Source organism: Pelodiscus sinensis, chromosome 2, assembly GCF_052426305.1.
Source record: "Pelodiscus sinensis isolate ZL-2025 chromosome 2, ASM5242630v1, whole genome shotgun sequence".
In the NCBI taxonomy this organism is placed as follows: domain Eukaryota; kingdom Metazoa; phylum Chordata; order Testudines; family Trionychidae; genus Pelodiscus; species Pelodiscus sinensis.
Genome location: NC_143053.1, coordinates 190,042,565 through 190,186,743, shown reverse-complemented (window position 1 = coordinate 190,186,743; position 144,179 = coordinate 190,042,565). Strand labels below are relative to the sequence as shown.

The following is a 144,179-nucleotide window of genomic DNA, read 5'->3' as shown; positions in this document are numbered from 1 at the left end:
GGAGATGTTCTTTTTCATTTATTTCAATGGCAATAATTGCCATCTCCTTTTGCTTTGATTTTCATATAATCAAATTCACTTGACAGAAAGAGAGAGTGGGAAACTGGACCTGTAGGTACATTGTTGGATTGATAGTCTTCACCCTTAAAACTCTTTTCATCAAGATTCCAAAGGCTTTCAAACAATGAAACAAATTTCCCAAATGCAATTACAAACACATACCCCTATCCTGAGAAAAATTGCTTGGCCACAGAAATACACAGGGCTCGACAAATAGTGTAATCTACTCGCCCGTGACAAGTAGATTACAACCCGGAAGAGTCAGTGCAGAGCGATCTGTGCATGCGCAGAACGCAGAATGGTGCAAAACTGAACGACTGGCGAGCCCTGGAAATGGATATAACAAAGGACCCTTTTCTGCTTGTTTTTGTTTTGTTTTCTGCTTGTCTCTTACTATATGATACTGGCTTGGCATTATATATCTTTAAGGAAATGGCTTTCCTCAAAGCACACCGCCTTTGGCTGAACCGAGACTTTTTGGTGTTGGCTCAGAGATGAGGGCTGGGCTTCATGCACAGTGTCTCCAGGGATGACTGACCTTCTCTTCTGTTCTTCACAGCTGGGCCAGCTGCGAGCCACACCTCCTGCACTAGCCTCATGACCCCGCATGACCCACAGGTGAAGGCGACCCCATGAAGACCTGCAGTGAGAGCACATCACCTGCCTGTGTGCCCTGCAGTGGTCTCTGGACCGGTAGGACCACAGATGGAAGGCTGACTTAGTACTGTGCCACAACACCTGGCGGGAGCTGTTGCAACAGGCCTGGACCACGTGCATAGCTTACATTGCTGCCATTGACCATCTGGTGGTTGCTCTTGCTGCCATCCCCACCCTAGCTACCACCCCTCCGACTTCTCCACCTAGCCGCCTCCTCTCCTCCCCCCCCCCACGGCCACTGAGGGATCTGAACACAAGGCGGTGTGATCACCTGAAGGAGGTGCCAGTCCCAGTCCCATCTCTGAGCCTCTCCTCCACCCTCTTCCCCCTCCCACCTCCCAGATTCTTTCCCCAGTCCCTCCCCAGTTATATTTACCCCTTTTAAACAAACAATAGAGTTTACTGGTTCAAAACAAAAGGCGTGGTTTATTTTATCAACAGGAGAAGAGGAGGGGGAGGGGGAAAGGAGGGCAGGGAAAGCGAGGGGTGAGAGAGGAAAGGCACAGAGGGGCACTGCAGAGGCCCTTTGTGGGGAGGCCCAGAGGAGTCTCACAGGTGTCCTTGCCTGAAACTCTTCCTCAGGGTCTCCTGGGTGCACACAGCCTCCTGATAGGCTTGCTGGATGGCAGCCGTGCATGGCTGTTCAAAAGCCCTGGCCAACTGCTTGGCCTCTGCCCTCCACCCGGGCAGGATGTCTCCCCATTGTTCTCGCACAGGTCATCCAGGACACAGCAAGCTGCCACCACCTGGGGAACGTTTCGCTCACCGTGGTCCAGGAGGGAGAGGAGGCAGTGGAACCTTCCTTTCAAACGGCTGAAGGTGCCCTCCACTCTGATGCAGGCCCTGCTGAGCCTGGCATTAAAACGTTCCTTCGTGGGGTCCAGATGTCAAGCGTGGGAATTCATTCGCGAGGGGAGCGAAGAGTAGGCAGCTTCCCCCACACTGCACATGGGCATGTCCGCTTCCCAGACCCTGATGGTGCGGTTGGGGGAAAAAGTGCTGGCGTGCAACTTCTGGGACAGGCTCAGAAATACCAGCAAGATGTCATGGGCTGTGTCACGGTGCAGAAAAGCAGCTGTGGGCCGTTTGCTTTTCACACACTGTGTGCCTGCAGGGGAGGGGGGCGGTGCTTCATGGCTGCTCCCACCCCCAGCACAATCCCATTAGCCATTTCTGGCCCATGGAAGTCGCCTGTTTCAAGAACAGGCAGCACAGGAAGCACCTCCCCTTCCCCCCCCCCAGGCTCTTAGTCACCAAGCACATGGCCAGGCAGCCTGTGGGGGGTAGGGTAGGCTCCTGATGAAGAAACGGGCTGATCTGCAAGTCTCACTTGTACGTGTCCTGGGCAGAGTTTGCCTCTGGCACCCCAACCTCTCCCTTCCCTCCAGCCCTCTTCTCCCCCACTGCTACCCCCCCTTATCCCACATAACCCATACCCCTCCCAGACACTGCACCACAATCCCCTGCCTCAGGTCACAATCCAAACCCCTGGCCAGACACCCACCAGCACATTTCCCCGACCCCCCAGCAGCCTGCCCCCTCCCTTCTACTCAGATGTCCACCTGCACTCTGCCCCCGGCCAGACCCCCAACTATACCCTCCCCCCTGGCCAGACATCTACTCAGTTTGATCCTGCACCCTACTTCCCACCCAGATTCTGTACCTCCATCCCAATCCCACTCACTGGCAGCTCTGTCCTGCATACTGGACCCCACATTTTGGCCCCAACCCAGAGCCTAGGGGGCCCCACAAAATCCACTAACCCTGGAGCCCCAGAAGAGTTAACCTGGCCTGAGGCCTTGAACCACAGTCCTCCCTGCCCTCACCACCCCCATGAGGCTGGAGTACCTGGGGAGTGAGGTGTCTCAGTTGCAGGCCACATCAGTGAGGGTTGGAGGTTTATGGAGGGGCTGTTTTTTTGCTTCCACTTGTGTGGTCCCTGACTGATTTTTCTGAGAGACCATGGCCACTAACCCAAAAAAGGTCCTCCACCCTTGCCATAAAAAAAAATGTTGAAACTTTTATTAATATTTTACTTTATTTAAAAATGAAGCCTGGAGAATAAGCCCCCTTCTGGCTGTAGCATCATAACACTCCTGCTCCCCCCACACACCACAGCCCTGAGCCCATCATACAACTGAACCTCCTGCCCTAAGCCCCTCTTATTTCCCATCCCCATACTCCTGCACCGCCACATCCCCAGTCACTTGCCATAACACTCCTGCACCACCCACACACCCCAAACCTGGGCACTGAGCCCTCATACATCCAACCCCCCACCCCACCCTGAGCCCCTCATACACCTTAATCCAAACTCCTGCACCCCCACATCTCCAGCCCCCACCATACGATTGACAGAAGGCAGCCTGGATGCATGCATGAAGCTGGATTTGACCAGTTATGAAGTAAACTTCAAAGAAATGTGCAAAAAGATGCAGCAGCAGAAGTCCCATTAAATAAAGTCTGTGAGTACAATGTTTCATTTATGCTATTATTAATCAGGATGGATATGTCTATACTACAAAGTTAATTTGAACTAACAGCCATTAGTTCGAATTAACTTTAATAGGGGCTACACTTGCAAACAGCTAGTTCGAATTTAAATCGAACTAGTGGAGCGCTTAATTCAAACTAGGTAAACCTCATTCTATGAGTTCGAATTAAGTAGTTCGAATTAAGGGCTGTGTAGCCACTCCAGGCTGTGGGCCAAACCAGGGAAACTCTTCTGCCCCCGTCCCGGCCCTGGAGCCCTTAAAGGGCCACGGTCTGGCTACAGTGCTCGTGCCAGTTGCAAGCCTGCCAGCACCCAGCCAGCAGACCCTGCACCTGGCACGGCATAAGCCAGCCACCCGCTGCCACCCAGCCCTCTGCCTCTTCCCAGGACCAGGCTGGCAACTCCCTGGCACATGGAGGAGTTGCGGAACACCCTGGAGTTGTGTGCCTTGCCGGACCATCCCACATTAATGTCCGTGAACTGGCCCCGGTGGTCAGACATGGCCTGCAGAAGGACGGAGAAGTATCCCTTGCGGTTGATGTACTGGGAGGCCTGGTGTTCCAGGGCACGGATGGGGATTTGTGTCCCATTGATGGCCCCCCCACAGTTGGGGAAGCCAAGGGTGCCGAACCTCTGGATTAACACGTCCGAGTCGGCATGGCGGCCCACCCTGTGGAGCAGCACCCAGTTGATGGCCTTGACCACCTGCAGAGAGACACAGCAAACGACGAATCACTGGGGCACCCGGGTGGCTGGGAGTGTTCATTCCCTGGCACTGCCTCATGCCCCACTCCTGGAAGTGACCCCCCCACTGCGATCCTGGCCGCCACGGATGGCATGTAGTACGGCCGGGACAGACCGAACCCTCCCGTGTGGGGCACTTTCGCCTCCTCCCCCCCGTTTTCCCTGCGGCAGCCCATTCCCTCCTTGCAGTCCCCTTTCCCCCCTGGATCAGTGGCCGGTGAGTGCCGTACCTGCATGAGCACTGCTCCGACGGTGGATTTCCACACGCCGAACTGGTTCCCGATGGATCGGTAGCTGTCCGGCGTGGAGAGCTTCCACAGGGCGATGGCCACACATTTCTGGAGGGGTTAGCGGGCCTCATGCGAGTGTCCCGTCACTGCAGACCAGGGGTGAGCCACTTGCAGAGCTCCAGGAAGGTGTCCTTCTTCATCCTGAAGTTCTGGGTCCATTGTTGGTCTCCCCAGCGCTCCAGGATGATGCGGTCCCACCAGTCACTGCTGGTGTCCAGGGAGGCCAAGGGGAGAGGTAAGGAGCTGACGTGCACCAGATGGTGCCAGGCAGCCTCCAGCCATTGCTGGCAGGCTTGCAGCAGCAAGTCCAAAAACTGAAGCAGTATGCCCAGGGTGAGCTCTGGCTCCATGGTGCCAACTGCGGCGCCGTCCCCAATGGGAACCACCGACACAGGCAGGCAGAGAGGAAAACTCTTTGCTGTTTCTCGACGAGGTAGGGAAGCAAGCGGAAAATCTGAGAATCGGTTGTCCAGGGGGGTCCCTTTAAGCATGAGCCTCAGATAGTCTCAGACAGCAGCCACACAAAGCAACTATTGACCTGATGCCCTGCTGGAACCAGTTTCAGCAGCCCTTAAATGCGACCCAGTGTCCAATCAGTGTGGACGCGCTATTTCGAATTAGCAAAACACTAATTCAAATTAGTTTTTGTGTCTAGATGCATTATTTATGGAGTGTATGCTGTGATTGGCAGGTGGAAACTGTTGGCTTCTAATTAAAGTTTGAATTCTAGAACCCTCTGCTGATTGGCTGAGCCTTGGTAGGGGGAGGGACTTTCAGACACTCCAGGGCTTTATAAGGCAGTGGGCAAGCAACCAAGGAGCTTGCTAACAGGGAGTTTAGAGAGGGAGTTTGGAAGGAGGGAGGGAAGGGCATGAGGTTCTCTTGCCTTTCTTTTTAAATCTTCTCCAGAACAGCAGCGATGGATGTTGATAGGTCTGCTGTTGTTACCTGCACAGCGTGTGCCATGTTTGTCTTCCTCCCAGAAGAAAGAACAGATTTCATCTGCACTAAGTGCAAGCTGGTCACCATTTTGGAAGAAAAAATTAGAGGACTGGAGGCCCAAGTGTCGACCCTACGCTCGATCAGAGAGGATGAAGACTTCCTCGATAGAAGGCAGCTTTTAATCCTTCAAGCACGGCAGGCAGAAGAGCCAGAGAGGGCAGTACGTGACCAGGAAGAGAACTGGCAGCATGTAACTTTTAGAAGGGGAAAAAGGCCAGCATAGGAATCCCCCAATGCTATAGAGGTAAGTAATTGCTTTCAAGCTCTCTCCACAGGCTCTGCAATGCTGAACGCTTTGGAAGGGGCCTCACAAGGAAGAAACCAGAAGGGAACACCATCTACTGGAAGCCATGGGATGCGTAGTCCTAAGGATGGGGGTTCCACAGCCACCACCCCCAAAAGAAAACGACGGGTGGTGGTGGTCAGGGACTCCCTCCTAAGAGGGACTGAGCCATCCATCTGATGTCCGGACCTGGAATCTCAAGAGGTATGCTGCTTACCGGGAGCTCGCATTCAGGATGTGACTGAGGCTTACCAAACTTATCAAACCTTTTGATTGCTACCGCTTCCTGCTTCTCCACGTGGGAACTAACGATACGGCCAAGAATGACCTTGAGCAGGTTACTGCGGATTATGTAGCACTGGGAAGAAGGATCCAAGAATTCGGAGCGCAAGTGGTGTTCTCGTCCATCCTCCCTGTTGAAGGGAAAGGACTGGGCAGGGATCGTCGAATTGAGGACGTAAATGTGTGGTTGTGCAGGTGGTGTCGCAGAGAGGGATTTGGTTTCTTTGACCATTGGACTCTGTTCTGGGCACAAGGATTGTTAGGAAGAGATGGGATCCACCTAATGAAGAGAGGAAGGAGCATCTTCACGGGCAGGCTTGCAAACCTAGTGAGGAGGGCTTTAAACTAGGTTCGTCAGGGGATGGTGACCAAAACCCTGAGGGGAGTGGGGAAGTCAGATACCGGGAAGAAATGCAGAGAGGAACGAGCAAGAAAGGAGGACCCCTGATTCGAATGAAGAAGATAGGGAAATCAACTGGTTACCTGAGGTGTTTGTACGCTAATGCGAGAAGCCTGGGCAACAAACAGGAAGAACTGGAGGCCCTGGCCCAGTCCAAGAAATATGATTTAATTGGGATAACAGAGACTTGGTGGGATGACTCACATGACTGGAGCGCTGTCATGGAAGGGTATAGACTGTTCAGGAAGAACAGGCAGGGGAGAAAAGGAGGAGGAGTTGCACTATATGTAAGAGAGCACCATGATTGCTCTGAACTCCAGTATAAAAAGGGAGAAAAACCTGTTGAGAGTCTATGGGTTAAGTTTAAAGGAGCAAACAGCAGCAGTGATGTTGTAGTTGGTGTCTGCTACAGGCCACCGAATCAGGTGGATGAGGTAGATGAGGCTTTCTTTGGACAACTGAGAGAAGCTTCTGGATCGCAGGCCCTGGTTCTCGTGGGGGACTTTAATCACCCTGACATCTTTTGGGAAGCCAATACGGCAGTACACAGGCAATCCAGGAAGTTTTTGGAGAATGTTGGGGATAACTTCTTGACACAAGTGCTGAAGGATCCGACCAGGGGCCATGCACAGCTTGACCTTCTGCTCACAAACAGGGAGGAACTAATAGGGGAAGTAGAGGTGGGTGACAACCTGTGAAGCAGTGATCATGAGATGGGTAGATTTCAGGATCCTGACCAAAGGAAGAAAAGAGAGTAGTAAAATACATACCTTGGACTTCAAAAAAGCAGATTTTGACTCCCTCAGAGACCTGATGGGCAGAATCCCCTGGGATGCTAAGATGAGGGGGAAAGGAGTCCAGGACAGCTGGCAGTATTTTAAAGAAGCCTTATTAAAGGCACAGAAAGTAACCATCTCGATGCGTAGCAAGAGAGGCAAACATGGTAGGAGACTGGATTGGCTTACAGGGGAAATCTTTGGTGAACTTAAGCACAAAAAGGAAGCTAACAAAAAGTGGAAACTTGGACAAATGACCAGGGAGGGGTATAAATGTATAGCTCGAGAATGCTGGGGAGTTATCAGGAAGGCAAAAGCGCAAATGGAATTGTGACTGGCTAAGGATGTTAAGGATAACCAGAAAGGTTTCTATAGGCATGTTAACAAGAAGAAGGTGATCAGAGAGGGTGTGCAGCCCCTAATGGATGAAGGAGGTAACCTAGTGACAGATGTTGTGGGGAAAGCTGAAGTACTCAATGCTTTCTTTGCCTCTGTATTCACGGACAAGGTGGGCTCCCGGATTAATGCGCTAAGTGACTCAAGATGAGATGAAGATGGACAGTCCTTGGTGGGTAAAGAACAGGTTAGGAACTATTTAGAAAAGCTAAACATACACAAATCCATGGGTCCGGACTTAATACATCCGAGGGTACTGAGGGAATTGGCAAATGTCATTGAGGAGCCTTTGGCCATTATCTTTGAAAAGTCGTGGCGATCGGGAGAAATCCTGGATGACTGGAAAAAGGCAAATGTAGTGCCCATCTTCAAAAAAGGGAAGAAGGATGATCCAGGGAACTATAGGCTAGTCAGTCTTACCTCGGATCCTGGAAAAATCATGGAAGGGATCCTTAAGGAATCCATTTTGAGGCACTTGGAAGAGAGGAAAGTGATTAGGAATAGTCAGCATGGATTCACAAAGGGAAAGTCGTGCTTGACCAATCTGATTAGCTTCTATGATGAGGTAACTGGCTTTGTGGACATGGGAAAGTCAGTGGATGTGATATACCTTGACTTTACCAAGGCTTTTGATACGGTCTCCCACAATATTCTTGCCAGCAAGTTAAGGGAATGTGGATTGGATAAATGGACGGTAAGATGGAGAGAAAGATGGCTAGAAAGTCGGGCCCAGTGGGTAGTGATCAACGGCTCGATGTCAGGATGGCAGTTTCCAGTGGAGTGACCCAAGGTTCGGTTCTAGGACCGGTTTTGTTCAATATCTTTATTAATGACTTGGATAAGGGGATGGATTGCACCCTCAGCAAGTTTGCGGATGATACTAAGCTAGGGGGAGAGGTAGATATGCTTGAGGGAAGAGATAGGGTCCAGAGTGACTTAGACAAATTGGAGGATTGGGCCACAAGAAATCTGATGAGGTTCAACAAGGACAAGTGCAGAGTCCTGCACTTGGGACGGAAGAATCCCAAGCATTGTTACAGGCTGGGGACCAACCAGCTAAGTAGTAGTTCTGCAGAAAAGGACCTGGGGGTTACAGTGGATGAGAAGCTGGATATGAGTCAACAGTGTACCCTAGTAGCCAGGAAGGCTAATGGCATATTAGGCTGCATTAAGAGGAGTATTGCCAGCAGATCCAGAGATGTCATTATTCCCCTTTATTCGGCTTTGGTGAGGCCACATCTGGAGTATTGTGTCCAGTTCTTGGCCCCCCACTACAAAAAGGATGTGGACGCATTGGAGAGGGTCCAGCGGAGGGCAACCAAAATGATTAGGGGGCTGGAACATGTGACCTATGAGGAGAGGCTGAGGGAGTTGGGTCTGTTTAGTCTGCAGAAGTGAAGAGTGAGGGGGGATTTAATAGCAGCCTTCAACTTCCTGAAGGGAAGTTCCAAAGAGGATGGAGAGAGGCTGTTCTCAGTAGTGACAGATGGCAGAACAAGGAGCAATGGTCTCAAGTTGTGGTGGGAGAGGTCCAGGTTGGATATTAGGAAAAACTATTTCACTAGGAGGGTAGTGAAGCACTGGAATGGGTTACCTAGGGAAGTAGTGGAGTCTCCATCCCTAGAGGTGTTTAAATCTTGGCTTGACAAAGCCCTGGCCGGGTTGATTTAGTTGGGATTGGTCCTGCCTAGAGCAGGGGGCTGGACTTGATGACCTTCTGAGATCTCTTCCAGCTCTATGGTTCTATGATTCTATGATTCTATTTCGAATTAGCTTGTTTCGAATTAGTTAATAATAATTAGTTAATAGTAATAAGTTAGTTCGAATTAGCGCTGTAGGGTAGACATACCCTTCGTCAATTATCAACAATATTAACTTGTATATTTTCAGTTGTGCAAATGAGCATTCTTGTTCGGCTCTTTGTTGACCACTTGTTCTGAATTTTGATGTAGTTTGGCTCATTGGTTTGAAAAGGCTGCTGACTCCTGACATAGCCCATGACATCTTATTGATATTTCTGAGAGGTTTAATGACATTGTCAGAAGCCTGAGAAAGGAGCATGCAAGGCATAGTCAATGCATTTCTTCCTCAACATTTTAGCTCCAGCAGGAGCCTTGTGATATTTGAAGAAAAAAAGAAAAACAAACGACTCTACAGCTCTACCTCACTGATCTCTAGTATACAATAGATATTGTTGTGTATATATAAAAACTCAGTGCAGAAGGGGTCCCCGGGAAGTTGTTCTAATGAGAATGAAGCACAGTGATTCCCGCTCCTGGTGTTTGTGATCATTTCTAACCTTCGTTCTGTACAATCCGTCTCTGGGAGGGAGGGAAAAGCCTATGGGAGAGTTGCCCTTGAGATCCTATCCTGATAGGGGTATTAGGCAAGAGATTAGGAGAAACAAAGTAGCCACTGGGTGTGGTGCAGGTGACAGGCTCCAATGGTAATCTGGATAAAAGGGCAAGACGTTCAGGGAAGGAGTCCGGGGGGGGGGGAGGTATTCTTTAAAGGAACAAAACATGAGAAACAAAGCAACTAAAGGGTATGAAAGGCCAAACTGGAGGCAAAGGGACTTTGGTTCCAGTTTATACCTTTGATTTGGGTTTGTTAAGGGGAATCTAAGGGAAGGCCCTGAGAGAAGGATGAACCCCAGAGAGGTTGTGGGGGGAAAGACCTGAGATAAAGCACAATAGGAAAAAGCCCAGGGAGCCAGGAACAAGAAGTTAGGGTATGTCTACACTAGCCCCCTAGTTTGAACTAGGGAGGCTAATGTAGGCATTTGAAGTTGCAAATGAAGCCCGGGATTTAAATATCCCGGGCTTTATTTGCATCTTCCCGTCCAGGCGCCATTTTTAAATCCCCCTACTCCGAACTAACTGCCCGCAGGTACACGCGGCCGTCAAACGTTAACTCGAACTAAGTCCTTAGTTCGAGTTAACTGTTACACCTCTTGTATTTAAATCCCGGGCTTCATTTGCAACTTCGAATGCCTACATTAGCCTCCCTAGTTCGAACTAGGGGGCTAGTATAGACATACCCTCAGATGGAACAGACCTTCACTTCTGGTGAGAGGGAGGTATGGAGTCTGGCTTGCTACTAAGAACTGTTTCCCTTCCATTGTTCTTCTATTATTTCTTCTGTAAGAAAACCAGAAATGCACAAATAGCTATTTCTGCAAATCACTAGCTGCACCTCTACAGGGCTAGATTCCTATTGGATAAAAATTGGAACACAAACATAGAGAAGGGGTTGCCCATAAATATATCCATCACAGTCCACTATTTCCTTAACAGCCTAACTCAGTGTTTCCCAAATAGTGTTTCACAGAACTCCGGGGTTCCGCAAATTGAAAATTGGGGTTCTGCAAGAACATTCCATTCCAATAACATTTTATGATTTCAAAAAAAAATTGTACACACTAAATGTGATTTTTGTTTTTAAATATGTGCAATTAAACTCAATGTTGATCTCATGATCAACACCTTGTATAATATTTGTTTATTATTATCCTTACTTATTTGTGGTCTACTTTTTCAGCTCCATACATAAGACTGTTATTAGGGGTTCCGCAAACTTCTTTCAAGTTTAAAAGGGTTCAGTGGCCAAATAAAATTGGGAAACACTGGCCTAACTCACAAAGAGGTTGGGGAAAGGAAGCCTTGACAGCATTCCCAGAAGATTAACACATCTGGGCTCTGGCTAACCCAGCTGGGGACTGAGTGCCAAAATTAATGTCCCCTCACAGAATGCCCTACTGACAGCTTCTGCTTGTTGACACCAAGGGTATTTCTGCTGTAGCACTTGCTCCCTCTCAGGAGCCAATCCTTTTTAGGGCTCTACTGATTAAAACCAATACCTTGAATTCTATGTGAGAGTTTTTCAGGCGCCAGCACAGATGTGCAAATAATTGGGCTGCAGCGTTGCTACAAATACAGAGATGGCTTCTGACACTGGTGAGTAGTGTTTACTAGTAGTTCATGACTAGTCTAATGGCTATGATGTCAAGAAAATTAGTATCCTGTATTTTATAGCCTTTGGTTGCTCTTAAAAGCCCACTCTTATGATTGGAAGAGAATTAATTAGTATTCTAGGCAGGTGTGACTGATTTTTATTTATTCCCAAACTGGTAATTTAATAATATTAATTAATGACAAATAGAGTTATTGATTTGTTTCTCCTTTCAGACCAATTACATAAACATTTAGAATGCCATGGGAGACTAAGTCAGGACACTGAAACTGATGTTGAATAGCAAAGGCTAAAACTTTGTCTATTAAATTTCCCAGGTGCTACTGCAAAATTGCAAAATCCTGTTTCATTCCAGAATACTAATAGTAACAATCCCCTTCCAATTCTCTGTTTTGCAGTGAAGAGCCACATTAGTGGATCTGACTGGGTTGCAGGACTGCTTTGATATGAATAATTAGACAAGGGTAAGGTCTTGTTCTTGGGAGACAGGATTAGGGAGGTAAGTGGATCACTGGGCTGGAAACAGAATACCTGTGCTAACTAAGGTAGGTAACTGGGTCAGTAAGTAAGATATAGAATATCGGTACTAGCTTCAATAAGAGGAAAACCCAGGGAACCATTTACACTGACCATGTAAGATGAAGTAAAGAACAAATTGTGCATGGCTAGAGGATGTTGTACAGCAAGGGTCTCAAACTTGAGATTCCTGGGCCAGTCCCGGCTGGAACAATTGCACAATCTGGCCTAAGACTCCAGTGGGTGGTGGGGAGAGGAAGCTGTCCACTACTTGCCCCCAAGACCACCCCTTCCCATCATAGCCCCACCATCTCCCACCACCATGACACCCCATCCCCTGAGCATGGAGCTTTGGGGGTCACCAGGTGTGGAGATGCAGTGGAGCAAGTGTGTCTGCCCAGTGCACTCCACTTCCCCTGTGGCTCCTGCAGCTGCTGCAGAGAGTGGGGAAAGGATGCTGATATGCTGTGCCATGCTCCCCTCCCGTGTGATCCCCAGGGCCCTCTGCACAGGAGTGAATTTCAGCCTTACAGAAGGCATGCACGTTTTTGTAGGCATAATACTTGGCTTTCAAAATTTGTGTCTGTGTATATCCAACACACATAGGCTGTGTCTAGACTACATCCCTTTTCCGTAAAAGGGATGCAAATTAGACATATCGCAATTGCAAATGAAGTGGGGATTTAAATCTCCCCCGCTTCATTAGCATAAAAATGGCTGCCGCTTTTTTCCGGTTTGGAGCTTTGCCGGAAAAAAGTGGCAGACATTTTAAGAGGGATAAGGGATCTTTTGGAAAAGGCTTTATTTTCCGAAAGATCCACGTCTAGACGTGCTTTTTTCCGGCAAAGCTCTGAGCTGGAAAAAAGCGGCAGCCATTTTAAGAGGGTTAAGGGATCTTTCGGAAAAGGCTTTATTTTCCGAAAGATACGCGTCTAGACTGGTGTTTTTTTCCGGCAAAGCTCCGAGCCGGAAAAAAGCGGCAGCCATTTTTATGCTAATGAAGCGGGGGAGATTTAAATCCCCGCTTCATTTGCAATTGTGATATGTCTAATTTGCATCGCTTTTATGGGAAAGAGATGCAGTCTAGATACAGCCATAATCTTACCCTTTGCCTCAGTGATGAGTGATATCAACTGCTCACTGGCTTTTCCTATATAGCTCTCCGTTTACAGTTCTATTTGTATTAATGCATTTCTTCCTGCCCTAATTTTCTCCTTGCAGATTTTTTTTCATTACATTCTTTGTAGGATCATGACCTTCTAGAGATTTTTTTTTGTGAACTCATCATTTTAATATTCTCAAACTCTCAAATCTCTCAAAGTCATGAACATGACCTGGGTCTTTTCATAGAACCTGGGCTTTAGCTAGTATTAATTAATTATAACACTTTTACCAAAAAAAGAAAATTTCAATGCAATTGACTCTAACTTCATTTATCTACTTTTTCTTAACCTCAGAAAGGCTGTGTCCAGACTCGGGGTTTTTTTCGAAAAAAGTAGCCTTTTTTCGAAAAAACCTCACCTGCGTCTAGACTGCAACCGCGTTCTTTCGAAATTAAATCGAAAGAACGCGGCTTTTCTTTCGACGGCGGTAAACCTCATTTCACGAGGAAGAACGCCTTCTTTCAAAAGTTCCTCTTTCGAAAGAAGGCGTTCTTGAATGTAAATAGGGCTTCTTCGAAAGAGAGCATCCAGACTCACTGGATGCTTTCTTTCGAAAAAGCAAGCCGCTTTTTCGAAAGTTACACGTGCAGTCTAGACGCTCTCTTTCAAAAGAGGCTTGCAGTCTAGACATAGCCAAATAGAGATGCCCTGGATTTCAGACAAATAACACTATTCCTGAAAAGTCTCATTAGCGGTTTGTTTTTCTTCTAACACTATATTGTCCATATATAAAATCTATTATTATTGTGCTCATGCTGAGTTACCGTAGGCACATACAGTGCATCAACACTAGGCCATTATTTTGCCATATCAAGGTTGCTACCTTGCCCTCTGAGAGTTGTCTGTAAGCAGATAACACTTTTGAAGTAGACTGAGGGATTTACAATGAACCTCATTTAATTCTCATGCATAACTCTAGGGATCTTTTCAAAATGTTTCTTCATTAAGTAATTTTAATATGTTGCCTTATCAGTGGAAAGATTTAAAGCTGAATAGGTCCAGAGGCAGAATAATTTTATTGCTATTTTAAAATATTTGTATAAAATCCCAGTTGTACTACTCTATTTGTATTCATTGTATTAACCAGACCTGGGCTTAATGCATTCCTTTCTTGTTTTTACTTCTTCCCCTTCCCTGCCCTCCAAATCTCTCCTCGACGGTATCCTTGGGACCATTTTAAAATTTAACTTAGCTAGCTTAGATCCAGAGTCTCACAGATGCCCAACTTTTATTGATTTCAATGGACTTTTGAGATTCTGGACTTCAAATATACTTAATCTGAGAATCACCATAATACTATAGTCTCTTTGGCCCAAGTAGTTAGCCAGTATTCAGGGCTTTGCAGGGTTGTTTCTGCTAGGATGAGAAATCTCTGAAACAAATTACATAAATGTTTGCTGCAATCGTATTTATACAACGTAGCCATCACAGAGTGCTAGGCCTCTTTATGGGGAGATGGGCTCAACCCCAACTATCAAGGCTGTTCCCCACTCTAGCACTTCACATGCAGAAGGTAGGGGCTCACAAAAGAATTTAAAATACCCTGCCACAAAATACTTCTATTTAAAAACTCTCCAAAGTCACCGATTCCCTGACCTTGGATGGTGCTGCTGCCACTCAAATGCAAAAACTCCTTTGAGAACCCAGGAAGACGCATTTGGGAATTTTATCTTGTGGGATACCCTCAAGCTCTTTAAACCTCCCTTTGGAAAGAGCTTTAAAAAAAATCCGTAATGTTCTTAATAGCTAACCTAGGCACATGCACACAGAACCTCCTGCTTTCTAGGACATGGGAATCAGATCATGGACTTAAAAGGGTGATTTTTTTAAATTAATAAAACAAAGAAAATATACTTGGTAAAACATTAGTTGGTTTCTTGGTGTTACAGAGCAAATGAAAAAAAGAAAGATTAAAAACACAAGAATTGCTTCTCTGGGATTCAGTTTAAAAGTCACAGAGTAAGATGGGGGAAGTTACAAGGGCTCAGCACAGAAATTCAACAAACCCCAAAATAAGGAAAATAACCTGATTTGTCTGACCTAACATCCCATGTTCTATGCACATATCTACTGTTCCAAGGTTTAGTCTTTCTCCAGACATATATATTGCTGGATATTCCATGCCTGGCTACCTGGCTCAACTTATATCTTCCAGCTCTGCTCTGGTCACACAAAGCCTGGTACAGGAAGATAACTGCTTGCAATTGAAAAGCCTAGCTTCTGCTTTATTGGCTCTCCTGGTTTCCTGCCAATACTTCCTGCTTCCCTAGCATTCCTTGAGACTCTGTAGGACCCACAGTCTATGGTTTTAACCCTTATAGGCAATTTAGTTAACTGAATGGCTGAAATGTCCAGAAAAGGGTAGTACCCCTCCCATTCATTACACCACCTGTGACTGATCAGTTCCCTCCTCTGGTAACTGTGCACCTACGGGTCAGAGGACACTCTGAAAAGCACCTGGTCTTTATAAAGGCCATGAAGAGCTCAACTGAGTGGCAGGCAGGATTCCATAGTAGACTTCTAGGTGATTCCCAGGAAGATGACCTAAAAAAATGAGGAGTAACGTTAGTTCGAACCAAGGGGTTTGATTTGAATTAATGCGTCCCAGAGCGCACTTCCTGGTTCGAATTAGCTGGCAAGCAGAATAGCGTGCAGGTGAGCTATTTAAATCCCCACTTCATTAGCAATTTTGGTTGGCTACATTTGCATCCCTAGTTTGAACTAGGGAGCAAGTGTAGACGTACCCGGGGGCTACGTCTACACTGCAGGCTTTGTGCGCAAGAACACCTGTTCTTGCGCAAAAACTTGCAGAGCGCCTACACTGCACGCACGTTCGTGCGCAAGTGTTGGAAAACAGGGCTGTTTCTGGAATAGTTATTCCTCTCCCCACAAGGAATGAGCCCTCTTGCGCAAGAACTCTTCCACAAGAAGGCAGTGTAGACAGGCAACATGAATTTCTTGCACAAGAAGCCCCTATGGCTAAAATGGCCATCAGAGCTTTCTTGCATAAGAGAGCGTCCACACTGCCATGGATGCTCTTTCGCAAAAGCACATCTCTTGCGCAAAAGTGTGCAGTATGGACGCGCTCTTGAGGAAGACTTTTTGCACAAGAACTCTGATGACAGCTGAACAATTTTTCTAATTAAAAATCACATGAATTAGTGTAAATCCATAGGAAACCTCAGTGGAAATATAAAATCTCAATGACTTTTACTGAGAGGAAGAAGATAAAGTAAAAAAAGATGGGAAATTCCTATACATCAGGTTATGTTTAATAGTAACACAGATATTAACAACTTTTGGTTAATAGGAATATTTTGTTGACGTTGTGGCGGGGTAGCCCCACCACTTCCTGGAGCGGCCGCGGCACGGGGGCATCCCGAGCCAGGAAGGGCGCTAGCAAGGCCCAGATGCCAGCGCGCCAGGGAGGGCAGACGCCCGTTCGGGACCGCGCCGGGGGTGACGTCACCGGCGCGCCTCGGGGGCAGGGCGCCGGCCAATGACGTAGGGTGTGACATCATCTTCCCGCACCCGGCGGGAGATTTAAAGATGGACTCGGAGCCCGAGGAGGGGGAGAGTCCGAGGAAGGAAGGAGCGGCTCCGGCGGAGACGGAGCAGACCGGGTACTGGCGGCCCTGGGTGCAGTCCAACCCAGGGGGCCAGGACTAGGGGGGACGCTGGCTGGGGGGAAAGATGCGGCCCAGGGTGGGGCCGCGGAACCCATGAGCGGGGGAGTTTAGGGTGCGCAGACCCCCTCCCCGTTGTGAGTGAGGACAAGTGTCCTGACTCTAGGGCCCTGGGTCGGGGTCCGGAGCGAGGGCGGGCCCGGACCCCGTTTTCCCCCCCCCCTTTTTGTCAGCTGGATAGGCTGTTGTGTGGCCGGTGCTTTAAGCGGCGTGACAGGACTAGTCACAATTATTGTACTATTGGGACAAGAGGGGCGCACCCTGAGGAGGAGTGGCTAGGAGAGGGGGGGGGCCGCCTTTCTGTCCACGGGGGCGTCTTACAACCTTCATGTTAGCGGTATTCAAATTCCGGCAGTAACATGCCACTTAGGAACATGTTTTGGAAGCAAGGCTGCTGTAGGCAAGGTTGAAGGTGTGCAGCTGAGGCAGAAAACCATCGCCGCTTTTGCAGATTCAGACTAACACGACTACCCCTCTGATACTTAACCCAGGAACCTATCCCTGCAACAGAGCCCATTGCCAACTCTGTCCACATATCCATACAAGTGACACCATCACAGGACCTAACCACATAGGGAAGCCTCCTTGCATGCCGCGGATTCCTCCCCACTGCCCTCCTGCTGCACTGTGCCCTGGCTCACTGGGTTGCCCCGGAGACCAGGGGCTGCTGCGAGAGACCATGCTGAGGGCTCTGGTGCCCAAGCTGCTGATGCTGCTCACAGGGCTGCTGCTGCTGGCATGGCAGGGGGTCGCCATGCAGGACTCCAGCAACCTGTGCAACTGGAAGTGGAGTGACTTAACTCATGAGTCTGACAAGAAGGATGTTAAACAGGTCTACCTGAGCTGTTCCAAAGGCTCAATAGAATGGCTGTATCCCACAGGAGCACTCATAGTCATTCTGTGGCTCAGAATATTATCAGCCACTTACAAACATTTGGCTGTTAACATAAAACCTTTCAAGGACTCCACGGCAGCAAATATGTATTTTGAAAAAACTGGAGAACTGAAACTATTGATTCAAGATGGAGATCACAGCCCTGATAAACTGTATTGCTTTAGCTACGATCGGGGTGGGAGTGGTGTTTGTTGAGGCTACTCCTCAACAAGACATAGCTGGAAAATTACATGATTCCAATAAGAATTGATAAACAAGGGGACAGCATTTGATTTGCACACAGTAACAAGAGGACAGCATCTGATTTGCAAACAATTTCTGCTCCCTGCCATCCCTACAGCGATACAGAAGTCCTCTTGGCTGTCCGCACTAGTGATTTTGTTGTCAGAGGTTCCATCTGAGATGTAACAAATGAGGCAGAGCAGCAAGAATCTGTCATAGACATCAGCACAAGCAAGCTCCACAGGCAGAAGAGCAAAGTCTTTCTGCCCACAGAGAAAAATAGGAGCTGACGGGGACCAATAAAGACCCTGCTGGAATATGGGGTGTGAGACCAGGAGATGGAGACTTCCTCTTCATCAGTCACATGCAATATGGGGAGGCCAGGTTAGGCTGTGCTCCTGATTTTAAAACTTCAAAAGGATGTACAGGGAGGCAAAGGACAAAGGGAGAAACCCATGTGAAACTGGCCCAGAATGACACCCCCTATTTGGCTGAAAATTGCTCTTAGCGCTTGGCCATAATGTATTCTTGGCCCTGGTGAATGCGCTGAACAAAACAGTAACTACCAGAAAGCAAGGAGAAATATGATGTGCAGAGTGGAACCCACGCGGAACATGTCCATGGAAGCAAAAGAGGTATAAGCTCAGAAGGATGCCAAGCAACCGAGGCTGGATATTTAATCTATTTTGTCCCTATGAATTAAGTTGTTATATTTTTTTTTTACAAATTCCTTAGGAAAAGAAGCAAACAGAACACCCTAGTGTCCTTAAAAAACAACAACAACCCTCCCCCCCAAAAAAACCAACAGTGAAAACTAACCTGCCTTTATATCGTTTTAATACTAATGCTTTAAAATGTATTAGGCTGATGTAGCATTTTGAATGGTGTATTCTGTAGAACACAATAACATCATCTTAATATTGATGCTTTGTAAGAAGCTGGGTGTACAACTCAAAGATATTTCTTATGATACATCAGTCATACCATCAGGGACTCGTCCACCTAATGTGATATTTGCCATCATGTACCAGCAATGCCCCTCTGCCATATTTATTGGCCAAACTGGAAAGTCTCTGCGTCAAAGGATAAATGGATACAAATCAGACATCAACAAAAGTAACACACAAAATTTAGAAGGGGAATACCTCCACCCTGGACACTCAATAACAAATTTAAAAGTAGTCATCCTTTTTCCAAAAAATAATCAAAAACCTGACTACAAATAGAAACAGCACAGCAGCTATTCATTTGCAAATTTCACATGATCAAATTATGACTGAATAAAGATTTAGAATGGTGATCTCACTACACAGGTAAATTCACGTCTCTTAGTATTCCTCTCTGAGGTTACGTCTACACTAGCTCGTTAGTTCGAACTAGGTAGGGTAATTAGGACAAGCAGAGTTGCAAATGAAGCCCGGGATTTATATATCCCGGGCTTCATTTGCATATTCCTGGGCGCCGCCATTTTTAAATCCTCCTTGGTCCGAACTCCGTGCCCACGGCTACACGCGGCACGGAGTAGGTAGTTCGAATTAAAGATCAATGAGGAGTAACGGTAGTTCGAATTAGGATCTTTAATTCTAACTATCTACTCCGTGCCGCGTGTAGCCGCAGGCATGGAGTTCGGACTAAGGGGGATTTAAAAATGGCGGAGCCCGGGAACATGCAAATGAAGCCCGGGATATTTAAATCCCGGGCTTCATTTGCAACTTCGCTTGCCCTAATTACCCTGCCTAACTCGAACTAATGAGCTAGTGTAGATGTACCCCGAGAGAGTTGCTACTGGGCTGCTTCGATTTGTTTACTTACAGGCTCTACAGCCACAGAGCTTCGTGGCTCCCATTAGCTGCAATTCACCATTTGCAGCCAAGGGGAGCCGCAGGACCTGGGTTGCTTCTTCCTGCGGCTCCCCTTGGTGGCAAATGGTGAACTGCTGTCAATGGGAGCCATGAAACTCTGTGGCTGCGGAGCTGGTAAGTCAACAAACTGGAGTGGCCTGATAGCAGCTTTCCCAGAGTAGGTCCACGGACCGCTTTGAGAAACACTCTGCTAGTATATTATATACTTACCTCTGTGATTTCCACTCTGAGCATCTGATGAAGTGGTTTTTACCCACAAAAGCTTATAATAAATTTGTAGGTCTATAAGGTGCCACAGGACTCCTTGTTATTTTTAATGGATATTGTGTCACTGGAGGTTTTTAAGAACATGCTAGACATGTATCTGCCAGAGATGGTCTGGGTGTGCTTGGTCCTGCCTCACCTCAGGACAGTGGACAAGATGGCTTTCCCATGTCCTTTCCAGCCTTACATTTCTATGGTTCTATAACCATCATTTTTGCAGGAGCTGGCCCTTAAGTTGTAAGCTCTTGCAGGTCAGGAACATATCTCTCTGTGTGTAATGTGCCATGTAAAGGTATAGCAATGTGCATATCTTTAAAAAATAACAATTGTGTAATAATGTGGCTGGCTAATAGTTCTCTGAGTATTTTTGGAATAAAAAATGTGATAGCAACCAACTGGATTTATTTGAACAAAAACAGACCATGGTACTATATGAGTACCATATGAGTTCTGCCTGCTCAGTTTTAGTTTTTACTTGTCCTCTTGATATTTAGAGCCCTGCATGGATACAAAATTTTGTATCTGCATCTGTATCTGCATAACTGAACCGCAGATATCTGCATCCATATCCATAGATATAAAACGCATATCCGCAGATTTACAGGGCTCTACTGATTTTACAAACAAACTAAGAAATATTCAATTTCCCCTAAACAATGTCTCAGGGTATGTCTACACTACCCCGCTAGTTCGAACTAGCGGGGTAATGTATGCATACCGCACTTGCTAATGAAGCCCGGGATTTGAATTTCCCGGGCTTCATTAGCATAAGCGGGGAGCCGCCATTTTTAAATCCCCGCTGCTTCGAACCCCGTGTAGCGCGGCTACACGGGGCTCGAACTAGGTAGTTCGGACTAGGGTCCTATTCCGAACTACCGTTACTCCTCGTGAAACGAGGTGTACCGGTAGTTCGGAATAGGCACCCTAGTCCGAACTACCTAGTTCGAGCCCCGTGTAGCCGCGCTACACGGGGTTCGAAGCAGCGGGGATTTAAAAATGGCGGCTCCCCGCTTATGCTAACGAAGCCCGGGAAATTCAAATCCCGGGCTTCATTAGCAAGTGCGGTATGCATACATTACCCTCCTAGTTCGAACTAGGAGGGTAGTGTAGACATACCCTCAGATATATGGATCTAAAATCAATATCTTTTGTGTTACTGTTAGCTGGTTTGGGCTTTCGTTTTTTAAAGCCTTTTTTTTTCTGTTTCAGAAACATTCTAAATCTATCGAAGTTTCTCATTTATCACCTAGATGCCTTGCACAATAATTCTGAGACACACTTGGTTGCTTCTAACAGCTCACATTATAAGCAATAGCTCTTTAAACAAATAGTTTTTTGAGCTAGATGATAACAAGTAGCATTATACAAAATAGAATTTGCATGGGAAAAGACTGAAGATGCAAGATGAACTTTATTTACAAAGCTATGCATATATTCAATCAAACATCAGAAGGAAGTGTGGGTCTACTTTACTTACAATAAAAAGCATCCTGGTTATGGCATTGATTCAGGAATATATTTAAGCATATGCTTAACTTTAAGTATTACTTTAATGTGGCTTAAGCATATGCTTAAGTGCTTTTCTTAATAAAGCTTATTTCCTCAATTTGGATCTATATTTTAGTACTTCCTAGAAATCCCTTGAAATGAGATATAGCATTGTTGATATTGTTGTAGTATTGTTCATTGCCCAAAGAACCAGGTGGAATATAATATTCCAGGTAACTCCATTTCAGAGTCTGAATTTCTGACCGCCCTAAAACAATCCTCATAGTGACCTGACACTTTCCCAAGAAAAGTGACTGGATTTGTCTTTTTTCTGGCAACCTAGTTCCATTGGCTATATGTTATACACAGCTGAACTTTATAAATAGTTCCTTTCAATGGGATTCATTAATGTTATAGCAGGATAGTGCATTCTGCACATCACTGGCATTCAAGAAACTTTACAGGTGATGCTTTATTAAATAAACATGGCATTCCCTGGGTCACTCAAATAAGCGTGTAGTGGTTGGCTAAGGGAGATTATAGTTGCCTAAATCCTGCTCCTGTAATAGTTATTGAAAATTCAGCTACCATTGCCATTGGGATAATCCTCAGAATGTCTGGATCGACTGAATACCATCATGTTAAGAAATATATAAATGTTAAAAAAAAAGTTCAAATAATAAGTACCTAACAATGGGATGGGTCATGTTGACTGCTGAAAAGAAAGCAAAAATGCAGAGATTTCACTTTTAATATAACTCTGTATTGAAAATGAACTCTGACATAATGTCCTCACTCTTCAGATTTTTAAGTGAATGATAATAATTTTTGCCTGATTTATACTCTCTGGAAGCAAGATACTGAGTGAATTTTGCAGTGCCGAACTTCATCAAATTGTATATACCATGCACTATGATCTCCAAGAAGAAAATATTTTTTCAGGCTTATATACTATTATTTATATATTTATTTATGGTGTCTTAATATGTTTAATGATCAATACAATGCTGCAATGTTTACACATGTATATTATTCAAAATTCATGAATTACATAAAGGACCCACAGTATTGGTGTTCTTTGTAGTTGTTTTCTAGGCATCATTTCACAAGTCAGAGCTGCTTTTCTCCCCCTCTAATCCTTTGGATAGGCTTTTAGAAATAGCATTCACTAACTGTATGATTACAGGGACAGAGAGCTGTAATATGCTTTATTTGTAGATTGCAGCTACAATAAACACAACATCTATTCAAATGTGTATATCCAAAAGGGTGTAAGTACTGTCATCAAAGCTATGTCTAGACTGCAGGCTTCTTTTGGAATAAGCTTTTTCTGAAGAAATCTTCCGAAATAACTTCTTCCGAAAGAGAGCATTCACACTGCGAAAGCGCATCGAAAAAGCAATCTGCTTTTTCAACAGATAGGCTACGTCTACACTGGCCCCTTTTCCAAAAGGGGCATGCTAATTTGACAGGTCGTAATAGGGAAATCCGCGGGGGATTTAAATATCCCCCGCGGCATTTAAATAAAAATGTCCGCCGCTTTTTTCCGGCTTTTAGAAAAGCCGGAAAAGAGCGTCTACACTGGCCCCGATCCTCCGGAAAAAAGCCTTTTTCCGGAGATCTCTTATTCCTACTTCGGAAAAAAGCGGCGGACATTTTTATTTAAATGCCGCGGGGGATATTTAAATCCCCCGCGGATTTCCCTATTACGACCTGTCAAATTAGCATGCCCCTTTCTGAAAAGGGGCCAGTGTAGACGAGCCCATAGTGTCCACACTGAATGGATGCTATCTTACATGTAAACTGTGATTACTATCGGCGGAATGGCCACCAGAGCACCAGTGCTTTTTCCTCTTTCCTCTTCTTGTGAAAGAACTCCCTTTTCCCCATCCACAAATGCCTTTTTCCAAAAGAGCTCTTTCGGAAAAAGGCTTCTTCCTCATAGAAAGAGGATTACCAATGCCGGAAAACCCCTCTGTTCTTTAGATTTACTTTCGGAAGAATGCGATTGCACTGTGGACATTACTCGGGTTTTGTCGGAAAAACATCTGTTTTTCTGACAAAACTCTGTAGTGTAGACATACCCCAAGAGATGTTGAACTGTTGAGCACCCTCAGCTCACACTGACTGCAATGAAGACACCTGGCATCTCACAGCAGGCCCTCCACATCTCAGTATCATCTCTGAGTTTTTCATGGTTTTACCTTTATCATTTAAAGTATTGAATACTATAGGACTGGCCAGCTAGAGGGACTTCCTGCCATACTGTGAATTGCATTGGAACAGACTTTAGAAATGAGAGGTGAGACAAACAATTCTAGAATATTCTTCCCCCTCCAATAAGCCCAAAGTCATGTGGACAAAGCTCACTGCTTTTTTGTTTCCTTCCTACATGTTGTGTAAGTGGTTTCATTATTTGAATGTCCATGTGGCTTTGTTTGTCCCTGTTTGGTAGGCCTTGTGATTCATTTTGTCGATGATCTCCTGGTGGTCCTCCCAGTGGCATTTGAAAATTAGGCACCATTATTATTATCCTTTGCACAAGTTTCACATTTGTATGCCTTGTGAAGATATAGAGCCCTCACCACATAAGTGGAAAAGACCCTGAAAGGCAGCCCAAAACACTGATTTCAAGTAATTTTAAAGCACGTCGCTGAAAAAGGTACTTCATCTGATTTTTTTAAAAATCTGAGATAGGTGCTATTGAGGGCCGAAGTAGTAAGGCTTATTTATAGTCTATGGCTGTGTCTAGACTGGCCAGTTTTTCCGGAAAATCAGCCGTTTTTCTGGAAAAACTTGCCAGCTGTCTACACTGGCCGCTTGAATTTCCGCAAAAGCACTGACTTCCTACTGTAAGAAATCAGTGCTTTTTGCGGAAATACTATGCTGCTCCCGTTCGGGCAAAAGTCCTTTTGTGCAAAACTTTTGCGCAAAAGGGCCAGTGTAGACAGCTGAGATTTGTTTTCCGCAAAAAATCCCAGATCGCGAAAATGGCGATTGGGGCTTTTTTGCAGAAAAGCGACCGTGGCCAATCTAGACGCTCTTTTCCGAAAATGCTTTTAACGGAAAAGTTTTCCATTAAAAGCATTTTCGGAAAATCATGCCAGTCTAGACGTAGCCTATGTGTTTTTCTATTATGATTAACCAATTATTGAAAATCCCAGGATTTTCTAATACATACGACAGAAATACTGTTCCATAATGCCATGGACCTCCAATTAAAATGGGTGCTGATTTTTCTGGTTTTAGATGAAATCCTCATTGTACAGAGAAGAGGTATTTGGGAAAAGAGTGAAATCTTTCAAAATGTTAATGTTTATCAAATGTGCTCATTTATAGAGCAGAAATTAAAGTAAATGGTGTATTGGAAAAACACATTTAGGATCCCTTACTATAATCCTTTATATGAGTAGCTCAATCCTAACTCAATCCTCAGTCAAATTCACCCATGTACAAAAGCCCGGCATAAGGTATAAGTTGTGTAGATGATTTGTGCTGGTCTTCTACAAGGGTGGATTTTATTCAAAATTTGTTTTACTGGGGCAGAGCCTCAGCTGGTGTTAATTATTATAGCTCCATTAGGATTTACAGTACTTGATCTGTGGCTCACCCCCTGCTAACATCCATAGGATTAATCTCACTCACTTGGGGAGAGCAGGCAGCAAATAGACAATATTACAAGGGAATTTTTATTTCTCTTCTATGGAAAACAGAAGATGAACATTGTTCCATTGGATGAACATTTTCTGACCATCTCCACCTGAGAGGAAGGGTTTTGAAAGTTGGTGCTCAATGGCTTGATTCTGAGAAGGGCTGAGCACTTGTAGTTCCTAGGGAAATGAATGCTTCCACACCATGGTTATTGTTGCTTAAACACAACGCAGAGTGAAGGCTTGTTTTCTTCCACATTATGGATGTGAGTTCAGAGCCTAATTAAATAGCAGGACACCCAAGTCATTTTATTTGGGAAATAACTACTTGTTGTTAGAAGGAGTTTTTGCATTCCAATATTCCAGCATTTTGTAGATTTTGCTCTAATGGTTCTGCAAGGAGCAGATGGAGTCTGTTATTCTTGTAGGCCAGGGCCCCAGAAAATAGGGCAGGGTCTGGGCATATTGAGTGGTATCTATGAAAAGATTTGGGAGATAGCTATGCTGACCATAAACTCGCTTTACTTTTAGGCACCTAAACAATCACAGGAACAACACAGTGATTCATGAAGCCTTGTTAGACTCCATATACAATGAATGGCGGGAGGTAGGTGTCTTAGAATGGAATCCAGAAAGACCAGAATGCTAGCTGTGGAGCCACTAAACTAGCCTATGAGAGATGCTGATGACAGAGGTGTTGTGCTAAGCTCCCTCTCGTGGAGATAGGTCCCTACGGAGCAGGGAAGCATTTTATATCTGCTTGCCATCCACAAATGGGAAGCTGCTACCTGGAGAATCAGCAAAGCTGTTTCTTGCAGGAATGACTCAAGAGCTTGCCTTGCTCTACACAAAATGGTTGAAGGAGGAAGAAGTGGTGGTGCTGTCACTCTCCTCATTATAACATTTAGTTCTGTCACTGTGGAGAGACCTCTTGCCTGGGATGTGAGACACCAAGGTTCAAGTCCATCCTCTCTGCCAGAGTGGGAGAAGGGCTTTATTTAAAAAGCTAAAAGCTATCTGGGCAGTATCAGCTCTTCCTTTGGACAGCGTTTGGTTGGGACCTGGTCATGTAGGCCTACCAGGTTGGCCCTACATATGATTTAGGCAGCTGAATACCTGTCTTCCTCTGCTGATGAATCAGTCTAGAGCTTAGGCAGGAGATAGGAGTTTGGACCTCTAAAGTGAGGCAGCTAAAAACTGAGGCCCTTAGGGAACTTGTGAGGTGGAATCTTAAATTCTGAGTGAGTTTAGGCACCTGCAGAGTCAGGCCTCAGCCATGTGACAACTTAATGGATTGCAGTGGCACTACTTCTGGTGATTTAGGCACCTAACAGTGGAGTGTAGGATTGTACCTGTTTGTGCCCATCTCAGGCAAAATCTCTGCACTGCCACCTGTACACGTTTGTGGCATCAGAGCCCCAATCTTAGTCTTAAGCAGAAGAGATATTACTACTAAATTCCTGAGAACATGTTCTAGAGGCCAACCAGTTGGAAGACGCAGTTCATTAGTGCATTGGCTAGAATATGATTGTTATGCCATTGTTTGAAGTGAAAGGATCAATCGTCTTTTAAAAATGAATATACATGTAAAGAATAAAGAGAAGGTCATTTGGCTTCGCTCAGCACAAGAAAAAGCTACCTTATTTGCTGACTTCTGCATACATAGCTGTGAATATTTGGGAGGCTAATAGAAATAGATAATACTAGATGACTTAATTGACCCTGAAAAATAATTTTGGTTAATATTTACAAATTTTTAAGGACCCATCTTGCAAATCCATATTCACATGAAAAGTCCCTATATGTAGTCCTGTTGATGTGAACTATTTATATGATCAAAGCTTATTCATCAGTTTAAGGTTTTCCAGGATTGGGCCCTTGAAACAGCAATCAAAATTATTTTATGAAGTAAGTTAAAGAACCATCTGGTACCATCTATTATTTTATAATTTTCATAGCTATGCATGCAGAAATCAGCATGTATTACAGTTTCTTCCCGTGCTGAGAGAAGCCAAATGACCTTCTCCTTATCCATTACACTTATATTCTTTTAAATAGAGGATTAATCCTTTCACTTCTAACAATGGCATAAAATTCACATGCTAGCAGATGTGCTAATAAATTAAATCTTCCAAGAGGCTCAACTCAAGGATTATGTTCTCAAAAATTAAGTAGTTTCTTCTGCCTAAAGGAACAGCATATTCCATCTACTTTGTACAGAGACAAAGGAGGAAGCATGACACTGGCCATATTTAACTACAAAACTCTATATGACATTTTAGCAGCAGCTAGCTCTGGTGCGTATACTGTAGTAATTTTCCCAAGTAAGTTTACTTTTTTTTCTGCTTTAAAGAGGTGCTGAATGCTGATCAACTTTAACTCTAGCTACAACACTCAGCTTCTCTCACAAGTAGGTCTTGGTCCGTAGTCCTGAGAATCCTTCGACTCACATGTACAGAGTCAGAACATTTTCACTTAACTGAAATTTCAACAACAGAAGCAGAAATAATTAATTGTTGATAATTTCTAATCGTGTGAAAAGTCCTTAGTCATGCAAATAAGTTCCATTTAAGTGAATGGATTAATTGTATGAGTGAATGCTAATCTGAGAAGTCAAATTTTGCAGGATCAGTTATGTCATCATTATTTAATTTAATTTAATTTTATTTCAAAACCATATACATTGCTTAGATTGCACCTTACTGGAGTAATTTCAGTTTTAAAGGGACAGTGCCACCGGGGCAAGTTTTATATTTTTACCTAATCAAAAAACGTTTCTTTCTTTTCAGCCAATAGGGAGCAGCTATGATTTGTTTCTTTACAATGAAGGGCTTTTACTTAAAATATTCAAAAGTAAGTAGGCTTGGAAGGATTAGATTTTTATTGGTAAATGCCAAATGTCAATTTCACCATACACAAACCATCCAACACAAATTTTTGTTAATAATCAAAATGTACAGATAGAATAAGAAAAAAACTTATTAGAGCTAATGCTAAAACTTGATATAGGATGTGGACATGTTGTGTTTGAAAGGTGATAAATCTTTAAAGTTTTGATCTCAATGTCTGTCATTTAAATATGACTCAATTTTTGATACTCCATATTTTTCCACAACTGTGGAATATAAATCAATACAATAAAAATTAAACCTCATAATTTTGTGTTACTATGAATATATATATTTATATATATAGTAGTAAGAAGAGGGCCTGAAATATAAGCTCATGTAGCAAAGGACTGGTTTAAGGCCTGAGTCCTAGCTAACAGTGAACAAAACTTGGCTAATATAAAGCAGAGTTAAGCTGTGAGTAAGAGTCAGGCTCCTGCTCACAGAACTTGGCACAAACAGGACCTGGAGTGTAAAACACTAATTGGTAATAGGCCTACCAGGTGTAGAACAGTAATTGATCCTAGGTACCGCCTGCAAAGCAGAAATTGGTACTGGTCATAAATTAAAAGCACATCCAAAAGGATGGTACCACTAGCTTGTTAAAAAAGACGTTGGTACCCACACACCCAACATATACTGACCCAGGTTCAGAAAAGGATCTAAAATGACAGCATGATGGATAGAGATGTTCTAACTGAACCACAAGGTGCAGGTTGATGGGTAGTATCCAAGTAGCAACAGAGGGTGGTAACCAGATAATGTCAGGAGCGATATGTAATTTGTTTGTATCTGTATATAAAATGGTATCTTGGAGGGGCAGTCTTTGTCCAGCTGAGGGGGAAGTGGGACCTCCCACTGAAAGTTGACCTGTTTGCAAATCAAGTACCTGTCAGGGATGGTACTTCGTCCTGCTGTGAGGGCAGGGGACAGGACTCAATGACCTTTCAAGGTTCCTTCCATTGTTATAGGTTCATATGTGTAGTGGTTTGGTGGAGTCTGTTGACAACTACTACAGTACTTTGCTTAACAATAAATCTGGCCAGGTATCTTTGATCCTTATCAGATTTGTGGTCTCTGGGAGCTTTCTTGGAGTCTGCTGGGTTGACTATTTGTACACACGAGTGAGCACATATGCATGTTGCATTCTGGTTATAATCACTGATGAAGCAGGCCTGTCAGGACACCATGACAGTAAATCCTAACGTACTACAGATATTAACTGTCAAAATAAAAAAATGAATGTTGCCAAGTCTATCACTAAAGCCACACTCAGGCTATGTCTACACTGGCGGGTTGTTGTGCCAGAGATATGCAAATGAGGCTAAGCGTGGAATATCGCCAAGCCTCATTTGCATACCTAATGAGCCACCATTTTTGTGGAAGAGGCTGATTATGAAAATAATCAGCATAGCGGCATTGCGCAAGAGGGTTTTTCTTGCGCAAGAAGAGGCAGTGTAGACAACTCCTTCTGGTGCAAGAGCCTCTTCTGCAAAAATGGTGGCTCATTAGGAATGCAAATGAGGTTCGGCGATATTCCACGCTTAGCCTCATTTGCATATCTCTGGCGCAAAATCGCGCCAGTGTAGACATAGCCTCAGATAGCAGCTTTGAAAGATCTATGATAGGAATACTAGGAATGTGTGCATCAGTTGAATGCCTACATAATAGGTGTTGTGATGTTGTCTGGTGCCCACTTGCTGGAAACTGAAAATATAAACACAAGCTGCATTTTGGTGCAATTGTCCCAATATGCTGCCTTTTCGTTTATTGTTCTCAGTATTTATTAATATTTTTGTACTTTCAACATTACTTTAATACTGTTCCAAAATCAGTGAGTCTCAGTCTAAACGAGTGAAAGTTGACCTGTTTGCAAATCAAGTACCTGTCAGGGATGGTACTTCATCCTGCTGTGAGGGCAGGGGACTGGACTCAATGACCTTTCAAGGTTCCTTCCAGTTCTATGAGATAGGTATATCTCCATATTATATATTTAACATTTAGTCACCTAAATGTCTTTTTTTTAATCAAACGGTGAACACTTTTGGTCACAAACTGCCTTAGAACAAAGATTAAAGAGATGAAGGTTGAAAGGGTCTATAGTCCTTTGTGGATAGGCCAGGAACTCCATCCCCCCAAAGCATTTTAATTTTAATAATAGAAAAGCATATCAGATAGACAAAAATCAAATAGTTCTAAATGAGAATGCATATTCATGTATTTTTAGACTGAGTATAAAAGATGTAAGACTGTGTATTTCTTGTGCAAGCTGACAACAGTTATATCAATGTCTCTTATATTTATAAAAATAAATGATAACCCAGTGTATATAAGGTTTTGTGTACATAAAAAGAGACAGCTGACCAGTTTGGAATTCATGAAGACTCTTCAGAAGAATAAAGTAATCACAATGTGCCCCACAGTTTTTTATGGAAGGAAATTACTATCTAAAGGCCTGATCTTGCAAAGCCTTACTCAGGTAGCTCAGAGGGACTCTACTCACATGAGGAAAGATACCATCGTGTAAAGTCTGGGAATGGTGAGCTTTAAGTTGTACAGTAACCAGATGAAAAAAAGAGGGAAAAGCTATGCAAACTGGATCTATGCCCAGGAGATCTTGTCCACTGTTCAGCTGGAACACAGGAATTGGCACAGCAGTGGTGCATCTACTCCAGCATCCTGTCTCCATCAGCGGCCGCCTACATAAGTTTAATGCACTTATTATCTAATTAGAGGAGAGCCAAGCAATTGGCTGTATCCAAAACAATCAACTTTTCCATTTTACTCTATTTAGCATTTTGTGAAGAGCATAGTTAAAAACAAACAAAATGAGCATCTTCATCAGCCCTTTATAAGCAGAAGCAGTAAACCAGCTACAGACAACCAAATTTCCAACCACCAGGCTGTGCAAAACATGAGACATATGAGGTTTATATTGCACAGTCCAGAGTAATAATTTGTAGAAGTCAGGGAGTAATAAAGCACTCACTGGGGACGTAAGATTTAAAATGCCTAGTGTCTTTGGTAATCCACGCTGTGACACAGGCCATGGTGCTTTACAAAGGGGAAAAACTATGCCCGTATCTTTAGGAGCTGCGGCTGAAAATCATCCCAGGCGGAGTGGACCACGGAAGGGGATGAATAACAGGGCTCGGAGTCACTCGCATGGCTTTTACACGAATGCCGTCGGAGTTACTCCGGATTTACAGGCTAGCGGGGAAACCCTTCTCCTCCCCCTCCTCCGGGGACCCGGAGGAGGTGATTCCCGGCGCTCCTGAGCCGGGGCGGGCTGCGGTGGAGCCGCAGGGGGCGCTCCCGGCCCCCCGCGCACCTCGGGAGCCAGGAACAGCAAACCCCACCCCTCTCGAAGCCAGCCGGGCGCTGGCATGTGGCAGTGGCAGGCGGGGGCAGGCAGCGCGTGCTGCCTGGGAGGAAGGCTCCTGCCCGCCCGGGTCCCGGCTCTGCAGCAGCGCTCGCTCCCCTTCCTCCAAGATGCCCGAGCGGCGGCTGCCCGCATCGCCACGCTCGTCGGCCGGCTGAGGTAGCCGCGGGGCAGAGCGTGCGCGGCCCTTGCAGCCCGGCTCCCCGCCGCTCCTATGGAGCCGCGGCTGGGCAGGCACCGGAGGCGTCAGGCGAGGTAAGGCGCCGCCGCCGCCTGTTGCGCTGCCCGCCTGCTCCCGGGAGCCCTTCGTCTGGCCCGGGCGCGCGCTGCTCTGCCGCTGATCGCAACTCCGGGAACTTTTGCAGGCAGGCCCCGGGGCGTCGCTTCCCCCTGCCCCCGTTCGCTGCGTTTCCTTTATTTCTTAACTGGGCGGGGCAGAGCCGTGCCCCAGCCCCGGGGAGCGGGCGAGACCGGAGGGGGGGCCGTGCTGGGGGGGGGGGCAGCAGGCTGCAGGAAATGGAGCTGGCTTCGCCCGGGGCTAGGTGGGATCCTGACCCGGCGCGGGCGGGCGGTTGTGCCCCGCGTGTCTGGGCTTCCCCTTCTGAGCTGGGGCAGGATGCCGGGGGTGGGCGGCCCGGGGCAGGAGACGGGGGCAATGCCTGGGAGCGGGGCTGTGTGGCTGGCTGGCTTGGGCGCGGAGGGGGCTGTGGGGCACGAAGAGCAACTCCGGGAGTTGGGCTGGAGGGGACAGCGAAACGCCGGGCTGCACCACCCCCCCCCGCTGTAGCAACGACTGGGGCAAAGCGTGTCCTGGTAGGGGTGGTAAGGGCACATGCCCGCGCGCGCACACTCTCCAGTGGGGCTAAAGGCTCCGGGCAGCGGAGACACCCGCTGCCTGTCTAGGAGAGCCCAGTGCTCTGCATGGCACTAGCTGCTCGCGCTTCTCCCCCTGGAGCCCCGGCATCCCTGCCGCAGCCGGGCCCAGCGTCTGCTGCTTCCCGGAGCTAGCTGGGACCCGCGGCGTGTAGAAACTCCCCGGAAGGCCCCTAAGGCGGTAGGTGGGCAGGAAGGGTGGGGTGGAGCTGAATAAAGGAGCGGAGGCTGCAGGAACTAGGGTTAACCCCCCTCCTGCCGGGGGCTGGGGAGCTAGAAGGGATTGAAGGGCCCCCGCCCAGTGCTGGAGCCGAGGGAGCATTTTCAAGGCGTGTCTTGATTCCTTGCTTGCAAGCTGGTGACACGCGCGGGTTGCAGAGTGTCAAGCTGATCAGCATGCAAGTGGCGATGAGTGAGCAAAGTGAAGTGAGAGAGGCGCGTGCAACTGGCAGTGGAAGCTGAGGATGGTGCATGGGGAGAGAGAGAGAGAGATGGGAAGATGCTGTTTGTGTTGCCTTGGGATTTTTCCACTTTGAAACCTACCCGGACCAGTTGCTACGAAGCATGAAGCAGGCGGTGCTGGTTGTGATCATGATGAGGAAAGGCGGTTTCTAAATGACTGGGCTGCGGCTCCCTCAGAATACAAGCAACAAATGGCAGCGGGCTGTGGCCGGGCTGCAGCAGCAGCTGCAACTGCTACTCCCAGGTGAGCTGCGAAGGCTGGGCTGCAGCTGCAGCTTGCCATGCATGCGCCTTTCACTCTGCTCTTGGTTCGCCCCCAGCCCCATGTCCCCTAAGGCACTTGAGCTGGTAGTGCTTTTCCGAACCTATGGGGTTAGCCTTTGTCTCAGGGTGTAAGTGGGTGACCAAGGGGTTTGTGAGCGCTTCTTCTTTAGCTGTTTGCATATTGCATAGTATCCCCTTGTTCAGGAAAGCCAAGGGAAGAGAGGGGAGTTTCTTCTGATGTGTGCCTGGTCTCTGTGATGCAGTAAAATAATAGGGCAGGATGCTGTAATGACCTTAAAGCCTGAGGTTTAGATAGTCATGAAATTTCTATTTGCAGTAAGCAGGTACAACAGAGATCATCAGTATGTGTGTTGAAAATTTCACACCATTCTGTATGTGGTTGCTTTGATGACCATGTACATATCCAGAAACTGTTTCTTTAAAATTTGAAACTTAATAGTATGGCAAATGCAATAGTATTTTTTTTTCTTTCCTCTTTGGCATCTTTCCATAAAAATAAAACATTTTTAGAATTCTTATCTCTTAAATGTGCCCATGCAGTTCAGACTGCAAGTTATCAGTTAGTATTTACCAAATGGCTCCTTTTGCTACATAGAAGAAATGGCGTGATTACAAAATAAAAATAGCGGTGCATAAAATACAGCAATTTACCAAATATTTACACAATTGAACTGAAAATGGTCAAATAGCATATGAGGCTGGTAGTAAGGAATTAAGCATATAGCAATTTATACATCTACAAAAATGACAAAACAGGTTATTACCTTAAAAAAGATGTTTCTTAAAGTAATAGCTTTGGAAAAGTGTGCCAAATACCTTCACCAAAAGATAAAAGACTATCTTTGAGTATGAAACTTTGAATGGAAGAAATCTCATCTCAAGTACCGAAAAATGATTGGCTGCTTGGTGTTAAACCATTTAATGATTTATAGATTCAGATTGCAAGATGCCTGTTACGCCTTGTTGAGAGTGGTACCAGAAACCTTTGATATAGAGTACAAGAATGTTCAAATGGTTTACATTTTGCTATTTTAAATATCATCACCAAAGAAAGCAACATGCAAATTGAAGTTTACAGTTGGATTTGGAGAGAGTAATTAACAATTGTATAGAGTAATTAACAGTTGTATAAACTAACTCAAAAAAAATCTTCAGTGTGTCAAAAGTGAGTCACTTTCTTAGTTTTCTTTTGTACAATCTAATTTAGTAGTAATTTTATTCATAGTATCAGTAACATTGAAGGAATTAGGTCTACTCTGTAACACTTATTCATAAATGGTCCTAGGTTTCAGTATGATTACTCACATAAGTAAGGGTTACTCATGTGATTAATGATTGGGCCTGCTGTCAGATAGTTATTATTTGGTGTTAAATAGAGATCTGATTCATTTGAAACTACGAAGAAATCTCTCATTTCAGCAGAACTGGGATTGAGTCCTTCTTTTTGTCCATATATTGCTGATGGATAATTGAGACCCCAATCCAGCTCCCAGTGAAATCAGTTGCAAAACTTTCATTGACTTAACATGAAAAAGATGTGACCTTTAGGGTGCTTATTTTCTTTTTACTTATTTATTTTTATTTGTAGTGGCATTGAGGCTGCTTAACACCCTGTAGGAGGTGTTGGGAGCCTTATAGGATTGAACACTTGGTGAGCTTTTGTTTACTAGCAAAAATATCCTGTCTGTAGCTTTCTTGACAGAAATATTTACTCTTTCGCTACATGATTTCCTTGAAATAGGAAACTAATGGAAAAACAGGATATACTTGATTATCAAGAAATAAGAATATATTCATATGGAGAGCCCAGTCCTAAACCGCAGAAGTCAGATGGGAGCTTTGTCACTGGTAATGGGAGCATGATCAAGGCATGTATATGCTTACTTTGGATTCATTATGCAGATTGAATCTCTCTAGTCGAGCACACTCTAGTCTGGGAACATCTGTGGTCCAGCATGGTTTTAGTTATCCAGATGTCCTCTTATCATGAGAGTGGCCAAGTTTCCCGTAGTCCCATAAAGTTTGTTTACAGTCACCAGTCCCAGCTTAGTGTTCTGTGCTGTTAATTAGCTCTAACTAACCCCTAAATGTCTTCTAAGAGCCCAGTGATAGAGATGCAGCCGTGTTAGTCTGGTGTAGCTGAAACAAAATACAGGACTATGCAGCACTTTAAAGACTAACAAGATGGTTTATTAGGTGATGAGCTTTCGTGGGCCAGACACACTTCCTCAGATCAATATGTGAAAGAAAATCGGCACAACCATATATACCAAAGTGATACAATAAAAAAAAAGTGAACGCATGTGAAATTGACAAATCAAATTTTAGAACAGAGTGGGGGTGAGGGGCAGGAAGGTAAGTTTCTGTGAGGTAATGACATTGGGGTGATAATTGGGGAAGCTATCTTTGTAATGGGTAAGATAATAAACCATCTTGTTAGTCTTTAAAGTGCTACATAGTTCTGTCTTTTGTTTCTTCTAAGAGCCCAGTATGCTATGGAAGTTTTGGTAACATCGTTGGACAATATTGACCTCTTGTGGTTCAGCAAATTATCTGGTTTGACACAGGTCAGGTCACAAAGGTGTTGGACTAGAACGGTTCAATCTCTGCATATATTGCCTTGGTCATTTAATTTAAAAAACACAAAGTGAATACAGCACCAGACTGACTTTGAGCTATTCCAACAGAGCTGTTCAATTCCATTGGAATCCTGATAGATCACCAGTGACTTCAAGCAAACGAGAGGAAGCGCGTCTAGCTTGCCAATCCAAAAAACCACCTCAAAACTGTAGCACTGAATTAAAGATGACTGTGGTCAACATCAGCATTAGTGTTTGAACCAAGCAAAATGTAATATAAAATGGTCTTACTGGATTTAAGTAATTAAGGCAGCAAAATCTGCTTGTCGTACTTATGTCATAGGTGATAGAAATGTAGCCGTGTTAGTCTGGTGTAGCTGAAACAAAATACAGGACTATGTAGCACTTTAAAGACTAACAAGATGGTTTATTAGATGATGAGCTTTCGTGGGCCAGACCCACTTCCTCAGATCAAATAGTGGAAGAAAATAGTCACAGCCATATATACCAAAGGATACAATTTTAAAAAAATGAACACATATGAAAAGGACAAATCACATTTCAGAACAGAAGGGGGATGCTGGGGGGGGGGGAAGGAAGGTGAATGCCAGTGAACTCACTGGCATTCACCTTCCTTTCCCCCCATCCCCCGCATCCCCCTTCTGTTCTGAAATGTGATTTGTCCTTTTCATATGTGTTCATTTTTTTTAAATTGTATCCTTTGGTATATATGGTTGTGACTATTTTCTTCCACTATTTGATCTGAGGAAGTGGGTCTGGCCCACGAAAGCTCATCATCTAATAAACCATCTTGTTAGTCTTTAAAGTGCTACATAGTCCTGTATTTTATGTCATAGGTCACATTAACTTCAATGGGATCACGTGTAAGCAAAGTGTGTAGGATTTTATCTCACTATTGGTAAATTCTGAAAGATTCTAAACTTTCTAACTGAGAATGAAAGGAAGACATACAATGTTGGAAAACATTAGTTTTTTGTTTTTCCTGGTATAATCAGTTAGCAAATGTCTTGCTGTGCTACTCATATTTGTCCATAGATATAAAATTCATAAAACAAAATGGTAAAAGTAAGAAAGGAATCTGACTGTAAAATGATAATGATTCTCAAACGTTGTGATTAAACATTTTTGCTTTGAACCAGGAGTGAATTAGTAGTGTTCATCGAGTTTGGAGTCACTTCCTGTGGCCTCCTTGAATAGTTATACTAAACAAGCTTTGATACTTTTTTAGAAGTAACTTTTGGAACACACAGCTTTGTTAGGATATTTGTGCTCTTCTGTGAACCAAAAGTTAGCATTCCATTGACACTACAAGCAAGAAATTATAGAAAAGTACTAATTTAATAAATATTTTTAAAAATGGTGGCTAACTTGTAAAAATTTACATGAGTGTTTGTATGATAGCATTTAAATGTAATAAATTCTAGGTAGAACTCTGAATTGGAGGTCTAGTCATCTGGTTATTCCGAGTCTATATTTTGTTGCCTTTAGTCCAGCGCATTTAAGAAAGTAAATTATTTCTTCTTTCTCCATTTTTTTGTGGGCAATTTTGTGAAGGTGGTTCTGGATGTGCACATACAGGAACCCATCCAAAACAAAACATATTGTTCAATCAGAGGCAGTATCCGGTTTCTCTTAACACTTTCTCTGCCCTTGATTTACCCAAGTATTAATTGTCAAACCCAGCACAGGGGAGGTTTTCCTTATTTAACAGTGATTAGGGTTCATGTTCTTTATTCATGAGGATTTGTGAATGTAATAGTTGTTTATAAATATAATTGGTGATTTGCATTGTACATTTCTGGACCTTAACATTTGGCTTGGACCTCAAGTATATTTTATGTAGTGGCTTATGTAGAACTTGAAAGGTATTATACATAGCATTTGCTGCTAATTCACATAAAAATTTCTGGCTCTGCTATCTTTTATTCTTTTCCATTTTTGACTCCCTATTTAAATTCTCCAAAGTTCAGTATTCTGTTGCCAAGGAAAAGACAGTAGTCAAAGTAAAATGGCTGTTCTCTGGATGGTGCTCTCCTGTTAGGAGGAAAGTTGGAGAGAGAAGAGAGAAATGGGGAAGAGATGTCAATGAAAGATGAAGAAAAGGGGGAAAGTGAACTACATCACAGGGTTTAAGATCTTATCCTAAGAGAGAAATGATGGTCCAGTGGTTAGGGTAAAAGCTGGGACTTCTGAGTTCAGTTTCCTGCCCCCACCATGGATTTATTTGTGTATGGTGTTGCTCAAGTTAGTTCATCTTTGTATGCTTCAAATCGCTGCTTGTAAAATGGGGATAATAGTACTTACTGTCTACCTCAGGGGCGTGGTGTGAGGCTGAACTATATTAAAGATTGCAATGTGCTCAGGTGCTACTGTAATGGGAGCCATATATATTCCAGAAATAGGGATCTATCATGTCCTATCAGGTTCATGTTAATTTACCTCTGTTCTTGGGCCAAGATCCTCTTGAGGCTCCTGTTTAGAGTTCATTTCAACTAGCTAATACAAATAGACAGGTCAAGTTGTATTTTAAACACGAGTTTAAAAAAAACACTCATGTTTTTTAAAAAAGTATTAACTAACATTAAAGAAACAAATTACACCAGCAAAGGGCAACCGAGGCTAGTGAGTGGGCTACATGAGTGGCCCTCCTTCCTCTGTGGGCCACAAGATTGTTGTAACTAAGACGATCTCCCAGGATAGGGTAGTTTTTGCTAACTGCTCTCGTGTACCTATGTGTGGCGATTGAACCGTAGCACTGCTTTGATTGGATATAGAGGAAGTACATGACTCTCTCTGTTGTGTGCAGTCACTTGGCAACCCTAAGGGCACATGAAGTGAGATGCCAAGTGTCCGGTTTTGAACCAGACAGTCCAGTATTTGAGCTTTCTGTTCGGGAAACACATTGAGAAAATCTAAATGTCCGGTGTTTTCTAAATAAGATGTAATGTAGATTGTGATGTAATGTCAAGTGTGTCCGGTATTTTTGTTGAAACCATCTGGCAACCCTATGTGCCCTTGCTTTAAGTGAGTGTCACTTGTGCAATACTGGTAGGGAAAAAAACTATGTGGATGGAAACCAGCAGATTCTGGCAACCTTTCACGTGGGCAACTGTAAACAAAATGACTCACAGGCCACACATAGAATCTTAATGGGTTGCATATAGCCCGTGAACCACATGTTGTCCACTACTGAATTACACCACTTATTTTAGTCTAGACAAGGCCCTAGAAGAAACACAGAGTATACTGGCTCAGCCAGTTCAATTGAAGTCAAAGGTGTAGGTACAAGGGAGAAGGTCATGGTTTGGGCAGGGAGAAGTGGAGAAAGATTGAGTTAGCAGGATATAGATGGAAAGGTGCTTGAGACAACAGAAGAAAGTGAGAGAAAACATGACAATGGGATGCTACTGTGGTCTGGAAACAACCAAGAAAGCAGAATATAAATTAAGGAAATATAAATGAAAAAACAGAATGAAAGAAACCTAACAGCAAGAGAGCAGAGGATATAAAAAAGCTGAAAAAGAAAAAAGCCGTAGAAAGAAAATGTATGGAAAAAGTTGAAGGCGGGGGGGAGGAAAAAAAGATACATAGAAGTTTTAATCTGGAGAATAGTGCCTCATTTACTCATACTGCAGTACTTGTATAGTAACAGATGGCCCATATTTCAGTCATAATGTGGAAGGCTGACAGAATGTTCTGCTGTTGGGGGTCGAGTCACATTTCTGCTTACAGTAACTGTTGGTCACATAACTCAGTGGGGTATGTATTTTTAAAAGTGACATGCTCTAGTAGCAAGCCATCTTAAAGATATATTTTTGTGGATGTTGTTAAAACTAACTTAATCAGCACTTAAACTGTTTTACAGTATGTATAACACTGTTATGTCAAGGTTCAGTGCAGTTGCATGCAAGTAGTTCCATTGTCTTCAGTGGGAGTACTTTAATCAAAAAGGATTTGGTCCAATTTGGGTAAATTTGTGGAAGTGACAGAAAGTAGTTTTGTGTGTAGAGATAGTGGGAGTCAAGAGCACTCAGTGATTCATAGCAGTGCTTGCGGGATTGAGCCATTAATGTGTTTTTATTGGAGGCTAATGGGACATATGAAAGAATCAGTTGTTTAAACTGGAGAGTACATATATCCAGATTGCTTAGGCATATCGCAGTCTTTCCCTCTCAAAATTATTTTCATTAAGTTTATGCATCACTGAAAAGAATTACTTAAAGCTCAAGTATAGCATTCAACCAAGAGTAAAGATATTTGACATTCAAATGAATTATATAGTTGAACTTGATAGTGTACATTATGTTTAAAAAAAACCCAGGATCATTATTTCGTCTATGAATTATCCTATACTTGGATTCTTCAAGAAGGGTACAGACTAGTCATTGTATAATGGAAAGGGAACTCAAACATAAGATTTTAAAATGATTTAAGTCACTTTGAAATTAAAAACCATATTATGCAAGTATGTATTACATTAGATTAATAAAAGATAAAATGAAATGCAATTTATTGGTCACTGTTTTTGTTTCCTTTTATTTTTCTGTTGGGACAATGAAAATAATCAGCAAAGTAATTTTTACTTTTGTTTATAATCACTTTCAAATTCTTAATGCTCTAATATTAGGGTTTCAAATAATGCAAAGAAGTGTACATTTATAAACAACACTATAATGGGATTTTAAAAGCAAATTGTGGAAACTTTTCTGTTCCGGTTTTATTTTGAAATCCGGGGGAGGAGAGGGGAGAGGAAGGAGGTAGCCTGCTAATGGAATTTTTCTCCTTTATCTACTATATAGTTTAGAGTTTGTGTATCTGTCTATGTATGTCCATCTGAGTCTGTTTGTTCAAAAACTCCTCCTTAAATGGGAAGAGCTAGGACCACCATATTCGGTGTGCAGCTTCCTCTTATAATGAATTAAAACAAAACGGATTTGGTTGTGCGAGGACAATGGGATGTGCGCAGAATGCGATTGTTTCACATCAAATGAAAAGTGAGGGGGTGAGAGCAGGGACATTTATATCCATGAATAAGCCTGGGGCACTTGATGCCCCCTGTGGTCAGGGAGCAGCCTCTGGATGGCAGCATGGCCCCTGGTCTGCCCCAAGGATATGCTGCTAGCCACCGTGCCCACCAGCCCTTGGGCTGCTGTACTGCATGGTCCTCTCCAGTCCATAGAGAAGCCAGCAAATGGCCTTCACAGCCTCCACTGAACTGGGAAGAAGCCAGCAGGTGGACTGAGCTGCTCCCACTACCCTGGGTCGGATCCAGACTTGGTAAGTCTTGTAGTAATATGTAAGGGTATGTCTACACTAGCTCGTTAGTTCGAGCTAGGTAGGCAAATGAGGGCAACCGGGGTTGCAAATGAAGCCTGGGATTTAAATATCCCGGGCTTCATTTGCATGTTCCCAGGCGCCGCCATTTTTAAATCCCCCTTAGTGCGGACTCCGTGCCCGCGGCTACACGCGGCACGGAGTAGGTAGTTCGAATTAGGATCTCTAAATTGAACTACCGGTACACCTCGTTCCACGAGGCGTACGGGGGCTTCATTTGCAATCCCGGGCTTCATTTGCAACCCCGGTTGCCCTCATTTGCCTACCTAGCTCGAACTAACAAGCTAGTGTAGACATACCCTAACTGACTCAAAATGAGGCTCTTAAGTGTTTTGAAAAAAAATCTTGTTTTGGCATGTGCTGATTTTGGAGTAAGATATTGTAGAGAAAATGGGAAATATTGAAAGGAAGATATAGTAGAGTGGATGGTCCATGGAATTGAGTCAGGACATCCAGGACTTGATTCATTATGGCCTTGTGAATACAGAAGGTACGCTTGGGCAAAGTGAGAATAAAAAGCTACTGAAACAGAGTAGTAGTACTTTTACACTTTCTTTACATTGGTGCAAATAACTTCACAGGATGTAAAGCAGTAGAGAGCTGAGTGTCTTTGCCCAGTGCTGCAAACACTTGTGCTTAACATTACTTCTGTACATAGGCCCATTGATTTTTTTTTTTTTAATAGGATTACTCCCAGTACAAGCTGTACCTCCCTAAACAGGGACTCTCCGCTCTGACAAGATCAGTGGTCCGGTAGGACCATGGATGTTGCTGGACTACAGAGTCCCATGGCAGAGAGGCTGGTAGCGAGGCTGGGAGCCCCGTGGCAGGGGGGCCAGCGGCGAGGTCAGGTGCTGTGGCAGGATGGGGGCCAGAGCCTGAGCTTGGGGGCAGCGAGGCCAAGCGCAGGCTGGATGCAGCTGACAGTAGGGAGGGGCAGAGAGCTGCAAGGCCATGACAAGGGATCTCCCTGAGTCAGGCAAATCCCCTTGTTCGGGACCAGTCACATCCCCAGGGTGCCGGACCAGGAAGGTCCAACCTGTAGTAAAATTAAGCATGTGCATAATGTTTGCAGACCTATAAAATGATGTTTTTAGAAGAAAGATTTTTACCTGGAATAAAGAAGTTAATAGCGCAAATATTAGTACATTCAGATTTAAAGGAAAATGAACACAATGGATTTAATTACTTTATTTCCCCCTTTTTTAGATGCCAGGTTGGCAATATACTTTAAAGAAAACCTGAAACCTTTTTCATATTTTCCAGTTTTCATTTTGCAAAAATTGGAAAACACCGTAATATACTCCTTAAGATAAGGATATGTGAAATAGAAAGGTGACTAAAACACTGACTTTAAAGATACCCTTACTATACCCAGGTAGCATAGGTGTTGCATTGGCATGCTGAAATTCTAGTGTCTTAATGACTATGGATCCCATAGTTCTGAAATTTGTGCCCAAGGTTCCAGTGAATTAATGGCCATGACACTACACCTTAATGTTGGTACTGTGACAGAGTGGGCTATGTCTATTGGATTATGGATTAGGGAACTGGTACCTGGGAGCAGCTCCCACCCGCGGCCTGCTGTGGGCAGATGGCTGCTCCAGGGAGTTTGCCCCCTCCCATGGTGGGGTGGGGAGCAGAAGCTAGCTGCTGTATGTGCATGGGGGACAGGAACAGGAGGCAGCCTTCCCCCACACTTGGGGCTGCCAGCTCCTGCTTCCAGTTCCCTCTCCCCCGCACAGGATCCCGCTTAATCAGGAGCACATGGCTTTCTCAATGTTGTGTTCTGTCATCAAGCACCTTGCTTCACGTGCCTTTGCTTTTTAAATGTATGTCACTTCTGTAATACTGTCAGGAAAAAAAAAACTATGTGGATGAAAACCAGGAGAAGCTGGCAACCCTGTGTGTGGGCAAAGATAAACAAAATGTCTTGTGGGTCACATACAGAACCTCAAAGGGTCTCAGGTTGCCCACCACTGTAATTAATCATTCCATAAAAGGTGTTAGTGGCAATCAGACTACTGACCAGGTCACTACTTTTATTGCCAATTTTAATATTTTACTGGCTTGGTAATCACATTAGTCTTTCAGTTAAACACTCATCTGTTGCCCTGACATGTCATCTCAGGAGATATACTGCTTGGCAGGGGCCCGTAGCCGAGACATTATGGAGGATTGTCGAGGATTTTTCCAACCCTAGGAATACTACCCATGCTATTCATCCACGTGGGTACAAATAATACTGCAAGGTGGAACCTTGAGCAGATCAGGAGTGATGACAGGGCTCTGGGATCTTGGGTGAAGGAGTTTGGAGTGCAGGTGGTATTCTCCTCAGTCTTTCCTGCCAAAAGTAGGGGCCCAGGCAGAGACAGGTGAATGCCTACCTGCGAAGATGGTATCGTTGGGAGGGCTTTGACTTCCTTGACCACAGGATGCTGTTCTAAGAAGAAGGCCTGCTAAGCAGGAATGGGTTTCATCTTTGGAGGAAAGGGAAGAGAGTTTTTGGACACAGACTGGCTAACCTAGTAAGAAGGGCTTTAATCTAGGTTCAATGGGGGCAGGTGACCAAAGCTCATAGGTACGTGAAAAACATGAAGACCTTGGAGATGGCTCAGAAATGGGAGGGAGTGTGGGCTATAATAGGAGAGACAAGGCAGAATTGGGGGGAAAAATGAAATCCGGATCTTAGATGCCTATATACAAATGGAAGAATTATGTTTCCTAAGACAGACTTGAGAGTCTCTGAGTTATGTTAAAAGGGGTAAAAAGCAAGGGTGATGTCTGCTACAGACCACTTACTCAGTCAGAAGAGATGGTTGAGGCTTTTTTTAAAAAACAACTCACAAAATCATCCAAAGTGCAAGATTTGGTGGTGAGGGGGGATTTCAGCTATCAAGAGGTATGTTGGGAAACTAACACAGCAAGGCACAGGTTATCCAATAAGTTCTTGGAGACAATTTTTTATTTCAGAAGATTGATGTAAGTGGGGGAATGGTCCTGCTATTGTGGGGAACTTTCCTGGCTTCTATACTACCCTAGTGAAATGGACCAGAGAAAGAATCTGAGTTCCCGCTCCCACTTCTTTTACCCAAAGGCCTCTCTGACCCTGAGGGCTCCCCTTCCACTCTCCTGAGTTAGCAGAGCTCTCGAAATCCCAACAAGGCTGGGCCCAGGTGTTCTGGGGCTTAGTCCCCAACCTTAGTCACTTGGGGCAGAGGCTAGGGTGTCCCCACTCCGGGGTGCTCTCTTCACACTGCATGCTTTCTTGATCCAGTGATCGTTACATACAGTTCAAAGCAAATACTATTTATTAAACAGCAACTGATTAAAAAGAAAATAATAAGGAAAAAATGAGAGAGGTTAAATGAGAACACACAGTCCTGCTCTGTAGCACGGGGACATCACAAACAGCAGTCTGCAGAGTGTAAGGACAGTTCACAGTCTGTTCTTTATAGGTTCCAGGGCTCTTTCTCAGGCCCTGGCTGTGCTGCCGGGAGGATGGAGGGGGCTGCAGGTTGAACATGCTTGCTCTGGCAGTGACCACATGACTTCAGGGTTCTAGGTGGCAGGACTCCTCTCCCAGTTGGAGTTACAATCCCTCTCCAAATCTGGCCAGCAGGGCCTCTTGGCTGGTGGTGTCTGTCTGCCCAAAGCTTCTCCCCCCATTTTGCTGGTGCCCTGCTCACCACACCCAGCTGCAGACTGTGCTGCTTTGCCAGCCTCCAGCTCCTTGTGTTGCTTCTCTGACCCCTTTGGCTCTCAGGTCACTGCAGGTCTGCTCCTTGGGCTGTGTGTGTCTGACTCTGTCATTGCAGGTCTGCTTCTTAGCACAGGGTCTGCGCTCTGTGGGCTCTATGGGCCTCTGGCTCTGACACTGCAGGTCTGCTTCTTAGCACAGCTTGCTCTTGCTGCTCTTCTTAGCTCTTTCTCCTTTTCTCAGAGAGACCCAGAAAATCCCAGCTCACACGGAGGATGGGACCTGGCCTCCTCAATTCCTCACTGGCCTGTCCAACCTGTCAATCAGGCTGAGCTGGAGTGTTGGCCTATTTCCATTGTCTCTGGGGTCTGTCAGTCTCAGGGCCCTTATTTCGCATGGACCCTTCCCCTTTTGGTACTGGGAGCTGGCCAACCGAAAGCTCCCACTGAGTTTTAGTAAGGGGCTAACATTCCCCTTACATTGAGAAAGCTACAAGGGGTGAAGCTGTTCTAGATTGATTTTAACAAATACGGAATAACTGGTTGAGAATTTGAAAGTGGAAGGTAGCTTGGGTGAAAATGATCATGAAATCATAGAGTTCATGATTCTAAGGAATGGTAGAAGGGAGAACAGTGCCCATCTATAAAAAGGGAAATAAGGAAACTACTTTCTTTGATAGGATATCAAGCCTTCTGGATAACTGTTCTCAGAGATTAGTTATTAACTGTTCACAAGAGAGTACAATTATTAAGTTTGCAGATGATACCAAGCTGGGAGAGGTTGCAAGTGCTTTGGAGGATAGGGTCAAAATTCAAAATGATCAAGACAAACTAGGGAAATGGTCTGAAGTAAACAGGATAAAGTTTAGTAAGGACAAATGAATTCCACTTAGGAAGGAACAATCAGTTTCACACATACAGAATGGGAAGTATTTGTCTAGGAAGGAGTAATGGTGAAAGGGATTTGGGGGTCATAGTAGACCATAAGCTAAACATGAGTCAAAGCAGCAGTGCTGTGTAGAGTCTGGGGCCAGACCCCAGGTTCCATGTGGCACTGCCATATTGAAATTCCACATGCAGCCCCGGGGTCAGCTGTGAAACCTCAGCTGGACTGGGCTACACGCAGCATTTCAAAATGGCAGCATTGCATGGAGCCCAGAGTCAACGGGGGAGTCCCCAGCTGACCCTGGGCTCCATGCGGTGCTGCCGCTTTGAAATGCTGTGTGCAGCCTGTGGGTGCCAGCTGGGAATCCTGGGCTGCACGCTGCATTTCAAAGCAGCAGCGCTGCGTGGAGCCTGGGGTCAGCTGCTACACTTCAAAGGTGGAAGCGCCCTTATCGACTAATTTAATAGTCGTTGCAAATTGCATCAACTATTTGATTAGCCAAATAATTTAAATTTTACATCCCTACTTATGGGAACAAATAAATAACCTTTTCTTGTTCTCTTTCTCCACCACCAGTCATGATTTTATAGACCTCTGTTGTATCTCCCCTTTCTTTCCTCTTTTCTAAGCTGAAAAGTCCCAGTCTTTTTAATCTCTCTTTATACTTATAGTTGCCTCAGAAATATCTCTTTACGCCTGCCACGTTGGAGTAAGCCAAATGTTTTGTTGCCAATGGATTTGTGGCAGTCTGGGGTGACCAGATTCCATAGAGCTATAACAATCCACTCCTGAACTGACAAGAGTGCCCTTTTGCATAAATCTGTCTTCATGTTGGAGGGTTGGGGCAAGCTATTTGCAAACCTTCAGAAACGCTTTTTCATACAAGCAGCCTGAAGCCCCTGAGGGTCATCCCAGGTCTGTGTGACATGGTGATCCTACCAGTCTGTGCTTGTGGTCCTGCACCACAAGTGTCAGCTTATGTAGGGGACATCAGCAGCTATACCAAGCGTAGTAAGCAACATCAGGCAGTCTGCCTTGCCTGGGTGCTCCTCATCCTTTTCTATTTGAAGCTCTGTTAGGTGCCTTTGGTGCATCAGAAAGCCTTGCTGAAATGTCCACCAATGTATCATGGAAACTGCCTGTTTCCTGACATAGGAACAAAAGTGCAAGCAAGAGAACTTCTTGAAAAGGGAGTTCTTTTCTGTGGTTTGGCAGGATGTGCTGGGGGGCTGTTCAAAATTGCAGGAACTTGCAGAGTGATTAGTAGAGTTTTTCCTGAGTGCACCCCTACCAAAAGGCTAGAGCTGCTCCATATTGGGATGGAGCTAGGAAGTCTAGGATATGGTTATTCTGACGTGGGTCTATGTGCTACTGTGTGGAATTCAGAGCCCCAGGTTCTAGCTTGGGTTAAAAAATGCTTAATGTAGTAGTAAGAATTTACCTAGAAACTTGAGCCCTGGGTTCTCAAACACAGAGCAGCTAACTCAAGGGTTAGTGCAAGCATCAGTAGTAATATAGTCATGGTAGGACTGATAGCATTGGCACATCTAAGCCCATGTGGCAGGGCTTGTGGCAGAACCCCACGGCTGTGGTGGGGCCAGGTGACAGGACCTAGGTAAAAATGGTTAATTGGTTAAGCACTATAATTTAACAAGTTCCACTGTTTTAAAATCTCTAGTTCCACGTCTTTCCCCTTTAGGGGTTGTCCATAAACAAACCACAGGCAATTTACAAAAATAAACTATACTACTAGGTGAAAGTACGGGGGAAAGCTTCCCTTTTCATGTATAACAGAACCTGGTCCTTCTTTCCCTCAGGGAGGAACCTTTAAGAGGTTGTTGGGAGAGAGATCCTACCTTCCATCAGCCTTTTTCTCAGAAGCTAAAAGTTAAAAGTCCGTTCTCATCCCTGGTTTGCTCACACATGAGCTGTTCTGCTCCCTTTTTAACTTTTCCTCCAGCCTGGGCATCTGTTGTATCTTAGTGGTGGGGCAGGGCTGGCTGAGCCCAAAACAGCTTCTTACCCTCTGGTGGCCCAGTATGGAGTTTGTGTACTCCCTCTCAGAGTGACAATATATTTGTGGACCTACCGCTGCTGATCAAGCTGAGCAACTACACACCAGTCAGAGAGACACTGGGGGGGTGCTTGGGTCTCCAAAGATCCTATTCACCTGCAAAAATCTAACAATGGGTAAGCTGCATCTTTAGAAAACCAATTTTAGCTGAGCTCTTCAGGAGGGAATAGAAAGGCAGGAATGGTGTAAAGTTACCCAAAAAGAGCAGAGAGAAGTCCAGGTGGATTTAGTGAGCCAAACTGGGAGAGAGGGAGCTGACGGGAAGAAGCAGAATTTGTGGAGCAGGAAAGAGCAAGGTCAAAGAAGCTGGGAAGGGACACAGCTGATCTCTCCCCCTCATTACCATGCAACAACCTGCTGAGGCAGGGACATCTTTCCTGCCTGCCTTCCTGGTAGGACCACACAGCAGAAGAGGCAAAAGAGTCAATTTGCTTTATGCCTTCCCCATTTGGGAGGTCCCCAAACCTAGGGAATTTGAATGAGCGGCACAGTATCACAGCACACCTGAGTAGGCCAAACCTGAGTGGCAACGCAACCCCTTGTGCTGGGTTGCTATGGCCAGACTGGGGAACTGAGGGCAGAATCTGACACTGTAGGAGAGTGGGGGTGGGTTTGTTTTCCAAGCCATTCTCCCTCACTCCATCAAGGCCTCTTTGGTTTCCATAATTTTTTTTTTAAGAGGGGTATGACTGTTTCAGATTTAGCCCCAGGCTCTCCAAAACCTCTGTGCATCCCATATGGTTCTACAAGGACTCTCAAGCAAACAGTGTGATAGAAAGTGAGGGGTATTACGGTTTTAGGTCTTGGTTTTGTATGACCCGTGCTTTATATGATTAAGTACATTTTGGAGAGGAGTAAGTGACTAAAAGCCAATGCACAGGAACCTAGAGGCTTAACATACCGCAGAGGATTCAAAACACAAACACATGGATTCCCCTCACGGAAGTCCTAGAGGGTGACTGTGAAGGAGTGTGCACAAGGTTACATGACGATAGGTAGCTTGAAAGTAGTACCTCCTATAAAATGTATGTCCGTGTGACCCTCTTCATGTCATACATGGCATTGTGTGATATACAAATAACATGGGGTTGTCTACTAGTTACTAGTCAGATGGCTAGTTACTGGTCAGGAATCCAGGGTATGAATCTGTTTCACAGCAGCTTGTCCATACAGTAACATCTCATGTGGACACTGCTATGCTGTGGACAGTGCAAGTTCTAGAGTGTAGTGGGCTTACTATTCTTTTAAGTAGCCACATTCTAGAGCTGTGAGTACACAATAGCAGTGTCCACATGAGACAATGCTGTATGGCAGACTGATGGGCTGTAGATTCACTCCTTGGCTTGCTGCACAATAACTTACAAGCCCTGCAAATGGTGTTGCAACTATGTTGGTCCCAGCATTTTGAAGAAACATGGTGGGTGAGATATCTTTTATTGAACTAATTTGATGAGAGAGACAAACTTTTGAGTTCTTCTTCAGGTCTGGGAAACTGTCAGAGCTACATGCAAGATGCAATAGATTATTTAGCATAAATAGTTAACACTTTCAAAAGATGAACCTGGGAGCTTAAATTCATAATTTTGCTAGATGCTGAAGTCACCATAAAATCATGGACTAAATAGAGATACCGTATACATGACACATTACAACAATCTGTAACCTACTAACAGGCCCTCTACTTGTCTTTCCTCCCCCACACCCTTGTATTCGGGTTCATGACTGGAGGGGTGTTAACAGGCCATTTGACCATGAATGGTGCCTTAATACATCTTTCAACTATTTATGCTAAACAGTCTCTTCCATCTTGTATTTAGCTGTGACTCTGAGTACATTTCATAGACCTGAAGAAGAGCTTTGTGGAAGCTTAAAGGCTTGTGTCTCTTTGTCCCCCTATCTCTCTCTCAATCTAAACCCAGTGGTAAGCATTTAAGGCCCAGTCCTTTTGAGGCACTTAGCACCCTAAGCTCCTGTTAAGCTCAACAGAAGTTGAGAATACTCATCATCTCCCACAGTGAGGCTCATGAACTACTATAATATGTTGTTTGTTTGAATATCTATCTTTATGCATGTTTTTGCCTTTTCCCCCCCAGTGAGTTATAGATTCATAATAAAATGGATTGAAAATACATTCAAAGAACCTAGCTCTGAGCCAAATTTGGATTTCTTCTCAGTTTTCATGCATTGTGGTCCTACTGAGACAACAGTGCTTATGATGAAAAGTGATGAAGCGGAGCAGAGGCTGTAATGGGAAGCAGCATACATTACTCAAGTTTCCAGGATAAGTAATTTTTATCTCTCCTTATTTTTGGGAAATGTTCACATTTTTTTCAGGGTTGAATCACCTTAGAGTATTTGACTTTTTACCGGTGCTTAATTAGGACTGTGAAGTGGGGAAGGGAAATGTAGAAATTAACTGTTTGTTTTTTCCAGTTTGTTGTTGTAAATGCAGGGGAAAGGATATGAAAAGCTCTACCGATGAGGAAGTTTGCAATGCTGTGATTATGATTCTAAATAAGGGTTATGTAAACTCTAGACATCACTTTGTGCCATCCAATTTTAAAAAATAAAGCTGCTGGGAGAAGTGGGTAGGTAGTAGCAGGTTAAAAGCAATACAGTCAAATGCAGAAGTATGTACAGAGTACAGAGATTTACTCCTACCTTCAATCCCAGAGATGAAAGACTGCTTTAAACTATTCTACTCTGAAGTCTATTGTGTATAGAAAAAGAAAAGAAGACTTCTTATGCCTTAGTACAAAGAGTCCCTACATTTTTAATTCCCCCCCCCCCATGATTCAAGGGATTTGCTTATAAGAATAGAAACATCCACAGAAACAACTTTTATTTATAATATCATACAGTCAGTCTGAAATAATTACAGTGAATACGCTCTGTTTCCAGCACTCAGAACTTGCATTCATTCCATGCTTTTTTGCACCCAAATCCCAAAAAGATAATCCCTCAATGTATTATGCTTCATTTCTTTTTGAGTTCATCCAACAGTGTCTTTTGTGAGCTTCATTAGCAATTATTTTAATATAATATGTGAGCCAGTTCAACGAAAGATGCTAAGTAAATTGACACACATGTTGAAGAATAATACATTTAAACTTTATTCACTAGATGGTATTTTATCATAATAAATTAGATGTATACAATGATATTTTGTTTTAAAGTTTGACCTCAAAAGTTAAATATTTCCCCCCTGACTTTTATATAGAAAAGAAGCCTCTAACTTAGTTTTTGATAGAAGCACATGGATTCTGCATATTTATTTTGTATTGAAATGTTTTAAAGGATTTTAATAAATGTAGGCCATAACATTATATTCAGATTCAAGCAGATTTATTTATTGAAAAGTATAACGTTGTTATTTAGCAAGATAAAAAATCCTTTAAAAAATTTTGTTTTCGAATAAATTCGTCTTTTTTAGATCCATCGAGGGTCTAACTATGAGGGACCGCACCATTCAGTTTCATTTAAGCACCCAGATGACAATTTGAACCTTTCCCATCCTTCTGGGTCACATGGCCTCATGGACCTACCTGCACCCTTCACAAGACTTCATCTTCAGTGTCTGTAGGCCTGATTATGGGCAGTTTACATGCCAAGCAAGCACAATGTGGACAAACTAATCTCACTCCACTCCACTCTGTTATCTTTCTCGCTGAAGAGAAAGCAGGGAGACTGTGTGTATGGGGGGGAGGGCCATTCATCCCTCACCTCTCACAAAAAGATTGATTACAGACACTTCCCTATTAGTGTGGGGAGCCCATCTGCATAGGGTAGATGGACCACTGAGAATTCCAGTTGGACATAAACCTTTTGGACCTGTGCAAAGTATGCAAACCTGTAAATGCCTTAGTACAAAGAGAGTACCTAACTTTTTAAATGTAAATGGCTTCCTGACATTTATTTGGACTGTACATATTGCAGGCATGTTGGATAATAATTTATTTTATCAAAAAAGAAGGGGGATCAAGGTCTATTGGTCTTTGCATCAAATTTGTCCATCTCTGGAATGGATGCATTTGCCAGTAGATCACCCTCTCAGAATGCACCTGTCGGGTGTGCACAACATGTCAGCAGACAGCCTCAACAGACATTTCTCCAGGACTTGATTTCTCCAGGAGTATGGAGCATCTTTCATTAGTGCAGAATTCCATCTTGGAACCTCTTTGTGTATCAAGGGTTCAAGAACTCAGGGCCATGACTCCAGAGGGGGGACATTTTAAGTTCAGGGGTCAGGAGAGGTGAGATAAACATTTGTGCCCATCTCTCTGTTCTGAGAGTGATCAAACAAAACAAGTGTTGATCCTGATTGCTCGCAGGTGCCCCAGGGAATTTTGGTTCTTGAGCATTCTCCATGTGTCTGTGCATCCATATTCAGTTCTTTCAGACATACTGACTCAGGAAAGAGGAAGATCTGATACCGCAGTCCACTGTTCTTCCATATAACAGGGTGACATTTTAATGGATGATAGGAATTTCACTAGAAGAGTCATGCTTGGAGCTATAGGTTGAACCTCCAAAATTGGGACTCTCTGGGTCAGCAACATCCGTGGTCCAGTAAGAACAAACCAGCCCAGAAGAACAAACCAGCTGGGAGCCCTGGCCAGGCAGGGCAGCCAGCAGCAAAAGTAGGGCAGCCAACAAGCCCTGTCCCTAGGGATCCCAGCATAGCGCAGCAGAGACAGGCGGCCGGCAAACCCTGTTCTGGAGATCCCCAGCAGAGCTCAGCAGAAGCAGGACAGCCAGCAAGCCCTGTCCTTGGGGATTCCCAGGAAGGTGCGGGAGAAATGGGGCCATGGCAGCTGGGGAACTTCATCCCAGGGAGCCCCAGCAGACCAGAGCCCAAGTCCAAGCCCTGCAGGCTGGAGCCCAGTGTCAGTGGGGCTGGAGTGGAGCCAGGTAAAGGGAGGGGGAGCAGCCTGGGAGGCTGGTGTCAGGGGACACCCCTCTACTACGATTCGGCAGATTCCCTCATTTGGGACAGGTCAGCTCCCAAGGGTGCCAGACAAGGGAGGTCCAACCTGTACTGCAATCCATCATTAACAATAGCAGGAACATTTTCACGAGGAAATGCAGAATGGAAAGGATTTTCTATCTTGTGCCAGCATCGTTTGATAAACTCAGAGGGATGCTATGATCCCTATGGTCTTGACTGCCTGTTCTTTCTAAAAACATAAGGACTATCAGCTGCCAAGTGCACACACAAGGCTCTCTTAGCACCTTCCACTCTATGCTGGGACAGCCATTTGACCTTTGCCAATCCTATTGCAGTATGGATTTCATCTCTTACTGAAAGCTATCCTGACCTAACACTAGTCCTGTTTGGTATTAATGAAGGCGCCCTTTGAAGTCTTAACCTTATAGTCCTTTGCCCAAGCTTGCCTTTCTTGAAGCCATCCAATCTTCCAGACGAGTAGGAAACTGGAGGCCATTATTCCTGCTTCACCGGATACTGTCTTCCATATGGACAACATTTTCCCTGAGCTTATACCTCAAATTCATCTCCAAACTAATTTCATCTGAATCAGGTCATTCACTTCTCTGTCTTCCATCGAAAGCTGCACACCGCCAATAAGCACAAAGAAAATACATTCTCTAGATGTCCAACAAGTTATGGCATTTTACTCGAAGAGGACAAAATCTTTCAGAAAATCTCTTAAGTTGTCATCTTTGCACCATACATGAGAGGAAGTGATCTCCTCACAGAGACTTTCCAAATGGATTTTGTGCTGCATCCTGCTTTCTTATGATCTAACGGTTAGCCCCTCCTTCACAAGATGTGAGAACTCACTTGACCAAAAACCAGGCTGCATCAGTAGCTTTACTTCAAGATGTCCCTCTTCTGGAAATATGTAGAGCAGCAATATCGGGCCTTGTTCCCGTTTTTGCAAAGAATTATTCCCTTGTACAATCTTCTACAGCAGATACTTAGTTTGGTAGTCCTCTAGTAGGTAATCTAGGTAATCAAGCACCATCCTCAATGCTTTGTCACCTCAAGTGACAAGTGGAATACACGTGTGAATCATCACTCAAAGAAGAGAGGTTAGTTACCTTGTATAGTAACTAAAATTCTTCAAGAGGAGTATCCCTATCTGTATTCTATTATCTACCATCCTTCCCCTCTGCTGCACAGCCTTATCTTCCTAGGGGGCTGTATTGTGATAGAAAAACAACTAGGAAAGGTGGTATGCACTCAGTTTGGAGCCCACATGTATGGACCAAAATAAACTGCTGGAACAGGGGGTAGGCAATAATTTAAAAAAGGGGGCCACTTCATAAACTTCTGAAGTGTCCCCAGGCCACTCTGGAAGGGGTAGAGCCTCGGGTGGAAGGGGTGTGGCCAGGAGACTTCTCGTGTTCCCTGGCCACAGACCCTAATTGGCCTGTGGGTGGGGGAGTGCATGAAATCTTTGCCCCCCACCTCCAATGCCTTGAGAGAATAACCAGCTGTTTTAAAACAGCTGCTGATTCCCTCTAGGCACGGCAGTGGAAGGAGACTTTGTGCTCTGCCCGTGCCCCCAGGCCAATCTGGGTCTGTAGGCTAGAGAGAACCACAGGCTGTTTTAAAAAAGCTGGCGGTTCCCTCTGCTGACGCACACCCCTGGGAGACTTTTCACACTCCCTTGTCCCTGGGTCTCGATTGGCCTGAGGGTGGGGTAGTGGCAGGGTGGCTACAGGCCAGATCCACTGGCTTGGCGGGCCAGATGTGGCCTGCGGAGACTGGCTTGCCCACTCCGTGGTACAAGAAATATCTGGTTTTAAACTCACGTAGTGCTTGCATGTCCCTCAAGTGAAATACAGATAGGGACCATACAGGTAACTCCTGTTACTGTACAGGTATATAAACTTTCTTTTGAGAAGATTAAGAAATTAACACTTGTAAAGTGCTACATAAATCCTAAAATTCCCCTGAATGTACCGAACCCTTCTAGTTCTTCAACCATTGTAGCCCTATTACTTTGACTGCTGTCCCATAGAAAACTTTGTCAAGCACTTGCAGCAATGCCTGGATCCCAACTGTCAAGACTGTTTCCCACTCTGGCACTGCAAGTGCAGAAGGTGGGGGCCCACGAGAGACCTTAAAATACCTTGTCCCAAAAGGCATTTGCTATCAAACTCCCCAAGGTCACAGATTCTCTGACCTTACATGGTACATTGCCACCACCCAAATGCAAACCCCCCCCCGAAAGCCAGAAAGATGCACTTGGGAATTTCATCCTGAAAGTAACCCCAAGCTCTTTAATCCTCTCTGAGGAGTGATCTTAAAAGAAACTGTGATCTCTAAATAGCTGACCTACAGTCTTAGGCACATGCACAGATGTCCTGCCTTCTAGGATACAAGAATCAGATCATAGTCTTAAAGAGGACTTATGTCTTCTAGATCTCATGTCTTCATCTCTCTCCCAACTTCCTATTTTGAACTCATACACAAAAGAAACTGGGTCAGGCAAAACCTATTTCGTTTCAGACTTCTCACTCTCTTACTTTCGGCTCTCCTACCAACACTTTCTGGATACCCACTGTTCGGGGTTTAACCCAGTGCAGGCAATTTAGTTACTGAATGTTGGGCTGTCTAGAAAAGGGTAGTACGCCTCCTATCTGTCACACCAACAAAGGAAATAGGACTCCACTTCTCTAACAGGAGACCAGATAAGATGTAAAAATCATACATATTCACATTTTATATAAACATGGGTGTGCTCAGCAGTATTTGTGCATCTCAGTTTGAATATATCATAAAGAACCATCTGAATTCTCCACCTCAAAATTAGTCCAGCCATTCACGTAGGGCAGTGGTTTTCAAAGTGCGGTCCATGGATGCCTCCCAGGTAGTCTGCGATGGAAGCTCTCTTCTCCCTCCTTCCTTCCCCCCCATGCAACTGGGAGCCCATGCTGCCACGGTAGCCTCACAGTTGGCGCACAGCTGTGAGGCTTAGCACCAGATCCAACCAGCAGGCAGAGAGGTGAAGAAAGCAAACTCACACACACCCCCATGCGCGGCCTGTGGAGCTACAGGTGGAGTGCCACCGCCATGGTAAGAGTGGCACATTCTTCGGTTGGTCCCCTCCTCCCCTGAGCCACCTTGACCCCAGCCCTATTCCCAGGGGCATCCTTCCCCCATCTCCATTGGAGGCCACCTCAGTGAAGGTTGGGGGGGTTTTGGAGAAGGTATTTTCTTTTCATTTGTGTGATTTTTTTTTTTCTGTGGGTCAGTGACCCCTGATGCAAGAAAGGTTCTCCACACCTGCCATAAATAAAGAAAACATTGAAACCTTTTGTGTTGGACATAAATTAATAATTTATTTTATTTAAAATGAAGTTTGATACACTAACATGAGAAAGTTAAAGCACTTAATTTGTTTAATAATTTTAATTAAACCAGTTTCCATTAGCAACTGGTGGTCCACGGAAAGATTTACATTGAGCCAGGAGATCCATGTCCCAAAAAGTTTGAGAATCATTGACACAGGGGAATGATCATTGGCATTCTTTGGATGCATGGCAGAAATAAGTGGATGGGGGAGAGCCACTATACACGCTTAGAAAATAAAGGGAATAAATTGAGACAAGAATGTGAAAGATTGAAAGGAAGGATTGGAATGCAAAGTAAAAGGAGGAAATAACTGTCAACAAGAAAGAGACAATGGATAAGGAGAAATCCTCAAAATCCAAAAGAAATAATTGACAATACCCTCTAGATAATAAAAATTGCCAGCAGCTTGCCCTAGATGTTCAAGTTCTTTCGATAACACTGCACTTTTAGCTGGCTAAATCTGTTTTCCATTTTCTGTCTATGTCAAGGCAGGCCCACCTTTGCGAAGGGAAGGGGGCAGTTGCCCTAGTGATTCAAAAGAGTCCAGGGCTCCCAGCCACCACTACTGCAGCAACAGTCTGAGTTCTGGGCCCTTTAAATTGATTCCACAGCCCCGTATGGCACACTGTGGCTATGTCTACACTCGCGGCTTCTTCTGCGAGAAATATGCAAATGAGCAGGGCTTGACAAACCGCGGTGAGAGCTACTCACCAGCCCTGGACCGCATATGCGCCAGACTGGCACTGCGCATGCGCACAGCACCGGTGAATGGGGTGCACGGAGCGACCGGCTGAAATCTACTCTCTAGGGGCGAGTAGAATCAGCCTGTTTGTTGAGCCCTGCAAATGGGGCTAAATGTGGAATATTGCTGAGCCTCATTTGCATATCTAATGAGCCTCCATTTTTGCAGAAGAGGCTCTTGCGCCAGATGGAGCTGTCTACACTGCCCCTTCTTGTGCAAGAAAAACCCTCTTGCACAATGCCGCTATGTTGATTATTTTCAGGAATAACGGCATTGTGCAAGAGGGTTTTATTTGCGCAAGAAGGGGCAGTGTAGACAGCTCCTTCTGGTGCAAGAGCCTCGTCTGCAAAAATGGCGGCTCATTAGGTATACAAATGAGGCTCGGTGATATTCCACGCTTAGCCTCATTTGCATATTTCTCATGCAAGAAGCTGCAAGTATAGACCTAGCTTGTGGGTGGCATTGAGGGCTAGCTGTCTCCAGCCATGTTCCTTCCATCTGAGGACCTGTCCCTTCTGGGAGGCCCCTCACACCTTGTTCAGGGATCTGCCAATTCTGTTGGCCCCATGTCAAGAGAATAGATTTACTGAGAATTGTAAAACTAATTGTATCATGTAGCACTGATTTCAAAGAGAACATGAACATAAATGTACATTGTACCATTGTGTACCTGGTGATAGATCAGTCATTAATTCACAAGCGAGTATACAAGAAGGTGTTATTGATCTATTGATGTAATTCTGATATGCTCTACTTTTGCACTCTGAAATCTCATTTTTTGGGGTTACATAATACAGATACTGCAAAAAGGAAAATGTACAGCTAATATCAGGGTGGAATGATTTAAAATCACCAGTTGGAATCACAATCTGAATCAGTAAGCAAATCATCTTGATTTAAGGTACCTATTTTAATCCTGTTTTCCTTTTGTACTTTTTAAATTTATTTTCCTAAAGAAAGGTTGTATGTCATTGATTGGTAACCATTAAAACTTGTTGATTTACTACTAAATACAGCCTTTGTGCTAAATTTGAAATTTATTTTGTCTTACCAGAAAGACACTGCTTACGTGCACATTTATTTAAGCTCAGTGTACTTATTCAGAGTCTTAATTTTCACATTTTTATTCTGTTAGAAAATGGTGAATTTCACTTTTTTTTTTTAAACCAGATGACTCTTTTTTTTTTTTTACTTTTTTTGTGCCAACCTGCATTTGGATGTAAATTGGAATTCAATTAAAATGCACAAAAATAGCACTTTCAAATAATTGTATTTAAATTAAAACAATATTAAATGTTTTGGTTGCATAAAAAGCCCTATGTGGATCAAAGCATGTTATGCATTACAACTAAATGGTTTTTTAATAAAGTACTATCTGTAGTTAATGAATTAAACTGATTGTTTCTGGTCACTATGCCCTTCAAGATTTATGAACTACTACATCTTATCTTCTTGGCCTTGTTTTTATGAATAGATTGGAAGAGAAAACAAGCTTTCCTGTTTCTTAACTTTGAATGAACTAATTATTGAAATGATCAAATTGAATAGACTGAAGAAATAGTCTCTCTGCACCTGCTAAAGAGTCTATTGCTGTTAAAGGAAGTTTAGTATTTACTGTATGTGCTTAGTCAGTAACTTGTCCCTATTCTGTGATTTGACTTTCTTTAAAACTTCAGCAGCAAAACTTTTTAAAATTTAATTTAAATGAGCTTAATTATAGTAAGTTTAGCTCTCCAGGCGGGGTATCACAATTTCAAATATGGCTTTAAAGAATTTATGTTAAAAGGAAAGTAAATTTAAAGAAAAAATACATTAATTTTTTAAAAATCATTGATTTTTTTTTTGTTATCCACCCTGGCTAATATGCTTTGTGATTCAAGGAGACAGATTTGTTAAAAGTCTCCAGGCAATGATAAAAGGGGTAAATACAAAGGGTGATGTCATGTTGGGGGTCTATTACAGATCAGCTAAACAGGAAAAGGTGGTGGATGAAGTTTTTTTTTTTTTTTTTTTAAACTAACAAAATCATCCAAAGCACAGGACTTAGCGGTGAAGTATGACTTCAATAACTTGGACATCTGTTGGAAAAATAACACAGCAGAGTAAATAACTTGTCAGATTATTCAACAAGTTTTTAGAATGTACTGGAGATAATTTTTTATTTCAGAAGGCGGAAGACGCTACTGGGGGAATGAATATTCTAGATTTGATTTTGACAAACAGAGGAACTAGTTGAAAATTTAAAAGTGGAGGGCAGTTTGAATGAGAGTGATCATGAAATGGTAAAGTTCATGATGTTAAGGAATGGTCGGGGGCGCACAGTAAAATAAAGACAGTGGATTTCAGGAAGGCAGATTTCAGTAGACTCAGGGAGTTGATAGGTAAAATCCCCTGGGAAGCCTGTCTAAGAGGAAAAACAATTGAAGACAGCTGATAGCTCTTCAAAGATACATTATTAAGGGCACAAGTACAAGCTATCCTATTGCATAGTAAAACTAGGAAGTATGATAAGAGACCATCCTGATTTAACCAGGAGATCTTCAATGACTGAAAAATGAAAAAAGACTCCTTCAAAAAGTGGAAACTAGGTCAATGACAAAGGATAAATGTAAACAAATAACACAATATGTAGAGATAAAATTAAAATGGGTTTGAACCGGGGTATTTAAAAGACCGTCTCTCCTATACTGTACAAACCTCCCCTGGGATTGATGTCAGCCTGGGAGACTCTACTCCATGTTCCTCCACTTATGGAGATAAGGTTGACCTCTTCGCGAAGCAGAGCCTTCTCAGCCTTTGCCCTTAGGCTATGGAATTCTCTCCCTGGGGACATTTGCTTAATGCCAATGTTGGCATTGTTTTGGTGCCAGACCAAGGCTACCCTTTTTACTTGTGCTTTTATTGGTGTTTAGTTGTGTGTTTGTCCCTCTTGTGGCGTTTTATTCTCCCCTCCCCCTCCACTCTTTGGGGTCCTATATTTTACTTTATTTACTGTGTTTTTTAAAAATTTGTAAGCCGCATTGAATATTTGAAATAGAGAATCAAGGTAAAACTATTTTAAACTAACTAAATAAATAAAACAAAAAGGCCAAGGCACAAAATGAGCTCAAACTAGCTAGAGACACAAGAAAACATACCACAAATACATTAAAAGCAAGAGGAAGACCAAGGACAGCTTACCGGTTACTTCACTGGGAGAGGGAAGAGCAACAATAGAAAATGTGGAAATGGCAGAGGTGCTTAATGACTTCTTTGTTTTGTTTTTTCAGAAGATTGGAAAAACAAATATAATGACTATTTAAGAAAAGGGAAATAAGAACAACCCAAAGAATTGCAGACCAGTCAGTTTAAATTCTGTGTCCACATAATGGAGAAATAGGGTTGCCAGATGTCCGGTTTTGAACCGAACAGTCCGGTATTTGAGCTTTCTGCCCGGGAAACAAATTGAGAAAATACCGGACATATACATTTTCTAATTAAGTTTTATTACTATCATATGTATCAGTATGTAGTTGCATACTGTCTGGCTGGTAGACATTCTCACACTGTGTGAGCGTATCTACCAGCGAGGCAGTACACAACTACCCAGTAGAGAGGAGGGGAGGGGGGATGGAATCCCCAGGGCCTGACTCGCCCGTGCACCCTGCCAGGACCATGCGCGGGACAGGCAGCACTCCAGGATCTGCATGCGCCCAGGCCAGTCCCGCTCCCTGCCAGCCAGTTCCCACCCTCCCACTGGCCAGGCCCTCCTTCCCCCGATCTCCCCAGGCCAGCCCTACTCCCCCCAACCCTCTCCTGGCCAGCCCTGCTTCCCTCTGGCCAGTTCCCCCCTCCCACTTCCACTCCCCCCTCCCAGCCAGCCCCTCCTCTGTCTGAGATCAAGTGTGTCCAGTATTTTTTTGAAATCATCTGGTAATCCTATGGAGAAAATAATAAAGTAATCAGTATGCAAACATTTAGAATATAATAATGTGATAAACAGCTTGGATTTATCAAGAACAAATCATGTCAAACCTACCTGATAGCTTTCATTGACATGGGAACAAACCTTGTGGATAGAAGGAAAGTGCTGGAATATACATCTTGGCTGTGTCTAGACTGGCTAGTTTTTCCGGAAAATCAGCCGCTTTTCTGGAAAAACTTGCCAGCTGTCTACACTGGCCGCTTGAATTTCCACAAAAGCACTAACTTCCTACTGTAAGAAATCAGTGCTTTTTGCGGAAATTCTATGCTGCTCCCGTTGCGCAAAAGGGCTAGTGTAGACAGCTAAAATTTGTTTTCCGCAAAAAAGCCCCGATCGTGAAAATGGTGATCAGGGCTTTTTTGCGGAAAAGCGCTTCTAGATTGGCCACGGACGCTTTTCTGCAAAAAGTGCTTTTGCGGAAAAGCGTCCGTGCCAATCTAGATGCTCTGTTCCGAAAATGCTTTTAATGGAAAACTTTTCCGTTAAAAGCATTTCCGGAAAATCATGCCAGTCTATGATGTCTTGGATGACTATCTCGTAAACAAACTAGGGAAATACAGCCTAGATGGAGCTATTATAAGGTGGGTTCATAATTATTTGGAAAACTATTTCCAGAAAATAATTATTAATGGTTCATAGTCATGCTGGAAGGGCATAATGAGTGGGATCCCACATGGATTAGTTTTGGGTCCAGTTCTCTTCAACATTTTCATCAGTGATTTAGATAATGGCATAGAGAGTATACTTATACTGCAGATGGGAGGGCTTGCAAGTACTTTGGAGGATAGAATATAATTCAAAATGATCTGGGCAAACTGGAAGAATAGCCTGAGGTAAACAGGAAGAAATTCAATAAGGACACATGCAAAGTACTCCACTTATGAAGGACAATCAGTTGAACACATACAAAATCGGAAATGACTGCATAGGAAGGAATATTGTGGAAGGAAGTCTGAGTGTCATAATGGACCAGAAGCTAAATGTGAGATGACAGTCTAGGGCACTGGACTGCAGTGCAGGGGCTGTATTGTGACCTAGGACAGGAAGGGGTTGTGACCTGGGGTTGCAGGGGTTTGGGTTGGGTCTTATCTATCAGGGAGGTTAAACAATGGAATAAATTGCCAATGGGGGTGTGTGTTGTGGAATCTCCATCACTGGAGGTATTTAAGAATAGGTTAGACAGACACCTGTCAGGGATGATCTAGACAGTGCTTGGTCCTGCAGTGAGGGCAGGGAACTGGACTCGATGACCTCTCCAGGTCCCTTCCAGTTCTAGTATTCTGTGATTCCGTGTTCTATGGACAGGAATGAATGATAATCCCATACTGCTTCCCCGTGTCTACAAAATGATATGGCAAGTTAAAGCTTGCCACATGCTCTGCACTGAAGATGGTTTAGTAGTAATTTGGTACAATTTTATTGCATGTATGTGACAGGGTTGCTAGATATCTCTGTATGATAAATGTGCTGCCATCATAATTTAGCAAAAAAAGGGCTATGGATTCAGTGTTTCACTGTTGGTGCTTAGAGTATCAAAGAGGTGTGAACAAGGAGAAACATGCTATATAATGGTGTGAAGAATAAGGGAGATAACTGTTGTTAATTTTTAAAGGGTCTCTCTCTCTGGGGTTTGGTGGTTATGTTGTTGCCTGATGGGTAACAAAGATTTAAATTGGCCTTTGTTAGCTTTGGTCTGCAGGACATCCAGCCTGAAACAGGGTTCTGTTTTGAGAAAATTACAGGCATGGACCTGGTGCTCATGGAGAGAGCGAGTGAGGGGCTCAAAGGTGCAGCTCACCTTGGAATTGTAACAGACTGGTAAAGTCAAATCAGTTATTTCTTCATGGGAACAAGTAAGAGGTCAGGATGAAGGTGCAGCATTTGTGCAAAGCAAAGGATTTTGGTGTGGGCTGTGTGGTTTGTTAGTTGTTGAAAGAACAGATGGATTTGCTGTGGTAGTGAGGAGTCTGAGTCCCTTTGGGTAGTGTGAGATTTCCATATTAAGGCATGTGTTGATGGTGTTTTGTTGATTTATTCAGTAATTTTGCTTGTGGGATTTGATTTTAAACAATTTTAACTCCTAAGAAAATTAATACATATTCGTGCTTTGTGGAAGGAGAGGTAAATTCTAAGTAGATGTGAAACCAACATACACTGTTATTTTTTCCTGAAATGGGCAATCATTCCCCCTTCCATGCACCATTGAAATTTTGAGCTGCATGATCTAATAGAGCATCTAAATGTTGGGCTGCATCACCAATAGTGATGAAAGTAAGAACCTGCTGGGCTAAGTTTTGCACTGTTACCTTGCTAAACTTGGCATAATAAACTCTAATCATGGAATTATTCAATATTTAGATCACTGAAACTGAAAGCAGAACTTGAGCTTTTTTCTGACAGTGTTAGAAATATTCTGGTGTAATGAGTTATCAGAATAGATTCTTACTACTTTCAAAGAAAAAAACTGTTGTTTTTTTTCTTGACTACAGAATTAGAGAAGATACTTGAATTATTTTCCTTTTTAGCTTTTTTTCTTTTGTGGAAAAAATTGGATAGATGTTAATAGGGACAGAAATTATTCAAATTGCTTACTAAATTGAATAGATAATGGTGCATTCTTTCTATCGAATGTGTAAACCAGCCTACCACAAGTAATAGAAAATTATATTCCTGAAATAGAATTTGAAAAGGTTTATCCTTTTATCTCATAGGGCTTTTCTGTGCATGCCCCTCATCTCCACCCCTCTGGATTTCCTTTAAACTGCTTAATTCTAGGCTAGATAGGTATGTTTATGAGTTACCTTTCTAGACACTTTCTCAGAGGTATAATTTCATGAACTGGCTTTTCATTCTTTACTATGCTTACCTCCATCTGAATTTACAATGTAGCTTATTATTCAGCTAGCAGACTGATGACTCATTCCTTTGCTTCATTGGATTATTGCAGGTAATTCTGTGTCTGCTTTACCAAAGCGTTAATATGTAGTTAATAAGAAATGTTTACGGCATTCAATGTAGTTCTTGTAATCCCAAAGAGAGGTTGTCTTTTAAAAATTCTGTTATTTGAACAAAATAAAACATATAGACTCTTTTGATCTACTTTAATCTCTTCTCCTGTACATACTCTGGACTTCAGTGTATAAGAAGGAGCGTAGGGCACAGATTCTCCTCTTCATTGCTGTAGGCATGGGAAAGGTGACAGTGTGTGTGGAACTGGAGTGAGCAGCTCAGAAGTAGATAGCCGTAGGGAATTTGCAGATCACCACATACCTTGTGTATGTACCTCCTGAAGGGCAAATTTTCTTGGTTAAGTATCCATCCACAGTTTGGGAGGGGTGGAAACCAATGCCCTGCTTGTCTTTGTGACATTTCAACCGGAGTAAATGCCCATTGTGTGTACATTTTCTGCCCTCATTAGAAATAAGGGGTAAACTGACCATGTGTGTGGAGAGCTTAGGCTGCATTGCTGTTTGTGGAGATTGCTGCTGGCAGGGAAGGGAAGGTTAAGGAGCACCCGACAGGGCTTTGGCTCTCTGCATCATCTCCCTGGGATTCAGCTTGCTTTCCCTATGGCTTCTTGGACTTTGCAAATTTTTCATGCTGCATTCCTTCCATATATAAGTGAAAAGCCATTTGTTGCACCTATTCAGCACATCTCCAGGTGCTATGGTCACACGCCTCACAAACCATGAACAACCCTTTCTAAAGCCTTGGTAGCCCTGTGTACCCTCCCCCTTCAGTATACAGGAGATTGCAGGTGGCTTGTATTGCCACAGCCCTCCACTGTGGAAATATTTCTTTACCCTGAGTCCTGTCTCATTGCCCAGGGGTGGGCAATATTTTTTGATGGGAGGGGGACACTCCAAGATTTTGGAAAGAGGTCGAGGGCTGCACTCTTTCACGATATTAATGGAGATGCAGGGTCTGGGATGAAGGTTGGGTGCAAAAGGGAGCCTGAGGTAAGGCATTGGGATCTGGGAGGGAGTTTGGGTGAAGGAGGCAGCTGTGATCTGACACACTGGACTGGGCTGCAGGGATTTGGGTTGTGACATGGGGCAGGGGATTGGGATGCAGGGGTTTGGGTTGTAAGTGGACCTAGGACAGGGTATGGGGTGCAGGAGAGATACAGGGGTTTGGGATGTGGCCTTGGGCAGGGACTTGGGGTGCGTGGTTTTGGAGGGGTTATGGGTTCAGGAGGAGTACAAAGGGTTTGGTTTATGTGGGGTAGGGGGGTAAGTGTGGGGAGCAGAGGGTTGGGGGAAAGAAGAGGGGATGGAGTGCCAGAGGCAGGTTCTGACCAGGAGACTTATCTGGATGACTCCCAGTCAGCAGCCCAGCAGTGTTCTCAGGCAGCTTCCCTACCTACCCCGCTCTCTGCACAGCTGCAGGGGCCATGTGTGATAGGAACTAAGAGCCTGAGGTGAGGAGGATACTTCACGCACTGCAGTCTTCAAACGGGCAGCTCCCATTGGCCAATATCTGGCCAATGGGATTGTGCTGGGGGTGGGAGCAGCCCGTGAAGCACCGCTCCCCCCTCCTTGGGCTCACAGTTGAGAGAGAGAAATGGCTGCAGCAGCCACTTTTCTGAGCAGTGTGGGAGGGGCTCAGGAGAAGCAGGGAGTCTGCCTGATATCCCCTGCTGTGTCCGCGGGCTGGATCTGGTAGCTTAGGGGGCTGCATCTTTCCCAGCCCTGGTACAGAAACTGTTAAAATCCAGGTTTGCATCTGTCTCCACATCTACTGTAGATTTGAAAAGGAATATATTATAATCCTATAAACCAAAATAAAAATACTTTCCAAATTGCATTCCTATGTGTTATATTTGTGCTACCAACACATCTTTCTTTGTTACTTACTAGACAGGCTTTTAGTTATGTTTTGTAACTAGGAAGTTATTGGCCTATTGTGTTTTGATATTCTGCTGAAAAAGTTTTGCTGACCTATGATGCCTGACATAGAAGGTAAGTGTGGACTAATTCTGTTTAACAGCTTGTGCATACTGTAAGTGGGAGTATAGAGAGAGAAATTTTCACTATTGAATTTCAAGAGTAATCCATGTAGGAAAAATATTTAGAATATTTGGAAAGAAAAAATGGAAAGTGTACAAATTGAACATGAGGCACAAAGTTCAAGTTTCTGTGTGAGTGACTGAGATGCGTCCAAGCTTTCTCTGGAAAACTAAAATGTGATATGTACACACAGAATAGTAGTACCGTGCCATACTGCAAGTTGGCAGGACTAACTGTATTAAAAAACCTTCAGCATGTTTAATCTTATTATTCAACCACTGACATTTGAATGGCTGCATTCAGTCTTTTGGGATCTCTGCTGCCCTGCAAGCGTGTGCTCCTCCCATTTCAAACATCCGGGAAGCATCTGACAGCTGAATGAGCTACTCTGTTTGGGGAACAAAAAGCATTGCCTGCTGCTGTGTTTCTAGCAGGGCAAAACAAGCATTCCAGACTGCTACTGCAGGAGGAGGGCTAGAGAGACTGCTGTACTGCTTTGACATTCCTCAGCACGGAGAGCACAGAGCTACTCCTGATGCTCCTCCCAGCAGCTGAGAATGTTGTGGGAGTGAGGGAATCCCAAGAAGCACATGGATCAGCTCTCCCTTCCCACAACATTATATGGTGGGATGCTTACCCACATTACTTTGCTACCACCCCTGTTAACAAATAGAGCAATGTGGCCATGAAATGTCAATAATAGTAGGCAGAAAAACCAGTTTAACCTGTTTTCACTTTTGCATTTTGACAGCACTTTGTTGCCAAACCTTCCCAGAGTAGACATAGCCTTAGAGAAATGAGTCTGAGGGGTTAGCCTGTATGTGCGAAACCAACGACTCCTGTGGCACCTTAAATACTAAGGGCATGTCTACACAGCAGCATGTCTACTGACGTTATTCTGATAAAAGTGAATCTACACAGCAAGCCATTATTTTGAAATAATGGTGAGTCAGAGGACTTCTTACTCCAACACTTGTAACCCTCATTTCACAAGGAATAAGGGAAGTCGAAGAAAGTGTTCTTCCTTCAGCTTTCTGCTGTGAAGACAGTGCCAGAAGCCGAATTAAGCTAATAGACTTCAGCTACGCAATTGATGTAGCTGAAGCTGAGTAGCTTAATTTGACTTTTGCCCTGCTGTGTAGATATGCCCTAACAGACTTATTTGGGCATGAACTTTCATAGGTAAAAATCACTCAGATGAAATAAAGTTAACTAAAGAAATGATACATATCATCCTGAAAAAGACTTAATTCTGTTAAGAACTCAGACCAGAAATTAGTGATTATAATGCCAATTTCTGTACAGTAGTGAAAGGTTGAATTTCACAGTACTGGAAGGGAATATGCACATAGAGAGAAGGCTGTGGAAAATGTTATGTATTTTTCTTGGAATAAGACTTTAACTTACTAAATATACATAGTGACTATTTCTGAGCAAACATACAGTCTCCTTGGACACTTAGTAACAGACCTGCAAATTGCCACACTTCAGCAAAAACCCTTCAAAAACAGACTTCAACATGAAATTGTGGAGCTGGGATTCATGTGCAAACTTGACATTATAAGACTGGGAGTGGCTAGCTCACTACAAAACAATTTCCCCTCTTTTGGTATTAACACCTTCTCATTGACTGTTGTGAATGGGCCACATCCACCCTGATTCAATTGACTCTGTTAGCACTGTTCTCTCACTTAGTAATTTAACACACTCGCCATTGAATGTATGTACCTGCCAAACTGAAGATAGATGTGGGTTCCTGGCCATGAATGCTTATGCCCACATAAATTTGTTAGTCTTTAAGGTGCCACAAGACTCCTCATTGTTTTTGTCATCCCAGGTGGTGTTTAGAATTCAACTGGAGCTGGCAGGGAGGGTGATGTCACTTAAGTCCCCCTCTCTCATTGCCCCATTCTGGTCAGGATCAGACTGATGAAGTTCCAGAAAATAGGAGTGGCAGCCATTGTGAGGAAGCCATTGGTTTGTAGCTCCATTTGTTCTTCTGGAGCATTCTTTCTTTTGTTCTTATATACTTTCGCCACAGAATCTTTTTCTATTAAGAACTTAAAAGGAGTGATGGGTGGAGTAGCACACCCCCTCATTACTTTGACCGCCTATTAGTCCTAATATCGGGCATTCAGTTTAGCTCATTAACTTCTGACTCCACATTTTAACAAGCATAATTTAACAAGTAATTATTTATACAAGGATCAACTCTGCCTTTTTGTTTAGACAATCCAGTTATTTGGTATCCCTTTTCTTCTTTTCCACATCAAAATTTTGTTATAGGTTACTGCACCATCTTATGAAGTTTAACATTCTTTTACAGCTCAGCTCACAATTGGGGTACATTTGTAGGCCCTGTTGTCCCAACAACCTTTATTTGCTTTCATTTGCACTGACTGATGTCATTCCCCATCATGCTGACCAGAGATTGGGTAGATGCAACAGCTCCTGACTATGCTTCCTACAGTGGGTCTGTTTACACTGGGCCTATGCCAATTCCCCCGTTTTTGGAAATCTTGAGGTAGCCTTTTGAGCAGTTTTTCTAGTGTCTACTGTGTTTCTTCCTGAATATTTCCTTCAAGTTGGGATGCTGATGGCTTCCTCACTGACTTTCTTATCAGCGCAGCTTCCCCAGCCTAATTACAATAATGTTTTTCTGATTTCTTCTCTTGTCACTTGAATAACTGATACGTGCACTTCATTGGTTTTTTTTCCCAAATAGTCTTACTTTATAAACATTGTGCTAACTAGGCTAGCAGCTGCTTAAACGTAGACTGTACCTTATTACTACTTCTGTCTCATTTTACTTGTATATGTTTTATCTTGTTTGCTTTCCTTTTCACTGTGAATGGTGTCTGGGGAAGGCTGGATATGTTGGCTGCATGATGATCTGGGAAATGACCATTAGGGGAAGAGGCCATTGTCATGCTGGTGTAAAATTTGTCAATAACATATTTAAATGCATTCTTAAACGATGATCACAGTAGTCTCCTACTTTAACCAGATGTGGAATGGTGTAAGTCTCCACTGTATCCTGTTCTCTGTCTACTAAGATTTGGCAGCCTTTGGAAGGGTTTGGGAAGGCCTGAACATGACAGGATGAAAAAGGGAATGAATGCCTTTAAAATGATATAGTGCTCTCTAGACAATCTGTTTCTCATTTCTCTTCAAAGAGAAATATATTTACAGAGCCATCAATCTGGGACAATACCTTTCTCACCATATATTTCAGGAAAAGAATTAGAAATTTACATAAACAAGAACAGCATCTGCAGTCACTAGCTAGGAAATAATTACCGCCCACCCCTTACCTCACCATCTGAGGTCAATAATACATTTTTCTTGGTATAGCTCTGCCGAATTAAATGTGTTATGGGAGGATTTATGCATTTCCTTAAGCATCCACAACTGACCAATGTAAGAAGCAGGTACTGATTAAGTGAACACTTTGTCTCTTTCAGTTTGGAGTTTATATTCCTGTATTGTGTAGGACAGAGATGGGAAATCATTTTTTATGAGGGGACCAGTCCAAGAATTCAGAAAGTAGTAAAGGGCCGTACTCTTCCATGATATTAATTGAGGAGATGTGGGGTCTAGGATGGAGACTGGATGAAGGAGGTGGTTGTGACCTGGGGCAGAGAACTGGGGTGTAGGAAGGGGGGCAGGGGTTTGGGGTACAGGGTCAGGGAGGGAGTCTGGGGGCAGAGGGTTTGGTTATTTGGGGTTGGGAGGCAGGAAGGGGCAGAGGGTTGGGGGAGGGAGGTATTGGGGTGCCAGAGGCAGGCTGTAGTCAGAAGACTTACCTGGGTGACTTCTAGCCAGCAGCCCAGAAGGTTTCTCAGGCAGGCTCCCTTCCAGCCCTGCCCTCGCACCTCCTGCAGGGGCCATGTGGGTGTGAGAGTAGCTGCCAGCCTGATGGGAGGGGTGCTCACAGCTGTTCAAAGACAAATGGCTCCGCAGCCACTTTTCTGAGTGGCATGCAGAGTGTGGGGCAGGCAGGGAGCTTGCCTGAGGCTCCCAGCTGTGTCCATGTTCCAAACTGGCAGCTTGGGCCATATTTTGCATAGCCCTGGTATAGAGAAACAGCTAAGCAAATATGTGACATTGGCCTTTTGTGTCTAGTGTTTATCAGTCCTTCTGAAATCTGCTTCAGTGCATAGCTATGATGGACACTTCCAGTTCAGAATCAGTTTTGAGAGTAGAGCTGGTATTTCAATCAATCTGCACTAGAAAAACAATGATTTTGCTAGAGTAAATGCAGCTTAAGTATGCTGCTGAAAAGAGTTTAGTTGCTGGGACAAAATATTTTTCCACACTGTTACAGAAAATGTGTTTTGAGATATCATGGAACAGTTTCAAGCCTTGTAGCAGTACTAAAAATGTTTTTGTCTCATGTACACTACAGCAATTAAACTGTCATCTGAAGCAGTGTAGAGGTGAATAGAAAACTTGTCAGTAAACACTGTTAATAATTTCTCTTTATTGCCTGAAAGAATCCTAATGATGTGACTGAACATTAGTGAAAACCTGTCTTTAGAGCCTGTTTCATGAGTAATTGTTGGGATGTCCAAAATGTATCCTGGTTAATCGAGGGCTTAACTTGTAAAATCTAGCTATTTAGTGACAGAGTTCAATTTGTATTACCTTGCATAATATTTCTGTTCTTATGTTAAGTTGCATATGAAATCTTGCTTATGTTTATTTACCTTTTGAATACAGTATATTGCTTGTGGGGGAGATGAAAGCATATTATGGTCCATCTTAATGCTAAAAAAGGGATACAGGAGAGAGAATCAGGAAAAGGTAGATAGGACAGAATAGTTTACAAAGTAAAGGATGGTGGCAGCAAAGCAATCATAAAGCTCTTTTTAATCTTTACCAGGATTCAGCTGTTTTAGTTGGTTGGGTGGATTTTGGGTTTGTTTTTTAATGGTGCTTCTCCTATGAAAACTATTTCTCATTCTAACCCATGTGTTTTCCACAAAACACTTCCAAGATTGGAAGCAACATACAAAGCATAGAGGAAAGAGATAATAGCTTTTTTTCCTCGTACTGAGCTTTTCTTGTATTTGCTTCACACAATTGTTTATCAGCTGAGTTATAAAATTAATTTCTGACTTCAGGAGGAAAAGGGAGCCAAGTCAAATACATTTTTAACGTGAACTCAACCCATCAATCTAAAAGTGCCAATTAATTTGCCCACATAGTATAATATATAATTAAGTAAGCTGCTAATCTGTTCAGGAGCAATACATTCAGTGATCTTGCGATCAGAAAGTAATTATAGCTTAGAATGTTCATGCAGACTCGCCTTAACATTTTTATTACTCCATAATTGTTAAGAAATAATATTCATACCCTATGATCTATTAACTGTTTCTTATAACAAATACCTCTATAATTAAACATGCTTAGTGGACAGGTAGGTGGTGTTAAAAAGATGTTTATAATGGAAATCTTGAGGAGATAAGAATGCCCATTGATATTTCAAGTCGTGTATTAAGAGAATATTATGGTGTGGGTACATGAGGTATATCATCAGATAATGAATCTGTTATGTAATTGAAGTTCAGGTTCACACTGATTAATCATGACATTTCTATTATTCATTGAATCAGTGATCTCTCCTGAACTTTTTCTCTCCTACCTTATTTGTTCTTAGCATTTATTCCTGTTATTCTTAACTCTAGAAGAGCTCAGTCCTGCAAGCTGCTGAAAATACTCCACTGTTATAGACTCTCATTTGGGACAGGAGGGCACTTAGCACCTTCTGTGCATCTCTTGGCATCTCGCTCTAAGTTACCCCCTGAAATACTATGAATCACCTACCTCCAAGGCAGCCATGCACTCTTGTCATCAGCAAGACAGGGTGGGGACTGGCCACAACTGTCATCTCTCTTTTTCTGTTGATCCTCATCTCCAAGCAACCTGTGATGCCAGGCTGCATTGCCCACTTGTTAATTTTTCAAACAAATACTTTTGTGCTTTCTCTCAGGCTGCCCCTCATCTTTGGGACGAGTTCCCTACAAACCTCATTATCCACTTTCAGGTCTTTCCTTAAATCTATCCTTTGCATTAATATTTACAGTGATTAGGCTTCTGGTGCTGAGAACTCTGGCTACTATATGGATTCCTTGTGCTCCCTTGTCCACCTGTATCCATCTATTGCAGTGGTTCTCAAACTGTAGTCTGAGGCTCGAGCTCAGCCCCCAGCACCCCCGCCCTGCAGCAGAGAGCCTGCATGGGTGCTCCAGCCTTGTGGCCTCTTCCCTCCCCCCCCCCCCCCCGTGAGGTTGGCATGACAGCACTGGTTTTCTTGGAGGGGTCAGGGTGAGCCTCGAGCCTCCCTGCTGGATCCGCCTCGCTGGGAAGAAGCAGAGCCAGAGGTGGCTCTGCACACTGCCACTCCCCCTCTCTCTACCCTGGCTGGGGAAACAGCAGTGCACTGACCTGCTGCCTTGAGGCTTTCCCTGCTGCTCCCATTGGCTGGAATCTGGCCATTGGGAGCAGTGTGAGGCCGTGCCTGGGAGCCGCGCAGAGTTCAAAAGCAAGCAAGTCTCCCCCCTCCATGTCCTCATGTCCAGATCCTGCACTCTCACCCACCTCACGTAACCTTCCTCCAAGACCCCGCACACCCAGGATACTCTTGCAGCCTCTCCCTGGCCAGACATCCTACCCCCACCGTGGCCTGCACCCTCCCTCCTTGCCAGACTCTGCATCCATCCGTTCTCCTGCACTTTCCCTCCTGGCCACACACTACACCTTCCCTTGCTTTTGCTCCCTCCCTCCTGGCCAGACATCCTACCCCCACCGTGGCCTGCACCCTCCCTCCTTGCCAGACTCTGCATCCATCCGTTCTCCTGCACAGTCATGATTTTATAGACCTCTATCATATACCCCCTTAGTCTCCTCTTTTCTAAGATAAAAAGTCCAAGTCTTTTTAATCTCTCTTCATATGGAACCCATTACAAACTTCTAATAATTTTTGTTGCCCTTCTCTGAATCTTTTCCTATGCCAATATATCTTTTTTGAGATAGATCTGTATGCAGTATTCAAGATGTGAGCATATCATGGTTTTATGTGGAGGCAATAAGATATTTTGTCTTTTTCTCTATCCCTTTTTTAATTATTCCTAACATTCTATTTTCTTTTTTTGACTGCTGCTTCACATTGAGTGGATGTTTTCAGAGAAGTATCCATAATGACTCCAAAATCTCTCTTGAGTAGTTGTAGCTAAATTAGTTCCCATCATATTGTATGAATAGTTGGGATTATTTTTTCCAATGTGTATTACTTTACATTTCTCAATGTTAAATTTCATTTGCCATTTTGTTGCCCAATCACTTATTTTGGTGAGATCTTTTTGAAGCTCTTCACAGCCTGCTTTGGTCTTGACTATCTTAAGCAGTTTGGTATCATCTGCAAATTTTGACACTTCACTGTTTATAAATGATCTAGAGAAAGGAGTAAATGAGTTGAATAGGACTGATCTCAAGACAGACCCTTGGGGGACCCCACTAGTTACCTCTCTCCACTCAGAAAACTTACCATTTATTCCTACCCTTTGTTTCCTGTCTTTTAACCAGTTGTTAATCCATGAAAGGACCTTCCCTCTTATCACATGACAACTTTCTTTACTCAAGAGCCATTGGTGAGGGATGTTGTCAAAGGCTTTCTGGAGATCTAAGTATACTATATCCACTGGATCCCCCTTGTCCACATGCTTGTTGACCCCCTCAAAGAACACTAGTAGATTAGAAAGGCATGATTTCTCTTTACAGAAACCATAATGACTTTCCCTCAACAAATTATGTGTCTGATAATTATATTCTTTCTATAGTCTCAACTAATTTGCCCGGTACTGACGTTAGACTTACCGGTCTGTAATTGCCAGGATCACCTCTAGAGCCCTTTTTCAATATTGGTGTCACGTTAGCTATCTTCCAGTCATTAGGTACAGAAGCTGATTTAAAGGATAGGTTACAAACCACAGTTAATAGTTCCACAATTTCCCATTTGAGTTCCTTCAGAACCTTTGGGTGAATGTTATCTGGTCCCGGTGACTTGTTACTGTTAAGTTTATTAATTTGTTCCAAAACCTCCTCTAATGACACCTCAATCTGGGACAATTCCTCAGATTTGTCACCTAAAAAGAATGGTTCAGGTTTGGGAATCTCCCCAAAATCTTCAGCCATGAAGACTGAAGCAAAGAATTCATTTAGCTTCTCCGCAATGACTTTATCATCTTTGAGTGCTCTTTTAGCATCTCGATCTTCCAAGGGCACCATTGACTGTTTAGCAGGCTTCCTACTTCCGATGAACTTAAACATTTCAGACTTACTTTTTGAGTTTTTGGCTAACTGTTCTTCAGACTCCTTTTTGGCTTTTCTTACTATATTTTTATACTTAATTTGACACAGTATATGCTCCTTTCTATTTTCCCCACTGGGATTTGACTTCCACTTTTTAAAAGATGTCTTTTTATCTATCACTGCTTCTTTTACCTAGTAGTTAAGCCACAGTGGCACTTTTATGGTTCTCTTACTGTGTTTTTAAACTTGGGGTATACATTTAAGTTGGGCCTCAATATGGATATAGGGTGTGTTTCCTATAAAATACCTACATCATGAGGCTGGAACTGCGTTCAGTAAAACCCTTTTCTAATAGATGTTTGAGTTGAGCTAACTTTTAAAAAATTCAATATCGCAGTTTTAGGACAATGGGAAATACCAATTTATGTCAGCAAGGAAAAAGGCCAGATGTATTAATAAGCATATCTGTTCCAACTACTAATATATTTAATATCTGCCTTTTTGCTGGAAACCCATGATGTATCTTTTTAAAATTGTAAGAACTTTGTAATTATAGTTGGAAATATATACTAACTTCTTAATTGGCTTTCTCAGCGATTTTGTTATTTAAAGTCCTATTCTGTTCTGAAAAATTACTGTAAAATAGAATTGTGAGGTTCTTTGTTTTTGTGAATCAATAATTTACAAGTAGAATGATAGTTTCTCTAAATGTCAGCTGCAGATTCAAACTGAACTCTAAAAGTCAAGCTTGGGTTGTTTAGGTTTTATTAAAGGTTAAAGGGGGCTGCACAGCCATAATTGAGGTAAAGTCTACACTACTAGATAAGGTCCAATTTACTAAGATTGACTTTTTAACACCCAATTTTGTAATGTTGAAAGTGCATGTCTGCACTTTGTGCAAGAATCTGATGTAGTCTGAAGTAGTACATCCTCAGTAGTGTGGCTACCGTCAACTTTGAGAGGAATGCACTGTGGACAGCTATCCCACAGTGCCTTCACCCCTTCGCATTCTGGGTTGTGCTCTCAGGGCATGCTGGGAGCAAAACTGTAAGGCGGTGGTTCTGGGTAAACGTCATCAGTGTCATATAATGCACTCATTTCCTCCCTTGCCACATGCATAAGACCAATGGCAATCAGTCTTTTTGCGCCCTTCTTTCCCTTGGTTATTCACACAGATGCCCTAGCAGCCTAAGCATGGAACCCATCATGGATCCTGTTGAGCATCAAAGCATGATGATGATGTTAATCTTGGTGCGCCTAGTGCTGGAGTATGTCCAGAGCGTATCCAAGGTCCGCCAGAACGAGGAAGATTCTCAGGAGTCCATGAAAACACACTTCAGCAAAGCACTTGAGCAAATTGCAAGATACAGTGGAAGTCTGTTCTAGTGCCATCAGACAAGATCAGATTAGTAGGACCGCATAGTTATGCAACTATGGGACTATCAGCAGTGGCTTCAAAACTTTTGCATGCATAAGGCCACTTTCATGGAAGTTTGCAAATTGCTTTCCTCTGCCCTGAAGTACAAGAATACCAGAATGAGACCCACTCTGACAGTGGACAAGTGAGTGGCAATTGTCCCATGGAAGCTTGCAACGCCAGACAGCCACAGGTCAGTTGGGAATCAATTTGGTGGGGAAATCTACAGTGGGGGCTGTTGTGATCGAAGTAGAAAAGGCAATCCAATACCCCTCTGCTATAAAGGGTAGTGATTCGGGGAAATGTGGAGGACATAGTGGAAAGCTTTGCCATGCTGGGATTCCCTAACTGTGTTAGGGCAGTAGATGGAATGCACATAGAATCATAGGGGTGGAAGATACCTCAGCAGGTCATCAAGTTCAATCCCCTGCTAAAAGCAGGACCAATCCCATCTAAATCATCCCAGCCAGAGCTTTGTCAAAACTTTTAGGAATGGAGATTCCATCACCTCCCCAGGTAACCCATTCCAGTGCTTCACCACCTTCCTAGTGAAATATTCTTTCCTACTATCCAACCTAGACCTTCCCCACTGCAGTTTTAGACCATTGTTCCTTGTTCTCTTATCTGATACCACAGAGAACAGCCGCTCTCCATCCTTTTTGGAACTCCCTTCATATAGTTGAATGCAGCTATCAAATTCCCCCTCTCCTCGTAAGTTATGTGCTCCAGCCTCCTAATCATTTTTCTTGTCCCCCCACTGGTCTTTCTCCAATTTGTCTACATTCTTTCTGTAATGGGGGGGAGGGCAGGGGGCAGAATTGGATGCAGTACTACAGATGTGGCCTAACCAGTGCTGAATAAAAGGGCACTCTTGATACCAACCGCCAAACAGACATTGAGCCCAATGATTCAGCCAGCTTTTTATCCAATGAAATTTATGGAGATTGCCTATCTCCTAGAACTGGAAGGGACCTTGAAAGGTCATTGAGTTCAGTTCCTTGCCTTCACAGCAGGACCAAGTACCATTCCTGACAAATTTTTGCCCCAAATCCCCTCCACAAGGATTGAGCTTACAACCCTGGGTTTAGCAGGCTGCTGCTCAAACCACTGAGCTATCCCTTCCCCGCTTACACCTTACAGTCCATTTATCTAATCTATATTTCTTTAACTTGCTGGCAAGAAAATGGTGTGTGTGTGTGTGTGTGTGTGTGTGTGTGTGTGTGTGTGTGTGTGTGTGTGTGTGTGCGCGCGCACACGCGCATGCATCTACACAGTAGGGATGTAATAGTATAGTTGATTAACCGATAAGCAAAACCTTATAGGTTAATGCTATAGACTACACGCATTTTCCTCCCCCCTCCCGCACTCAAATTTTTTAGCAGGTTGGCCAGCAGCCTAGCTCAGTTCTGGCTCACGCCGGGTCCAGGACCTACCCCCTCGTGGCTCTTCATTTAAAGTGTATTAGGAGCTGGGAGCTCAAACTCCCCTCTTCCCCAGACCAGAGCTCCTGCCACCCCACACTATTGCCTCTTTATCAGAGGCAGCAATATTGGGCAACAAGCAACCGGTACGCAGGAGGAGCTGGTTTTTAAACTGGCTCCTGCCTGGCACCCTGCGCTGCACCCCCAGGGACTATAGAATAGTCAACTCGCCAATAAGAATTCCTGAGGTTACTCGACTATTCAATTAACCAATATTTAACATCCCTACTACACAGCAGGACTAAGCTACGCAAACTGAGCTACATCAATTACGTAGCTTATTTTGAAATTGGGAGCATCTACATAGCGCTTATTTCAAAACACAGCACTTTTCTTCCGATGTCCCTTACTCCTCATACAATGAGGGTTACAAGAGTCAGAAGTCCTCCAGCTTGACAGTATTTTGAAATTATTTCAAAATAGCTGCCTGCTGTGTAGACGTGGACAAAGTTATTTCGAAATAACATTGCTGTATAGACGTACCCTGGGAGACCATATCGGAAGCTTTGCTAAAGTCAAGGTATATCATGTCCACCACCTTCCCCATATCCACAAAGCCAGCTAGTCATAGAAGGCAGTCAGGTTAGTAATACCCATCTTGGTACCTGACCACCTTGGAAAACAAGTACATTACTACAGTGGGTACTTCTTAATGGTGCTGCACGGGCTGGTAGATCACAAGGGCCTTTACACTGACATCAGTGTGGGAGGGTTGGGAAAGGAGCATGAGGCTCGCACCTTTAGGAATCCCTGCCTCTTTGGCAAGCTGCAAGGTGGAACTTTTTCCCAGACTAGAAAATTTCCATCAGAGACATTGAAGTGCCAATAGTGATCCTTGGCTATCTAGCCCACCCCTTGTTTCTGTGGCTTACAAAGCTTTACATGGGCAGCCTGGACCACAGTAAGGAACAGTTCAACTATAGGCTGAGCAAGTGCAGAATGGTGGTACAGTGAGCCTTTGGACATTTAAAGGGGAGGTTCTGCAGTCTACTAACTAGGTTAGATCTCAGCAAATGCAACGTTCCCATTGTGGTGGTAGTCTGCTGTGAGAGTAAGGGGGGAAATTATCTGGCAGTGTAGGTGAGCAAGGCACAGTGCCTAGACAGGGATTTAGAGACACCATATACCAGGGCAATAAAGAGAGCACAGCGAGGTACAGTACAAATCAAAGAGGCTTTGAAATACAGTTTTATGAATGGCCAGTTTTGAGAGGCTTGCATGTTGCTGTCAACAAGGTGCATTCAGTGTGCTTGCCTGTAACCCCACATCACTCCAGTACAAGCAACAAAGAGACTGTTATTCAGAAATCATGCATTTTTATTTAGGAAACAAAGCAAGGAAAGAAAAGGAGTCAATGGTGGGAACTTTGGAAGAGGGTGATCACAATTGCAAGGGCAGCCTTTTGCTTCATGACACATCCTTGGGGACTGAATGTGAGACTATCCTTGACTTCTTCCCTCATCCCCCATGTTCTAGGGTCCCTCAGAGTGGAGGCTGTAGAACTCCGTGAGGAGGGAATGTTGGGCCATAAGGGTTGGAAAGGGTGCCTATTCAGGTAGGCATCCTGGAAAACTGCCATGCAGTTCATCACAGTTGCCATGGGCAACAAGACCTTCTCCTGGTGCTTCACTTCCAGTTCCCTGCATGCTCTCCTTTCCTCATGCTCAGTGCACATTTCCTTCAGCAACATATTCCTTCACTCGCTTAGGCGCTCCCTGTCCAAGTTGGTAGATTGAATTTGTTCCTTGAGCATCTCTTCCCTAGTCCATTTTCACCTGCAGATTTGTGCCAGGTGGACAGCTGGCAGGACTGGGGAAGTGTGCAGCAGGCTGACTGCTGTTCCTGCTGTAACAAAAAGTGAAGGGCAGACTTCACAGGAGATAAATTGTAGAGTGTAAAATCTAATCTGGTAGAATAAAATGTCCTAGAGACAATAGGGATGTGTTATGTACAAAGCCACAGATATGCTTCTAAGTGGCCACTATGCAGCAAGTACACCTTAGAGTTCTTAGGAGAGCAGCTGGACTCGATTTGGTGGCAAGCATGCTCAGGGACAGGCCAGGGCACCAGCTTATGGGAAGGAGGTGGGAGAGGGTCTGGGTGTGGCGGCAGGGCAGGGGATCACATGACGACCATGTGTTCAGCACCCCGTTTGCCAGGAGAGTGCAACTTTCCCTTCGCACAGGAGCAGGCAGAGCTCTACCATGCTTTATTGAGGATGAGCAAATAGAGGTTTACTGTAAAGGCGTCAGCTAATAGCTTCCCCCACTTCATCCAGATTGCTACCCAAGATATCAGTCTTCTCCAAATCTCTCAGTGTTAGGGATCAGATGCCAACTGAATGTGGCCAAAAAACTGGACCTTATGCTGCAGTACTTTGCGGTGCAATGATGCCAGACCATGTACTGCTGGCTTGGCATGGAACGGTGTCCTGCCGTGGAGGACGGAGTGAGGCTGGCCTCCCCAGAAACCTTGTGAGAAGGATTAAAAAGTTGCTCTATGAGAGCTTTGTGGAGATTCAGGGAGGATTTCTGCTCTGTCTCCAGACACATTACAAGCTGTTCCAGAGATCCCCTGCTGTGTAGGCACAGTGGCCACCACAGATCACACCCAATTGCCTTAAATCACTTGTGGCCTGATAAAAACGTGAACTCCCTAGGATCAGTGCCCAGCTGTGAGATGTCCTTGGAGGAGGAGATTGTCTCCAAGGTTATAAAAAGAAACTTCCTCTCGGTGACATTGGTTGCCCTGCTTGCCTGCTCACCATTTTCCTCCTCCACTATGCAGTCCTCCACGCTGCTGCTTGAGGAGTGTCTTGGAAGGAATCCATGGCCTGACTTGGGAAGCTGGTTGGGTTCCACCCCAAGGGATTTCATTCATCTGTTTGTAGAAGTGGCATGTTTTTGCGATGCTCCAGACTGTCCCTTTGCCTCCTTTGTCTTTTGGTACAGCTGCCTCAGCTCCTTTATTTTCACATGGCACTGCTGGACATACCTGGCATATCCTTTCTCCTCCCTGCCCTTTGCAGTCTTGGCATAGATATCTGCGTTCTTTTTGCAGGTTTGCAGTTCTGTGAGAACAGATTTCTCTCCTCACACAGCAGTGAAGTCCAGGATCTCTTCCATGCTTCATGTTGGTGTTCATCTGTGACCCTGGGAGCTCGTAGAGCTCATGTGACTTGAACTCATGGTCACGCGTGCTGCTCAGGTGTGTTGCCTGCTCTAACATCTGCTTGCCACTCTGGCCCCATTAGAAATGGAATTCACATTTTTCCAGGAGTTTTCCTGTCTATCTGGAGAACAGTAGCGTTGTAAGTCGTGGCCAGAGCAGTCACTGCTGAGTATTGTGGAACATCTCCTGGAGACCAAAAAGTCAACTTCCAAAGCGTTGCGTCTGTGCTATCACAAAGTCAACCATGCAAGCTAAAATTTAGCAGTTACTTCTCATGAAAGCAGGAGTTAAAAAATATACTTTAATGGCCCTTAAAGTCGATAGAACAGGCTTGGTGGCATGGACTCGTTTAAAAAAATCAATCTAATTGCAGCTAAGTTCAACTTAAGCTCCCATTGTAGACCAGGCCGGGGGGGCTATTTTGAAGATGATAGAGTTGCTCAAGCAGAAGGCATAATTTAGACTTCAAAATCTCTCTCATTGGTGGTAATAATGTGTGAGGAGAAAAGAACCTGGCTTGACATTTGAAGCACCAGGCTGTCCTTTTAGGATTATCCGTTACAAGAGGAAATCCCCTTTAAAAAAACTTGTAAACTAGAGAAATTGGATATGGAATCAGTGAGCCATAACAAAAACAGAATTCCATGGTACTATTTTTACAATGACACTTTTCAAAGCAGAACTTTTTAAGATTACCGTGTCTAAAATTGTCAACAGCAAAGCATCTGGTGGTAGTTAAAGTTTTTTAAAATATCAGATAGTTTAATTTTTTAAGACATCAAATCAATAGTTTAACTCAGCTGATTTTGGAAAGAATTTGTTTATTGGTGGAGCATTATGAATTTCATAATGTTTTTATGGAAACTAAGGTATTATCAGTAACGATTCATACTTTTTTCCCCTGGAAATAGAAGAATGGCAGAATACACAGGTTAAACTGGATCATAGCTCAACTGACAGGTCATCCCTTTCAATTGATGAATTGGTTCCTCTTCACCACATTTTTGTTCCTCTTCACCACATTTTTCTTTCTTTCCTGCTCACTTGAGCATGTAAGCTTCAGCAATAATAAATTCCACTCATATCTCAGTAACAAGCTCCACATCAGTAAGAACAAATAAAAGCTGTGGGCCAGATTCTTTGCAGTCAGTATAGCTACGACAGTTTACATGAGCTGAGGATCCAGCCCTTCAGTAGAAACGGGGTAGAGGTGGATAATATTCTAACCATGTATGTTATTGAAAAGTAGAAATAGGAAAACAGAACCAACATGAGAATATGAGAGGTCTCTCAATAAATATGATCCATACAAGTTATATGTCTGTTGCAAGTGTAATATCAAGTATCTTTTGCATATGGAATGACTTAAGTACAATACATCTTAGTGCTATGTGTCTATCACTTTCATCTCTAATAACCTTGTGGGTATCTTTCTGGGAGAAATGGCCCTGAATAAGATCATAATCTGAACTTTCTCACCTTGGATATTGCTGTGTTTATACTTTTTAACCTACATGTAATATCTATCAAAAGTTTCTAACATTGAAATGCATGCTGCCATCTTCCATTTCCTTGAAGAGAGCAGTGGGGGCAGGATACAAAGATATACTAGCTTCTTAGAACTTAACCTAAGAACGGCCATACTGGGTCAGACCAAAGATCCATCTAGTCCAGTATCCTGTCTGCCGACAGTGGCCAATGTCATATGCCCCAGAGGGAATGAACAGAACAAGTGATCCATTCCCATCACCTGTTCCCAGCTTCTGACACACAGAGGCTTGGTACACCATCCCTGCCCATCATTGCTAATAGCCATTGATGAATCTATTATCTATTTAACTTTTCTAGTACTTTTTTGAACTCTGTTATAGTCTTGGCTTTCACAAGATCCTCTGGCAAGGAGTTCTACACCGTGGTTGTGCATTGTGTGACAAAATACTTCCTGTTGTTTATTTTAAACCTGCTGCTTATTCATTTCATGTAGTCATCCCTAGTTCTTGTGTAATTAGGAGGAGTAAGTAAAGGCTTACTTTCTCACACCAGTCATGATATTAGGGCACTTCTAGACTATGTTTTAATTTAGAAAAAGGATTTGCAAATTCTGCAGGAATTTGCATATCTTCTTCTGATTGCTTTTTTGAAAGCTGGTCTTGTGAAAGTAGTCTGGATGTGGGGGGTGGCGGGGTTTGGAAAAATAAAACACCTTTCAAAAAAACCACTCTTCCTGAAAAAAGTAGGTTTATGTGGTTTTTTGAGAGAGTGGGGTTTAAAAAAAAAAAAAAAAAAAAAAAAAAAAAAAACCCTGCGTCCAGACTAATTTCACTTTCAAAAGACCTGCTTTCAAAAAAGCGATCAGAAGAAGATATGCAAATTCTCATGGATTTTGAATATCCTCTTTCGAAATTAAAATGTCGTCTAGACATGGCTTTATAGACCTCTATTCTTATCCCCCATAGTCATCTCTTTTCTAAGCTGAAAATTCCCATTCTTATTTTCTTCCCGTATGGCAACCATTCAATATCCTAATCATTTTGTCCCCTTTTTCTGAACCTTTTCCTATTCTAATACATCTGCATGCAGTAATCAAGATGTCAGTGTACGGTGGATTTATATAGTGGGATTATGATGATTTCTGTCTATCCTTTTCGTGATGATTTCCAGCTTTCCTTGGGAACTCATTCAACTTGTTTCTTTAGGTGGAAAGTGTTTTGCTTTATTTGGAACAAAAAGAGCCCATGTTTTCATAATTACAAGTGCTCCTTAGGCCAAATTGTGCACTCACTGAGGTCAGCGGTGGGTATCTTGCATTTCGTGGGTAAAACAAAGGCAAAATCTAATTTAGGAGGCTAAGATTTGCTTCACAGCGACAGCACAGTACCTGGCACATTTCCCTGTTGGTAAAAGGCCCATCAGGAGATGTGAAAATGGTTAAAAACCCCTTGTATTATGGAAGATAGTATAATGGGCTCACCAGAAAGGCAGTGTGGCCAGGGAGGTTAGGGAAGGCACTTGATTTGGCTCTGCGCATCTTTGGTTTTCATTTCTAGAGGTTTTTTGGGGCTCCAATAGAAGACAAAATTGCTCCTCCAGGCCAGCCCACCAGAAGGGTGTATTTTACTTCTCTCTCTTAATTTAATTCTAATTAACCTGACCCCATGAGTTTTAGGTACTCTTCATCTAGGGAGCCTAGCAAGCAGGGCCATCCCTAAGGGGGCCCAGGCCACCCTGCTCTGCTGTGCCCCTTCTCACCCCCCCCCCTCCCCAAGCGTGAGGCCTGAGGAGGATGCTCTGAACCATCCTATGGAAGTGTGGCTCTGCTAGCAAGTTTGAGACAACACCAAAATAAGTGTTTCAATACACTCCTTGTTTTACACTGCCTCTAATGTAGGTTGTGAGTTTTCATTTGAGATTGTTTTAGTTTATCAATTGTTAGATTTAATTATTGAGTACTTTGTAGATGGATCTCAACAAACTTTAGATGATCCTTGGTAATTTTTGAAATCATAGTCATGTTGCCAGCTCACATATTTTTCCTTTCATAGCATCCTCTGACAATAAGTTTCACATCTCAGGTATAGGAATCTCCCTCACATCCTCTGCAGTGACGACCAATGCAAATAATACATTTAGCTTCTCTGCAATTGCTTGGTCTTCCTTGAGTGCTCTTTTAGCATACAAGAACATAAGAACATCCATACTGGGTCAGACCAAAGGTCCATCTAGCCCAGTATCCTATCTGCCGACAGTGGCCAGTGCCAGGTGCCCCAGAGGGAGGGAGCACAACAGGTAACCCTCACGTGATCCCTCTCCTGTCACCCATTTACAGACAAACCTCACCTCAAATATCAAGTTGCACCACTGACCATTTGTCAGGCTTCCTGCTTCTGATGTACTTTAACTTTATTTTTGCTTTTAGTTTTTGTGTCCATAGCTAGTTGCTCTTCAAATTATTTCTTGGTCTGCCTTCTTATATTTTTCTTACTATATGTGACTCATCAGAGTGCATGCTCTTTTCTATTGTTCTCACTAGAATTAGGGATGTTAGCATATAGACATTTAAACAATTAACTGATAAGCCTATGTGTTATCAGTTAGTCCTTATGGGTATGTCTACACTAGCCCCCTAGTTCGAACTTGGGAGGCTAATGTAGGCATTTGAAGTTGCAAACGAAGCCCGGAATTTAAATATCCCGGGCTTCATTTGCATCTTCCCGGGCGCCGCCATTTTTAAATGTCCCTTAGTCCGAACTCCGCGCCCGCGGCTACACGCGGCACGGAGTAGGTAGTTTGAATTAGGATCTTTAATTCGAACTACTGGTACACCTTGTTCCACGAGGAGTAAAGGTAGTTTGAATTAGACATCCTAATTCGAACTACCTACTCCGGGCCGCGTGTAGCCACGGGCGCGGAGTTCGGACTAAGGGACATTTAAAAATGGCGGCGCCCGGAAAGATGCAAATGAAGCCCGGGATAGTTAAATCCCGGGCTTCATTTGCAACTTCGAATGCCTACATTAGCCTCCCTAGTTTGAACTAGAAGGCTAGTGAGGACATACCCTATGACTACATGCAAACTCCTCACCTGGCTGCCTCTGTATTAGAGGCAGCAGCATGCGGGGCAGTTGGGAGCAGGTGATTGTAGGGAGTTGGCTTAAAAGCCAGCTCCCCATGAGCACCGTATCCTGCAGAGCCACCTGCCCTCCCTCCCTGCGCTGCTGCCTATCAAAAGCTGCAGTGTGGTGGGGTAGTGCAGGTAGGAGCCAATACACATGGGGAAGCTTGCTTTTAAGCTGGCTCTCCGTGCATGCTGGTTCAACTGAGCTGCCCCCCTTCCTCCCTCCCAAACAGGCAGCAAAGGTGGGAGCCAGTGCTTTAATGTCTGTGTCTTATTTTTGCGGATACAGGTGCAAATGTGGATGAAAATGTTTTATCTAGAACCCTGAAGATTTGTGGATATCCAGGGGCATCTGCATCCACAGATGTCAGCACGGATATCTGCGGCTTATTTTTGCAGATACAAGTACGGATACAAAATTTGTATTCACACAGAGCTGTATCAGCCCTGGTCTACATAAGGGAGTTGTTTTTAAATGACCCCTCTTATATTGAAATAATAAGTGGAGTGTCCATGCTACCAAGTTTGTTATTTCAAAATCTGCATTCCTTCTTTCCTCAGGGAGTTATGCTTATTTCAAAATTATTATTTCAAAATAGCATTACTATGGACTGTTGCTATTTTGAAATAACTATTCCCCAAAGTAATTCAAAGTAATTACTCCCCAGTGCTTTCTGGGGCTCTGAGTCAAGGTAGCACATCCACATTAAGGGGGCCTGCCTCAGACTAATTTTGAGACTCTCCCAAAGTGGGAACACACTATTTTGATTTTTGTTATTTCGGGAGTTACTTCTAATTTAGTTATTTTGAAATAATTTCCTAATGTAGACATGCCCTCAATGTCCTCATTGATTAACAGGCAGTTTAGTTTACCCAATTAGTATTTAGATTTGTAGCATTTGTATATAAGAGAATGGGGGGAAAAAAGGTATAGCTAAGGACTGTCATCCCTAGCTAGTCATTAATTCTCAAGAAATACCATGCACTAAGATTGTTGATTGTTACTTTTTATAGCAAGCAATGAATAACACATAAATATGTGGATAAACCTTTGTATGAATAATGAAATGTAAATTAGTAAGTTTAGGACATTTCTAAAGTATTCACATCCTTTGCATTAGACAGCCACTTGGCTTGGATGCTTTCTTATTATTATTTGTTTGTTTATATTCCAGTAGCACCAGCAGGCTCCAATCAGAGATCATCACTCCATAATGCTAGCCACTGTGAAGAACACTTAAACAGTCAGTACCTGTTCCAACAAGCTTACAAAGTAGTCTACAAAAGAACATAACTGGTGGACGAATTGGACTAATGAAGGGTGAAGAGGTGTGGAGGATGTAAAGTTAAAACAAGCTTCGGTTAGCACAATGAGTAGTAGTCATAAATGGCCTCCTGCGTAACCACTGTCAGCAGTCTCAAGAGTACATTAAGTTTAAAATAACAATTACGTTATTTCTCAAGTCTCAGTTTGTAGCATTGGGACCACTCTGGGCAGTCAGCATAGAGTAATGTGCAGAAGGAAGGAAAATAGAAACATTTGCTATTGTTCTGCTTTTTGATGCTTATCAGCATTCTTAAGAGTTCAGGATGGTGTTTGTAAATCTGATTGTTTGGGTGGACTCAAGTTCTCTTTGAAATGTCACCCACCTCTTACTTTTCTGTACACAACTCCCAGGATCTTAGACCTGCTGACACAGCTCTCCAAAAAGATTCCTGCTATGTAAGTGGAATTACTCACAGAATATTAGTTATAATTAATATTCTGCATTCATTAAATAGTTGTCCAGTAACATCATGGTAGAAATATGGTGTCGTGCATCTGTTGTATGGAAAATTATTTTTCATTGGATTGATAACTATCAAATCTTTCACAGTTCATAAAGCTAATTCTTGCATTTTCATACCCAGATTACTGATACTGACTCATGTCATGGAAAACACTGATGTAGCTGCACATCTGGGCATATGCCAAAGATCAAGTTATACCTTGCTTTCTCACTAGGATATATTGAATACTCATTTCAATGCAGTTTAATAAATGTAGTGTCTGAGCCGCAGTCCCTAGTGAAGAGAACAACGATAATACTTGGTTTGCTGTGAAATCAGCAATTCTGATGCCTGCAGGCTACTTGAAATAGCTTGAGGGGGAGTCTCATTGCTGTTGGGTGTTCCTGTAGAAGGATTCCAGTATTACCTGTTAGTAAAAAAGTTGCAGAATATGAGCAGTAGGTAACAAGACCACACTTGCCACCTTTGTGATACTGAGCTAGGTTAGTGACTTAATGTCAGTACCTCATTTATGATCCATCACATGTCTCCCAGGAAGAAGTAAAGAAAGAGACATTTTAAATAAATATTTTACAGGAAGAAGTTCAAGATGAAAAGGATATGTATCATGTGATGGAGCTTGAGTCTTTCCACTTATAAGCCATGGTACAGATGTTTTGTGGTCAGAATTTTCTGAGAGAATGAGAGAGTCCCACTGCTTATGGGCTTCTTTCATTGGCATCGTGTTGTTTCTGTGCGGAGTGAGATTCTTCAAGAAGTTTGGAGTATAGTCATAGAACCAACCCCGGAGACTGCTGTGATGGGAATCTTCTGTTTAGGTTTGAATTCAAGAAATGGTCAGTGTTGAGGGATGCGATCTCCTCGTGCGGATTCCAGTGGTCAAACTCCCTCATGGGTCCACTTATCAGGGTCTGTACGGTCCAATGGCCAGAGTCGGAATCCCAGATCCCCCCTCTATGGGGTTAGTGTGGCTCAGTGGCCTAAGTCCCTATAGCGTTCCTCCCCCATCGGGGTCATTATGGTCCCGAGGTCCAGTCGGAGTAGCACTCCCCTCTGTTGGAGGTAAATATGGCCTTGGGCCTGGTCTCTTGATATATACTCCTCTATCGGGATAAATATGGCCCTGAGGCCTAGTCCTTGTAATGCTCCCCTCTATTGGGATAAATATGGCCTACTCTTTGTGGTGCCCCTCTATCGGGGTCAGTACGGCCCTGCAGCCCAGTCTTTGCAATACGCCCCTCTATTGGAGTAAATACTGCCCTGAGGCCTAGTCCTTTCAAAGTTCCCCTCTATTGGGGTAAATACAGCCCTAAGGCCTAGTCCTTTCAGTGCTCCCCTCTACTGGAGTAAATACGGCCCTGAGGCCCAGTCCACAGGCTTAGGAGCGCTGCAGAGGGAGGGGTTGGGGGACCCGGGCCCTCCCACTCCACCGGGTCCCAGCCAGGCCCTATGGGCCGTGGTTCAGGCCACCGCTTGCTCAGCCGGGGGTTCTTCCCCTAAACGTGCCGAGTGCTCTGGGCTTTCAGTTCCCCGCCCTGAGCCATTTCCTCCCACCCCGTGTCTCTCCGCTGCCGCACCCCCAGCCTGGGGCCGGGGTCGTCGCTGGGGCTACGGCGGTTGCTGCGTCAGGTCAGGCCGCGGCGGCTCTTCCCGCTCTGGAGCTCTCTCCGCAGCTCCTTCCCCTTCGGCGGTCAGCCCTGCCTGAGTGTCTCAGGGCCTTTTATACTGCAGCTCGCCTGTGAGCATGCCCAGTAAGGCCGCGGGGGAGGGGCGCTTTCAGCCAATGGAGCCCAGCCCACAGCCTGTTCTGCAGTGCGGGGCCGAGGTCACCCCGTCACAGTCAAACTAAAAATGAAGGAATGTAAATCTCTCCTACGGAAGTGGGTGTGCCTGCTCTGACTTATAGGTGGGCAGTGAAGGCTGGGACAGAAGGTTTTCCCTTAGTGGTGTGCAGGGTTTGTTTCAGCTCTTTACGCTTCAGGCTGGGGCTGGGCAGGCAGGCTCTGGAGGGGAGAAGAGAGCTTCAGTTACTGCAGAACTTCCTGTCAGTGCATCAGCAGCTTGGCCCACTCATGCTGCTGGAGTAGCTGGCAGGGATCATGGGGTTGTTGGTTAACCACGCAGAGAAGAGTTCCTCTTGCAGCAGCTCCCACCACCACAAGCATGTAGAGCTACCAAGTCCATCTTAGCCTCAGAAAGAACTAAACAAGCACTAAGCTTTTTTGTAGCAAGCATTAAATGTGTTTGGACAGGCTAATTAAACAAATTTTTTGTATCTCCTACTATAAATGTTTTTTGCCCTCCATGATCACAGCACTGGTCACAGGGATGACCTAAAGCTTCAAGGGAGGTTAAGTAAGAAGATTCTTAAGGATACTTCCCAATGGACTTACTTTACATAGTCCGTGGCATAGAAATTTATGTTCTGCCTAGCCTCCCTTTTGAAGACTGAGAGCCCCGCTTCTGCTTCCTTCAACCTTAGTGAATCTTTTTTTAACATTTGTTTTCCTTCATTTTACATTTTCAAGGTTAGCTTAGCAAGCAGAAGGATAGAACTGGTTTTTTGTTTTTTTTAAATGAAAACTGAGATTCTGTTTATGGAGCTAGAATGCCACCTTTGGTAACAAAGGGCTCCTGCAAGTCCTCTCCCAGCTCACCATTGTAAAAGTAAATGTGGTAGCGTCTTGCAAATACTCTCTGTAGGAGGCTCTTGTAGGATTCTGTAAAAGTTCAGACATTCCACTGAAGCAGCAGTGGAATACTCACATGTAACACACCTGATACATAAAGCAATATTGGAAGGTGTGTTTTGCCCTAATGTAACTGCTTCAGCAAAGTGATTTACTAAAACTCATATATAATTGGGTTAAAATATTCAGTAATATAGAGAGCTAGTGCTGTGGCGAGCCACTGAAAAGTGTATTTCATGAATGCTACAGGATCTACCAGTGCCAGCAACAGTGATGGCAACATAGATATCCTCTGCTCCCCATGGAATCTCACAAACCCTTCCCTAACGGGATTTCAGTTTTCATTGAGTTAAAAACATATAACTCAAAAAGTTTGAAAATGTCTGACCCACTAAAAATTGAGAAAGTGTGTGAATGGAAACAAATGGACCTAGAATGGCTACAAATGTGTTTTATTTCTGTTTTCTGTATGTTACTTAAATCTTTTTAGATGTAAAATGGAAGATTAAATATATTTCTTTAGAACTCTACAGATCTAGCAAAATTCCTTGAACTAAAAGATTCAAAACGATCAAAAGCAAAAAAGAAACTGAAGGGGGAAATATACACATGTGATATGAATTTATATTGTGTCTTCCAGCAATATTTGGCTCAGTTGTTTTTAAAATGAGACTTTCAGAAAAATGTTTCCTCAATTAAATTCTCTAATTTGTATTTAAAATAAGAAGTATTTTCTTATGAGGTCATTAACTGCAAGAATACTGGTCTTTTTTGTCACTGAAGCTGGTGTTCAACTGAAAATCCTATTAATTTGCCGGCTATTGGACTTAAAAAATGTAATTACATTTTATGGCTGTTACTTTAGTAAGTTCATGATAAAGACAAACTGCTGTTTCTTATAATAAATGTCTGATATTAAGACCAAACCTCTGTAGTTCAGGACTATTATGGTGTATCATCTTAAAAATGTGCTTCAATTTTAGTACTAAACTCAAATGAATGCTAATAGGAGTTAATTGAGTAACTCTCCTGTGTGTTGATAGGATATTAGACCATTGTGCAATACTTTTCAGTTAGATTTCACTTATTTCCTTTTAAATGGACTAATCTGGGATTGTACTGTGCTATCTAAGGAACCTTTTTTTTCTCTCTTTAGATCTATTTTTAAGAAGAATAGTGACCATGAGGAAGTCTACCTGTTAGTCCATTTTTACTAATTCTGCTGAAGAAAATGAAGCTACACTTTGGCTGTACAGAATCCTTTACCGTCACTGTTGGGTAAATCAGAAATGGTTGTATGATTATGCTGACATCCCAGCATGCATTTGGTAGACCTGTGGTTAACTCGTTCCCTCTCCATGTGTCTGCTCTTACAAAGTTTTGTCCTCATGATACTGTGCTTTCATTCTGCCAGTATGTGCCCAAAAGGCTGCCTTTGTTCTCATTCTGGAGGTTTAAATGTCAGTTGTAGCAATGCCAATCTCAAGGAAATACCCAGAGATCTTCCTCCTGAAACAGTCTTACTTTATTTGGACTCTAATCAGATAACATCCATCCCAAATGAAATTTTTAAGGACTTGCATCAACTGAGAGTCCTCAATTTATCCAAAAACGGTATTGAATTTATAGATGAACATGCCTTTAAAGGAGTGGCAGAAACCTTACAGACTTTGGACTTGTCTGACAACCGTATTCAAAGTGTGCACAAAAATGCTTTCAATAACTTAAAGGCCAGAGCCAGAATTGCAAACAATCCTTGGCACTGTGACTGTACTCTGCAGCAGGTCCTGAGGAGTATGGCTTCCAACCATGAAACAGCCAACAACGTCATCTGTAAGACTTCTGTGTTAGATGAACATGCTGGGAGACCATTCCTCAATGCTGCCAATGATGCAGACCTTTGTAACCTTCCTAAAAAGACTACTGATTATGCCATGCTAGTTACCATGTTTGGCTGGTTCACCATGGTGATATCCTATGTGGTTTATTATGTGCGGCAAAATCAAGAGGATGCAAGAAGGCACCTTGAGTACTTGAAATCCCTGCCAAGCAGGCAAAAGAAACCAGAAGAAGCTGATGACATTAGCACTGTGGTATAGTATCCTGAATATAACTGACTTTGAGATGGCAATTAGATCTGGATGGCACTAAACCCAGAGGTTTACTTCTAACATTCATTGTAAACATATAAGACTTTTTTTTCAGTTTAACGGAATTATGCTACTATTGATCTTTCTTACAAAGGTTTTTTGTTTGGGTGATATACCTTATTGTGTCTCTGGGGGAATTCTAAAGCAAGTAAACTAATATGTAAACATTAGTTAGACCCATTTAATAACAAAATTTATTTTTTTAATTTAAAACCAAATAAAAGCTAAACTTTGAATCCTGTTAAACAGAGTAATTTATTGATCAGAAATTTGTCTAGTGACTAAACCTGTTCAGTTTGTCAATATTAATGAGATTAAAAATAGTAATAATACTGTGGGTCATAATCATAAAATCCTGGAAACTCCATTTTGCAGCTCGGAGCTGCTCTTGATTTACTCCAAGGAAATCAAATGAAGAGCTGGTGAAACAAACCCTTTTGTTGTTTGCCTTTCAAAAAGAAAGGGAGTGCAGGTGGGGAGAGCAGGTAGGCAGTCAGTCCCATGGGCCACGGAAACTGAAGATATGATGGAGCTCTGACTAGCACTTCAGCTAAGCTAAGGAACGGCAGCCGTGAGGAAGCCTGCACTTCAGGATACCACAGCCAATTGGACAAATATGTAAGTACTAATGGTACATGGGAATCATAGTGTCAAACCAACCCTAAAGGATTGATAAAATGAATTTAAATGTAAGCAGGAATACAACCACCAAAACCATGTGTTTATAAGCCTGAGACCGCTGCTATCTCTATTTTCATACTCATTGAGCATTGCTGCTGTTTTCACAGGTATTCTAGGTGTTTTGCCAAGTGAAAAAAGACAAGAAAGCCTACAGTTAAAGGGTTCAGCTATGGTTTTGTCATAAACCCTGAAAAATGGACAGTAGGAGCAATTCATGAGCCAGATGGTTAGTCTCAGAAGCCCTGTTCCCTTCAATAAACCACCTGCAGTTCATGAAGGTGCAAAAGAGTGAGCAGGCACCAAGGACTGCTACTTTTTTTTTTTAATGCATTTGAGCAGATGAGGATGGAGGTTAGATGAAGACTTTGCTCTGTCCCATTCAACACTCTAGCCAGGAAATCTGAGCCAGTGTCCCAAGGGAAGTAATCTACACATGCAATATATTTACTAAAATGCACAGGTCTACAGACTGTTTTAACTAATGGCTGGGGGCGGAAATAGCGCATTTGTTAGCTATCAGTACCCAAAATACAGTATGCCGTTTGTACAAAATTATGATAATATACTAGACATAATATATTTTAATGTAATACTGTAATCAGAGATCCTGTGATAATTCCATATACAATACTGATTTTTCTCTCCAATTATGACAATCACGTTAAAACCCAAACTTACTATAATATGTTAAAATATTCAAACAGTATGTGTTTGCTACAAGTTTTAAAGATAGTTAAGCCACTGGATAAGCACCTGAAGCCAAAGTTTGTTGAAGTGCTAAATCAGATTTGACAGCAATAAGTTTATTCTACAGATACAGAGAGAATATAATCTTTTTAGTTTATTGGACTAGATAAGTTCAATGAGTAGTTCATTCAAAGTTGAGAAACACAATGTGATTTGATAAAGCAAGAAAGCTTTTTTTACTTTTCCCACCTAGAAGGCTGAGAGGATAAGATCTACTAGTTTTAAAATCCTGAAGGACAGGGTGACCACAAACAATCAGTTCACTTCACTAACTACATATACTACTATTTTTTTTATGTAATAAATCAGTTTGGTTTAGATACAAATCATTGCTTGGCTAGACTTTATTTCTCATGTATTTTATTTAAAGTAGTATTTAATAACAAGTTTAAAATGTAATTGTATGCATTTTACTTTAATTCCAATTTTTATCCAAATGCAGCTTGATACAAATCATGACTAAAAAATACTTATATGGTAAATGAGAAATGCATAATTCTTCATTCTATAATAAAATAAAAAATTATAAATTTAAAATCTGAATAAAAGTAGTCCAGGCATATAAACACTAAAATATATGTAGTGTATTCTCCTGGTTAGCAACAGAGAAGTACCATAGTTAACATGAAGATCAACATGTTTTAACATTCAGCCAGCCAATGAGAATGGACATTTCTTTAGGGAAATAACTATAAATACAAAACAAGACTAAAATCTGTTATTTACACCAAGGATTCCTGCTTGCTCATTTAAATTACATTGATGTAAATCAGTCCTCCCTGATAGCAGTGGCAACGTTTTCAGACATGAGTATATTAATGTTGGCTCCTAAATCTGTATTTAGAAACTTAAATAAAAATGATCCTTTTTGCAATGCAAATGTCACTGAATGCAGCCAGAGTCTGCAAATGTTGGCCATTGTGTCTGAAGGACAGGCAATGTAAGTGAATGTGTAGATAGTGCACATCCTCCTACATACTGAACAATTTTTATGTGGTTTTTCTGATAAATGTTTATAAAAAATAAGACTGTCATATAAATAGTCCTAGCCTTGTGTATAAATTAAACATTTTAAGGGACCATAATTTTTTTAAAAACTGTGTTTTTCTCTTTTCCAATTGAAAGAATGGACTGGTATGTGTTTCTGCTGTCCCCGTAATAAAACAATATTTGTCTAAGAATCCATTTAGGTTCAGTTTTATTGAGCATGGAGTGTCTTGTGGTCTTAGGGATTAAGTATTTATAAACAGGTTCTTTAGAAAAGCAAGGATTAAAGGGCAAAAATGAACTAGGAAAAAAAAGCAAAATAGTAATCTCTCTCTCAAAATTATGAGGACATGAGTTATTTTCTGTTAAACCATGTTTATAGTATTTTAAAATCTGTACAGTGTTCAGGGTTGTTTTACACCTTTTTTGTAAGTTTATTAAATCTCCTTATCTGGCTTGCTATACAAAAGAAAATAATCTCTAAACAAGATGAAGTTGGAACTAACTAATTGCATTCCAAATGAAGAAAATAATTTTTAGTTCTTTTTAATGTATTCAGAAAGTAGGTAAGAGCAACTTTTTCTGTGATCTTCATAGGCTAAATCTGTGTACCTGCTAATGTCATGGATTCAGCAAGTCCTTGTATTTGGTCTGTTACATTTTAGGTACTCTTTAATGGAACATTTTTGGAAAATTAAAGAATTTTTATATGCAGTGTAGTTACAGCCAAATTGGTGCCAGGATCTTAGAGGGATAAAGAGGATGAGGTAATATCTTTTACTGAACCAACTTCTGTTGGCGTGAGAGGCTATCAAGCCACAGAGCTCTTCTTCAAGTATAGAAAAGGGACTCTGAGTGTCACAGCTAAATGGACTGAATTGAGACAGTGGATTTACGATTTATTACAACAATCTATAACTGACTAACCCCCCTCTTTTTGTTTTTTGACTGCAGTGATGTGTTGCCAGGGCACTCTGCCTTACATTGTAATTTGTAATATGTATTTATCTACTTATGCTAAACTATCAGTATTTTTCTGCAGTTCTGGGAGTGTGTTTCCCAGTCTGGAAGAAGAGCTCTGTGTGTCTTGAAAGCTTGTCTCTGTTACCAACAGAAGTTGGCCCAATAAAAGATATTAACATCACCCACCTTGTCACACTAAAGAATTGGTAGGTGGTTTAAATTTTGCTCTTTTTGCCCAAAAAATTAATCTGTCATCTGTTGAAGTAATGACATTGATTCTTCAATGGCTTTTCAAGTAGAAAGGCTTTTAGGGGGTGGGATGGTATTAATTTATACAAATCCTGTTTGGTTTAGAACTTACTGGTTTTATTTCTTCAGAAAATGTCTTGCAAAGAATCCAAGCTACTCACAGGATCCATTCTCACCCCCAACGCTGCCACCAGTTCTCAGTGTAGACTGAAATTCAAATAAAGACGCTGAAGAAAATAGATTAAATTATATACTGTAGCAGCAATATACAAAAACATGTTGAAATAGGACATGTCTTTTATAAAAGTCTCCATCTGTATTCCTTTTATATATACTGGACCAAATTCAGCCCTGGTGTAAATTTGATGACTTCAGTGGAGTTACTCTAGGAATCAGTTTTTGCCATATTACTGTGTTGCCAAGCAGCATATTGGATCCTAAAACATATATTTCTTTTTGAAGAGAAAAAAGGAATGGAATACAGCCACAGAACTGATGTATTATTCAGCTCTACTTTTATTTATAAGTATATGCTGCACAATGTAGACAGACTATGACTGGATGTGATTTTAACAGCATAAAGCTTCCTTGGCAATTGTCAGTGTCACTCAGTTCCTGCATACTGGAATCATACTTAATTTTTTTAATCTCTGTCCCCATGCCCTAGAACAAATGAATAAACAAATTAAGGATGTTAAATTGCATTTAATAAGCTACTTGATTAGTCGATAAGGGGGAAAACTGTAGAGCTGCAGGACGGTAAGCTCCTGAGGCTAGGAGCTAACCCCACTGCAGCTCTGCATTTTAAATGTAGTAAGAGCCATACAACTCTTAGTACATTTAAAAGGCAGAGGCGCAGCACAGAACCCCAGGGACTCAGCTATCCCGGCTCGCACCTGGTCCTGTGCTGCACCTCTGCCTCCCACAGAGATGGCGTTGTGGGACCTGCCTTTTAAGCTGGCTCTTCCTAACACCAGCTCCTGCTTCCCCTCCTCCCCCCATTGCCTCTAATAGAGGCAGCAAAGGGGCGGGGGGAGAAGAGACTAGTCAAATAGTAACTCAACTACTCAACTAGTTGTTTACATCCCTAAAGCAAATAGTTTTCCTTCATTTTCCCCCCGGTATGTACGGCTCAAGTTCTGTGCGATAGCTCCTAGAGCTACAATGATTTTTATACCAGCTGAGGATCTGGTGCTTAGTTTCTAAAAGCCTTCCCTCCCAAACCTATGAAAATGAAGTTCAACTGTTTTGAAAAGAGATTTTTGTACAAATAATCTCACATTGATTTACCCTCAATTGATTCTACATCTGATTTAGTCTGGTTACAAGCAAAAGAGTGATTTCTTTGCACTGCCAGGACGGAAATCTCTGCTTAAGATCTAAAAATAAAGGACTTTCTCTGCCTCTGAGACCTCTACACAAAAACACATAAATATTGCAGTTACAATTTAGTTGGCACGGAAAAGAATCCAGGTCACTTTTCAGGAGCCATCTAGGCCATGTGGTACCAATCTTGCTAAAAATTTGAATTACAACTGTCGTTTTACTGAAAAGAAACACAAAAGGAAGGATCCGATCTGTGTAAAGAAGATGCTGTTTTACATAGTCACTTTTTTTACTCCTGTCTCTCTTAAAGGGGGACGTCGGGGGTAAAATCCCGGCCCCATTGAAGTCAGTGACAAAACTCCCACTGACTTCCATGGGCCAGGATTTTACTCCAGTTTTTTTTTATTCATAAATTCCATCTTGTTCATAGCCTTACTAACTTGGCATTTCTAACAGTATTTAATAAAAAAACTTAAAGAAACTAGAAGTTGCCATTTTCTATAGGAAGAGGCCCATCAAGTTAGATGTTTTCAAATCACCAGGACCTGCAGAAATGCACCCTAGAATCCTCAAGGAGCTGATTGAGGAGATATCTGAGCCATTAGCTATCATCTTTGAAAAGTCAAGGAAGATGGGGGAGCTTCCAGAAGACTGGAAAAGGGCAAATATAGTGCCCATCTATATAAAAAGGGAAATGAGAATAAACCAGGAAACTATAGGCCAGTCAGTTTAACTTCTGTGCCAGGAAAGATAATGGAGCAAGCAAATAAGAAATCAATTTGCAAATATCCAGAAGATAAGGTGACAAGTGACAGCATGGATTTGTAAAGAACGAATCATGTCAAACCAAACCGTTACCTTTCTTTGATAAAATAACACGCCTTGTGGAAAAGGGAAAAGCGGTAGTCGTGGTACACCTAGACTTAGTAAAATATTTTATATAGTGTATGACCTTCTTGTAAACTAGGGAAATGCAACCTAGATGGGGTTACTGTAAGGTGGGTGCATAACTGGTTGGATAACTGTTCCCAGAGAGGAGTTATCATTGGTTCACAGTCATGCTGGAATAGCATAAGTGCAGTTCCACAGGGATCAATTTTGGGACCAGTTGTGTTCAATATCTGCATCAACTATTAAGATAATGGCAGAAAATATGCTTAAAAAATGTGCAGATAATACCATGCTGGGAGGGGTTACAAGTGCTTTGGAGGATAGGATTATAATTGAAAATGACCTGGACAAACTGAAGAAATGGTCTAAGGTAAATAGGATGAAATTCAATAAGAATGAATACAAAATACTCCATTTAGGAAGGAAAAATCAGTTTCATACATAAAAATGAGAAATGATTGTCAAGGAAGGAGTACTGCAGAAAGGGATCTAAGGCGTTTCTTAAACTTTTTAAGATCAAGGAACACAAAACAATAACTTTTTTTATGAGGCACACCAAACACCAAAGATTTTTTTGTTGAGCAAAAAAAAAAAAAAGAGGCCGGGGAAAAATTCCCCTTCCCCTTTAAGTGCGGCCATTTTGAACTCTGTTGTTCTCCACGGCACACCTCCAAGTGCCTCATGGCACACCATTTAAGAAACACTGATCTAAGAGTTATAGTGGACAAATAAACTAAATATGAATCAACAGTGTGACACGATTGCAAAAAAAAAAAAAAGCAAACATCATTCTGGGATGTATTAACACAGTAGTCTCCAACCTTTTTACAGTCAAGATCACTTTTTAAATGTCAGGGTAAGCCAAGATCTACCCCATCTTTTCCCGAGACCCCACCCCTTCCTTGAGGCCCCGTCCTTTCTGTTCCCCTCCTCTCCATCACTTGCTCTCCCCAGATCTTACTCACTCTCACTGGGTTGAGACAGGATGTATGGGCTCTGTGGTGGGAATGAGGGATTTGGATGTAGGAAGGGGAATGAGGGATTTGGATGTAGGAAGGAGAGAGAGGTACAAACTCTGGGAGGGAATTTGTGTGCAGCAGGAGATGGAGAAGGGGATGCTGGCTCAGGGAGGGGGCTCAGGCTGGAGAGTTTTGGGGTCAGGTGGAGGGTTGGGGTGCTGAGCCAGCTGCAGGCTTGTGAATATGAGGGTGCAGGAGTTTGGTTTGGGGTGTATGAGGAGGTTGGGGGGGTATATGAGAGGCCCAGTTGGGGGCTTGTTGGACAGGCTTCATTTTTAAATAAAATATGTCAAACACAAAATGTTTCAGCATTGTCTTTGTGAGCGGGGCAGGAGCCTGCTTTGAGCCAGGGCTCCCTGACCCACAGAAAAGTCAGTTGGGGCCACACAAGTGAGATGCAAAAAAACAACCCCTCCAAAACACCTCAAGCCACACTAATGTGGCCCCAACTGAGACATCTCACTCCCCTGGCACTCTAGCCCCAGGCCAGGTTAACTCTTCTGGGATTCCAGGGTTAGTGGAATTTGTGGGCCCTTCTACACACTGAGGTGGAGTAAAAAATGAGGGATCCAGTGTGTAGGACAGGGCTTCCAGTGAGTGGGATGGGAATGGGGGTGCAGAATCTGAGTGAAAATAGGGTACAGGAGCAAGCTGAGGGTAGGTGTCTGGCCAGGAGGGAGGGGGAAGGAGCAGGGTGCTGGTGGGTGTCTGGCCAGGGGGCAGAGTGTTGGTGGGAGTCTGGGCAGGGGCAAGATGCTGGTGGGGGTTTGGGAAGGGGGCAGTGTGCTGGTGGGGGCCTGGGCAGAGTGCAGGTGGGAGTTTGGCCAGAGGGAAGGGGGCTGGTGGGGGCCTGGGCAGGAACAAGGTGCTGGTGGGGGTTCTGGCCAGGGGGCAGGTTGCTGTTGGGTGTTGGGGCAGGGTGCTCGTGGGAGTCTGGCCAGGGGGAGGGACAGGAACAGCTGAGCCAGTACCTAAGGATCCCACAGCTACATGCCAGGTCCAGGGTTTCAGGAAGAAACATGGGCTGCTCTTTCCCTCCCCTAAACAGCTGGCGTGCTTCCTAGAAAGCTGGGTCTGTCATGCCACCATGGACTTCCTTCCCATGGCTGTCTTTCTGCGCTCCCCATGACAGCTGGCATGCTTTCTGAAAAGTTGGAGCTGGCGCGCAGTCCCATGACTCCTATTCCCCACCTTCCCCCGCACAGGAAGGCAAGGCGTCAGGGGGGAGGAAGTTCCCAGCGGCACAACAGACCCAGCGTTTCAGGAAGTGCACCAGCTGTTTAGGGGAGGGGAAGAAGAGCCCACATGCTTCCTGAGACCCAGACCTGGAGCGCAGCTGCAGGACTTCCCCCCCCCCCCACACACATACACCGCAGGAAGCTGGTGCTACCTCCATTTTTGTAGGAGGTAGCATCAGCTTGGGCTCCTTCTTGGGGGTGGGAAGGAACGAAGGGGAGCTGGGTCTTCTCACGATCAACTGGTCGTGCCCTCACAATCTACCAGTCTATCGCAATCGACGGGTTGGTGACTATGGTATTAACAGGAGTGTTGTAAGTAAAACAGGAGAAATAATTCATCCACTCTACTCTATATTGATTAGGCCTCAACTGGAGTACTGTGTCCACATCTTTCCTGAATGTGAAAAAATGTGGACAAATTGGAAAAGATCCAGAGAAGAGCAACCAAAATGATTAAAGGTCTAGAAAACATGACTCATGAGGGCAAATTGAAAGAACTGGTTTTATCTGGAAAAAAGAAGACAGAGGGGATGTAACAAATTTCAGTTACTTTAAAGATTGTTAAAAGGAGGAGGGAGAAAAGTTATTGTCCTTAACCGCTGATGATGGATCAAGAAGCAATGGATTAAAATTTCAGCAAAGAAAGTTTAGGTTGTACATTAGGAAAAATTTCCTAACTGTCATGGTGTTTAAGCTCTGGAATAAATTGCCTAGGAAAGTTGTAGAATCTCCATCATTGGAGATTTGCAAGAAAAGGTTAGACAAACACTTGTGAGGGACGAGCTAGATCTGTGGTGTCCAACAAGCTGCTAGTACATGAGGCTATTTGTCCTGTTGAGTGTGGCTAGTTAGCTGCAGTGGCTACTGCTTCAGAACTGGTTGGACGCCACGGATCTAGATGGTATGTGGTCCTGCCATGAATGTAGGAGACTGGACTTGATGACTACTCCAGGTCCCTTCTAGTATCATAGTTCTGGTATTATGATTCTGTAAGACTCTTCAATGAGTGAGGAAAGCAGGAAGTTTTGAAACATAATTAATATGAGAAGCGATATGGAATATTGTTGCTGAGTTGTTAGAAACATGTGTTACTTGTAGCTTCAGGGTGGTTACTGGAGAAGAGAGGGCTTATTCAGAGACTTAATTTTTCTCTCCTCTAAATTGTGTAACCACCTTCTGCCTCTGCTATAATGTAAGGATTTTTTTTAGCACTTATGACTATTTTCTATAGAGATGATTTTCTAACACGTGTGTAACAATGACAACTATTCATTTGGGACACTATAGTATAGGCTCATATGTGTACTTTTATTATAATAAAACATAGTCTGTTGCCACTGACAAGTTATTTTTGTACAGAGATGGCTAAATACCAACTACACTCATATTTTTATTATATAAAATCTGGGGTGAGCAGAGTTCAACATTTTAAAATCTGCTACATTGCAGGAATTTTGTTACAATTATCTGGCAGAGGGATCTTTGGACTCTCATTAAATGTTCCCTGGAAACTGGGGGGCAGCACAGCTTCACAGGTGATTAATTAGCCCTGCCCAGTCAGTCAGCTCCATGAATGGCACCCTAAGACTCTGACTGGATGGGACTGATTAATGACCTGTGAAGCTGTGCTGCCTCACAGCTCAGAGCAGTGGTCACCAACCAGTAGATCGGGCTCTACTGGTAGATCTTGGAGCCTCTGACAGGTGATCCTGACTATCAAGTGCTGGCACTTCAGGTGCCTCTCCCCCTGCTGGGCAGGGAACGGAAGAGAAAGTAGGGTGCTGATGTCAGGGTGCCCCATCTCACCCCCTGTATCCTACATCCACAGGAGTCGTGGCATAGTGCTTGGGATGGAGGGAGTTTGCTGGCTGCTTTGGAGAGTGGTGCAGGGAGGGCAGAGGTTAGCCTGCCTTAGCCTAACCTGAGATAAGCAGTGTCCACCTGGAGCCTGTGTCCTGAACTCCTGCCCAATCATAAACCCTCTCCTGTACCCCAGCACCCTGCTACAGGCTCAGCTCAGAGCAACTCCAAATCCCTTAACCCAAGACCAGAGCCTGCACCCCAGCCCTCTACCTCTGCCTGATGAAAGGGATGGGGGAGGGATGGAGTGAGCAGGGGTGGGGCCTTGGGGAAGGTGCAGAAAGGAGGCAGGACAAGGGTATTTGAGTTTGAGATAGATCCTCGGCTGCACTTAAATTCAAAAAAGTGATCTTGTGCTTAAAAAGATTGGAAGTCCCTGGCTTAGAGGGAAGAATACTTCAGATATAGCCATATCTTGGGGTTGTTCTCTCTGAAGGAACACACAGAAGAATTTTGATGACGCTCATATTTTCTGTATAAAATTTGGCTCATTCCTTTAAAAGAAAGATATCAGACATCACCTTAGATAGTCTAATATAATATTAGCAGAAAAATTTTGGGAAACAACTGTAAACGTGGCTGAGGCAAATGCTCTCCTCTTGGTGGCTCCCACTGAGATCCATGGTGGCTATGAGATCACAAAAAGAGGAGAAGCTATCATTCTACAGTTAGCTCAACCAACCACATTGGAGAGAGTTACTAGGTGGCATGTGCTGAATGAGTTCCTTCCTTGCTGGAGGGACTGTGTATAGTGTAAATTACTGAATGGGGTGTGTGACAGACCTAACCCAGTAGCCTACCACACTCTGGTGGAAGGCAGATATACAGGGCACTGGATATGTGGTTTTCTCTTTTCCAAGTTAACTACTAAACACCTAGGGTGAATTAACTAGATTGTTCCCTCAGGCAAGTCACTCAACATCTGGTGCCAATTACAACCAGTGGAGTTGCTTTAAAAAGCCTCCCCTAAGTAAAGAGTGGGGGGGAGACACAGAGTGAGGGACTGGAAGGAGAAAGAGGAGTAAAAAGAAGCTGGGTGTGAGCTAGTTAACAGGAACCACAGAGAGACATTTTGGAGGGGTTGTTCGGGGAAGTGGAAAAAGCTGCCAAGTCAGACGGAAAAACAACCTTGACTGCGGCTGCTACTTACGGGTCCCTGGGCCAGAACCCAGAGTAGTGGACAGGCCTGGGTTCCTCCTAAACCTTCCTCCATGCAAAACAGAGCCTGTCCCAAGAAGGGAGACCAGGACTGTCGAGGGGTTTTCACATCAAAGCCATGGACTAGCCTGTGATGAGTATCGCTCACTAAGCTGTGGACTCTGCCTCTTGTAACGAGAAAGAGGTTGTGTATAGGGCCACAGCGAGTCTGAGGCAAATATTATCTACCAGTAGAGCAAGACCCATGGGGCATGGCCAGAACTTTGCCACAGTGGAAGTTTGATGCATGATGGGCAGCTCATCTTTACTGTGCAACATGCAGTTGGGTGTGACATTAGTGAGACTAATGCTGAGGATGACAGTTTATTGATTTCCTGCCCTCATGAGAGCCAATGAAGGGGAGCTTAATTAAGCAAAACTGAATGCTTCCAAAGCCCTGGTACTGCTGAAGGGCACCATGATGGTACTGCTGTGGTTGTTTTAAATTTAATTCCATCCCACTCCAGCCCTTTTTTCTAATTCCTTTTTGAGAGGTGGAAAAGGAATTCTCTTCTGAGACTAGACTGCTAGTGATGAGAGGTGCCTCTTTGTAAAAACAGAAATGAAACAGTTGTGCCTTTTCTCTCCCACCAGAAGCAGCAGCAGATCTTTTGATGGACAGGGTGTGATTCCAAAAATGGGGAATGCGTGTGGGGCCCAGAGGGAGCAGCACTACATGTTACAATGAGACTGGCTTCTCAGTGAGTCACAGTGCTAACTACAGGGAAGCACTCTAGCAGTTTTCACTGTGAATCACCCATATGATAGCTACATCCTAGTTATCACTTCACTATTACTTATGCACATCCCCCAAGAAACACCAGATGCTGCAGCTTTATTTTTAATGCTTATGTTGGCCATGTTTATGGCTCATTCAGAGTGAGGGAGTCTCTCTCTATAGATTTATGAAGTTCAGAAGAGTTGTTTTTTCATAAGGAAATGTCTTTTGCTTAATGTGTGTTGTTGTGAACATGGGAATTGTTAAGCTTTAAACCATGATGCTTTATAGAGGGAGAGTACTGTCAGTTGTTATGGAAAAATGTACAGGTGTCCTTAATTTTGTTTATATTTCACTCAGTGAGCTTAACAATAAATCAATGAGTATAGGATACAGGGCTTTTATGCAGTATTATGTGTATATTGCACATAAGTGTGCATGGCTGAATACTTATTTTATTTAATTCATCTACACTTAATATATACCATTGCTGCATATACCTACAGGAAATGACCTACACTGGATATTCCATGGAACTTCTGTTTTTCCATTCAACTTTGGTACCCCTTGCTTTGTAAACATTGGTCATGCAGCTGCTGTACCTACTACATTTCAACTCACCTCCGTTCACACTTTCTCATATTAGTCTGGACATATTAGTGAGCCAGAAAAGAGAACAGGCTCACTTGCATAGCTTATGCTTTCACTTAATTAGAATCAAAGGGTTGGAAGAGACCTCAGGAGGTCATCAACTCCAACCCTCTGCTAAAAGCAGAACCAGTCCCAACTAAATTATCCCAGCCAGGATTTTGTCAAACCAGGACTTAAAGAGAGTTCAGCCTTCTAGCCATGTTGGTGAATTATTAGCAATCTTCCCAAATACAACTGCTGTTCTGAGAAGAGGATCAATACCAGGAGAAAAATTGCTAGGTGAATTGGACAGTTTATGGGGTGGTGTTTTTTTATTTTATTTTAAAAAAGTAGACTATGGGCCTGCTTATAAGTACATTTTTTCATCCTGGTTTTTTTGTGAATAGTGTCTGTGGACCAATTTTCTTTTATTTGCATTTGGTAATGGGTAGGATTTTTTACATGAATGCTTTACTCAGTAATATATATTGTAAAATGACATACTTTTTTTCCTTTCTCCTCTGGGGGGGAGGGGAGAGTAAAAAATAGTTTGGATGTTTTTGTTTTCTTGAGATTACTCTGAATTGCCATGTTATACAGTATACTTTAAAACTACAAAACCCAACAAACTCCAGAATACTGGAGATGAGATTTTAAGCCCTCTCTGCTGATAAATTTAAGCAATGATCAAATATTGGGAATATTTTGAGCCTTTGTGTGGAAGATGTATAGGGTATCCCCGCTATAAGTCGCCCCGGTATACATCCATTCCACAGTAAAGTCATTGACGCTTATAACACATTAGTTCCCTACAAGTCCTCTCAGTCCCTGCACTTAAGTCATGCAAAACAAAAATTGCACAAATGAAAGTTAGCTGTGGAGGGGAAAAAAATCCCCGTTTTTAGTTGTTTCTCTCTAAGTCCAAGTATTTTGGAACGTATCTTGGACTTATGGCAATGACTGCCTGTATTAGAGATCTCAAATATATATTGTGAATAGTCACCTTAATTGAATCAGTAGACTTGAATCTTTGCTAAAGCTGCCTTTAGTCCCCATAATCTCATAGTGACAGAATGAAACTGGTACTGGTTGCATCTAGATTGGCATGATTTTGCAGAAATACTTTTAATGGAAAAGTTTTTCCCTTAAAAGTATTTCCGCAAAAGCGCATCTAGATTGGCACGGATGCTTTTGCGCAAAAGCATCCGTGGCCAATCTAGATGCGATTTTGTGCAAGAAAGCCCCAATCGCCATTTTAGCCATCGGGGCTTTTTTGTGCAAAACAGTTCTTCCCTGTCTACACTGGCCCTCTTGAGCAAGTATTCTTGCGCAAGATGGCTTTTTCCCAAGCGGGAGCCTGAAAGTATTTGCGCAAGAAGCACTGATTTTGTACATTATAAAGTCAGTGCTCTTGCGCAAATTCAAGCGGCCAGTGTAGACAACTGGCAAAATCTTGCCAGTCTAGATGCACCCACTGAGTACAACAAAAAATTAAAATAGTCTCTGTAAATATCTCTACCCTTCTCAGATGCTCACTGTTAGTCTCTGCTTCTTGTGATGTAATAATGTGTTCTCAAGTTATCATAGGCCTTGTCTTCACAGCAGGAATTTTTTTTTTTTTTTGCATGTTAACACAAATATGTTAAAATACTACTGTACACAAGGCAATTGTCGTTTTATGGTCAAGGTAAACCTGAGGCTCTCCCATAGGTTTTACTTCAGCCAGTTAACATGTCTTAAACTACACATGCTTTGTCACCACAAGGATTTCAACACATGTTAAAAGTGCACCTTTTTTTGCTAAAGACCATAGAGTCCTCCAAGATAGACAACCAGATAAAAATGTGTAAAAGAGAAAAAAACAACCAGGAGGGGAAATTTTTAGAAGGAAAAAGCCATCCAGTAATTTTAGGCATTCTACAAACCTCATAAGCAAGCCATTTTTGCTGAGCACCTTTTGAGGCTGACCTTTTATCTTTTTTTTTTTCTTGACTTATGGGTGTTTCAAAGTTTCATTTACTTTTTCTAAGGACTCTTATAAATGTAGTTCTACCTAGCATTTAATTCTACCAGTAGAAGAGAATTCCTTTTATTTTGGATTTAGCCAAAGTGACTCAAACAGACAGATAACATTTAATTATGACAAAAACAAATATTTTATATACTTTACATTGCTAAGTAATTAGATACAGTGGAAAAAAAGGAAAGTTTGGTTTTTGAATTATGATCATGCTAAAGTTTTAGACTTACACAGCAGATTGTGGGGCTTGGCCATATTGGAAGGGGAGATGGAGAACCTTTGTGTTACCATGACTTCAGAGATGCTGATCTGGTCCATGCAAGAAAGAAATGGCTTCAGTCGTATTATAGCTTATGTTCGTCTGCCTGAAAACGTCTCTATCAGTCAGACTGACATCCAGGCATTGGATGAAGATTGCAGGGCCCTGGCTATGTGCTCTACATCCAGGAGTGCACAGGAGATAGCATAAACCATAAAGCCACATGGGGATTTCCCTATGATTAGGAATCTAATTAAGCCAACTTTAAGGCTGTATTGTATCATCAGAGTGATACAGAGCAATCTTGAGGAACCAGAATCTGACTCTAAGGTAGTATAAAATGAATACATCTTCTAAGTTTCTCAGGTGTTGACTTTTCAGCTTTACCTCAAGTTTTCAGGGGCTGTTTTCCCCCCATGCTAATTCCAGCTGTGCTATAACATTAACCTGTTTTTGGAGTTTAGTATTACCTGAATGATTTAAGTTGCATTGCCATTTTGTTTTATTTTCTTGATGACCACATTTAATCTTCAACTAGCTGTCTCGTTTGTTAAAACTACTGTCTTGTTTGTTAAAACTGCTTTTCTCTTGTTTGTGGTGATGGACTTCATTGGGAAATATGTAAATGGATGCTACTTTTTTTCCCAAGTTTTTACATGTCCCTTGTATCACATGTTAAGTTTAATAAATAAACTCAAGTAAATACACTGAAGCTTTTTTAAACAGAATGCTTCTGGATTTAAAATACAGTAAACTTTGCCCTGCTATTTTAATTCAAGGCTCTGTATGAAATAACTTTATTGACTTAAATTATGAATTTTTTAAACTGATGGGATAACTATTCTTACAGAGTACAAACTTGGAAGTTCATTGAAACCTATGTTTCATTTTATTACAGTCAGCAATTGTGAAACTCTACCAGACAGCACCCCCTCTTTTAGGTATCGTTTGTGAAACTATTCAATTTCAAATTGTTGTGGAAAAGGCTCAGTTCTGCTTTAATTAGTGCTATTGCCAAATGTACCAGGTACACTGATCATAATGTACCTTGTTACCAAAAGTACCTGGGGATGAAATTCTGCCCTCCTCTCCTGAAATCAGTTGGAGTTTTGTCATTGGTTAAGTGGGGTCAGGAATTTCACTCCCTGCATGTGTGCTTTTAAAAGAATGTTTGATTAATCAAGAAGTATTCAGAGCCTCTGTGTCATTCTGGAATTGAGAATAAAAGAACCCTTAAAAATGGTGTGCTTGCTGGAGAAAGACTGTTTGAGAGATGCCCTCTTGGAAAACTAAGACAAGCAGCTGGAGATTTTCTCAATGTTCTAATGCAAGGGTGGGGAACATACAGCCAGCAGGCTGGATCCAGCTTGTGGCCAGGGCCAGATTAAGAAAGGAGCTTTAGAGGCTGCAGCATAAGGTCCTTGGCTCAGGGAGCTCCTTTTAGCCCAGGGCTCTGAGCTGCAGCAGCTGAAGCTCCTGTGTTCTGAGCCAGTCTTTCCTGGCAGGGGAGACAGCTCTGCACAATACCATTCCTGCCTCCCTCTTCCCTCCCCCCCCCAGCCCAGGGCTAGCTCCCTCTCTGCAGCTCCCATTGACCGTGAATCGCAGCCAATGGGAGCTGTGGGGGCGGGGCTTGAAGGCACATGTGGGGCTGCACAGAGCCACGTGTTCCCACCACCACCAAACAAGAGCTGCCTCAGCTAAGTGCCCCACACCCCAATCACACACTCCAGCTCTAAGCCCAATCCTGCCCCCTAACTCCTGCCCAGACCCCTAATGGATCACAATGATAGCACTTTATTTGTTGACAGTATAAACAGTGCATAAATAACAAGGGACACATTCTGCTCTTTAGTATGAGGGTACTTACTGACTTTTTCTGAACTGCGTACATGTAACTGTAAAGAGCTTCCTTCGTATTTTGAAACCTGTAGCAAGCATCTCTCTCACAGTCACTTTTCAGTAGAATTATGGCAACCAGTAGGAGACTAGGGGAAACAGAAATTTATTGCTTAAATATGTGTAGTCTCCAGTATTTTTCACAGTCACTTTTGCTGAGCATGAATGATTTTGAGATTGCTTGGGTTTTTTTGTTTTGTTGTTGCTGGAGTGAGCTAAATCGATGTAGTTTGCCTTTTGAAGGAATGTGTTTTTATATTTTCAAGTTTACGTCTTCCTTGGCAAGAGGAGGTTCCATGGAGGCTTCATAACCTCTGAGTTTTAGTTTAAAAATAATTAGCAAAGATGAGAAAATTAAATATGCAGAAGGACTTAACTGCAAACCTGACAATAGCTGGTACCCAGTTATTATTCCTTCAACTAAACTACTTTCATTGCATTCAGAAGTCACACAGACACATGAACATTGAACACATCATTATGGCTTCAAAGAGATACTCCTTCTATTCCCAACTGACAGTTTGAGAGAGAGCCTGCAGAGATTTAAAAATTCATTATATTTGTAAAATCTTCAGGGTAAATTCTGAATCAGTACTGAACTGCTTCTCTTTCTTACACCATTAGATTTGTTTTGGCGCATCAACACTGGAATGATTGCAGGCATGAATAGTACTCAGTTTATAGCTGGTAAAAGAGTAAGGGTTACAACTGTTCTGATGCTTTTAAATAAAATGTGTTTACAATAGTAGGTGCCTGACAGACGTGCTCTTTCTGCTATAGGTGTTGGCTTGAAACCTAAAGAAGAGGACCCAGCATGCAGCACATACAGAAGTCTATGAAAGGACATATGCAACCTATCCCAAGGATTTGGAGAAGTGTTTCCTACTAGCAGACCTGATGGAGCTGCTCCTAGTGAACATTTAACAGTGGTTCCTTTTTGTTTAATTGCATTGGTTTACCAAATTAAATCCTTAGCTGTTCTACCCTCTTATTCAATTGTGTGTGCTCTAACAGTGCAACTTGTTTTATAATCATGAGACTTAGAACCAAACAGCCTCAAAATGTGGATTAGTATGTGTACAAATGAAGCAGAAGGGGGTGGCAGTAACCTAGTAGGATCCAGGATAGAGGTTTGTCAGGAAGGGAAAGCTGGGTATACTAATTACTAAAGTCTGAAACTCCTGTAGTGATTTAAGTGGTTCTAGATATTCCAGTCTAACTCTGTTTTGCTCTCTCTAATTAATGATCCAATATTGAAATGTGTTCTGTAGGTGGAAGTGATGGCACAGAAATTAAGCCCTTACTTACATTCCCGGAATATACAGATACTTATTTGCTAAGTTAAGTTTTGCATGTCATGCCTCTGCTTCAGTCTGCCAAGCTATTCCACCCCCGCGATGTAATAGCTTCACCTACCAGGAGGCAGCAGACTTGTCTTGATTGCCTGTTCAATATAGGGGTAATCTGCCTCTAAAGCCAAATCCATCATTCTTATCTTGGCTACTAAATATCTGTCACTTGCAGATTTGTTTTTGTCATGACAACAGGGGCCTTCCAAGCTAAGCATATTTGCAAAAGTTAATGTGAAGACTCACCAACACATTTGATCCAGGGTACAGAAGTTTGTTCTTTACCCTAAAGGAAAAAAAAATCTTTGTAATCTGGAGCAAGCTTGTGTGGAATGTCCACACTAGCTGTTACAAATCTATTAGCTACCTCTCGTAAATTGCCCATTAGTTAACACTAGAGAATGAGAGTATGTCTTCAACAGACTGTTCTGTCACTCCTCTTAGTGTGTCAGGACACTTCTTAGCAACATATCATAGACCTTCATAGGTGCTCTTAAGTTTTGTCTTCACTGTAAATAAATATATATATATCTTTAACTGGTTTTAGCCATGGATAGCTAACACACCGTTGACTGTCCTGCTGCAAAATCCTAGTGGAGGCAAGGCATGTGTAGTTATTGTGAAGCAGCTACACAAGGTCAGTACTGTCCATGATTGACCTTGTCTAGTTTTCTGACAGTAGAAGTTCAGGACCAGAACCTCGTAGTTATGTAGACTGCTAACTCTCATTGTTTTCACACTGGGTTTTTTTTTTTTTTTGCATGATGACACAGCCCTGTCAGAGATAGTGGCTAGCCATACCTGAGATGCTTATTGTCAAGGAGATAAATATCTCTCACAAGTGAGTACAGGAGTGCCAGAAAATATAATGGAGGACAAACCAAAAATTAATTTTATTAAAACAATCTCTTCCAGGAACTCGTTTCACTTGAGCTTAAATAACATGGATGTGAAGTCTTGTTGTTACCATATATATGACATAAACAATGAACGAGATTCCTGGTAAAATGAGAGGCAAAGCAGATTCAAAAGAATTGTTTGCTTAATCTTTAGAAAGGTGTATTTATTTTAAAAGGTATCTGCAAAGAAAAATAATAGGTTCATGCCTTCCTTCTCCCCTCTTTTTTTTCTTCCTTTTTGATCTATAAATAATGCTTGGAACCGTGTTTGAAAAAAGTTTGTGGGGTTTTTTGTCTTTTTCACTAGAAATTCAGAACCCATCTAAACAGTAGTCTCCTGCCATGGCAGAAAATGTAGTGAAATTATGTAAACCAAATAAGTGAATGTTCAGTGATTAAGAGGCAAAGGGATTTTTAGGCAGACTCTTTTAAATTTAGCTGCTAACAAACCAGCCCCAATTTTCCTTCAATTATTATTTGATATATTTGGTAAAGGAGCTCTATGCTAAAGAGTCAACACCTTTTCTTCTTCAGGTAAGAGGTAAAAATAATCATCCTAGTACTTCTTGCTATTTTTCAGCAAAAGCAGGAAAAAACAAACTGATAATTCTAAATGAAAACCCTCAGGAATTTCTTTTTAAAAATCACTGGCTTTATACATCCATTTATAGAGGGAACGGACACAATTCCCACTTTTAAAGAAATTCTTTGCAGGTCACCTTTAAGGGAAGGAATGTTCTGCATAAAAGATTTTTCTATTGAACATGTGCTTGCTTGAGTCCTAGGTATTTCATTCCAAGTTGATCTGAATTCCAGCTCTAAGTCTGCATTAGGACCAGATTTACAATACCCCAATCAAACCTTGATTGGCGTATTGTAAATCTGGTTCTAATACAGAGATTTACAGATGGATTACTGAGATCAGCTTGAAATGGTTGAGATTTAAAAGCCAGGGCTAGAGAACTACAGATCATCTAAGTTAAATCTTCAAGATAATTTAGAAATAAATATTCAAAGCAGGCAGATGTGCAGTAATCAAGAGATTTAAATTAAAAAGAAACTGTTAGTTTTCACACTGCATCATGTTTTAGGTATTTTCAAATTATTTTAGAAACAATGAAGAAAATCGTAAAGTTTCTAGCCCAGGTTTTGAGATTCAGTATCCTATCCTAATGTAGTACTTTGTCAATGTAACATTGGCAGTAGGCAGTGAGGCCTCTTAAATACAGTATACTGCCTACCTACATTTTAAAAATATTAAGTCTGGTGGGAGATTGGGGACTGTCCAAGAAGCCTTCTCCATCCTTTGTGAATGGGATCCAGCTTTGGCAGCACATTGCAGTCTTTGCCTTCAGGTGCATGTGGGGATTGCTCCTTACCTGCACTGATGGGCGCTCTTATCACTCCCCCCTATCAGTTCAGTGCCACCAGAGGAATAGAATCCATCAGAGTAAGAGGATAGGGGGGTGGGGCAACCTTTGCCATTTCTCTGCACACCAGGGAGCAAGGCTGTGTGCAGTTTGTTCATTCCAGCCAATTGGTAACTTCCACACAGAGAATCCCAGCTGGGTTCTATAATTATTCATATTTGTACCTTATTATGAAGATCGTATTTTCCCCTCTGTTAGTCCCTATCTCCAGGGATTGAAAGCAGAGTCTGAAGCCCTTGGACTAAGTAAGTGCAGTGCAGATCAGTGCTGGAGAGCTGCCAAGAATTCCCAGCAGAGGCTAAGCGTGTAACATGCTTTGCATACACTCACAAAACAGCTACTGCCCAGTACTAGATATTTTGTGTGCTCTACAGAGCACTGTCTCCAGCTGTGATTTAAAAGTGTATCATGCACTTTGGGTGCAACCACATTCTAAACAAGATACACATGTTAATGGTACCAGTTGGTTGCCACACCTGGGAGCAGCTGAATCGGTGCCTTCTGCAATGCTGTCTCTTCTCAGAAGGCTGCAGGTGTGTGCATTAGTGGGCTGTGAGACAAGACTGAAAGCAATCTACTGATAGACAGACTACCTGGTAACCCACACTGAGGCTTCATGGGTTTGGGATTTTCTCTTGGGTTCTTAAAGTATATTAGCACTGCCTGCCCCTCTCAAGGTACTAGTTACAGTAGTTTAAAATTGGTTTCCTGACAACCTGCTGTGCATCACAACATCTTAAACAAATGCAAGGAATTAGATTTACAGACTTTAAGTCCAGAAGGGACCATTATGATGATCTAGTCTGACCTCATGCACACTGCAGGCTATAGAACCTCACTCACCCATTCCTGTGATTGATCCTTAACCTTGGACTAAATTATTGAAGTCCTCAAATCATGATTTAAATATTTCAAGTTATAGCAAATCCACCATGTACATTAGTTTAAACCTTCAAGTGACCTGTGACTGAAGCATCAGAAAAAGACTAAAAAACAATTTGCCAATCCGACTTTGGGGAAAAATGCCTTCCTGACCCCAAATATGGCAACCAGTTAGATCCTGAGCATGTGAGAAAGATCCACCACCCAAAATTAAATATTTTAATCTCATAGGCATGTTATTTGTAAAGCTTACTGTACAAGAGAACACTCTAGACTTCAATCAAATCTGCTATTTTAGGAAACCACCCCTAAAACATAACTGAATACAATTCTATGAACTCTTTATTAAGCAACCTATTTGCATTAGTCTCGTCAACGGTTAAAACAGATTTACCATCAACATGAAGGAAGACCAGCCTGGTGATAATTAAAATGATAATACTGTGAATCAAGGGCTGCAGATTCTGGTAGAACTGTGTGAGGAAAAGTGTTTTGACACCATTTTAATAACTTTTTTCTTTGTTATTTATTGAAAAATGGTTTTGACATCTTTTCAGCCCAGCTCTAGATTTTATTCTTGGCTCTACCACAGTCTTCCTCCAAGCTCATATCCCTTCTTTAATTAAGCCTCAGACTCCCCATCTGCAGCATGAGAGCAATCATTACGCAGGCCACTGATGTAGTGTGAAACTTTAATGAATTAAGGTTTCCAAAACACTGTAAGATCCTCTGATTATTATTGTGTGTGTTAGGCTCGCACCAGAGACCCCAGTCAGGAGCCAGGCTCTGGTCTGCTTGGTATTGTACAAGACCAAGTGTTTACAGTTCAATTTACAATTCACCAAAGTGTTTACAGCTCAGTTACACACAAGATATAATAAGTGGATATAACAGATATAGAATGAAATTGGAGAGGGTGAAGAAGAGAAATAATGATATGCACATACAGGGCTGGATTAAGACCTTTAGAGTCCCTAAGCACTGAAAAGGTTATGGTGTCCGTCCCCCCCCATATGTAATTCAAAATAAAAACAATACTATACCGTAAAATCTCATTTATTTATTTATTTATTTTTGGTGCCCCTGCTTTGCTGGTGTCCTAAGCACGTGCTTAGTCTGCCTATTGGGTAATCCAGCCCTGTGCACATAGCTGGTCCATAATCACATGTGCCAAGATGGATGCTTGCTAACATAGAACTACTCACATAAAATAGGGACAAGTCATTCCTACTAGCCAGATCATGTAGTAATTTCCAATGGGGACCCACACCAGAAGTAGATTTTAAAAGGACTCGGAAGAGGACAAGATAGTGGCTTCACAGAGTAGTGGAGGAAAGGCATTTTCTGCGAAAGGACAGCATGGAAGAAAACATTAGGCCATTGGATAGAGTGGTGGACAAACAGGTCTTATGGAAAGTGCTATGCTAGTGGAAAGATCATTATTAGCATACTATCCCTGTTAGAGTGTATTTTCACTATAGTGCCATGCACATTGCATTGTGGTATAGTCATTTATTTCTCCAAGTGTTAAGCATTTGGGGGAACCACTGTGCAAAAATTTAAATTTCATGGAAATTTTTGCTATTGTTGACATTTTTCAAAATTAAAAAAAATTATGAAAGCTATTTGGACATTTTTTCAACTAGCTTAAACTTTGTTAATCATAACTGTTTTATTGTTGAAAATACACATTTAAGGAACAATCATTTATGCATTGCATAGTGCACTACCATTTTTGAAAAATATCATGGGAATTTGTATGTTGCATTGCTGCTCCTTTGGAAAACTACGTTACTAATCTCTAACTGTTTACATTAGTTTTATTGGATTTTGGTCTATGCAGTTCCAAGACAGATAGAATGTACCAACAGGGTGGTTTTAGCAGGTTTAAAAATGGACTGACTTCCATTTTAAGTGATGTAATTCTTCTGATGCTGCTAGGCCTTCAGAAATAATGAACTCACGCAAATTGCAGTTATCTTCAGGAAGGCTACTAGCATTCAATTGGGTGAATATGCATGTTTCCAAAGCCATTAAGAAGTTAAAATTAAACAGTATGTGTTGTCTGTGCTGCAGAATTCATTCCTTAGCCAGGGCAGACTGTTCCACAATATAGATAAAGATCTTCCTATTTATTTACTATTATGTTGTATTAAAATGTAAATCTTTGCAAAGGCTTCAGTCATAGGAGGCTGCTCACCTGTGATTGTGAACAATGGCTGCTGAACCACACCAACAGCTCTGAAGCAAGCTCATTTACAGAGTTTTAGATTAAGCAACAGTAGGAGGAAAACATGCTCAACTGCAGTTATTTTAGTACCGTTTGATGTCTTGACAATTGGAAAGATCCTACTTTGTTAGAGTTTTGCGGCCAGAACCTCAGCAGACTTTAAATGGTGGTGTGCCACGACAGTCAAAGGAGCTATGCTGATTTACAGTTGCTGAAGATCCAACTGATAATCTTTTACCATAAGGTAAATGATAATGCTGAGACTGGCTCTGTGATACGTATGTAATACCTATTAAAAAATTGGGCCATGCAGAAAAGCTACAGGGCTGTGATTACTCCCTTCAATAGACATTAATATTTAAGCTAAATTGTACACAGCATCTAAAGCTTTTATATGATAAATTTCAAATGGAAACAGACTTTTTAACTTTAGTGAAATGTCAGTTCTTAAAGCAAAAGATTTCACAATTATATTGGCTGAGGAAAACCAGAAAGCGCTTTTCTCTTCATAAGAATTTTCTTCCTGATCTTGGAACAGAAACTTAATCTATCTTAGTTTATGAAACAATTTACTGGAGTAAACAGTCTACCAAAAAATAAATGACCTCATATTTTCTATGTTTATAAATGTACTGTTGAATGAATCACTTCAGAATTACCCTGCCTCAGATCAATAAATAAGTAAAGGAGTTGGGGTTTGGAACAAGAAAAAAATCGAGACCAGCATTTCATTTTAAAGCACTGAAGCTAAAATTTAGGCATAGATGGTCTTAGATTTTTAGAATTTAACTGATAGTGTGTAGAAAAATTAACCAAAATATGTTGAATGATCACGGTTAAAAAATTGCCACTTGCCAGCAAAAATTAAATAACATTCCCTCAGCAGTACTGCAAACATTGAGGTGACTGGCCAAGTTTTAAGGGTGACCACTGTAACCTGATCAGAGCTCTCTCAGGCTGAGCCCAGTTGACTTTAGTATTTGTTCTGATTTAGCTACTGGCATTCCAAAAATACACCCAGGAAGCAAAATATAAACATGTCCCTTTCTTTTTTTAGGGTTGTCTGTAACTGTGACACAGAGTCTGAATATATGAGTTAATTAAGAAACTGAAAGAATCTAGTCATCCTAGTGTTGTCTGCATTTCTTAGGGTATGTCTACACTAGAAAGTTAGTTCGAACTAACGGACGTTAGTTCGAACTAACTTTCCTATGCGCTACACTAGCGCTCCGCTAGTTCGAATTTGAATCGAACTAGCGGAGCGCTTAGTTCGAACTAGGTAAACCTCATTTTACGAGGACTAACGCCTAGTTCGAACTAGCTAGTTCGAACTAAGGGCTGTGTAGCCCTTTAGTTCGAACTAGTGGGAGGCTAGCCCTCCCCAGGTTTCCCTGGTGGCCACTCTGGCCAACACCAGGGAAACTCTATGCCCCCCTCCCGGCCCCGGACCCCTTAAAGGGGCACGGGCTGGCTACGGTGCCCGTGCCAGGTGCAAGCCTGCCAGCACCCAGCTAGCAGACCCTGCACCTGGCACGGCACAGAGCCACCCACCCGATGCCCCCCAGCCCACCCCCTCTTGCCGGGACCAGGCTGGCGGCTCCCAGGAGCTTGCCCTGGACCGCAAGAGGCGGGCACCTTCCTGGGCTAGTGCGGACATCGTGGACCTCGTCCACGATCTCCGCACTAGGCACAGGAAAGTGGCCGTCTAGGGCAGGAGAGCTGCCAGCCTGGCCACCCAGGACCAGGTGTGCATGAAAATCAAGGGGGTCCACTGAGACCCCCGACACTGAGCCCTGAGCTTACAATGGCCGTACTGGGTCAGACCAAAGGTCCATCTAGCCCAGTAGCCTGTCTGCCAACAGCGGCCAACCCTAGGGACCCTGGAGGGGATGGACCGAAGACAATGACCAAGCCATTTGTCTCGTGCCATCCCTCTCCAGCCTTCCACAAACTTTGGGCAGGGATACCACTCCTACCCTCTGGCTAATAGGACTCCATGGACCCAACCTCCATCACTTTATCTCACTTCCCTTTCAACTCTGTTCTAGTTCTAGCCTTCACAGCCTCCTGCAGCAAGGAGTTCCACAGGTTAACTATTTGCTTTGTCAACAACAACAACAACTTTCTCTTACTAGTTTCAAGCCTGCTACCCATTCCTTTCCTTTGGTGTCCTCTAGTCCTTCTTGATGGGAACTCAGGAAGAACTTTTTTGAATGCACCCTCTCCACCCAACCCCTGCTTTTAGAGACCTCTATCCTGTCCCCCCTCCGTCTCCTCTTTTCTAAGCTGAACAGTCCCAGTCTCTGTAGCCTCTCTTCATCTGGGACCTGTTCCCAACCCCTGATCATGTTAGTTGCCCTCCCCTCTCCCAGCCTTTCTCTTCCCCTCTCCCACCTCCTTTTCCCAGTCTCCCCCAGTTTTGTTCAATAAAGACAGAGTCAATGTTGGAAGAAACGTTATCTTTATTTTGTACATCAATAAGAAGGGGGGCTAGGGAAGGGCAAGTGGAAGGAGGTGAGGGAGGAATGGGGTACGAGCCCCCGATGGGGAGGACTGGGCTGGCTCTGCGGGCTTCTGGGGGTGGAAGCTCTCCTGCAGCCCCCCAATTACTCCCTCTCCCCAGATGGCAGCCTGCGGCAAGTGCAGCCGGGCTGATGGCCGAGTGGTGTGATGTGCCCAGTGTGGGCACTCAGGGCACTCCAAGCCAGAACTTCTTTGCAAGCGGGGCACCCCTTAGAACTGTGTGTCCGGGGTGGGGGTCGGGACCCTTTAAGCGCAGCCCTCGGCTAGCCTGAGACAGCATCTCCATGCTCTAAGTCCTCCTTTTATGCCCTGCCGGCACTGCTTCCGGCCATCCTTAAGCCCTGTTCAGAGTCCACTCAATGTGGACTTACTAGTTCGAACTAGCAAAACGCTAGTTCGAACTAGTTTTTAGTTCTAGATGCGTTAGTTCGAACTAGCTTAGTTCGAATTAACTAATTCGAACTAAGTTAGTTCGAACTAGCGCTGTAGTGTAGACGTACCCATCTTTATTAGCATCAGTTTATCACAACTCTGTTCACAGAGTGCAGTCCGTAACGTTAGGCACTTTCATGTGCTTTGATGAATGTTTTCTGACAAATGCTGTTTTTGTCCCTGCTTACCATAAACATGTAGGATCATATATGCAGCCAGCGTAAGTCATTTAATAACATTGACGCCCATGGATTTACAGCAACTGAAGATATGGCCCTTCATGTACTTTTGTGAATGTTTTGCTTTTGTCTCTTCTATTTATAGATCAATTACTGAATTTCCATCACATTACACAACCAAGGAGAACACCTGTCCTTTTATTTATATCCTCATCTCGGAGTTCCTGTCTCTGCTGTTTTCTGCATGCCTCTCACTGTAACTGCTTTCTGTTTTATGCCATTAACTCTGACTGCATCTCATTACAACATTTCCTGATTTAACCCAAAAATCTCTGTTGATAGCTAGTAATCATTTTGAGATGACTGATGGCTCAGCGATTGCTAAAGATTCCTGCATGGGTTGATCAGTGCCCAGAGCACAATCCCCAAGCACAGAGCAAAGAAGAGATCCTCTTCAAACGGGAAAGTGTGACTTATCTTCTATTTTAAATACTGTGCAACAAAAGTTAGTTTAGCATCACGTGACATAAATCCAATATTTACAGTTGCACTTGGTCCCTACATGCATGCCCAAAGATAGTGAAGGACATAAAGAGTCTCTCCTTTTCCCACAATCCCCACCTGTGTGTTCCATGTAAAGACAGGCAGAATTCACTCCATTCAGGGTCTGTACCATTCTCTTCCCGTGCTCTCTATGCTCCGAGGGAAATGTGCCAAAGGAGGTGAGAAGGAGTCAGGGATATGGCTGTATTCTCCATAACTGGCCAGCCATGTGAGAGGCATGCAGTGGAGAGTAAAACAGTGGACATCCGACCTTCAAAGAAACTCAGTTTTGCAAAGCTGGCCCACTATATCAGATTTGAACATCTAGAACTAACACTATCCAGTGTGCAGTTTCTGATTAATACCAAAACAGAATTTGGGGGATTTATGTCATTATTTATCATCTGACCTTTTCTGTGTTTGTCTCACATGTTGTAGCAGGTGACTATATTTGTACATTGTAATGTTTTTTTCTTAGAGAACTGTTTGTATTTTTATTCCTTAAAAATAAACCAGTGATGAAGCACCTGTGTCCGTGTAAAACTAGCTTTGTTATCATGGGGTTGACTAGTTTTACATACATTTCCGAAGGCATGTACATCTGATTCATCAGGGGGATACATCCACATGCACAGTGGTGAGCAGATGCTTCTTGACCCATGCTATTATCCTGACTAGTGCACTTGACCTGACTGACCTATATTTAATGCTATTAAGAAGGCAAGCAGGATTCTGGAAAGCAGTGGTTCTTCATTGTTTTGTGTGAGCTAGAGCAAAGCCTACTCTAAAAGCCTGTCTCTGCTTGACAGTGCCCCCACTCATTCCTGCATGTTACACCCCAGGTCAGCGGATGGCTACTGCAAACCTAAATCTGATTTGTCTGGTTCCCTGGAGTAGGTGCTCAATACCATGGTGATGGGCAGGACTTGAAAGCTTGGGTAAAATAGAGTAGTCTGAGATCCCAAGATCTTGTTCTCATTGACAGCAGTGCACCTCCCAGGAACCTGCTGTAAGGTAAGGGAGCATGAAGTACTGTACTAGTATTGACATACCCGCAACAGCATCTCTTTTCTAATTGCTTTATAGTGATACACAGCAGAAAGCTATATTTAAGAAATCCTTTAACAACACTTTTAGCTGTCATGATTTCTCTGACCCGTAAGTCATCCATGTTGCAGTGTAACTGCCATCCATCACAACATTTCTCCCCATTCCATTTAAAAGGAGCCAGTCCTGTTTAAATCATCAATTATTTTTCCTCTGTGATGGGAAATAGCCCTTACGTGCTCATGGGTTTTAAGCTACAAGGACAAGTTTGCATAGTAATTTCTCACCCCCAAATAAATGGCTTAATCACAAAAGTAGGGTGAGAATCAGAACTATGAACCACAGCCTGTTTCTCAAAATTCATTCCTAAGGCATCTGGACAGAGGCCCTGATCCACTGAAGCCAATAGAAAGACTCTTATTGGCCTCACTGGGCTTTGGATGAGGGAATTGAGATTTGACATGACAACAGTCCGTAATGCTGCTAATGATACTGTTTCACAATCATAATACAAGAATAGAGGAAGTTTGTCATTGTTATTTCCAGCCTATCTGAGTCTCCCATGTACTGCAGTAGCAATACCATCCTGTTAGCTTTTAAGTGTCTTTCCCCTCATGCTCGCTACCGCTTCTTGTCCCTGGCTGACTGGTTTAGTGTAAGATGAATGGGAAAAGAAATCTCCTTTTTTCTAGTCAGCAAATCTGAATAATTGCCTTTCTCACTGTGCTTTATAGGGCAAGTTTAATTAAACAAGAAAGCACTGGAGTTCAACCGTACTTCAGTCACACAAATAGTTTAATAACATACTGTCCTTTCATGGCAACACTGCTGCCTTTTCAGCAATATTTACTTTTCTGCTAATATTTCCAGCCTGTTTTTGCAACATCACAGTAGCAACAATCCGCCAAAAGCTAAAACACAATTTGCAATTAACAGAGGAAATCCTGGAGTTTACAACACAGGGCGAGGGGAGGGAAACACTGCACTAATAAGTCATTAAGGGATCAATCCTGTTAGGTGCTGAACTATTCTTGATGATGTTGAGTACCCTCAATTTCCATTGAAGTCAGCCACCCACTCGCATTAATTCAGTGGGCCTTGCAAAACTGAATCCCAAAATGAGCATGCTAATTTAAAAAAACTAGCCCAATATGAAGAGCATTTAAACAATGTATTTTTATTGCAATAATTGTAACATATTTTATTCTGGACAATAAGTGCTACCAGCACTTATTTTATTAATGGCTATAGCTCATCTAGTGCAGGGGTTGTATCAGAGCCCAAAAAGTCAAAATGTTAAGGCCTGATGGAACTAGTATGATAATCCAGTCTGTCTTTCTGCATAGCATAGGCCATACTCAGTAACATCTGCATCAAGTTATGTTTGAGCTATAGCATATCCTTGAAACAAGGCTGGATGTCATTCTTAAAACCTTCAAGTGATGATGACTGGTTCTGTGTCCCTAAGTAAGCTGTTCCAATGGTTAATGATCCTCTCTGTTAAAAATGTGCACCTTATTTCTAGTTTGAATTTCTTTAGCTTGAAACTTTCAACCATTGGATTTCATTGTGTATTTTCTGCTAAATTAAAGAGCCCTCCACTGGCAGAAAGTTCTAACCCAGGGCCAACCCATTTAACAAAGAGAGCCAAAACAGCAGCAGAAAAAATGCGAAGACCCACACCAGAATTGTCAAGCAAAGAAAAAAATTAATTTTTTTTAAAGGAGGCTGCCCCTTTAAGACGGCCACCATCTTGGGCGCCATTTTTAAAACCCCGTAGCTCTGACCCAGTAAGCACAGGGAAGCCAGGGGCTAGGGGCGAGGAAAGCTGGTGCTGGCAGGGGCCGTTTGGGGGGGCACAGGAGCAGCTTCAAGGGCCGCACTTTTGGAGGGCAAGAGCCACATGTGGCTCATGAGCTGAGGATTAGTTACGGTGTTCTAACCTGTGTGAATCCATGTAGACCAAGTCACTGCTTAATCTTGAGCTAACCCAACATGCCTAAACAGTTCTTATAGCAATTTTAGAGCTATAGCAGAGCACCTCCAAAATACCTGTGTAAAGTGAATGAGTTGATGGCTTCATTGAAATCCAATGAGACACAGCTCAACAGGACAGTTCTTAAGCTGTAAATTGTCATAGTTCCATTGAAACCCTGTGTCACTAGATACTTTCCTATGAACAATGCCTTACACATGTGAACTGCAATCATTCTAATAATATCGCCTTAGGTCCAAGTGAGTCACACAGCTAAAATGATGTCAGTGAAAGTCATTGTTTTCCAGTGGAAACATCTTTGGTTCAGAGGATAACCAGAGTTACTATCTTGAGCATCCCTATTTCAGCCAGAGAATCTTAAACTGAGTTAACCTGTAGACTCCTCAATTGTATAAAGGCACCATTTTTAACAAAGTCACACAATATAATAAAATCACCTTAATCTTGAAGATAGGACTTCAAGTCACTATAAACCACAGCATTTTGAAGAATTACCCAAAATTTCAAATGCTTCTCCATAGATTTTTTTCAGATTAGAAGTCAAAGTGGTTATCTGAGAAGTACTGCTCTTTGATGAGATTCCTCACTTCAAAGGAATCAAAATTATCCTAATTTTTTATTTATTGCCAAACTTTTCTTTTCTTCATTCCAGTTTGTTACCAAATCTAAGAGATACTAAACCCCATTAAAAACGAAAAATTACCCAACATTTTCTAACTTCAGGAAACTGTAACTTTGGCAGAAGATTTTGTGAGTTTTACTTTAATCTCTATTATTTTTGTCTCTTCCTACCAATATCTGCACAGGCCAAAAAGAATCACTAAATTAATATGAATAAAGAAAGCATCAGAATGTGCTTCATTCATTTCACAGCACATGTGCACTCTACTGCACTTAAAATATGAAGAGAAACAAAAACTGTCTGAAGGCTGCACTTTAATATGCTATGAGCTAGTGTACCTGAAATACATACAGATACATATTTGTACTAACCAAGAGCAATGGTGCACTGAAAAACTTCTAGATATGCATGTTCATGGTATGCGTTTTACACCTGAATAATGATAGTGAAAATCATCTTAATAAAAATGACAAAATAGGCTAATGGCTTCAGGCAATTCCTCCTGCTTATGTAAAATGGTTTACATATCTGTCAAACTGTTTTGGGGTTGTACCCTGCCAAGCAATGGCAGCATCTTACTGTACTTTCCCAGGGAACACCTAATTCAGAGGGAAAACTCTGTGAGTAAAATTCATTCTGGCATTGAATGCATATGCAAGACCATCTGTACTGAAGCTTTCCAGTAGGGCTGCACAAAGCATGTGCAGATAGAGGAAACCTGGGTTCCACTCTATGCTGGCTCTGTGACTTGGCTGGCATGGAAGGGTGATTTAATGAGGGGTTTGATGCAAAAGCACAGAATGTGGGTACAGAGGCCAAACCAGCACACGTAGGAATATGGGGAGGGAATGGCCATTTTTCAGTCCCATAGGCTGGCAAAGTGGCTACTTGCTACAGGGATTTTGGGGGAATTCATCCTCTACCCACAGATAGGGTACAAGCCTGCAGTCTACACACAAAGCCCACTTGGGATGAGAGATCCGTGGAACTGCATGTACACACTGCTCCAGCTGAACTATAGAAACAGATCTTAACAGATGAGGCATCTTTTTATTAATGACAACTTGACTCACCCTCTGCAATATCTGCCTGCTGTATTGCAGGGTACATCTACACAGCAACATTATTTTGAAATAACTAGCGTTATTTCGAAATAACTTAGTCTAAGTCTACACAGCAGGCAGCTATTTTGAAATAGTGTCAAAATACTGTCAAGTTGGAGGACTTCTTACTCCAACTCCTGTAACCTTCATTGTACGAGGAGCCAGGGAAGTTGGAGAAAGAGTGATCTATTTCGAAATAAGTGCTGTGTGGACGTTCCCCATTTTGAAATAAGCTACACTATTGATGTAGCTCAATTTGTGTAGCTTATTTTGAGTTAAGCCCTGCTGTGTAGACACACCCTCAGAGAATTTCTTGGTATGCTGTGGTTACTTTTCAAATATTTACATTTTATGGCTACATGGAGACATGCTTAGAAAATGCAAGAGACGTGTCACAGAAAATGCATTTTTTAAAGTAAAAATGCAGACCAGTGGAAAAATCTGTTCCATGCAACAGCATTAAAATGTCGGTTTGGAGAGAATCCTCTTTAAAAAAAAAAAAAAGCCATGCATCGTCCGATGCACCTGGCTATTGTTCTCTGTTTAGAAGGGCAAGGAGCACTAGCAACCATGTCATCTCCCACAGATGAAAGCTTCTTTATTTGCTCACAGACCTAGGAAACAGAGCAGAAAGCCAATGACGTCCAGGGCAACAGTCCCTCCAGACTCTGACTATTACTCTGGAACAGACAAAAAAATAGCCCATCCCCTAGATAGTCCATTCCAGGTTTTCTAATAAACCTTGTATATTCTGAGATTGGGCTCTGGGCACTCAGTGCTCTGTGAATCCCTAGATAGTGCAGGCATGATCAATACCCAATTATTTTTCATTAATAGCACGGGGATGAGCATGGTATAACTGCCTCGCCAGATAGGTATATAAGCTGCTAGATTTCTGAACCAGCTCCCCTTAGACTCCATATCTAGAGTCCCAGAGACTTCAAGGACCACTAGGAGGCCCTTAGTAAAAGGTACCCCTGGTACCTTAATGCCGAAGCTCAGTGCCTTGATTTAAGGCATTCCCAACTGTTGAGAACAAATCAGTGATGTCATTTTGATGCTTTCCATTAAAATAACGAGGAGATGATTTTCTGACCCAGAACCACAGCAAGCTAAAAACTAATTATGATTTTTGTGATTAAACATTTTTCTTTAAATTTCAAATAGTTCCACAGCAGGGGGACATGAAAACGTATATTATAAATTGTGTTGAAATAATGAAAATAACCTAAAAATTTCAGCCAGCTCTTGTCAGGTCAGGATTTAATCAGAAGCAATGTAGCACAGACCTTCGGTGATGTTTCAACACAAAATGCACACGCATGAATTCCCCCTAGTTACACTGGAACCAAATACAGTAACTGCATCTTTCCATCAGAGTACCATGATCCATGGCATCCAAACCATTTCATTCTAAATATGGATGCTGCCTTTCGACACTAAAACTGAGCTCAAATTTAAGTCAGTATGAGCACCAAGTTACACCCAGAGCTTAGGACATGAGCTCAAAACCCCAATTCAAAGCTCACCATGGGCCTAAGCAAATTCATTGTGAGTACTACACAAAGCAAATACATTGTGAGAACCGCAAGCATTATTTTTTTCACTTAAACTAAATCTTACTTTGACTTTTGCCCTGTGCAGTTTCATTGACCTCAGTGGGATTTCATGGAGGAGAAGGCAGTGTAAACACAGAATTTGGATTAGTCTATGTCAGTAAAAAGAGCACTTTGCCCCATACAGCTATATCAGTACAATATACCAGCAAAGAATTCTTGGGTGTGGACTCATCTTATACCTGCAAAGCCATGTTTTTGCTGGTATAGCTTATTCCTACCCCTCCCAAATACAACAAGATATGCAGATAAAAGTTCAGGTTTGTTAATATAGTTAAATATACATCATGCACTTCTGCCAGCACAATAGCGTGAGTCAGAAATCTCACCTCTTTATAACCCTGATCAACACAGCTATACTGACACCAATTTTTTAGTGTAGAGAGCCCTACCAGTAGGGGGAAAGAGATATTTAAGTAAGAACCTATCAGGTTGGTGGAAAGGATTGAGAAACCAATAGTGAATGACTCCTTAGTTAAACTAGATACTTATATGTCACCAAGGACAGACTGTGTTCACCCAAAAGTTCTTTAAGGACAAGCAGTGAGGACTAGCGCCATTATCAATCATTTCTGACAGCTCATTAAGAACAGATGAGTTGCCAGTAGACCGAAGGACAGCAAAAGTAGTAGTAAAAGGTAGGTAATAAATGATGGGGGAGGGTGGAATAAAAGTCACTGAGACTCACTTCAATACCTGAGGAGATATCAAGGCAAATATTAAAGGGATTGATCTGTAAACATTTTTGTGGCTTCTTAACATGGAGGTTGCAAACATGAAAAGGAGGAGATGTGATCACCTTCCCTCTCTTAATGGCTAGACATTGGTGGAGAGTGATGAAATACATGGGAGAGGGTCCCGAAACTTTGTTGTAAAATGGTGTTCCAGTACAGAAGGCAAGAACTGCTGCTTTAGATAATTAACTTGATGCCCAATAGGCCATGTACAGTCATGGAGGCTACCTCATCCTAGACAAGCTTGCCTCCTATGACTCAGTATTGCACTGAGAGTGACAATTAGAAGCCAGGAAACTAGGTTGTATGTGTGCAGAGTTAGAGGGAGCTGACAGAGAAGAGTGACACAGAAGCAAGCAGTTCTACACTTGGAGCATTCTCAGGGAAGAGAGCAGTACAGGCAGTCCCCGGGTTACGTACAAGATAGGGACTGTCGGTTTGTTCTTAAGTTGAATCTGTATGTAAGTCGGAACTGGCATCCAGATTCAGCCGCTGCTGAAACTGATCAGTTTCAACAGCGGCTGAATCTGGACACCAGTTCCGACTTACTTACAGATTCAACTTAAGAACCCCAGGCGTCCCCAAGTCAGCTGCTGCTGAAACTGATCAGCAGCTGATTCCAGGAAGCCCGGGGCAGAGCAACTCTGCCTCGGGCTTCCTGTAGTCAGCTGCTGGTCAGTTTCAGCAGCGGCTGACTTGCGGACGCCTGGGGCAGAGCAGCTCAGGTGCTGCTGGGTTGGTCCAGTAGCGCGGCCGCTCCTCGGCGCTACTGGACCAACCCAGCAGTACCCCAGCTGCTCTGCCCCAGGCGTCCTGATTCAGCCGTTGCTGAAACTGATCAGCAGCGGCTGAATCAGGACGCCTGGGGCAGAGCAGCTGGGGTGCTGCCGGGTTGGTCCAGTAGCGCCAAGGAGCGGTGCTGCGGGACCAACCGGCAGCGCCCCACCTGCTCTACCACAGGCCTCGGGCTTTGCTCCACGTCTCCCTGGTCTGCTGGGGGGGGCACTAGCTGCATCCCCCCCCCAGCAGACCAGGGAGATGCGGAGCAAAGCGGCGGAGGACCCGGGCCGGACCGCAGCGCTTCCAGATCAGCACCGCGGTCCGGCCCGGGTCCTCCGCGGCTTTGCTCTGCGTCTCCCTGGTCTGCAGACCAGGGAGATGCGGAGCAAAGCTGCGGAGGACCCGGGGCCGGACCCGCGGCGCTTCCAGATCAGCGCCGCGGGTCCGGTCCGGGTCCTCCGCCGCTTTGCTCCCCGTCTCCTTGGTCTGCTGGCTCCCCCAGCAGACCAGGGAGACGGGGAGCAGCTTTTCTCGCCCCGGAGGAGGCGGGCAGCGGGACCAGGCGTCCCGCCGCTCCAGTCCTCCGGGGCGAGAAAATCCCTGTATGTAACTGCGGATCCGACATAAGTCGGATCCGCGTAACTCGGGGACTGCCTGTAATCCATTAGAAGGCTCTGAGCAGAGCAAACCAAAACTTAGGCCCAAAGCTTGCCCTGTGATGGATAATCTATCTATCTAGTTGCTTACCTGGCTCAATCAGTGTTGTGTGTGTTCTCCAAATGCAATGCTAGGTTGTAGGCAGTACATAGCCATACACACATATAACACCAAGATAACAATACATGAGTCTGGGCCCAGGTATAATAAGATTCAAGTCAAACATTTATCCTTCTCTTGCAGGAAACACAAACCTAGCAAAGTCAGCATTTCCTGGGTCCTCTATCTCCACTCTGACAGATTTACTTCTGGCTGGTGTGCTTTCACCCAGTGGTTTACAGGGTCTTTTTGCTGTAAGATGCAAGAGCATATATTAAAATGAAAGATGAAAATATAATTATGTTGGGCTAGCTGCTCAGCTGGTCTATAGTCAATGAAGTGATGCTAGCTAAGCATCTGACCTATTGAATATTCAGGAACCAGACCTGAAAAACATTTTTCTATTTTTCCACTCAGGGTATGTCTGCACTACAATTTGCATATCTTTTTCCAATTTTCTTCCTGTCTACATGGGGCCAAATGTCAGAAAAAAAACCCCTCTTTCAGAACATACCTTCTTCCTCAAAGAACTAAGCGTACAGGGATGTCGAAAAAATGTGTCTGATTTTCTGACATTTTTTGAGGGGGGGGGAAGCAGATGCACTCTTCAGTGTAGGCATAGCCCAAAGGGGAGGGGGTTCCATTTGTCTTCATTTATTGTTCATTGTCACAAGTCTACAACTTCTTAGTCTGCAAGCATCAAAATACACAGAGCCATTCATTTCACTTTAAATCCTCTTTTAACTATTGTATGAAGTCCTATAACACTAGATTTACATAGATCACTTGGGTCAGAGCCTGAGCAGATATGAACACCAGCTGAGACCCTTGCCCATAAGACCTTGTTAACTTTTATTTCTATTTTCCCCCTTTTGGGGACTCTTGGTTTTCATTCATTGTGTGTATATTGAATATATATTATTAGAATTTTATGAAGACACTTTATTTATGGCAGTCATTCTATTGAGGAAAAGAAGAACACTGCTGCTTCTGGAGTTATGCTGTAATGCTGTGTGTTTCCCACTGCTTTCAATTACTGTGATGCTGGATTGTTTACATGTTTTCCCTCTCTGCTGATTTCCACACTCCAAATATCCACAGCACTCAGCATGGAAATTATGTAGATGGGTGTTTTTGACAGTGGTCATCCATTTGGTAGTAGCTCTGCTGTGGTGCATTCTGCTGAGAAAACAATATTCTTATAAGCCTGCAAAAACTTCTGTCTTTGGGGAAAGGGAGCATAGGAGCTGCCCAAAGAGTTAGGCTGGTGTTAGAGAAATAATAGGGATGTCCATATGCTGTTCACAGCATGTATAGAGCATAGATTGTTAGGGAAGAAGGTGCCAAAAACACTTTCAGCTTCCTTCTAAAGTTTATAAATGAGATAGCAACTTCAACCTTCTGGGCAAGGCTTCGTAAGCCCTGAAAAATCGTCCTCCAACTCCATCTCGGATTTTCCAGCATCTTCCATTGATTCCCATAGTGTGAAAGACATACAACATTTTTATCACATCCAGTCCTTTGCAGTGTATTTGATTGGCCAGGCTAAGGAGGCTTTGCTTCCTCTATTTCCTAGTAAAAATATATGGGGAAAATTTTCCCAGGCACAAATGGGGGACTATGACACTTTTGATGGTAATTTGATGCCGAACTGCCCTTCATGAATTTGAAAATCTCCCTCTCCCATCCTTTCCATTTACTCAGTAATGACTAGGCTGCCCAGAGTGATGACAGCAATATGAACAAACTCACTCATTTCTGGCTCAGAAAGGTGAGCAAGAAGGAAGGTTGTTCCTTAACATCTGAAAAATGGAACCTGATGCATCAAACACCTCTCCTAATTAACCACTTGGCTTGTTCAGGCCTCCTAAGCTAAAATGTGAGAGCTTTCTGTCAAATCTGAAGTGCCTCAGGGATAATATCAAATTCCTTACTAGCAAATCAAGATTTCAGAGCCTGCCAGCGTTAATCAGACTTACTGGACCATGGCTTAAACAAAGCAAGAGAAAAAGGTATATGCTAAAGTGTTTGAGTTGCCGTGAGCTCAGGGTGTTATGACCTCTCCACAGCCTCCTGATAAATAATAAATGGATATAAAGAGGTGTAATGTGTCTAAAAATAAAGCACAGCTTCATGGTGATCCCCACAGGAACAGAGCAGAACATTTCACACCTCAACCTCTTCCACGTTTTAATTCACTTTGCCCATTACAAAGCCGTTTTGCCCCATGATACTTGACTCCAAGAATTCTAACATGACTATGATTCACAGTGCAAATGCACCTTGGAGCCAAAGAGCTGGATCTGCATGTTTGTGGAGGCCTGATTCTCCTCTCACTTCTACCGGCATCACTTCATGAGCTTTGGCAGAGCTACTCCCAGGATAGAGTGATGTGAGATAATGACCAGGGCCCAGCTAAGGGCCTTGGCAAGGGAAGGAGATAGTTGCATCTGAACTTGTTCTAGGAAGGGAAGAGAAATTTTGAAAAAAGCCTCCAAACTAGCTACAGGCATAAAGGGAAACAAGAAGACCTTTTACAAATACATTAAAAGGAAGAGGAAGACCAAGGACAGGGTAGGCCCACTGCTTAGTGAGGAGGGAGAAGCAGTAACAGGGAACTTGGAAATGGCGGAGATGCTCAATGACTTCTTTGTTTCGGTCTTCACCGAGAAGTCTGGAGGTGTGCCTAACGTAGTGAATACAAGCAGAGAGAGGGTAAGTTTAGAAGATAGGATACACAAAGAACAAGTTAAAAATCACTTAGGAAAGTTAGATGTCAGCAAGTCACCAGGTCCTGATGAAATGCATCCCAGGATACTCAAGGAGCTGATAGAGGAGGTATCTGAGCCTTTAGCTATGATCTTTGAAAAATCATGGCAGACAGGGGAGATTCCAGAAGACTGGAAAAGGGCAAATATTGTGCCCATCTATAAAAAGGGGAATAAGAACAACCCAGGAAACTACAGACCGGTCAGTTTAACGTCTGTCACAGGGAAGATAATGGAGCAGGTAATTAAGGAAATCATATGCAAACACTTGGAAGGTAATAAAGTGATAGGGAATAGCCAGCATGGGTTTGTGAAGAACAAGTCATGCCAAACTAATCTGATAGCTTTCTTTGATAAGATAACGAACCTTGTGGATAAGGGAGAAGCGGTGGATGTCATATACCTAGACTTTAGTAAGGCATTTGATACGGTCTTGCATGATATTCTTATTGATAAACTAGGCAAATATAACTTAGATAGGGCCACGATAAGGTGGGTGCATAATTGGCTGGATAACCTTAGTCAGAGAGTTGTTGTTAACAGTTCTAAATCCTGCTGGAAAGGGATAACAAGTGGAGTTCCTCAAGGGTCTGTTTTGGGACCCGTACTGTTCAATATCTTCATCAATGATGTAGATATTGGGATAGAGAGTACGCTTATTAAGTTTGCAGATGATACCAAACTGGGTGGAGTTGCGACTTCTTTGGAGGATAGGGACATAATTCAAAATGACCTTAGCAAGTTAGAGAAATGGTCAGAGGTAAACAGGATGAGGTTTAATAAAGAGAAATGCAAAGTGCTCCACTTAGGAAGGAACAATCAGTTCCATACATACAAGATGGGAAGCGACTGTCTAGGAAGGAGCATGGCAGAAAGGGATCTAGGGGTCATAGTGGACCACAAGTTGAATATGAGTCAACAGTGTGATGCTGTTGCCAAAAAAGCAAATATGATTCTAGGTTGTATCAACAGGTGTGTTGTAAGCAAAACTCGTGAAGTCATTCTGCCGCTCTACTCTGCACTAGTTAGGCCTCAGCTGGAGTACTGTGTACAGTTCTGGGCGCCACATTTCAAGAAAGATGTGGAGAAATTGGAAAGGGTACAGAGAAGAGCGACAAGAATGATTAAAGGTTTAGAGAGCATGACCTATGAAGCCAGGCTTCATGAACTGGGCTTGTTTAGTTTGGAAAAAAGAAGATTAAGGGGGGACATGATAGCGGTTTTCAAATATCTAAAAGGGTGTCACAAGGAGGAAGGAGAAAATTTGTTCCTCTTGGTTTCTGAGGACAGGACAAGGAGTAATGGGCTTAAAGTGCAGCAGGGGAGGTTTAGATTGGACATTAGGAAAAAATTCCTAACTGTCAGGGTGGTCAAATATTGGAATAAATTGCCAAGGGAGGTGGTGGAATCTCCCTCTCTGGAGATATTTAAGAACAGGTTAGATAGACATCTGTCAGGGATGGTGTAGACGGAGCTTGGTCCTGCCTTGAGGGCGGGGGGCTGGACTCGATGACCTCTCGAGGTCCCTTCCAGTCCTATTATTCTATGATTCTATGATTCTATGAAAGGAAATCTCTTTTAAAGAGTCTGTCACAACTGGTTTCAAATACGATGGGGAATTACATGGGTTAAACCTCTCTGGTCTGGGACTCTCTGGTCTGGCAATATCCAGACCACAGATGTTGCTGGACCAGAGAACCGTTGGAACAGAGACCCCTGGCTTGTGGCAGCAGCAGAGCCCCAGTGCCCTGGAGCAGTGGAACCCCAACACCCCTGAGCAACAGAGCCCCAGAGCACTGACACCCCAGAGCAACGGAGCCTTGGCATCCCAGAGTAGTGGAGTCCTGGTGGCCCCAGGGCTGTGGAGTCTGGCAGCCTTGGGGCAGTGGAGCCCCAGCAGTCTTGGGACTGGCCAAGGAGCAGGGAGCCCAGTGGCCCACGGGCAGGAGAGCCTCGCAGAGGGGCCGATTTCCCCTGGTCCCACAAATTCCCTTCTTCAGGACCAGTCAGGTCCCCAGCGTGCTGGACCAGGGAGGTCCAACCAGTATTTGGTAGTTAGCGTGAGAAGGCTAATAGGGAGGGACTGAAAGAGGGAGCATAAGAGAAGAAGCAAATAGTGCTATTCCCCAAAACCTGAAGTGGAAGCCGCCTTCCCCCCAATCCCCCAGTTTGCAAGAGAATCTGAACAGTGAGAATTGTAGGGTCAATGAGAGCCTGGCTATTTCGAGGAGGAAAGAAGAGATGAGACTAGACCCTCCAATGATCTGAACATCCTGGCCCCTGCTCAGGGACCCAGGGACCATGACCATTTGAGACACTGTCAAAAAAGTAAGGACATTCCCAGGCAAAAACATTGGCAAAGATTTTTGCCCTTAAGTTGTGGATGTGCTACCAGCCTCAGCTCTGTCAAATGCGTTGTCTGGGAATATGCCAGACCCTCAAGGCCACATACATGATCCATATTTGTTATTGCCATTGACACGAAGGACCATTTTGCTGCTCTATCAGAGCCATGCATGATAACTTTGATATCAATTGTGAGCGCCCCATGCACTTTACAATGACAAACTTTGCTGTGTAACTTCTGCACTCGCTAACATAGAAACTGCACATTCACACCACCACTAATTGATCTTCAGTTTGTCTCCACTTATGAGGAGGGTGGAAGTGGTGGGGAGGGAGGAAGGTCCTTTTTCTCCTTGTACTTACCCATATTGTAGCATGAGATATGAGTCCCACCCAGCCAACTTTCTTTGATGCCATCAGAAATTGCTTTGCTTCTGCTACCCCCACTGCTGGCCACCTGCCTATTTCTCTTTCCTGGTTCACTACACTGTTGAAAATAACACGTTTGTTGCGACTCATCAAAGTTGGACATAGAAGAGTCTTCCACCCTTTCAGGGATCACTCAACCCTCTCCATGCCACTGTAAGATGTGGCACCTTAGAGAAGACCTATATGAATTGACTTTGTATTTGATCTTTACCAGGAGATGCAACTAAAAGATTTGGATATGAAATGGACTAGACAAAAAAACATTTCTTCTAATCTCCAAGAGGTTACATTTGCTGGGACGTTCCCAAAATTTTACTGAAAGCTCCTATGGATTTCCTACAGGAAAAAAAATCACAAAACAAAAAACTTAGCACTGTCCCTTTATGACACACTGAAATTCCAAGCTAGCTTCTGCTTTCTCTTTCAGCCACAGTGTCACTGTTTATATAGGAATTCATTTGTTAGCCAATTTCAAGCTCTGTAGAGCACAACTGACCATTAACGTTTGCAGATCAATGTAATCAAATATATATTTGTGATGCATTAATAGCTATGAGAGAGTCACATGGTCATTCAGAAATGCTCTCTGTATTGTTTCTCATTTATTGTAAACTGTGCAGACCTACAGGTTCCAGACCTTGCCTCGCTTTTACCTTCTCTTCGTTCAGCACCCCCTCCTCTCATCTACCAGAGGATAATTATAGCCTTCACTCTGAAAGGAAATAGTGTCATCAGGCCCGCCAAGAGTGGGGGCAAACGGGGCATTTGTCCTCGGCCCCATCCCTTCCATCTGAGACCATGCCCCATCTGGGGGCATAGAACTGCCCCTTCTCCACACCTTACCCAGGGGTCCTTAGAAGCTCTCAGCCCCCTGAGTGTAATAGAAATAAGATGTTAGCTGGCTACTACAAGGGTCAGGAGTTTTGAAGTAGGCTGGGCTTCTTAAACATTACTGTGAGGTTCATCTCTCATAGCCAAGGAGATTTTTGGGGGGCTGGAGTGTGGGGGGGAGAGATGCCTGGGCTTTTTTATAAATAGTGATTAATGTAATAAAATATTCAAGATACTTTTCAAAATTCACTAATGATAATTAAGGACACCTGCTTTAAGTTTCCGTAGCTTGAAACAAATCAGTGTTGGATCTCAGTGTTAATATTCCTGAAGTTCAGGATGACACGGGTGCTACTTCTTGGCACTAAGCACCCATAAAAGGAATTCTGTCTCCAACTCCTTCCTTCTTGATTCCACCCACTGATAACGCCAGTGATGACTTTGTTTTTAATACTGTGGCAGCCTTTAAACCTGTGATTAAGCTGATAATTATTAAATCCAATAAACGTATGCAATCAGACAGATTACATGGTGCTAGTACATAATGCTGTCTAAACTGGCCAGGTGGTTCGTCTACAAATATTAAACAGGAACATGATGTCACCTTGAGCTTGACCTTCTGAGATCTCAAATGAAGCTGGATCAAGTCATGTCAGTAAGCGGATGGAAATTTTTCGAAGAAAACCTTTCAGTCAGGAGATTTTGTTCAAAGAGTGCCAAGGAAGGCTGTGTCTTTCCAAACCTGGATTGTTTAAATATACAGGATGGGGTGGGCACTCACTCAATCAAAGTGAATACATCTTAGGTCCACATGGAAGAAACAGAAAACATCCATGTCTTTACATAACATGGAAAGGACACAGTTCAGAAGCCTGGGCTGGCTTCTGCCAGCACAGACAGAGATTCCAGTGGTAGAAAGACTTCCCAGTTGCAACCCCCGGCTTCCCTTGGTGGCTGGAGTGAGCCAGCACAGTTTCTGTGGAGCACGCTGCATGGCCATGACCTCTGGAATTAGTGTTGATCTGGTGTATCTCCCAACAGCAGCCTTCTCCCGTGACGTTACTATGGAGACTCTGGGAGGAGTTTAAATCTGCCTTTCCATGGCAGTGCTGGGGGCAGGGCTCTGGATGCTGCTGGTGTAGTCACAAAAATGGTTTGTGTCGCCACAGCCCAGGCAGCACGACCACAGCACACCCAGGATCCAGCTCTGGTGCTTAGGCAGCCAGGTGGCACAATCCCTGTGCCCCAGGCAAAGTCCTAGGGATCCGGTGGCCAGGAAGTGCAGTCCCCGCCACCCAGCCAGCCCTGGGCATCTGGCAGCCAGGCAGCATGACTGCCACACTTCCAGCCCTGAGCTCTCCACACATACCTGCCCTGAGACCCCCTCATATCTCGCAACTCTCTGTCCTGACTCCTGTGTCCCCACTGCTTGGCCTGAGGCTCCCCACCCCTCTCCCTGACCCTCCACAACCCATCCCCCTGCCCTGGCTCCTGCAAACCTTCACCTCCCCACTCCTTGCCTTCAAACATTCCACATCCCCCATCCTTCTGTTCTGAGCTGCCTCACATCCTCCCCAACCCTCCTGCCCTGAGACCCCCACCCTCCATCCCACATGTAACATTTCTTATAGATACTGTCAGATCACACCCACTCCACCCCTTGCTCCGAGCTCTCAGGTTGCAACATGACAGTACCTGTAAGAAATGTTGCTTACTTTCACCCCCGTCTCAGCAGTGGCGGGTGGCATGATGGGAGGCATCAAGGAGGCTCTCCTCCCCCTCTCTGTTCCAGTCCACAGAAGTCTGCACCACCAGGGTCTGCTCCCATTTGCTGCTGCTGCTCCATGATATCAGCTCGGCCAGTCTTGTCAGGCATTGCTGTGAAGTTAGCTCTATGCTGCACGAGTCCAGGCTTGCCTACTCCCACAAAACTGTTCCCTCAGTATTCGGTCAAAATACCCAGCTAGGGAAGCCAGCACAAAGCTGAGCCCTGCACACAATTGAAGAGAAAGCTCCCAATCTCTGGAACACAACCCTGGGCTGCTGTCTGTCTCCCATTCCCAAACCAGTCTCCCATCTTCAAGATCAGAGTGACCCAGGGTTAATTTTGCCCAATTCCTATGCTCTTCCACAAGGACAGTAACAGTCCAGTAACAGTCCAGTCCAGTAAAGTCTACTATTTCTACCATCAGGCCATAGACAAATTCCAACAACAGTAACAAAACAGTGTGTGGAGTTCCAGCATTCTAGTTTTAGGTTTACATTTACCTTGCAGAAGGGATTACAGACAAGCGGCCCATTACATACAAGATTCAGTCCTTGTTTGCAGTGCCCAGCAGGGTTAGACTGAAACAAACTCGGGCCTTAGGCACATACTCCCATGTAATGGCCACATCTCTATGCTATGGCCATTCCCCTGGAACAGAGGGCCTATCCTTTCTTGAGGTGGTAGAGGCAGGAATCCCCAACAGCTACTAATGCCTCATCAGAATCATGAGGGGGAGGGGCTCTTCACTAGCCACTGGGCAGGCTCCCTGGACCAACATTGCCTGTCTGATAGGCTGGATCCTTCCCAGCGGATGGAGGATTCTGCTCCGATCCAACGATGCAGAGGAGTCTGTGTTGGCCACTGATACCACCCACAGAGCTATTATGGCAAGGTGGCAGCAGCAAGGACCCCCTTGCACAAAAGCCCCTGCTCGGGTGGCGTTGCCAGGAATGCCAAGAAAAGTAGGCATCAAAATGTATACCACAGTGAGAAGAAAGAAGCCCTTCAGCCCTCTCAGAGAAGCCATTGTTTCAGGCTGTCTGCAGACCGAGGGGGACATCACTGCACCAGTTGCATGCTGATCAGGTTTCCTTTCAAGCCACGAGAGCAAGAAATGTAATTTTTTTTAATTAAAAAGAGGAAGCTGAGAACTTAGTGCAGGGATCAGGAATCTAGGGCTCAAGGCAATTTGTCTGTAGTGCCTCTGAGCTAGTATGTTCAGGCAGATTTCTGTTAAATGAATTCTTCCTAGACCTTCTCCCCTGTGGTGTCTTCTGCTGGTCCCTGGCCTTCTCAGGGCTGTTTGAAGCAGAAGCCACCTGTCTGTCCCACTGGATGTAATTTTCCACTTCAGCGGGCCACTGCTATTCCATTGCCACAGCCTTTGAAACTCATATGCCGCTGCTTTGCTGTCTGCTTAAGTAATCAGCATTCAGAAGGAATGGCGGTGTTTTGAACAGATGAGAACTTGGCTGTTCTTTGCGAATGCTGGCAGACCGTGCAGCAGGGCCAGATGAATATCAAAAGATCCGCTATTCCTTCATGGAACAGAGTAGTCACAACAGTAGCGCAGTTCTTTGCCACACCAGCTGCAAGGGATTTTTATTTCCCCCTGGGCAAACTGGAAAATGCCCACTTCTCCCAACTCACAGTCTTTTGTAGCAAGGTAAGTCACACTACACCATGTGCTGCTTGACTGTAACTGTTTGTTCTATCTGTCTTATACGGCCTTCTCTGAGTTTTTGTATATGACATGCCAGCAAAGGCACTAGTCCAAACAGTCTTAATGCACTAGACTACACCAGAAATTATTGAAAAGGACCCAGGTCACAGCAGCCTGACAGGGTGAATTACAGAGGGAACTGTCGCTTCCCTGCACAACAAAACGGCAACTGTTGAGGTGGGAATTTTTTACCCTGAGGAGTCCATGTGGCCTACGAAACAGCCCTGCAAGTTCCAGCTGGCAACTGCCGAAGATGTGTAAATGGGTGAGGTTCTGGCTTGGGAGACTAGTTCCAGCCTAATTAACACTTCACAACATTTAATTGTAGGGTGTCATTGCATCCCCTGATGGGAAAGGTCAGTGAAAACAATAACAGATAAAAGCAAGCAGTAGGAGTGGGCTAACAAGTTGATCTGAAGAGGCCAAACAGCCAAACCTGAGTATGATAGTCAGCAGCTAGCCCTAGCTGAACTTCACAAGATTATGCAAACTTTTGAGGTCTTATCTTCTCCAAATATCACTGACTTGCTCCCTCCATCCCTATTACATGCTTTTCTCCACCTCTCCCCTTCCCGTCTTATGATCCTACCTTGCTCTACTTTCTCCAACACCTTTGAAATCCATTCATCTCCCTGGTGAATTCAGAAACATGTGCACTGGAAGTTGCCACAGAGAAGCAAACATTTCAGTACAGCAAGCCCTCCAGAAAGGCCATGCAAAGGGATTTTCTGAGTCTGTGCTGCATAATCCCCAGGCAAGGAGAAGGGATCTGAGATGTGTTAAAAGTTTAAAGAAACAGAAAAAGGATTTGGTGCCTCTGTTAAGGCTTCAAGGAAGAAAGCCAGTTTCAGTCATGGTGGGAACTGGGTAGAGAGGAGTGTGGGCAATAATTTTTGATGGGGAGGGGACACTTCAGAATTTGGTAAGTGATCAAGAGCTGTACTTTTCTGTGTTAATGGAAGTGCAGGGTCTGAGATGGAGATTGGGTGCAGAAGGGAGCTCAGGATAGAGGACTGGCATGCAGGAGGGGATCTGGGAAGGAGTTTGTATGAAGGAAGGGGTTGTGACCTGGGGCAGGGGATTTGAGTGCAGAGTCCAGGAGGGGCCATGGGTGCAGGAGAGGATTCTGACGGTGCATGAGGGGGTTCTGTGAGTCTGTGAGCTGGAACAGGAGAGGTGCAGAGGGTTTGGTTGTGACCTAGGGCATGGAGTTGGGAGGAGGGTGGGGTGCCAGGTGCAGGCTCTGACCAGGAGGCATTTACTGTAGTATGTGGCTTCTGGCCAGCAACCCAAGGGGACCCTCAGGCAGGCTCCCTGTCTGCCATGGCCCTGCATGCTGCTCAAAGTGGGCCGGGGCCATATGCATCTCTGCACCACGTGCTGCTTTGGGGTGGGGACTTTGCACACTGTGCGTACTCGCAAGCAAGGCCCAGGAAGCTCCCATTGGCAGTCCAGAGTATCATGGCAGGCCGGATCTGGCCCATGGACTTTATTTTGCCTACCCCTGGGGTAGAGTGTGTGCTGAAGGTAAGTGTGTCGAAACTGATTTAAACTTTTAAAGATATAAGTCTCACTTTATGAGATAAAGGCTCAGGACAGTCATTTTTCATGAATGGGTTTGCCCATCTGTAAGTGGAACTCTCTGTAGTTAGTTTTTAGCTTGTCTCCAAGCCAAATTATAAGAACAATAAGAAATTACTGCTAGGCCAATAGACAAACAAAAAAATCAAGTCACTAATTTAGGAATTCCCTCAAATTATTTTGCATAACCAAGGCTGTATAGTACATGATTGATGATAATTTACTAAAGCAAAACAAATTAAAATACTGGAGACACAGTGATCAGTTACATTTAATTTAGAAACAAGACTATTGTTTTGCAATTTTAAGGCCATGAAGAGTAGAAAAAAAATCTGTTCAGAGAAGGCATTGGATTCTTGAAAAAACAGTATAATACCGTAGGAGGAAAAATCAGGAAAAAAGCCAAATTGTTGAAAAGCATGCTCAAATTGAAGGGTGTAGAGACAATCTGGTCAGCATGCTTGCAGCATAGGATTATATTACATTCTGTATTACTGAAGCAGAAAATAAATCAGTTGGGTGAAATGTCTTTTCCAGGGAAATGGTATAAGACATACACAGAAATCTCATCAAGTCCACTTCGAAATTGGAAGAGCGAAGAGGAATTTAGGCATGATTTTGTTCTTACAGAGGGGTAACATGTTGTATAAAACAAATATAAAATGGTGGTCATGTGATACAAGACTCTTCCCTGCGATTGGAATGTCACAAGGTATTCATAGCTCTACTGCACACAATCCTCATGGCTACAGATGATTGGGATTTTTCTGACACAAATGTAACAGCACTGGAAAATATTGATTCCTATGAAAAGTGTTTTGACAAAAAGAAAAAAAAAGCATCTCAAGTCTCAGATAGAATTGCTTGGCAGAGAGCCTCCCCGGCCCAATAACCCTGATTAGTCACTCACCTGGAATGTGAGAAACGTGGGTACAAGGCCCTGATTTGCCTTATTTAGAGCAGTGTTGCAAAGCTGGGTCTCCCACCTTATAAATGAGCATCCGAACCACCTGCAGGTCTCTTTCAGTTTTGCAAAAAATTCCAAAAGGTGTCACTTTCAATTAGAAATCACAGCTTTCTTTTGAGGAGAGAAAAACCGTTCTCCTCTCAGGTCTACTGCTGATGAGTCATGGAAGGCCATGCATACTCACAAAAATATTGCTCTTATCACAGTGTTCTTAATGATTAGTTGTATTATTGTAGTAAGTAGAAAGCCCAGCTGGGACGAGGGTCCCATTCTCTAAACTACCACATAGACACATAGTTAAGTGAAAAATTCCTACTCCAAACAGCATAAACTAAACAAAAAGACAGACAAAAGTAGTACTATTATTGGCACATCCCAACAGATGGGGAACTGAGGCACAGAGAGGTTAAGTGATCTGCCCAGTCTCAAACGGGAAATCTGTGGTAGCATTGGAAATTCAACTGAAATCTCCTGAGTGGCAGTGGCTTGCCTAAGGTCACCCAGAAGTCTGCAGCAGAGCTATAGGCAGGATCAGATCTATTTTGCCCTCACGACCGCCCTTTTTGCTTGGTTTGATTTTGAACAAATAAACTGTTTTTAAAAAGTTGATCACACCATCAAAAACTATTCTCTGCTTGGCTCTCCCAGCAGCAGACTCTTTATGATGTACAATTACAACTCCAACAGTCTACACTGCGTCAGTCTGCAGCTGTAGTGTTCATCAATCATTGGTCAAATGAGCCATCTGTTCTAGTGCACAACACGGACAGAGATCGGACAATAGGATCTCAGCACCGAGAGCGTCTATTAAAGGATCATTGTGCAGATCTATTAAAACTACAAATCCACATTCTAACCTGAAAAAAATCAAATAGCATCACAAGGATTTAATTAAAGCATAAATAAAATGTCAGAGTTGGCTTCACATTCACTTGGGAAGAAATGCAGCAAAGTGTCAGCTTCCATGTTGCTAATGATGTATACTCAATAGGTTTATATAAACAGCTGAGATAAGGAATATAACCTTTTCACTCAGAATGAATTATGCTGCAGCTTAAATGAAGAATATCTACTTTCCATTGTAATGTTAGCACATACTGCTGTGTCTCACCACAGTTAGTACAATAGCTATGGAAATGGTCATGGCATTGGCTCACCTTGTATGGATTCACTCCGGAAATGTGATGAAAGAACAAGCAGTAGTTGTCACTTCAGTTGCTGGGCTGTACTGTCCTATTTATAGTAGTTATGGCATCTCTGTGGACAAATATTCTTTTGTTCTTAATATACATAAAAAATAGTTTGTCATTTTAATAACACTTAGCACTTGATAAGCATTTACTGATGAATCTTCACAACACCAATTTTACAACAGATGGGGAAGAAAGCAGACAGATTAAGTGTCTTGACAAAGGCCACACAGTAAGTTGATAGGTGAGAAGAAACTAGAACTCAGGACTGCCTTTTTCTTAGGCCTACGCTTTGACCACAAAAACCACAGCTCTCTCTTTCACCCTGTATTAAAATATATGACAAAAACCATCAACTGTCCATTCACATACACAAACACAAGAAGTCAATGAAGTGCATAAGTATTCCCCATCAAGAAAGAAAACATTGTGCCCATGAAGGAGAATTACATGGTTCATGAAGGAGGCTCATGCGATATTATTTTCTTCTCCATTCAGGCAATCTATTCTTTTCTCTAATTAAATATATGAAATATCCCATTTTTAAGTATCAGTTCATTTCATTGCAAACCCATAATACTATAGTTTAATACCCAGGCTACATTTTAATATATAGGGTGAAATATAAACCCAGCTCCACGTTTTACTGAAATCAACGGAAAGGCTCCCACTGACTTGAATGGGAACTAATTCAGAGCCGTCATTGGCAATCTAAGATGGCATCTTTTATAGCCGGGTTTGACCATTACCTTCTTTGTCTGGCTTTGACTGTTGTATGTGATGGAAGCTAAGGGTGGAAAGTCCATCTTTTGCCTTCTTACAGGCACATTCTGTAGATACACTCAGTGGTATTATCTTCTAATACATTCACATCAAACGGATTTATACCCTCTGTATCCATCTTCACAGCAGACTGTGACACATCTTGGTTATCTTTATGAGATATGAAACCCTCCCAGTTGTCTCATCAAAACCTTTCCTCCTTCTATTTCTAGTGACGACTATAGGTTTATCTCTTCCTTGCAGCAAAAGTGGTCCTTTCCTAAATTCTCGTGCAGCCTCTCCTCTCTTAGGCACTGACTACACTGACAAAATGCGTTCTTTCCAGCTTCTTTTTTTTACCCACAAGGTTGAACACATTTAATTCAAAACCCCAATTCATTCTAGTGCAATTCCTATGAAATTTAGTGAATTACGTCAGGGGCAGATTTAGCCTGCAGAGCTTTTCCCCTAATGAAACAATCTAGTATTTTGCTTCATCTACATTTTCTTTAACACTTGATTCACTTGCAGTCTAGGTTACTAATATGGGGCATGGTTCCAAGGGTACCATCCTCTGGGCTTTACAGCCATAATTTCCTTTGATTTATAATTTGTTCTCTTATTTATACAGCCTAATAGCATGTTAGCTTTTATTCCTGCAGCTGTGCTCTGTGCTCTTATTTGATAGAGCTGAACACAGCAGTCCCGAAGTCTCTTTCATACTTTGCCTCTTCTGGCTAATATCGAATGTGCATAGTTATTTGGGTTTGGATCGCCACAGCTGCATCACTCTACATTTTTCTGGCATTGAGCATCAACATCTAGGCTTCTGACCATTTATCCATTTTCCCCAGATCCTTCTGTAATCTCATATCATATTAACCAGTATCAATTGCTCTTCCTTATCTACAAATGTGGGTGTTATGTAAACTGATACCTTCTTTTAACGTCCCTTTTATCTAAATAGAATTATTCTCAGTTACTACAAGTTGCCCCTTTCTCTGACCGACTACAGCTACACTATGAGTTTTGCCGCAAGAAGCAATGCAAATGAAGTATAGATTAGCATTTCCCCATGCTTCATTTGCATACTCTCGTTCTGTTTTGCGCTTGGGGTTTTTGTGGCCATTTTGCACAAAAAACCCTCTTTCCGCAAGATTCTTATGCCTATCCCAGAGAGGGAAAATGCTAATCCGTGCTCCACAGTGTTTAGCCCAGGCTCTACCAGCAATTACCTACACTTTTCACTTTGCTCACTAGCTTCTTCTGTGGTATTCAGCAAAAATCTTGCTGAAACCCTGGGGCGGAAAGACTTCTTGCAGTATGTACATTGCAGTGCATTCTGTCAGGGATCTGGTGTAATGTTAAAACTATCTACCATCCTCCTTCATCTATGCAGTGATTCATTAAAGCCCGAATATCTCTGCACCATCCTCATAGATTGCCGATACACAGATGACCTTGACCCAGGAAGCTTGAAGAAATGCGGATAGAAGCACTGAGCTCTACCACTTGAAGCATAAAGATTTTTTGAAATTCTTCAGCCATTGCTGTACTGCAGGAAAAGGTTTTCTAGGTGCTTAGGAACATGTAAATGCAGATTGCACTGGCTGCCAGCTGACTTTGGGGTGCAATTCAAGGTGTTGATTTTAATGATGCTGTCCAGGTAAAATAACTACAGCTAGTAGCTGGCCCTTCCCAAAAAAATGTGAATTAAACCAAAAGCATAAAGAGTCAGTACTCAACGTCCATTGATTTTTTAATTATTTTTTGCTTGTTTCTCCATTTTGGATAATACTCAGAGGCTTTGAATTTCCAAGATAAAGATGAGGCTGAAACAAATCCCTGGATCTGAATACCTCCAACCTTCTGGGGGGTTCACAATAGGTCTAGGTTCGTCAAATAGTCCATCTCTTTATAATAATCTGATTAACACACCTAAGTCAGACCTTCCCGGAGATTTAATTAGCTCCACATTTAGCTGCATTACTGAATATTCTTGCCTGAGTCCATCTCTAATCTAAATCATTATAAATTTCAGAGGGGTAGCTGAGTTAGTCTGTAACAGGAAAAACTTAAAAAACAACCAATAGTCTGGTAGCACTTTAAAGACTAACAAAACATGTAGATGGTATCATGAGCTTTCGTGGAAGAAGTGGGCTGCGCCATGTAAGCTCATGATACCAAATAATTATGTTCTTCTCCCAGCTAAACACAAACACCAAGCCTTATGAGGTCATGTTAACTGATAGCAGCTCACACAATAGGCAATTATTTTTCTGACTGCATTTTCCAAGTGCAAGTGGACCCTGTCTCCTATGCGGTTTCCTTTCACTGCAAGTAAAAGGTCTTAATAACATATAACACCAGACACTTTTTGTTATATTTGTTGCCTATGCCTTCGAGTTTAATAATCAGGTCACATTGACAGGGGAAATAAAATAACCCCTTTCCACATAGCCGTAGATTTGTACAAATGTTAAATCCTTGGATTGAGATGAAATCAACATTTTCTACAGAGCTCCCGTATCCATAATAGCCACAAATAGCTTACATCATGTTGTAGCTCATGGTTATATCTGTACTGCTGTCAGAACTCTGGTGTCAGAAAATAGCAGTAATAATATGCCCAACAAAATGTAGATAAGCTACAAGAAATCTAACCTTAAAAAAAAGAAAGATATTGATATAGCTACTACACACATTATGTACCCGTCCATCCCAGGCCAGAAGAGTGGCAGATGCAAATGCTG

General features: G+C 43.1%; 1 protein-coding gene and 1 pseudogene across 7 annotated transcripts; both read left to right on the top strand.

Annotated features, from left to right (window-relative positions):
- The first annotated feature begins 17,475 nt into the window (after window positions 1-17,475).
- LOC142826823 (meteorin-like protein pseudogene) lies at window positions 17,476-18,682 on the top strand (annotated as a pseudogene).
- A 12,408-nt stretch (window positions 18,683-31,090) lies between these two features.
- Window positions 31,091-115,873, top strand: LRRC3B (leucine rich repeat containing 3B). Of its 7 annotated transcripts, none has more exons than XM_089776626.1 (6): window positions 31,108-31,627; window positions 75,118-75,552; window positions 79,901-80,047; window positions 85,801-86,348; window positions 90,263-91,874; window positions 108,721-115,873. In XM_089776626.1, the coding sequence occupies exon 5, from the start codon at window positions 90,426-90,428 to the stop codon at window positions 91,203-91,205; it is 780 nt and encodes a 259-aa protein (XP_089632752.1). In that variant the 5' UTR covers window positions 31,108-31,627; window positions 75,118-75,552; window positions 79,901-80,047; window positions 85,801-86,348; window positions 90,263-90,425; the 3' UTR covers window positions 91,206-91,874; window positions 108,721-115,873. The 7 variants fall into 7 exon arrangements, with proteins under 7 accessions (XP_075778129.1, XP_089632752.1, XP_089632750.1 ...); XM_089776622.1 differs by lacking the exons at window positions 31,108-31,627; window positions 75,118-75,552; window positions 79,901-80,047 and adding exons at window positions 48,776-49,002; window positions 57,451-57,554 and having other exon boundaries at window positions 90,263-91,199; window positions 91,716-91,874; XM_089776624.1 differs by lacking the exons at window positions 31,108-31,627; window positions 75,118-75,552; window positions 79,901-80,047 and adding an exon at window positions 31,685-32,951 and having other exon boundaries at window positions 90,263-91,199; window positions 91,716-91,874.
- Window positions 115,874-144,179: the final 28,306 nt, after the last annotated feature.

Bases quoted from the DNA above. Each gene is read 5' to 3' on its own strand.
- LRRC3B (XM_075922014.2), top strand. From the start codon at position 90,426: ATGCATTTGGTAGACCTGTGGTTAACTCGTTCCCTCTCCATGTGTCTG. The intron at 91,200-91,715 runs GTATAGTATCCT...CCTTTCAAAAAG, and splicing joins CTGATGACATTAGCACTGTG to AAAGGGAGTGCAGGTGGGGA.